The sequence below is a fragment of the Helicoverpa armigera genome, chromosome 4, assembly GCF_030705265.1.
Source record: "Helicoverpa armigera isolate CAAS_96S chromosome 4, ASM3070526v1, whole genome shotgun sequence".
NCBI lineage: Eukaryota > Metazoa > Arthropoda > Insecta > Lepidoptera > Noctuidae > Helicoverpa > Helicoverpa armigera.
The window spans coordinates 7878879-8023057 of NC_087123.1; the positions used below are offsets into that span (position 1 = coordinate 7878879).

The window sequence follows — 144179 nt, forward strand, 5'->3', positions numbered from 1 at the left end:
ATCAGGGGCTGATATTGTGAAGCGTTGAGAAACGCCTTCTAATCCCCGTCTGGACCCTTCAACACTCAACCAGTTTTAACCTTGCCACAAAGACTTTGCATAGAAACATGCTATATTATTCTTTCAAAACTTTACGCTTTGTGTTCTGTTATGTTTAGCGTAAAGTATAGCAGAACACAAATATGAAATTAATTAATATGAATATTTTATGAACTGCCTATCTGAACAAACATTACAATAATCTGGCAACTACACGTCAAATAACAACAGCATTATGCCTGGAACATTGTTAAACTACAATAATGAAGGTTACAGATACAAAATTACTTTGTAACAGCGAACGAATTGAAAAAAAAAATAGGGTGGCAAAGTTTCTATTTAGGACAATTACATGGTGGATTTCACAAATCGGCCGTTTTATTTTTATAAAGTACAAAGGTTGCAATTTCACGGGTTAGTTGTTAAGATTTGTGCCAGTGTGAAATGTTCTTGGTTGGTCGCGGTCGGTCTAATGAGCCGCGGGAGGAGCAAGCGGAACGAGTGTCAATGTACACCGCTGCGGTGGCTGCAGACCGCATAACGAGCCCACCTCACGCGTACCTCAGCTGAACGTATGTGACGTCAAACTCGCCTGTTTAGCACCACTGTGCATTAGATATAGGGTGTTGTTTACTGATAAACATACTGCATTTGCAGCGTAACGCTTGTTGCTAATCGAAATCAGTAGCTTGGTACATTTAAGCAGATTTTAAGGCACGAGACAGCGTCTGACTATTTTTTTGAACAATTGTTTCAGAAAATGCCTTTTGCTTTCTGGTTCCCTAAATAAGGGTCGATGAAAAAATAAAATTATATTTATTTTCTCTTTATAAAATACAATTTCAATATTCTGAACAAGCCGCCCCAAAAAGAAAACAAAACGTAGATGCAATTATTTTTTTTTGGAAGTTGTTATAAATATTTTAAACTTTTAATTAGCAATTCGTCAAGACAATTACAATTATTTTGGCCATTCCGGCTTCTTTGGCGGTTTTTATTCAATTTGTGTCCAAGAAGAACATTTAATTCGTAATACAGAAAAGATAATTGTAAATAAATGAATCAATACGCAAATAATTACTTTGGCTCTTTGGACTTTGTTACCATTCGATATTACTTAAACATAATTTAAGTTTTAAATGTCAAGCGGTAATCGATTAATCTTTCGATGCGGTTGATTCTGAATTTAAATAATACGATGTAACGAATTTAAAAATTCATATCCCATTTTCGAAACAAAATAGTTGATAAGTGACGCGTCCATTAAGCCAAGGCTCATTTACTTACATTGAGTTCAACCATTCACCTGGAGAGCGTGTCTCTGAAAACCAGATGAGCGTTAAAATCATAATATTCGAATATTCGAAAATAAAGTTTTTAATGAGCATCGAATTCAATAAAAGCAGTAACAATGGCGTGTGTGTGCTCACATTGTGACTCTTTTGTTTTACGCCAACGACGTCATTATAAATTTTTCACCGCAGCTGTCTAATGAGTAACGCTATATAAATATGTGGAGTATCTCGTGAGTTCGCTAACAGCGGCGGCGGTCCTTAAACACCTTTTATTCATTTGTTTCCGAATGCACCAGTATTTTAGAATTGCAATTGTTATTTTATTATATTGTATGTTTAAGAAGTATTCATAAAAGACCTATTATGTAAAGAAATAGAATATGATTAATGCCCCTTTTTTAAATCGAAAACGTATGAAAACGAAACTGTAAAACACTCTTTTTGACCAATTGGCCAATAAAGCCGTTGAAAGAAAAATAAGAGCAATATTCAATTTTAAATACATATTTTTGCCCAACAAAATTGATAAAGCTATTTCCGTCGAATCCAACAAGTTATACAACATCCAATACTAAGAATGTACCAGACCGTACAAACTTACGTAGACCCCGGAGGCTAGAGAGTGGTACTAGATTGTTTTTGAGAGTGGTACCGCGAAGGGGTCTAGTTACGATGGTTATTTTGGCGGTGAATTTGGGCAGGTCAGCGAAGCAGCGCCGAGGGCCGGTGGAGGAGGCATCGCATGGCACCGGAAATAATGACTGCCGCTCTGTAATTGGAACGGGCTGGCGCATTTTAGCTAGTGACTCGTCACTGCCTTTGCCGAGCCTTTTATTTTTTAATTTTTCCCTACCAAAGTACCCACTTTTATTGTTTGAACTGTTTTAGAGCGAAACGAAGTTATATTTTATGATAATGATTTTTGTTAGGCTAGGTTCAAAGGAATACCTCTTTTCGGAGCACTCTTTCTTTAAGTAGCAAAAAGTTCGTGAAATGTTAGACAATTTTGAACAACTGAAAAGAATAAATAAGTAGGTACCCAATTTGCAATGCTTTTACGGCTTCGCATTTTAAAATTGTCTTGAAAAACTTTATTACTTCTCGCCAATCTTCGGTTAGAATTACTTTCAAGGGAACACGTTAACGTTTAAAGAATAAGTGTTATATTCCTGTGAGAAAAATAATGGGACGTTAACTTTATAAAAAAAATAACTATTCCAATAAAAAATATCTCTTATTTTCAAAATTGTTTAAACCTCTAGAGAGAAATATTGAACACTCAACTGCAAAAATATGTAAAAAGATCCAGTAACCGTTAGATCAATGTGAGAAGGCTCGCAGGGGAGAAAATAGCTGCATGTTTGTCGGTGGTAGTCGACGCGGGTCCAGCTTGTGCAGGAAATAATGACGTCCGGCCGACCGCCTCCGCAATTGAAACACGCGGCCCGCCGACCGGCCTACATTACTGCACGGAAAACGATTAACGAAGACGGAAATTCACTTACATACTTATTTAACAAATAATTCTCAACGGCGGGTTTCGATGAGCCTTCAGCAACACATCTAAATAATATTTATTGTCAACTCCCAATCTTTGTCAGGTTATTCTCAAAGGAAAATTGTACTTTGTTACTTCAATGCAATTTGTCAGTTGGAAAATAAACTGATTTTGTTGCAAACTGAAATTGAGAAAATACTCGTATACAGCGCCACTGAAGTTTCTAGGAGCAGTGTAAGAGAAATAAAATAGTTTTTTGAACGTGAAGTTGTATAACTATTTTAAAATGTAGCAGTTTTGTATGGAGGTACATGTTTCTAGTTATCACGAACAAATAGACAAATAGTAAACCTTTCAATATAAATTGTAGATAGGAAGGAAGACATTTTTTGTAGACGGCCAATAAAATTTATTCAAGAGAAATAAAACTTGAGTCTCGCTTCAAATTGATAGCAATCAAACTATCATGGAATTCTTTTTAGCATTCATGAGCCCTTTAGATACTATCATGGTAATTTACTTGTTTACCTTTTATTTTCTCAATGCAACATTGACACTTACATTTTGTTCTTCATTGTACCTATGTATTTTGATAAACTTTATTATTTTATTACATACATTAATATTGTATTACATATAATCACAGATTACTATAATAGTTACATATAATTGTTTCATGTTCCTATAAAAAATTACCATTTATAAGTGTTTAAAATACAATTGAAGAGAGTCGATCTCAAAATAATTATTCAGAATTAACGAAAATATCCCATAATTTAAGTATGCGGATAGTTTTGTATGCGAGGCAATAACGAGACTGGTAATCGTGACAGAGGCCGCTTCGGGAGGATCAAGGCTGGGCCTTAAGAAGCACCTGATCCCCTCGAAGCCCGGCGGCGCTTCGTAAAGTTCTACAAACGAATTAGACAGAGCGCCTAGGAAACGGGATTATCCACTAACTGCTTTACCCTACGAAAATAGGTTCGCGCCGTAATCGAGTGTTTGTGCTGCTTAAGGTATGGTTACACTATTAAGGAGGCGGTAATAATGCCAGCCTATTTCGAGAACAGAATGTGGGAGTAACATCGATTTTACTTTTATTTTGTTACAATAAGGCATCTGTATTACAAACAAGTTTCACGTTAACTGTACAAGGAAATGTTTTAAAGATTAAGACGCGCAGTATTAAGGTAATTAAACTGACCCTTCGTAATATATTTAATTTACACTTCGTGACTTTATAATTTGTGAGTTTATTAAAGTCCAAATTCGTTCACAACGTTATGTCGCAAACAAATTACTTACTGTTTATGTTTCATATAAATATATTTGAGCAAAACAACCAAATACAGTTTCTAAATTGGATTGCAAACAATGTGAGTACCTCACTATTGCATTTTCTGTATTTACTATTCCAATATAGCATTTGCAAATATTCAATTATTATAGTTTCGTGATGGAAAAGCGACGTCAGTTGAGGTTCCTAGGCCTATTTACTAGTAATATTTGAATAGAACAAAATAATCATTTTCTGCCAGTGAACATGCACAGAAGTATATCATTAATACACCGTTAACGAACATTTGTATTTTCAATGTGGTTCAGACATAAAGCTGATTTATTGAAGCTGATAAAATGCAGGATTAGTAATTACAAGTTTGTTTTCGTTGTACAAAAATTGGCATCAAATAAAAACTCCAGATTGGTATTATACGTAACATTATATTAAGTTTTTTTTATGAAATTAAATCTCTAGAACTCACTTTTTTATTATTATTCCAAAGTGGAATTATCATCAAGAAAATGATTTGAAACATTTTTCACTGCAGTAGAAGGTAAAGTAATAACTTTCAAAAGTCTCGCATCTATGAGAATTTCACCTGAACTCAACTAAAGTCGTGTTTGATGAATGTGTTTCAGCCTTAACATCGTGTAATTAGATTTCATTAATTCAATCTAAGTATTTAAGTTTAAAACTTAATTGAATCTTCAACGGAGCCGTTAGGTACAACGTTTATTACATTAATTAAACGGTGCCTTCAAACATCACTGAAATCTCATTTTGTATCTACAAACAAAAAGAGGCATTCTCAGCCTTTTTAAAAGGATAATTGAAATGTACACTGATAAATTAAATGAAGTCTAATTATTACGGTTTACTGTGAAAATTTTAAACATTTCAATTTTTTCGTAATTTCATTTAGCCAATGTTATATTTTACGGCTTTATTATATTAGAAGATTCGTAGAAGTCTAGCTGGCTTTATTTGCATAGCCGAAGACAGTAGAGTCATTTTTATAACAATCTACTGAATATTAGTCCTAGAAATATAGGCCCATCTACATACCAGAAAATATGATGCGTAACAACATAACTCTTCTTAGCCTAATTTGCAATCGCACCTGATTTACGAACAAAGTATCAATACGAATAATACCTAATCTAGTAAAATAACACTTTAACCTTTTGGTTTTCATTTTATTTTGGAGGTTAAAACAAAACATGTACACTTCGTGTTAACAGAAAGAAAAGTAACTTAAAGTTAGTTGTTTCTCGTCGAGACCCGATTTAACTTGACATTTGAACTTTCGATCATACAAATATTTATTCTTTGTTGAATTAAGGCAGCTTTACATTTATTGTACAATGAGTAAAAGGACGAAGTATGAATGGTAATAAAATTTAAGTTATCGTTCAATAAAATCTACCAATTCCAATAGCAATTAAATCTAAATAAAGTGGGGTTTAATTCAGCAAATGAACTACACGAGCTGAGTAACAACAACTGAAGAATAATATATATTGCTTGTAGCATTCAGCGGACAGCGTTTTCTTACTTATAATCAGATTTTCTAAGGGTTGCGGAGGTCAGACGGTAACACAATAGTGAGGGTTCATTATCTCTGCGGTACGAAAACCGACAATGTAGTGCACCGAGTTAAAGCAACTTAAATTTAACTAAAAGTTAAAATGTATCAAAAATAAAAAATGTTTTTATTGTTGGTTTTGAAAAATAACCAACATACATTATGAAATATATTGTGTGTGTAACATGAAAAAGAATTTTTTTTTTTTTGGCAACCTATAAATGTTTTTTTTTTTATTCTAATGTGCAATGAATTTGTCGACACGCTGCAAAATATATTTTCTATTAGTTAATGATATTGACCTTTGAATAAGATATTTTTCTGATAAAGAGCAGGCCTCCACTACATTATAGGAGCGTGGGCTGTGAGACGTCACATATTTCCTTAACGATAATAAGTAGTCAGGAGGATAATAAGAGACAATGATGATTAAGCTAATTGCATAACCATAGATCACATTATTGTGCTTGAGTTCTTTATTGAACATTAGGCAGTCGTTACGGGTAGTCATCATCCTCCGAGCCTTTTCCCAATCATGTTGGGGTCGGCTTCCAGTCTAACCGGATTCAGCTGAGTACCAGTGCTTTACAAGAAGCGACTGCCTATCTGACCTCCTCAACCCAGTTACCCGGGCAACCCGATACCCCTTGGTTAGACTGGTGTCAGACTTACTGGCTTCTGACTACCCGTAACGACTGCCAAGGATGTTCAATGACAGCCGGGACCTACAGTTTAACGTGCCATCCGAAACACAGTCAATGGTGTCTAAGATTTACTTAGAAAGTACATACAAACTTAGAAAAGTTGCATTGGTACTTGCCTGACCTGGGATCGAACCCGCGCCCTCATACTTGAGAGGTTGGTCCTTTGTCCACTAGGCCACCACGACTTTTTTAGTCGTTACGGGTAGTCAGAAGCCAAAAAGCTGACAACCAGTCTTACCAAAGGGTATTGGGTTGCCCGGGTAGATAGGCAGCCGCTCCTTGTAAAACACTGGTACTCAGCTGCATTCAGTTAGACTGGTTTAAGTTCTTAATCATAGGCAAGTGTGTGTCCTTTACAACAGTAAATGTGAAAAACGCTTTTTTATCTTCATCTCATTAGTAATCGTTGAGCAGTTTTACATATTGCATTTTCCAGTCATTCAGAACATTGCCAGGCCGTTCCCCGGCGACTGTGGCTCTCTGCTCAATAATCGCAATAATTAATTTAATTTCAATTCATATCGATGACAGTCATTCGATTAAATATTATTCAATGCAAATTGCAGAAGTTTTATTCAATATTTTAAGTGTTATCGTAATTTAACATTTACGATGTTAATCTTGAAGGAAAATACTGTGCTCAAGCTTTTGAATAAAATCGAATAAATTTGTATCCATTCTATAAATAAAATGCAAAATATATAACTTTTATGGTAGTGTAGTTTCCGTATCAGAAAAGATACGAACTTTTGAACTTGACTGTACTTAAGGTCAAAAAGTTATAACGACTCTCGAGATCTCGTCTACTCGTCCCTGACAAAACACGACTTCAAAACCCACAATTGAAAATACTTTTTGAGCGAAACCCGGTCAATAAATCACACAATTTATAATTAGTGGGACACTGCTGGCAATGTACTGATAAACATAATTATGACAATTATATTAAGTTTATTGCATTAGATGCGGCATCACGGTACAAGCAATCAACAATTATTCACGAATATAAACGTCATGTCACACTGGAATTAACTCTGTTAGCTCGTAAACATGTCCTGACATTGATTTATTGCATTAATTCCAGACTCCACGCCATAATCATTTAGAAACAAGTGTTTACATAAATCACCTAAGTAAATAAAATTGTTTACCACTGTGGATTGTATAAACAAAGCATAAACTACAACTTGTGTTTGTAAAATGTGAAAAACATCTCATTTGAGCGAGGCTACCACTAAATTTCATATTAACTCAGAAAATTTGTGATCAAATTACTTCATTTTTAACCCCCGACGCAAAAACGACGGGGTGTTATAAGTTTGACGTGTCTGTGTGTGTGTGTGTGTGTGTGTGTGTGTATGTGGCATCGTAGCTCCCAAACGGATGATCCGATTGTAATGCGGTTTTTTTTGTTTAAAAGGTATGTCAGTCGGGAGTGTTCTTAGCTATGTTTGGTGGAAATCGGTTCAGGTCTTCAAGGTCATCAGCTCGTTTGCTAGATGTGATAGGAATGTTACACGCTCAGTTTACTTGCAAGTATATGTGGGATCTGAAATTTGAAACACTAATGTCTTTTGGAACCACTGAACTGGTCTGCTGTTAGGGCACGAAGGTAGGAGACGTAACCCTGAACTGCCTTTTAGTAAACCCATCGAGTTTGGGCTCGTTGAATTTGTCTTGCCGAGTTCTCTTCATGTTTCTGATTGACGAGAACCTGATGCTGGAAATTGGATGTGGCGGATGAAACCCTGGAATGCCGGAATGAAACGGATAAACCGATTCATATTTTTGCTGAAAATCTAGAATGTCCGAAGGTTAATCTTTATTGTTTCTCAATCTGTGCAATTCTCCCAGAGCCAGTTTGTCATGAGGATTGTTAAACAGCTTCCTTTCGCCGAGATCGCATATAGCGACCCCATCTTAAGATAAAATAAATTAAATGAAAGAAGGAAAAATTAAGGAGCTCCTTTAAAAAGCATGAAATAAAATAAAATTATAAATTTTAAAAAACCCCCGACCCAAAAAAAGTACGCAATAATTATGACAAAAGGTTAAAAAGCTAAACCCTATGAAAAGCAAAAAATAACTTTTAACACTACGTAAACTAAATTTTGACGTGTCGGGGGACCGCTTTTTACCTTCATAAATACTTACATAAATCAAATGATACAGACCTACCTAATTACAACATTCGTTTAAAAAAAGCGGTCCCCCGACACGACAAAATTTAGTTTACGTAGTGTTAAAAGTTATTTTTTGCTTTTCATAGGGTTTTATTTTTTAAGCTCATATTATTATCATTTTATTACACTTTGAGAAATTTTCAGCTCGTAAATTCGGACTTAATAGACTTATTTGCTTCATTATAATATACTGGTTGCCTTTGAACGCAGTTTTTCTCTCGTAAATTAATCTAAGTGCCAGACTAAGCAAAATTAAAAAAAAGTAATAAGTAAGTCGACAGCATTAAGTTTGTGTAAAGAAGTAGGCGATACATCAACGTCAGGTCGCGCCGAAGCTAAGAAGTGATTTCCAAACGAACCTCGACGTTCAGGAATGTTAAGCGATTCCGGGAGCTACTTGCTGCGAGCAAACATCGAGAGGTTCCAGCTAATTACTAAGAACATAATACTGCAAAATGGTTTTTTAATTATTTATAAAAGATGCTCCAGTAAGTACTCTTAATGGTTATTATGCAATTTATTACAGGTGCTTTATATCTCTTTTTTTTCAGAATGACACTTGGAAGGTTGCGCAATATTTTCCTCGCTGTGTTGTAGTGTATCATCAGTTTCGTCAAAATTAAAAATCCCTTGTAGAATGCGGCTCGACGTAAAAATATTAAGATATTTTTTCTGGATAATCCTTGAACAATGTAAGTAAAGAATTAAAATTTATTTGTTCTCTTACACAAAACAAGCAAATTTTGCCCAAGTGCCATGTTTCATGCGTAGATATTGAACATGGCCGACGCCAAGTAAGATTATAATAAACTTCAGAAAAAAGGACTCCCATAAAGACACACGAAAGAAACAAAGTCAAACTTAAGTGTGTGTTTATACCGATTGACAGGGTATTTCTTTTTAAGACTGCCTGTCAAACTTTTGGGCTTCTCAATAGCCGTAACGAGTGCCGAAGGTCTACCAATGACAGTTGGAACCGACATAATATTTTTATGTTTTGCAAGTTATCATTGCGTCTCTTTTTGTAACAACAAACTGACTAGGCGACTGGGATATGCTGCGCGTAACTTTGATCGCTCGATCTTAACGACAGTTACGGAGCCAAGATCCCCCCTATTAATAAGTTTAATATACAATGTCTAATCCTAATTGTAAAGAACAAAACAATCAGTAAAACAGAAAAGATAAAAGCATTGTCGCCTTGAAACGTTCACGTTTTTGCCAAGGGTCCGTCGTAAAACTTTATTAGGCGCATTAAGGTCGCGGTTGAATCCTGTTTATGTAATCGCCGCCGGGGACCTTTAGCAGGAAAAATATTAAGTGAAAAAAGAACACACAATGTCACCCTAAGTAAGATTATATTTATGACGACCTATATCTAAGGAGAGGGTGGTCAGGGGCACTCGAAATGTCAAGCTAAGCGAAATGAGACGAGAGCTCACATGAAACATAGGAACGGAACGACCGCGGCGGTCGCCTCTCCTAGCGCAAAGATAAGCATAAGATTGTAAGCGGATAATATCTATTACATTGTGGGCGGTTCTTATACGCGTCCCTATATTTATGTTGCTTATAATTCAAACAATATAGCATCCCCATATTTGTATATTTATTCTTACATCCAACCTAGGCAGTCCGAAAATAGAATTTGGATAAATGACGTGAACTATCTCTGAATTAAATTAAACACGTCTCTTTAATAGAATTCCGACAATGAGCACTTAAAGTGTTCGTTAAATCGATCGTACAGTAGGCACCTTACTTTATTCTGTGCCGCCTCTACTGAGTGCTCCGTGGCACGAATAATTTCCTTAATATTGCTCTGCGAAATCTTATTCAAATAATCAGAAGTTCGCGACTCCAATCCGCCTTGATGCAAATTGCATGCAGACTGCTTAATTAACAGCCTAGATACTGCATAAGTCGAACTGATAGCAGGCGCCATCGCATTTCGGTTATTGTTTATCTTAACAATGCGAGAATATTGGCGCCTGATGTTAATTTCAGTTTTGCTAAATAATGGATAGAATGGGTACTTATGTATTCGTTGGATCAGCAAATAATAGTTTATGAACAAGGAAAAAACATATGAAACGGTCTCCAATAGTAATAACAATGAATAATGCAAAAAAGAATCAAAGCGACTGCATAAAAGATGGGATTGTTATTGCAGCGAGAGTACAGGGGACACTGACAAGTGATCTGTCAGTGGCGGCCGCCGCGTCTTACGAGCGACGTCGGGCTTACACGGATTTGAGGGGGGGTAACCATCCCCGGCTCACTTGACTGATGCGCAATCCACGACCACATTTCTTCTGCCGTTTAATTAACTCGGTGACTCGATTAACGTGATGCTATTTCTTTCACGATGTTGGACTTTTAAACTCTGGCGATAACGATGTGCTATCTTTGAGCAACGGAACTCGTCCAAGAGATGTTTCTTAAATTAAGAAAGCTTCGGTCTTTATTGCTAATGCACGTTTCTAAGTTTCTCATAAATCATATACTGATTTATCTTTGCATTACAATGAAATGTTTAATCTTGCTAGGTGACATTAATGATAAAATAGGATTAAAATTTTACGGTTGGCGCATTCAGACCTATTTGTCTAGACTATATCTAACATAAAAAATAAATTAGATTAGGATTAAAGTAATCATCACAAACAGAGAGAACATTATTTCTTTGACATCAAATGTGAGTGTATTTCATTCTGAAGCACTGCGGTCATCTCAAGAGTACAATAATTGAGTAGATCCTTTCAAACATTCATAACAATTTCTTACCTCAAAGGGTAATATTCAAATATTTCAAATAAAGTTTTAACGAGCTCACGTATCAGCAAATAAAACATGATTTGAAAACAACGCAGCCGTAAAATCCGAGCATTTTATGCGACTCCATTATCTTCAGTGAATTCTCATGCATGACGAAGTGTTTATTTTCACTGGCATACACGCATGAGTCTAGTCTACCGAATTCGCGAATGTATAAAACATAAAGGAGTTCATAAAACTGAACTTCGTCGCATAGTTGTTGTAGTCACCGGCGTTTTATCACTAAGCTTTAAACTACCTCGTAAATCAATGAATCATTCATGCCGTGTCTGACCATATAAAATAATATAAAAACTATTCTACAGTAAATAGATCGTATATGAAATAGTTTTTGGAAATTCTCTATGGGTAGAACATGTGACGTGCGGAACACGTTCCAACTTCATAGTTGTGAAAAGTTTGTTCAATACAGTACACGTTTTTTATCGTACACATTTTTACTCTATTCTATGAAAGGCATGTTCAACTGTATTCGAATTTTCTCTCCAATAAAAAGGGAATTATAAATATCACGTCTTACACGTAGAAATATTAGGTACTTAAACTTGAGCTACTTAATCCTGCTTAAATAATTTGCTGGAATAATGATTGAGATAATTCTCAGATACTTTACTAAGATATGATAGCACTTAATTACGTGTTTAATGTAAACAATATTTTTCTTAAAATTAGGCTCAACTATAATGAATCATAAGAAGACACGAGGACAAGATAAAATTTTCCTTATAAGAGAAAGAAAATATCAAATTGCACCCGACACACCTTTTAGTTACAACGTGAGCATCTCCATAAAAAGCATATAAAAATGCATTGCTCTGCTAAATAACACCTTATATACTTGTACATTACGATAAGATATAATACGATATATACGATATATATATGTAACATCAGTTCGCTCCCTAGCAGTGGAGTCTACAGCCGAGTGTGATGCATACGTCAGGCAAGTTATGTTAGCGCCGGAACATCTCACAAGGTAACTGTAGTCACATTTACGCTCCTTCAGAGTCTCACGGACAACTTGTCCTCGTGAAGATGTGACTGTAAAAGTTTGATCAGTAACAAAGTTTTAATTGCTACTGAACGGCATTTCCAGTGTGCCCCGGCGGAGTTCATTTTGCAAGTATTTTATTCGTACAGAGGAAATAATTTGCTCGAACACATTTTATGTAAACACCGTGTTCTCAGCACCGGCTACTAATTAAGATCGACTGTCTCATAATGACGTCAACACAACTTTAAACGTTTAAGGTAAGAAATAATTTGTTTTGATGCAAATATTTATTATTTACTAACAGTACAAAGTAAGTTTACTAACATAGAAAAATTCAGACATCATTCATCGCAAATACACCTAAAAATAAAACCTTCAGCGTCTAAATGCCCAATTGCCGTCATTTTACGATTCAATCAACCCAAAAAAATACTCACAAAGGCGTCGTGAAAACAACGGTGTTTAGTTTATGGTACATACCTACACGACCTGTTCTATACCAATGACATAAACAAATAAGCCTTGACGAAATACTGAGTCCTTGCTAATAAGCAGCCCTTTGAACATGCTTTGAGCACACATTTTATTATCTCAATAATATGGCAAGTCTCGTATATCGAATACCAATAAACATTGTTGTATATCTAAAAGAATGTATCAGACGACGTCTCCGAATGAGATGCTATGTGTTCGTATGTACGTATACTACATGTCACCTACATTCGATTTGTATTCAGAGTTCGTTAACTCAGCTCGCAATGATTACCCTGAGGCAAACGCGTTTCTGAAGCGAACATAGCATACATGTTCGCTTCTACCATATACTGTCTGTAATATGTAGTACATTATTACTCAATTATGCCAAATAGTACAAACTAATATTCAAGATTAGTTTGACGAAACTCGCGATTGTTTTCCTTTGTTATAAAGTTTAATTGATAGATTAACAGAACATAATCCGTGTTGCCTAATTGTAAATGTATGTATTCGGCGAAATGGACAATTGAGGAGGAAATAATGTTATTAATTTTGTAATAAATATTGGACTTCCCCGAATATATTTAATCCAATGCTTGCTGAAACCGTTCCGTAGGTAAGTATTATATTAAAGTCGGTTTTCAACGCTCGGCTGTGCAACAAATTATTTTTATTGCATTTTCAATTTGTAATTCATACGCGAATACTTACTCTTCAGATTTAAATTTTCATTTTAAAACTAAATTCGAGTTACAAACTACGTCAGACACTCATAAGTGACATCGACAAGAGCTGTAATGGCTCATACGGTGTGATCGTAAAATTTTATAGGCAACTCGGAGTACAGGATGTATCCCCGGAGGCACGCCACTGCGACCTCGCATTATGCCTCCTTCAGACACACTTATCTAAGCGTGATTAATTATTATTTTATCTTCTAAACGCTCCAAATGATTTATTTCACTCGAACGCTCATGAATGACGCAGGGAAGCCAGTCAAGCTAATGCCCCCAGCACTTATCAATGAACTTTCACAACCAAACACGGGAAATTCAAAACATTTGTGCATTTTAAACTCACTCGCATGAATGGACTTATGAGCCATTAATGTGATATTTTCGACATTAATATTTCAGTATTTACTTGTGCATTTATAATTAACACAATTACCGATACGCCACGCACATTAAATTATTGAATAGTTATTATGCCGATACAGGAGAAATATTTAAAATACACTTACATGTATATCAAAATGCAATTAAACTAATATTTAAAGGTAGACTGGGAGAAAACGCCTACGGCGTTAAGTCCGCCATTGTACTATTTGTGCAAAAAGTATTATAAATAAATAAACTAAATGTTAGATAATATTTATGCTACCGATATTTGATTCAGTAAACAAAAGAAACCTAGTAAATGTACCATGTTATTAATTGTTTTGCAAATAAAAATAAAACACTTTTTATCTAAACTGTATCGTGTACTGTCATTGCTTTATATTACTCGACGCTAGTTCGATTTCCGCACGAAACAAATATTTGTATGGCCTACAAACAGTTGATCAGGGTCCCGATGTTTGAGCATGTGAGATTTATGTTTGTAAACGGACCCCTTAACCTATATAAAATTCTAACACAACAAAAAATAAAATCATATCATCTGTAGATAATGTATCAAAACTTACATAGTTTAGCTATTAGCGAAGTCGTGACATATTGAGTATGTAACACATTTCTATACATTAATGAGCACAGTCGAACAGAGTTTCCCATCAGAATTTCAGTGTGTGAGTATACAATTTTGATCTGACTGTAGTTGAGATTCAGTGCAAGATTAATAAGACGAGAAATAGCTATCCAATCCAAAGGATGAGGCCGTACGTGTGTCACAGTTAGACAACTAGTTTGTCATATCGATCTAGGTACAGACGCAATCAAAGAACAACGTAACTCAAGAAATGGTATTAGTGTAAACATGAGTATGCCCGCATTTCATGTCGATTTTAATAATAGATAGCTTTAAAATATGACATACTTACCTAACATTAGTTTTATGGTAAAAAAAATATACAGAAATGTAATTATATATGTTCTGCACATTTTAGAATATGAACCATGTACAAAAGCTGAGGATTCAGATTCTCAGCCATCGATGGTCGATCTGCTAGCAATTTCTGAAGCTACCTATGTAAATTAACCAAAAAACTTAAAAGATACAAGATTAACTCGGATATTTGAGTAATTCTAGGTAGTCAAAGTCTTTCGAAGCAATGTAAATATCATGAGTAAAATTTGAATGTTTTGTAATTGTTAATGTATGGAATACAGACATGTATATGAAGGCAGGGTTCGGCGTCAGAATTACCACTTGATATCCAGCTCAGGCTTGAAGATTGTTAGTTTACACGTCTTTAGCTACTAATAAAGTTAATGTGTGAGTAGTTATTTGCTCAAATCGATCTTAGTTAGACCTATTTTGTGCCGCAAATCTACTGAAAAACTCATCACTCATGTCTATATAGAATCATAAACAGGAATATTAAATAGACTCCTGCATGTCGATTCTATAAAATATCACAACTCACTTCGACATCACTCTCACTTCGACTTCGATCTAAAGGTAGAATTCCGTGGACGCGACAATAGTCAACCTATGAAAATGTATGGCACCGTTGTCGAGGCCCGTGACAGTCGCGCGCGGCCGACGAATTTCGTAAGCTGCTCGCGGCATTGTCAAAAATTTAATTCTGGTTTTACTAAAATTCCATAGATGTTATTAAGCGCTAGACCATGTTGAGAAGCGTACGGCCGCGAGCGGCTCACGAAATTCGTCGTCCGCGCGCGACTGTCGCAGCCCTCGGCAGCGGTGCCATACATTTTCATAGGTTGACTTTTGTCGCGCGCGGCTGCGACAATCGCGACCCACGGAATTCTACCTTAAAGTTTCGTGATTGACATTGTCAAACTACACTAGCGCTACACTATCGAGCGTGTTGACCAGTTGAACTAAATCAAAGTCGAGATTTTGACAGATCTGTCAAAATCTGTCTATCTATAGGGGAGGTAGGGGAGAGATGGGCAGTTGGGAGACATGATCAAATCAGAATAAAAGGGGGGTCCTTTTATTCTGATTTCTGGTCATAGTTTTGTTTTTTTTTATTGGGTAGTTTACGTTACCGACTGGTAACGGTGTTCATCCATAGACTATCTGTCATTTCTGTGAGTTGTCAAGAACAAACACTCGTAAAAGTACTTAAATATTTTGTTGCGGTTTCGGATCGTTATACCTAAAGAGAAAACTAATGAAAGGTATGTGTATTTTCTATTATTAATTATTGATTGTCAAAATCTCCAGTTACAATTATAGTAAGTCGATGCAATCCACACCTATTATACCTTTAGAAGAGAGTACTACAGCAATAGTTAATGGGCCCCACGTTTTTATTTTAGTCTAATATGACCGGGACCACCTACGTAGGTTGACAGGTAAGTAACTATTTTTTATTTTCTAGTTTTCAGTGCACATAAGATAAAACCGTTTAACTTAAAAGTTTTTTTACCGATTTTTTTTTTCATAAACTAAGTCAAAAGTGTCCAATGCTCCCTATGGTAGGGAGGCTTGGACATACCATGTTATGTATAATTTGTAAATTTTTGCTCTTCTTCGTCAGTGAAAATTTGTGAGGTTATAAATCTGCGCGAAAAATCCTTTATAGAATCTTGTTTCAGGTACCGTTGCCAACTTGATCTAGAGACTATTATATTTAAAATAGTGTTTAAATAAAGTTCTAAGTGTTTTAAAGTGATTAAGTGCCTACCTTTAACGATGGCTAGAATGTTTTTGCTTAAATCTTTATTAGAAGAAGCTCATGCTTTAGATAATTTAGAAAAGCGTCAACAATCTGCTAGAATTCGTAGTTTATCTTTATTAACTCGCGATGATGACTATGTGAGCATATATAGATTGTCAAAGGAGCTAATTGACCAACTGGAGTCTGATTTACTGCCCCTGATAAAGCCCACAAAACGTCGAGGCAAAGGACTTACAACTCGTGTAAAAGTAAGTATTGACACAGTTTATAGTTGAAAAATTGTAATCAAGCACACAATAATAAGAAAAACACTTAGTTCTTAATAAGGAGTATTCCCTTTATGTGGTTTCCCCGCCAGCTGATATGTTTTCAAAAGACTCTGTACTTCAGTTATAATATTGGTATTCTCTTAAGCATGAAAATAACCAAATTGGTCTCAATTTTGTTTTCACTAAATCCAGATAAAGTAGGTATTACATTTTTTATTGATTTATTGTTTCACAGATACTATGTACTTTATCATTCTTGGCTAGTGGCAGTTACCAGAAGGTTATTAAAGAGGGCATCAGAACTTATTTATCGCAACCGTCTGCATCTCGTTGCATAAATGAAGTAGTGGAAGCTCTGAACAATCCGGCCGTAGTAAAAAAATATATAAGGTTTCCTCAAAATCAGCAAGAAAGGCAAATTGGCGCTGTCAGTATTTTTTTTCGTAGGGTAAGCATAGATTATATTCACAGCACGAATTTAGAGATTTCTGTTTATTTTATACTTAAAAGTTGCCTCAAATTCCTTACAATAACAAATTATAACTAAAACATCATATTTAGCTAAAATTCTGTGTCAAAACTGATAAAATTAAAACTGATTAATCTCGGTTGACATTTTGTCGAGTGGGAAGTCACTAGCACAGCATTGGTCGATGTCGAGCTCACTTCACTTCGCAAGTGATTAGGTGATGTTTACAGAATGCAAAATCAAGGTCGTTCTGAATCGAATGCGAAGTGAGAGTGAATAGCGAAGTGAAATGCGAGTTGTTGTTCGAATTTTATAGAATCGACGTGCAGGCAGGCCTTGGCCCTGTTGGGCCCCGCTGGGGTTGCTGACAGTATTCTACTTGTGTAGCCCTTTCATTTGATACCCATATTGAGGGGGCTGTGCCATTTTGTGCCGGCGGCCATATTGGATTTAATTAAAGGTGTATACAAAATTTCAGACCAATCGGTTGACCGGAAGAGGGTGAAATTTGAATTACTAAATTTGATCCAAGAATAAATAATAAAACAAACGGGGTGAGCTAAATAAAACCGTTTAAATATCTCGTAATGTTGAAACTGAGTGTAATTTTTAGGAAAGCTCTTTCATTATATCTAGCCGAATATAAGAAATGGCAATAAAAGTTGATAATGATCTGTAAAATCTGATTTTTTATGCAATAAATTGTGAAAAAGTGCCCATCCCTCCCCTACCTCCCCTAAAGTATGAAATGACATTACGAATCGAAGTGAAATGCGAGTTGTTGATCGAGTTTTATAGAATCGCAGTATATAGGTACTGTACCTACACAAAACACACCTTTTTAGAACTAAAAGTTGGTAGTGCATGCAGAAAAAGATATAAAATGAAAATATTCAAACGAGAGCGTAAAAGTTTAGACGTAATATTGTCCCTCGACAATAGTGCAGAGTTCACACGGAAAATCTTTCATTAAGCCCGACCTAATGATAAAAATACTTTCAAAACTAATATTATAGACGTTATCGGCGTATAGAAAATATTACGTACGTTCTACTTGTAGAAATAGCGAATATAAACGATATATTATTCATGTTGTTCAAGAGTTATAAACATAGTAGTTGTTTGTCCAAGTTGTAAGTATCGACGGGAAAATGGGTTAATGTAGTGGGCATAGGCCATCGCTCTCTTAAGGACAGTCGGTTATAGATCTCCTTTCAACTTGTCACTCTTTGTTCGCGCTTACGTTATGTTTCTGAGTTCAGGTTTGACTCAATTCGCCTAACCCGTGTAAGAATAGCAGTCGAAGAGTGTTGTGAGTTACCTTTAATTTATGACAATCTTGTAGACTTTCAAATACAAACGATTGATAGATTTAAACAAAAATATGTAATTTATTTTTCGTTTATTTTTAATCGTAAATGGATATTTACATCCATATTTGGATGTCATGTATTATACAAAGAGTTTATACCAGAGGCGGTTGTAACAATTACGATTATAAGAATGATTTTTTTATTCAGTTTACATCCATTGCATAAAAGACATTAGGTGCAGTGGTGAAGAAATAAATGTAACCAATTAACTTAAATCCACTAGAACATAAATATTTATTTCGACCATTTTAGTATTCTGAATATTGCAAGAAAACTCGGAACTTCAAAAGTACAAGAAAAGTTTTTTTTTTCACCGATAAACTAGTAAAACAAATCTCATCCGGTGTCGGACTTCAGTAAACTGGTTTAGCTTGATCCTTAAGTTGAGTCTACATCTGCTAATTGCTTCCGAACTTGTTTTTGAGCATAATTTTGGCTAATTGCAGTCGTGCACTTGGCGCTGTGCCAGCCACTAGTCACAGGAAAAGGCACCTTAATTCAAACACTTTAAAAAATTGAACGCGCGTTCAGCTTTGATTTGTTTACCCTACTTACACTTATTGGAAGCTTGCGCTGCATATTCATTCATAGATTCTGTTTAATGAATAGACGATCTGGCAAGGATCTAGTGCAACGTTTTTATTGCAGATAGTTGATTAAGTTTTTCCAAATAACGTTTGTAATCAGACAAATGGAAGTTTTGCATCTTAAATAATTGTAACAAAAATTGCCTTAAATCTTCTTTCAAATATTCAGCCTTCCATAAACATAGATAGAAATGTTCAGTCTAACTTTAGAATGGACAATAAATTGCAAAGGATTAATGACCTCAAAGTGGTTGATGTAAAGAAAATGACAAAGCGTTGTCTGTGAGTGCAACAGCAAGCGGGTGGCGTGGCGTCGAGCGGCGCGCGGCGGGCGGTCTCGCCTCCTCTGAGGAAATTACTCCGGAATATTGTTTTGTATTGCACTTGTTACAGTCTCCCCGACACTGCTCGCTCTGCCGCTCTGCTGCCCTGCCGTGCTGCCACGCCGCCGCACTGCCACGCTGCCACGCTGCTAAACTTCGCACGGATTTATAGAGTACATACACGACCGACTCTTATTGCTACGTGGCACCGCGACAAATGCTGTACTCGATTGTGCTTTACGTTTCAATAACGTACGGTTGGAGTACCGCAAAGCGTAATTGAATATAACTACACTATCTTACCACGAAAACTACTCACAGTTCTGTTATTCTTTGCGAACTTATTGTAACTATATCTCCTTGTTACACACAACGGTATCGGCAGAACTTGTTCAATTATTTTCATATCAGGAAGATCAATGTCGTTTTGATATTGCGTGGCGTTATTGCTATCTAACCGACTCGATACCCATGGGGACCATATTTTGGCACAACATTGTTATTTATGTATGATCTAATGCTTCAATGCATCTACCTGATTTAATCTCTAGGGGTTCTCTTACGACACTCATGAGATATCACTTATAGATATTTCTTTAACAAATACCCATACGATACCGACTATAAATATAACTCCATCCAAAAGTCATTTGTTTCAAATGTGGCTATAACAAACCAAACGAAGGTAATAATAAATACGTATAAATGAAACGATTTATTTGGGAAGAGCGAACTTTTCCATTGTGTTAACTTTTTGCTGCGGGCCGGAATTCGCGTAGCAAAACATTGTGATCGCTTCACGGGTCATGTTTTGATAACGCCGTGACATTGTTATCTCGTTTGATGAATGGACTTTTTGTTACAAATGGACGTTGTTATTTTGCTAGTGAACTCTCTCGCTGTGAATGTTTTCCGAAACGGGCGTGAATCGTCGAGACTTTTACTTGATACCAATATTAATTACTATGTTTTTCTTATTTTCTGAGGTCAATTGCTGCTATAAACGATTCGGAATCAGAAAATAATACAGATATCTAAAAATAGCAAACTTATTATAAACGAGTAAAACTTATAACAAGAATTAGATTACTTAAATGGTACGAAATACATTAACCAAAGTAAATTTAAATTAGGATTAAGTGGAATCTAACAAAAGGTTATCCTTAGCAAAATACGGTGAAATTGTATGATGTGAACTCATTTGAAACAGTCTTAGAAACAGATTTCGAGTTAAAATTGGCATGCTGAGAACTTTACTTGAGCAGAGGACTTCAACGGAGGAAATGAAAATTGTTGAGGAAGTCGAAGCATCAAAGGGCTCGTTTAAGACAAAGTGTCACACAGCTATCTTTGATATTGCTTACTCCTTTTATTGGAGAAAATAATATCCTTCCTTCAACAATTGCTTACTTAAACTTCTCTATGCTTTTCACAGTAAATTTTATACATTTTAAGACCGTTAGAAATTAATCTCGTATAAGCTTCTCGAGTACAATTTTCCTATACACCTTTAGGATTCAATTCCACATGACAGCTGACAAATCGTACGGTTTTGGCCGCTCCAATTTCCGATGACAAGACCTACATTAACCTTAAGGGCCCTCTGTCACCAGCTCCCAACACATGGAAGAATAAATCCAATTCAAGAATAAATTAAGGTCTTTGTGTCATAGAATTGTCCGGAGTTTTCAATAAAACCACCTGGAACCGGTATTGCCAGGTACCGCCTTTCACGTACAAATAAACATATGATTAACGGATATATTTTTCGTTTGGAACGACAACTTTCGGCTGCGTTCGGTGTTACTACCGGGTTTTATGATGATACACATTTATTGATGTGTGTCTACTATACTCACAGGAGCTTCAATGACATTCGTATATGAGGAAAGTCAATAGTTGAAATATTACAGTATACGAAAGCGTTTATTTCATAAGCACTTCTTGAAGCCCACATTCCTTTAAAAAAACATTATATCAAATCTAGTAGGTATTGGTCTCGCTACGCTACAACAGAAATATTGAATTGAAATAAAATTTTCATTTCATTGCTGCGTAAAATTCCATTTCTTTTTTGTTCTGTCCGACTGAGCGGCGATAAAATATAAACATCGTCCAATGCCATTACAGTTAAATTCATTCGAATAATAAATTTGAACTTCAACGAAGACAGATGTTCGTTAAAATCGCCGCATTCATCCAATCATTTCCCCTACACGGTTTATGAACGTAATAGTATCACGATATAAAATTTTCGGCGCCGTGATTTTATGCCAATTTTTATGGTATTGTCTTCGTAAACGTTGTCCGAGTTTTATTAGATAATAAAAAGGAAAGCTGCTGGTATCATGATTATATTGCCGATACACGTCCCTCGTCGTCGATACTGACTTGTGTTTGTGCTGTGGGCAGGTGATGGCGATATGCAAAACGAATTAACGTTTTGGAGTCAATTTTATATGTAAACGCTTCATTAAAACAAACGCCTGATTAAATCATGCAAATGTGTCCGCCATTTGATATTTTAAAGTTATTATAATATAATAATATTGCCGGCGCGTTGCTGTTGGGAGCAAGCGAATTAATTAAGTTAAAAAGCAAACAAAACAAAGCCGGGGAAACTTTTGTTTCGCTCAGCATCCAATCACCCAGCACAGCGCTGCATTACAAACAAATCTTTATTGTCTGCACTTTTTGTTAATGCCCATTAAGCTTTACATGAGATTTAAACTTCCGCATGTTATCCACTACTCAAACAAACGCTTGTTCAAACATTCAAAATAATAACACATTTTATTAAAATTATTAATGCATTTAATTTTACTTTAGTGAAAACTTATTATTCATATTCTGTTGTTAACAACTAACTTTAATAATACATTTTTGCATTCAGTTCGGAGGCTAAACGTATCTTTAAGATCTCCACCTAAATAAAATCTTAAAAACGCAAATAAAGATTATCGACTATTAGAAGTGCAATCAAGCCCATGGCACGCAGTAAGCAATCGCTTATCGGCTGCGTATTAACGCGCCATAAAATAACAAATCAAACAGTATGTGAGATTATTGGCAAAGCGCCACCGCTGGTGTTACAAACGCTTGCATACATTCACTCGTGGGTGAAGTGTTAAACCAAAATATAAGGTTTCATATTTAATGCACTCCACACGTTTTAGAAGGTTGTCCCAAGAATAAGTGCAATCTGCAGCGGAGACGGGCCCATCAAGTGAAGTCCTGTACTTTCACAACCGCTCTGAAACACGACGCGACGTACATTCGATTCCAGAATTTCACGCTTCCCTACCTACCAATAGGTACGGTTATTCGTGAACGCGAGCTCTGCGTGACAACACAACAGTCCTGTCTTTGTCAACGGACTCGACTTGGCTTAATCCCAAACGACTGAGGAAAGGTAACATATCTCTTTATTTACGTTATATTTACTATGACAGTAACAAATGTGCCATACATACATACCGATTCATACCCCTTTCTCGTATTACAATGAAAATCAGAAGAATAACAGAAATATTGGGCGTGTTTTAGTAATGATACTCGCAACCACATTGTGGTTGTAACAAACGTACAATAATAATTATGTCAGAATAGTAATTGCGCTACATTTTATATATTGCGCTGATTTCTGTTTGTATTTCAGCAATATTTTTGGTAGATGTACTTTTTCGCATTGAGGTTTATTTTCTGAAAGATAAATTATTCCTACTCCTCGTGATGGCAGTTTTCCCCTTAATTGGTGTCTAGATGACAGATTAAGGGTGGGAAAGCAGTGACGTAATTGACAGCTCAATCTGAGCGGCGGTTTGGTGATGGATCTCGGTATGCTGTTCATGAAACGATAGAGGAACGCCGCCGAACAGACAGCGAACATGTACATTCCCATTATAAATACCTTCTCGGGAAATAGTGGTCTTGGATCATTTCTCAAATCCACCGCGCGCCATTTTGATTACGTTTAAGGCCAAATATATCCTACTTGAGGATAAAAGGTTTCACTCAGTTGACATTGGAGTAAAGTGAATACTTTTATGGATTCCGAAGCCATTAGGTGGAATTAAAATCTTGCGATATAAACCTTATAATTGTGTTTGTAACATAAAATGCTTTGAAACAAACTAAAATACTTACTTCAAAAAGTTAAGTTTTACAAAATAGAACTGTGCACAAGAGAAACGCTAATAGTCTGAGTAAAATAGGATTTGTAAAGGCATAGCACAAAAGTATAATGTGAAAAGAATACTTATTTCAAAGGGAGAAATCATAAAACATGTTACAACAAAGGAGAGATGAAGGAGTGGCTCGACTTCCGCGTTCAAGCGTCTGATATAACGCGGTCTATGAGGACACGCCTCAATGGACAGTGCGCCCAACTTAAACAATAATCGCAAAGTTTAACTTTTTACGTCTTTAGGGACGGCGGGGCAAAGGACTGCCGTCATCGCCCAGCCCTCGTTAAATGTTCCGTTATGAAAGTTCATAAAAAGCCCCGTCAAAACTTTTTTGGTATCGTCCACAGGTCGATTCCCTCGATCTCGTCTTTTACTTTTCGCGTGAAAACTACTCGGAGAGAGTTATTGCTGTAGGTATGGCGGAGTAAAGTGCGCAGTAAGTCTCTATTATCTACGCCGTTAGAGTCGCGTGAATGAAGGCGAACGAACGTGGTGAGAATCTACAAGCTAACTCAATTCTCACCGTTCCGTTAATACATCTAGAATGGCGCGAGGGTTTTTCTGTGTTCTACTTGCATTTCATTATTGCCTTGCATTGTTTGGTCCGCCTAACTTCAGTTTAAATATCCAGAAATGTTTATGGAAAACGCGGTATACACATCACTAAATTCACATAAAATATTTTTATTACATATGCAAAGAAATAAACTCAAAAATCTAAACAAAGATCTGACAGACGCCTAAAAAATGTTTGAATGTAAAATATTAGCGTGGCAACTACATTATTGTATACCAAGGAGTACGAACATAGTAGAACTGAAAATCAATGCAAAAAAGACAGTATAATTTCAACAAGAAAAGAGTAATCTATTGACTGATTTTATTTACTAGAAATGGACATGAAAATATAGTGATCACGCAGAAAACATTCCATGACATGGCGGATACCGCGGTCGGTTATTAGGTACTAGATACGATCGTATCTCACATCTGTACGTAAGCAGGCGAGCGACTGAATAGGGTTTAATTTGTTCCCCAGAAGGATCCCCGCTGGCCGCCATTCAGCTGATACTACACTTTCACGAGAACGCTCCACACAACTTCTAAGATTATGTTAGTCTACCCCTGACTTCAACCAAAACTTACCGCAATTATCTTGGTTTGCTCTGTTAAAACTCTTAATTGAGTTCGGATTGATTCGATTACACTATTCGCAATTCTACATACGCCAGCACTAAAATCTTTACTGTTACGACAAAATACTCAGTATCGATATTATTATTCATATACAACATGTAACTTAATTAACGCACATCCTGAAACTAGTTTGTTCAGAATCGTTTACTGAATCGATTTATATCATTTTTAATATAGGTAATTTTTTTCCCCAAAAATAATTAAAACTACGGAAATTATTGTCATACTAACCCTGTACAGTCAAAACAAATTCAAATAGACCGTAACTCAAAGTAATAAGACTTCGTGTATTGTCGGCTTTTTCCGTAGTTTCGTTATGTTGTGTCGAGTCGAGCGGCGCGCGGCGCGATATTTGCGTGCGTAGTAATATGACCAAAAAGTTCTCCAAGAATTGGTATAACTAATTTAGTAAATAACAATGCATATACATGTTAAATTAAAAATTCAGTGTATGTATTATGATTATAACATAATATTCTAATTGGGGTGTCTGAGGGTGTGCGTTAATTACGTTACATGTTGTATATACACAATGCGAGTACATAGCTCGAATTACAGATATTATGGTTTGTTACATACGTACCATTCAGCTTATTCCAGCTCTATAATGCTTCTCGTAAAATTTTATGGGGAATCTTCCATAAGCTTTGATTGCACGATCAGTGAGGTAGATATCAACGTATTATGTAGATTGATATTAGTTATTGTAATAACTTTTCTATGTTTATAACTGTATCTGTATAAGACTGCGATGTACCGCTTGTTGAAATAAGAAAATGTTTAATTAATGGTTTATATAGCTTTGTGACTACTAATTTTGTGAACTATATTTAACTTTATTTTTTGTCATTTAGAAGCAGAAGTGACGAGGATAAAATTAAAAACTCAATGTAAAGGTAAAGGTCAACAAGCATCAAATGAAAAAAGTCAACATTTAAATTAATTAAACCTGTGAAGCCAATGCCCATCCCAAAGCGATACTGTCACAAAATCCCATGTAACACGAGGTGAATTTAAAAATGAAATATAGAAAGGAAACCTAACATCGCATCGCTTATTTCCTTTCTTGCGTAAACAGTCTCAATAAATTCTTCACGTTGATCCGTGGATGAACCCTTGTTCGTATGAAAATAGGGGGTTAGAGTACGTGTCGTGTGTTTGGGCGGGCTCCGTGATTCGTTCTCGCCGGGCGGTGGCGCGGGCCGGTGGTGAGCGTCGCCGCTGTCTCCGCAGATGGCCACCGCATCGCTCACTGCCATCACATAAATCACCAGACATGAACTTCATTTTATAGCAACCTTAAAAAATAACTGGCATCAATCTTTGAACAAACGACTTGAGAAGTATTTTTGGTATTTCCTTTATTTACCAATAAATTGAATATAAACTTTAAAGTTATAATATGAGAAGTTCTGAAGTTTTTAAAGTTAAGTTCCTTGCAAGATATTTACAGAGGAGAATTAAATACAACAATCACACATTGGAGTGGAGTGCCTTTGGCTGACCAATTTTGATTCCTTGTAAGCTTTTCAATTAATATACATGACAACTTTTAAATTTGAAGTATATAGTTTGAAAAAAGTGTTTAGTTTTTTTGCGGTTTTCATTAACATTCAAGGAGTTCTAGAACTCTTTTAAGTTTTATTACAAAGTACGATTCTTTATGACAGTGGGTGTAAAGATCTCCGATAGTCTGGACAACTGTAAAAGGTATGAGCTAAGTAAAAATCGGTGTAGGGATCAACTTACACGTCGTTCGTACCTGGTTAGGTGTTTAAAATATAACTTTTTGTTCGCGTAACTTTTCCAGACTAAGTTCTTACAAGACTCAGATGGAGAGTCCGTGGATTTTATTATTTAACTTGGACAAAAAGGGGAAACAAAGACAGTTTTCGAGAAATTCATCAAAACTTTTGATTGTATTACGTACACTCCGCTCCGAATGCTTGTTAATCTTTCGGCGCCGCTTTTGCTGTATCCTTTTTTTAGAAACTCTTGACGTGACAGCCGCTTAACCAACTTGATGGAACTTTTAAGAAATATTTAAAAATCCAAAATCTCCTCATGAAATATGAATGAAGTTGTCACATTTTATCTGGGTTTACACGCAAACACGGTTCGAGGAAACAATTTGTTTCCTGGTTAGAAGCATTATTTGTTGAGGAGTGCGTTAACAAGACAATGTAATTGTACGAGTAGATAAGGTGAACGGTAAGAATGTGGTGGCGGGGCTCGGTTTACACATGTGTTACAATATGCGTGAGTGGCTTGGCTGGGATCGTGGTCGGCTCCAGTTTAATTAATCTGGATTTGATGAGGGATTAAGTTTGCGCGACGCGTGACGGATCGAGAGCTCTGCGCGTCCTGGCCCGTCTACTGCGGTTTAAAACGGATTTGCCTCTCATTTCGCCTCCGCACAATTTGTACACACGTTCAAGAAGTGTAATTTGCCTCCCTAGCTTATTAAAGTGAATTGTGATGAAAGCTTCCTACATTGTTGTTACGGCGTGTTGGACTTGATTACACCTATTTTAGGAACATAAATTAGCTTTGAGCGGAGTATTATTAAAAAAAACAGTATACTTATCCTTAATAAGACAATGAAACGCTAAGAAAACTTTTCTTTAAAAGCAATTTTAAATTTGCCTTAAGAGGTCACTCTCGGATGGCACAGCTATGTAAAATATGCAAGTGAAGGCATGCATAAGCCTTTGAGTATATGAAAGGCCATACATGGATATTAGGTATTAGCCAGTATATTCACAAGGCACCTCTTAGCAACACTCTGTTAAAGATTTTCAGGTGGTGTGTTACACAAAGCAAGACGCATTCTGACGTCCACCTGCACACAACGTAGGTAACTTCACAATGGAATTACTGCTCAAGCACCCGAGCTATTATGTTGAGATGTTTCAGGAAACACGTGAATTTAAAGTTTTACGCTGAAGCTTTGTGTTTATACACACCTCGACCTCGACTTTTCTAGAAAATTCCATTTTATCAAAATAAATGTTATTATTTCTGCAGCGTGTTTACCTGGAATATGCCTGAATATAATTCGAATATATAATTATTTGTTCAAAGATTTCAATCAGTGACTCTAAAGAACCCGACCATACAAATGATTATGTTATTTCTAGAAACGAAATTGCCACATTACCGGCGTGCTACGAATGTGCTACGGCGTAGCGCTGCTACGTCAAGTGCGACGTAGTAGCCGGTAATATTAAGCGCTTTATTGCCTTCTACACTGTTTGCGGCCACACTGAGGTATTCTATAGCTATGCGACGGACGGCTACTTGAACCGACTTAATCATTACAATGTATTTGAATTACCTCTATAAAATCGAGGAAACCGGAGAGACTCAAACCATCCATGATGACTCATTCTGAAAAATATTTATTACCAGCTTATTACCTGATGTTCCATAGGCAATTTAAAATATTTACATCCAATAAATTAACTTCACGAAAGCATAAAGGTCAGTTGATTACTCATTCTATATGCACGATCACTTCGCGGCCCATCAAAAACAAACCGTCTAACCCCGAGAAAGAACAACAAAAATTTAATGGATAAATTAAGCAGATCGTAAAATATGCGATAACTTCCGCAACATGAAACAAAATCCATTACATTAATGTTAAAGAAGAGCAACAATACGTCACTGTCAGAGAGGAGAGTGGGGCCGGGAAGTGATTTCAAAGGCGGAATGCCCGCAACGTGCCGCGACTCCAGATTACACCCACGTGAACTACATTAATATTTCGAAGAATTAGCCGACGTGACCGCTTCATCAACTTTAACTGGATTATCGAGTTTAAACACGAATTCAACTCGTACTTCGATTCAATTACATTCGCTGTACTCTCGGCTATGATCGAATTTCAAGATGAGGATCTATTCATTGAATTGTATCAATTTCTGCGATTATACGCCAATTGCTCCTGTCAAATACTAGATTGTCTATTGGTTAGGTAAATGAACAGGCTCTCGGTTACTAACTTAATTATTATTAGTCAGCTCCTGACTATCAGAAATAACTTTCGACTGACATCTCAAAAGATATTTTATGGCCCAAACAGACGCGTATTATAAAATCACATTTTAAAATACATTCGATTATCGCAGCCATTAAGCTGAAATCGATTATGGAATCGAATACAAGTCGCACTTTCATTCAATTACATTCTCTCGTCGCTTCGATAACAACGATGTGGAACATAACTGGGACGATACACAACGCAATTTACTTCTGATGGACTGTTTCATGTGTGACGAGTTTGTAAATACTGCAACTCACTCGCTGCAACATTGATACGATCGGGAAAATAAATCCGGGTTAGTTGTACATATTATTCAAGATATGAATTACTAAAACATTGAAAGCGGATTTTTTTTAAACATTCAGGTTAACTAATCAATTAATTTACAGTCCTATTAAAGGATAATTTCTCCGTGAAATAATGATGGACTCGATGACGTCAGATAGGTCCAGCCGAGGCACACAGCGGCATAATTATATACAAACTACAGTCACCTACAAATGTTTGTTCAATAACTAACAACTAAAGAGTTCGCCCACAACTTCACCTAACTAATATACCAACTGACAAAAACAAACAAATTAGAAAACCGGGAATTTCCAATGTATTGTTGTTTATTATTAATTTATATTCGAACGTTACACAATTGTTTGTATCATCACAAATAGATACGCTATTATTGTATAAAATGAAATCAATTTTAGTTGGAACTAAATACATGGATTATGTTTTATTTTCTTGTTTACCGTGACCTAAATTAGCCTACCTACTATTTCTGAGTATTATTTATTAAAATGTAGTTCTATTTTTTACCATTTAATCAGCTTAACAAGTTGTTGAATATTTATTTCTCAATAATTGGAATGGATAAATTGCTTTAGTTTTGATTCCTACCTATTGATCTGTAAGGTACCTACATATTTTCTGTTATATACCTGTATCAAAATTGGATTACTTTATATACAAATTTGTATATAATTAAATAAACCAAGTCTATATTTACATACTAAAAATAAATCCACCATATTCACATAATAAAAAATATAGATTTTCCTGTATTATTTGTACCAATGATAAAAAAATATTGTAAGCAAAGCCATACGACGTAGCACGTTCATTACTAAGTGCGGATATGTGCCAGGATATAGACGCGATATTACAGCCATTATTAAACATTACGATCCCATAGGATCAAGTACTAAAAAGATGATAATGGCTAAGGATTTGTATAACCCACAAGTACTTGCGTTCGCGCTCACGCCTCCCAGCGGAATAAGCAGAGTACTAGATTGTGGCGACAATTGTTACTGAAATAAACTATTCTTAAAAACCAGAAGCAGGTTTGTTTAACGAGGAAATTACAAGAAATAGTTTAAACATGAAAATCAACTAAGATTAGTCAAGAACGCGGCAAAATCTTATTCTGTCAAACTATATCATGTCTTGTCACAATGACGTTCGAAAAAAGAATCCTCCAAGCATAGATGAACGGCTGAATGGCGAGGTGTCTATGGTCGCTCGTCTCTGCTGCCCTCTTTGTAACTACTGGCAGCTAACACGGCCTCTCCTGACACCCTGACGTCCTCGGCAGGATCTGAGTGAGCCTGGTTGAGTCTCGGAACACCTGCACATGCAATAAGCGAGTTGGACCTGGCTCAATTTCGTCATATTTAAATCTCGATTGGTTATCGTGCTCGTCATCGTTTTTCTGAACAATGACACTTTCAGAATAAAAATTATTCGAGGACTTACAAACCTCAAACAAAGTACTAATCCATTTAAAGAAAGAAAAGTAAATAACATCAACTTTAAATCAAATAACAAGTACAAAATTAATAACAGAACACTGGTATACCACCCAGTGACTCACAAATAAATAACGTCAACTTTAAATCAAATAACAGGTACAAAATTAATAACAGAACACTGGTATACCACCCAGTGACTCACAAATAAATAACGTCAACTTTAAATCAAATAACAGATACAAAATTAATAACAGAACACTGGTATACCACCCAGTGTAAGTGTGTCGAGTGAGATGTGTAAGGCTGAAACATATTAGTTGTACACATATAAACACACAACATACAAAGGAATCATGTAAATTATTAACCTGGTTTCGAGTGTAAGCCTGAAACGTAAATCATGTAAGAAGAAACACAATTACTTTTACTTATTAGTTAAACCGTGGGTGCAAGCGTGCACTCAAGCGCAAGAAATATGTTATCAAGAACAAATACTCGAACTATACGGAAGTCATAGTCAAATCAAGTCATAGTCAAGCCAGGGGCTCAAAATATACGGAAGTCATGGTCAAGGCAAGTCATAGTCAAGCCAGTTGTTCAGACTATACGGAAGCCATAAGCCAGGGGCTCAGACTATACGGAAGCCATAAGCCAGGGGCTCAGACTATACGGAAGCCATAAGCCAGAGGCTCAGACTATACGGAAGCCATAAGCCAGGGGCTCAGACTATACGGAAGCCATAAGCCAGAGGCTCAGACTATACGGAAGCCATAAGCCAGAGGCTCAGACTATACGGAAGCCATAAGCCAGAGGCTCAGACTATACGGAAGCCATAAGCCAGAGGCTCAGACTATTCGGAAGGCATAAGCCAACGGAACCAGCAGGAGCACCAGCACAGCAGCGCTCGTGCCGCGACCAGGAGCACCGGCAGAGCAGCGCTCGTGCCGCAATCAGCAGCACCAGCACAGAAGCGCTTGGGCCACGACACGGCCGTTACACATTCTCGTGTATCAGTCTGCGAACAAGCACTTACGACATACATTTCGTTCGGCCACTTCTGACCATCAAAATCTGGAAAGCTTTTCGCTCTCAAAGAAATAAATTCAAGGCATGACTTTGAAACTATGTCTCAGAAATATCATTATTACTAATCATGTGTGTCAGCAACGCTGAAAACACAACTACCATTGCGGTTTCATAAGTTACGTGTAGTTAACTTCACTGCAGCTTTTGCTACACAGAATACTCAATACCAATGGTTGGTACATTATTACACATTTTTCCATTTAATACAGCTAAGAGCATAATTACTTCCGATGTGTAATCAAAACAATAGAACAGATCACCTGACCTCAAAGCATGATATGCCAGGTCTACTATCCACTGGCTTTCATTACCGGAGTATGCCAAACGAGATACTGGCCGTCAACACTCCGTACAGCATGCAAAGCTTGTGCAGCAGCACAGCACCCGGGGAGCATGAAGTGTCACAGCACTCTTACTATGTCAAACGACACAGCACCTGGAGCGCTTACACCATCACCTCACACAGCTTAGACTTATCCTCAATACCTGTAGTCAAAAGACAAGCAAGCAAGCATCTGGCTAAGGTAACCAAATTACATAATCAGTAAAAGAAAATAAAAACTTAGGTCTGTAAACAGACTTTCAATTTGTAAAATGTGATTTACGCCATAGCCTTCCATTCAACAGGGTTTACTTGTTGTTTGTATCCCTTTCTTGAGGCCTTCGAGGGCCACAACCACAGCGGCATGGCAGCAAAAATCTAGAGCCTGATGCACAATTTGTACTATTCTACGTCAATTAAAAACAAATTGAGTAAGTCAAAATCAAAACAGTGTGCATTTATATCACAAGAGCAGTAAACTTATATTTCTGTGTAGGTACTTGTTGAAACTCTCATGAGCAGAAAAATTAGAAATAAATATTATTGGGCTCATTTACCTAGTAAGCCTGTTAGTTATCTAACTCAAGTTCTCATACACTTTCAGCATGTCTTTAAATAATAACCCGACAAGATGGATTACATAAAGGCTAAATAAAATCGGATTGATCTCACCATTTACATACAGGTAGGTACATTACAGAATTCTTCCCGTAACATCTGGAGCATAGTAGGAGCAAGGCATGTTGTTCACGGATACCACAGCAATACATAGGCAGAAACTCATTCCACCCAAAACACACAAGAGCAGCATCAGCGTACTAAGCTCGAGCAATTCTCGAGCTGCCTGCATAGCATTTTGAATCTACCGTTGCGTAGATTACAACGCACTGCAATCCATTACAAAATAAAATAGAACGGCAAAAACTTCGGTAATGGCGGATATCCTTACACCGCGTCGTACTTAGTAAAAGTGCCAATGAATCTAAACTGAAATCAAAAACTTTATAGTGGGAGTGAGACTATCCCACTTCTGATCTTAAAAACCAGAAGCAGGTTTGTTTAACGAGGAAATTACAAGAAATAGTTTAAACATGAAAATCAACTAAGATTAGTCAAGAACGCGGCAAAATCTTATTCTGTCAAACTATATCATGTCTTGTCACAATGACGTTCGAAAAAAGAATCCTCCAAGCATAGATGAACGGCTGAATGGCGAGGTGTCTATGGTCGCTCGTCTCTGCTGCCCTCTTTGTAACTACTGGCAGCTAACACTATGTACATTTGCATATACCTAATTTAACAGTTCGAAACTTTATTAGGTCAGAATCTAGAAACGTCTAAGTCGTCTGTGAAGCTACGAACAAATGAACAATTAATAGTCATCGTCAGTAGCATCCACCTATTTTGTCGAGTACTATTTGTAGCAGCCAATATACTCACAAAATAAAACTACCTTAAAAAAAATATATAACTTAAAAGGGCAACTAAAATAAATAGGCAATATAAAGTTAAATAGTAAGATTCAATTGAAATGTTTACGCGAACACGTTCGGCTCCAACCCGCAGAAGTTCTTTTACGCTTACAAAATGATGAAACTACTAGATATTCTTCCTGCAAACTGCTCTTCCGAATATAAAGCTCGAAATAAATTCACAACGTTTCCCACTATGGTATATCTATATAACTTCGAAGATACATATATTGAATTCCTCTTCCTACAATAATTTTACGGCTGAAGTTTGGCATGTTAATTTCATAAACTGAAGTTTCACTATATAAAATTAACGTTACAAAGTTCGGTAGTAACAAGTGTGGTAGCGCCTTAACGTCAATGTCGCAGCAATTCGGGTCGTATATATAACAAACACAACTTTTAAGCCTCGCCTTACCCACAAGGGTTCAGAAATGATCGGACGTAATTAGAAGATGTGGCACATTTAAACTTTCCTCGTATAGTAAAACAAACGACGCATTCAAACAGAGTATGGCTTTGTGGAGACGCCCACCATACATGACTGGTATATAGATGTCTACATTTATCGATGCTATTTTGTTTTGAGCCCTTTCTTATGTTTGTGCTTATTCTGTTTGAGACGTAAGCATATTATTATCTGGCTCTTTTGTATTTTTTCGCTTTTATATCCAGTACTCTTATTAAAGTATTTTGGCAATTTAATTAAGCGTATCTGTATTGTGTCACTCAAAGCAATTTATTGGTGTCCTAGAGACACAAGCATGATATTCTATACGGTTGACGTCAGTATCAGTTCCAACTATCGCCTCATAGACCGGTGCAAAGCGTTTTTCAGAGAATAAAGGATGGATTGGACATGGGATCAGGTCTTTGGTGACGTATTGTGGCCCCTTTTCGTGTCATGAAGTGTAGGTTCTTTAATTTTTTATGGAATCTCCTTTGTATGTTTTATCCTTTTATCCGTGTTAGGCAGTGGCCCGTGAGCGTAGGGTGAGAGTGGGGTTGACGCTTGGCGACTGACGGCAAAGGTAATTGACGTGTGCCAAAGCTGGATGTTTCGCACTTCTCTCTGGGAAGCCGCAAGAGTTTTTCAACATCCTACTTTCCTTGTATAAGTCGTACCTATTCGTACTCAATTATGTATTTTAGATTTTTCCCTACTTACAATACTGTAGTCCTCATACTTCCTTATTTCGTATCAAAAGGAAAACCCGACTCCAATTTCTTGCATGACACAAACTTCCACGTTAAGCTCGTCTGAAAAACGACTTCAATTAAAGCAATGTTTGCGTGTCGCAGAAATTAAAGAAGAGCGAGGGAGTGAATCCAGTGTGTCAACTGGCTTATAACTGCAACGAGAACAATGTGTAAGTACGTGTCTACGCATACTAGTGCTGCTACTGAAATATCGAGCACGCCGCTTTAGCGCGCCGTGACTCGGCCGCTCAAACACAAATAACAGATATTACAATACGGTTCATTTCTTTTAATTTTCCCAAAATGGAGAAGGTTCTTAATTCAGATTTTTTATCTAATACTGAATTGTTTAGTAATGCGATTAAATTCTACTGCTATATAAGACTATCGAAAACAATTGACTTTTATAATACGTATTGTTACAAAAAATCAAAGGCAGAATAATATCAATAACTTGATTACACCGTGACAGTTCTTATTATATAATACCTAGGCCAGTCGGAAAAACAAGTCAGTGAAACTGTTGTCGACATTCGATTGTTTCTGTCATAAGTTTCGGAATGGCAGCGAGTTGTAGGTTGTGTTGGTTTCGCTGGAGCGCCTGACTTCACACAGAGAAGCGGGCCGCGGCGCAACTGCGACCAGTCCCGGGGTACGTGACGTTGAATAACTCACAGCTGTAATACCGGCAACTTCGCTCGCTCACTGCTCTCGCCGGAGAATTTTATGCGCATTATTATAACGGTTTACGTACCTACGACCCGCTCACAGCCGCAGTAGAACTCAATCCTAAATGTCTTTATGGCCCCCGCTAAGACGATGCCATTTCCTCTAAAACAACTAATTTATTACAGGGGTAGTTCAGTGTTAGCGGTTCAACTGTGCAATTTCGTGGTAAATACAAAGTGATGTTTATGTTAACCAACGTTCTTATGTAGGATACGCTACCAACCACGAAATAACAAAATGTAAGTGCTAATTCAGCGACACTGAAGTTAAAGAAAATCAAATTTGAATAACTCAATACACTTAAGAGATAGAATTTAAACTAGGAAAGTTGGACCAGGAATGCGGATAAACGGATTTAAGAAATCTTTATTATGCAGTGTTTGTGGTAGCACAATAATAATACACGAAGCGTGATTAATATCATTAATATTCAAAACATGGAGTGGCCGCCAGCTGTTTGATTATCTTCGATGGAGCGCAAAGGAAAAATTTAAATTCCTTAGACGTTGCAGCGAAGCGACGGCTGAAACTAAATTGTAGAGCAACCTTTTATTATCGACTAGCTTCCCAACCCTACAAACGACGTTGGTTGGTAGGTACAAATTTAAAAACTAATTTACTGAATACACGTCAAACTTTTAATTTGGTCGCTTTTTGTATCAAAGGCTTCATTATAAAATTATAGGCGAGGCTAAATATTAAACATTTCGAGATGATGTAACTAAAGGTGCATAATTTTTTTGTGGACAAAGAGGGCTGATTAGTCGAGGATCAAGTGTAATTAACAAGCATTAGCGACAGATATGTTGACAATAGTGAGCAGTGTTGCTGGTCCGTGCTGTGCGGACTGCGACAACTTTTTGACACTATTTTATTATGTTTGCACTCAGTTAATTAAGTCGCTTGTCACCGGCGACGCAGCCTCGTTGCTTAATACTTTAAGCTCTTAAAACGCAAACTACAACACTACACTGTATATATCCTCTTAACGAGCTCTTTTAGACGGCTTACTTCAAATTTAATTAATGGCGATTCAGTAAAAACCCGGGGCCAGTTATTAACAGTAATTAAGTTGAGAGACAATATTTTATGAATGAAGAAGTACCTAAGGAAAATTAATGGCAAGACCTGTAGCGTTTTTGTATGTTATCTTTTATGTGATTAAATGTGTCTATCTAAGGAGTTTTGATACTTTGTGTACCATTCAAAAGGAGGTGTCTGAACTCTAGATTTCAGTAATAAATTACATGAGACATTCATTGTTTCCACAAACGAAGTAGACAATGGGCATGTCGAGTAGCCGACGACAAGTAGGCACGTGAACATCTCTAATTGCTATTATACTGAGACGGGCTTGTTAACCCCTTTAAACTAATTAGGTGTAAACATAATAGGGTTAAGAACAACAGAATTGACTTGTATCGTACTCCATTTCGCTACAATATATTTCAACTGGTTTATACCAGCATATATAAGGGAGTTGTGTAAACCGAAAGCTTCTTGCGGAAGCGGCACTCAGATTCGTCTTTATCCTCCGCAAACCACCCGTAGCCCACCACATCTACTGGCTACAATCCATCATCCTGCCTAGATCAATTAAACCCGGGCTTGGTCCGCCACGTAATGTTCCCTACACGAGGATAAGACGTCTAATGCAATCTTCATCGCATTGTACGACGCTTCGGACAGTAATTAACTATTATAGGCATATAAATCACGAGTAGATACGCTTTTTAAAATTACTTGTTTTTGCCCTGAAAGAACCGCAGCGGTTGTATCTCACAGAGGACGTCTTCTTTTGTTTATTTTAAATGCAAACATAATCCGCATATTTAACAAGAACGACATTAATTCCATAAAGCTAACTAAGAAGATATTTCACTAGAACTGGTAGAAACATAAATTTAATTTAATATATGCGGAAACAAAAATAATACATGTACAATGCAAATATGGGAGTGCAGTAAACGAGATCTTGGCGGTAAATATGAGCGTGGGCCTGGAGGTGGCATCACCCAACATAAATATTCGGCGTAACTTATGTGCGCAGTGTCGCGCTGTTCACAGACAAAAACACCTCTGAAACGGAGCTTTGATTTTAAATTCTAATTTTATGAATCGTCTAGTTTGCATATCGCAGCATATTTCGGTTAAAACGACTCGAATGTGTAGCCCCTCCCTTATTAATGGTTGCTAATTTATAATAAACAAAGCTCGCATGTGTGCTCGGGGCCCAGGGAGCGCTCGTTACAATTATATGGCACATATAAAGTATTGTAATGTCGGTATAATTTTGATGATTCGTGTCTTACAAAACCTAATTCAGTAGGATTACTTTCAGCAAGTTGCGTAACTAATGAAGTTACTTGTGACACGGGTCGGGCCCTGGGATCGACGTAATCAAATTAATGAGAAAACTTCACTTCAATTTAGGGTTTCCTACCTCAATCTTTAGGATATATTCGGCAGCGGTCAAGTCGAGCACTTGACCGCTACCAAATATCCTAATGGGCATGTTGATTGCACTCTAAATAACTTGTTAGGACTTTTTTACGTTTAGAAAAGCGGCATATTTTCCATTATTATTTTCCACGCAACTCTTAAAATTTTATGCAAAATTGTCGAACAACAAAGCGAGCACCATTTATCGGAATTTAAATCAAACTAAGTTTTCATTGTACTTAAACTTAGTTTTTATACTCTAAATAGGTCAATTGGCCAGTCACTCGCTCCACTAATTTCGAGTTTGAAACCCTCTGTTAATCCCCGGATCAAACAATATGTGATTAAGCTTTGCCGTTCCATCTTAATTCTGAACCCAGAATCTTGAGTGCACAGTGGTCGACCAATCGCAAGCCCACGGACTAACAACAAGCGTTTCTCCTTCTATTTAAACTTTAATTTAAGTATATCAATAATAATCTACAAATCAACAGGTAATCTAATCCGCTCAAGTACTTTCAATATTGAATCCATAGTTATCCTGTCTTTGAGTCCAGTATCAAAGGAAACAACCAATTAATTTCAACAATAAAAATGCTAAAGGCTGGAGGAAGTCGTCAGATAAAGACTCGACAGGAACAAAGTTTGAGAACAATGTCTGTATAAAAAAAGAGATTCCATAATCGTCGGTACCTAATTGAATTCTGAAGTTGGAACTGTTGGAAGCCTGCTGCACTACTCCAACTTCTAATCATAAATTCCGCTGTTATAACATTTAACAAAGTTTCCTGTCATCTACAGAAATTGGCTTTACTCCAATTATCCGCTTTTTTCTCGACGCCTTTAATAGCGGGTGCTAACTGTAACAACAATGTAGGCATTTAGCTTTTGTTAAAACTCCACTTTGCTCGTTATGTTTATGAGCTCTCGGTAATAATACGCCGTCTTTAACACAAAATACTAAGTTTTTTGGTGTCGTGCCAAAGTGCAGAAAGATTTGTTATATGCTGGCGTTACACTAGCCATGGTTAGAGAAACAAAATGTATATCACATGTTATATTACATTGTTTTATCGCAACATTTATGCCAGCATTTCTAATATTTCTCATCTAAACCAAATTTTATAAAAACATATGTTTTAAATGACTATATAAAAGCACTGAACGCATTGTTTTTGCAAGAATTATCAGATTTACATAAAATTCCGTCTGAGTACTTACATTTGGCTACTTATTCGAAGGTAAACAGTAAAGGTATTATTATGTGAGCTTCACTTGCTCACAAACGTTTGATCGTCCCAACATTTGTTTCGTATATCTTCACATTCGAACGCATTTACCTGAATAAAAGGGTTGTTTCGATGTTTTGTTAAAAATACATATTCGCTGAACATTTTTTATTGTGGATGATCACTCGAAAACACGTAAACACAATCGCGCCGTCCCCACGTTAAAGCGGGTATTGAAGTGTGAAATTCAAAAATCAACTAACATTTTCTAGCCCAGTGAATCACTCATCCCTCCGTAGTCTTTTGCTCGAGACGTGTTTGCTTTTCGCTGAAGAGATTTCCCTTTAGATAAATTCATCGTGTTGATTCGACATTGTTTACACTGGAATCCTTTTAGATGCGTTTGAACTTTGTTTTGTTTTTTTTTTCTGAAACAACAAAAAATACTTAAAATATTGATCTTGGAAACATGAATATGTTTTATGCACATTACACAAACAATGTGTAAATTAACAAAAAACTTTTACATCGATTAAGATTTACAAAATGATGAATTAACAAAAAATGATGATGAGATTAACAAAATGCAGTTTTCCAGTTTTTCACGTTACGTGAGTTTTTTTAAAGTCCGCTTTATTTTTACATTTTTATTTGAATCAACATATATTTTATACTGAAACATATTTTTCGACTATGGATCAATTTTATTGCAAAAACATTTTTAATATTTCGTTATCCATTAGCAAATCCTACTTCGAAATATTTTTGACTTGGAACGTTGTTCGCGTAAGTTATGAATTTTCGGCCATTTCGGCATCGAACATTTTATTTACAATCATATCAAAAATACACAGGTAAATACTTTGACTTAAAAATTAAGTTTACTTACTTAAATATATTAGGTAGGTAGGTTAAAATGTCCCAAGGGTAAGGTTCTTTAAAGGAATAGATCGTCCACGTCCGTTGTGTGCTATGATTGAGTAGCACTATGTTACAAGTTTATTACATCCTAAATCAGACCTTTTCTAACATTTCCCAGAATCGCCATGTTTATCTCTACTCCATGAACATTACATTTTACGCACAAAGACACATAGTCATAATGGATTTCGTAAAAACACGTACAAGAAACAAATAGTTTGTTTATGCAGAAATATTACCCTTTTAAGGTTATGGCCTGGCGATAGTTCGCGTATGACCATAATGTTCTTCGCCGAGCTGTTATTTCCATTAAACGCTTATCTTGAAGATTCATGGCAAGACCCGGCAAAAATGATAGTCGTTAAAGAAATTGAATACCCTTTACTCATGCTTAAACTTTCGCGTATCCATTTGTTCTTAAGTTTTAGCCTCGTGACAGAGGCCGCATTGCGTCGAAGCAATATTGGATGGCTGTAACATGTTCTCCACATATTTATTTTTGTTCCACATGGAGCTAGTCAATCTGTACTTGTATGTACTTTCTAAGTATCTCTTAGAAACCAAGGACTGTGTTTCGGATGGCACGTTAAACTGTAGGTCCCGGCTGTCATTTAACATCCTCGGCAGTCGTTACGAGTAGTCAGAAGCCAGTCTAACCAAAGGGTATTGGGTTGCCTGGGTAACTGGGTTGAGGAGGTCAGATAGGCAGTCGATTCTTGTAAAGCACTGGTACTTAGCTAAATCCTGTTAGACTGGAAGCCGACCCCAACATAGTTGAGAAAAGGCTCGGAGGATGATGGAGCTAGTCAATCTAGCTGTTTCTCTGCTACTTAACCTGACTTTGGTTTAAACTTTATGATCTCCTTCTGGAACACATATGATAAACCAGGTGGCTACATATAAGGGCCTTAGGGTGTAGCTAGGAAGACAGACATGGAAGCTTTTCACACAATAAAATATCAAAAAAAGTTTATTTGTAAGTCTTTCCCGAAAAACGTGCGAAGTGAAATTAAAAAAAAAACATGTCCAATATTATTTTGGCAAGAGATACTAAGAGAGAGATAAACAACGAAAGCAGTTAAGCAATTTCAAAAGCAACGGATTTCCTAGTAGTCTTTAACAACTTACATAATGTACTTAAGTTTATCTCACGCTCATATTTAACAATTTCATATAGGTACGTACTTAACGCCAATGAAACTCACACAGCGGTGCACCGCAGAAACTTTCGAAAATTGTATGAATATGCAGAGCCTTCAAATTGTAAGCGCAAACTTTGACTGACGAATAAAGGCAGACACCTACCTGTTCTTTACTCTCTTGGAAAATGTAAGTTAAGCCACGTAAGCGTCTTTAAAAATACACTAAAGATTGTTTCTGTTAAGCTAGGTACACACTAAGCGATCACAGTACGCATACAGAGCGCATGATAGTTACGTATTTACAGCCCGCGTGAATTTGAACACCTCAAGGCGCATTCGAAATGTGTGTACCTCTAGATGCGTGCAGGTACGTTGGAACTCCTTTACGTAGTACGTAGCTTTCTTATATTACACTAAGGTTCGATAATGTAAACTAATATATAACTCCTCGTCTGTACTTATATAGCTTTATTTACACTACATTAAGATTCCATAATCTAAACTAAAATATAAAGATTAGCTTGTTTTTTTTAATCGAATAGGCTCCGATTTGTAGTTCGAACCAATTTAAGTAATATTTTCATTATTAGGAAGCTACATTATCTGCGCTGCATGTTCAGCTATGTATGCTTCGCCGTAGCATAGGTTTTATCTGGGTACAAGAAGTTTCCGCGGAAAGCGGGTGAAACCGCGTGGAACAGCATAAATTATTTTTAGAAAATTTGTTAGATCTGATTTTGAATACTCCTAGGGAATAATTGTACCTTCAAACATATTCGTAAATTAACAAAACATTCAAAAAAGTTGTTTAATTAATCTTACGGGAATTAATCGTGGGTTGAATGAAAAATGTTATCTCGTCCGCAACACAAAGGAAATATAAGGATGTTTATAATACCGCGTTAGATAAACTTAGTAAACTCGTAGATGTACTACATTCGTTTATGCTCATCGGAGCAGGCTTTCCTCTCGCGTCAATCAATGCTCCGAGCCGCCCATTGTTGCGTCATTATATTGCTACCGGCGATCATCGCTATAATGCATAATAATCACTATAATGCTGTGTGCTGAGGTACTACATATATTAACTTTATGCATCTGTGTGTTTTAGCATTTCGTTGAGGCTGATGCTGGCTTCATTTCGTGAAGTAAATGTCTACGATACATTTTCGACCATTCTACACAAACTATAAAAAATATAGTAGACTGCTAATTAACACGACAGGCTCTTTGCCTAAACACACAACTACAGTAAAATATTAATTTAAAACTTAAGCGATCCTTAGAAAAATACCTGATTGAGAAAATTCTAAATGCATAGCTATCGTTCAAGTTACTTGTAAACTCGTGCCTACCGTGGCTTCACAATAGATTATCTAGAAAACTCACAATACAACAATGAGTGTTGTATTGTGAGTTTTGAGGATGGACTACAATAATTGTCTCAATGAACATCAGGACAAATAAAATTGGCTAGCAATAGGTTGGCTCTAAGCTTAGCTGCACTTATATGTGACCAGTTAAAGTTGTCACAAATTATTTGCCTATATCTGGGGATTTCCGCCGTAAGTCAATAATGAAACGAATCCAAGACAAATGTTAGTTCGAGAATTCCAGTCGAAATTGCAACAACATTTTTCCAGAACTTCCTTCGCCATCTAGATAAATCTATAAGATAGCGACCCTCGAGAACATTATGTGAAAATATCGTCGGGTGATGGCGAAAATGAACTCGTGTGTTTGAGCCGGGAAACGTTATTTATCGCTAGTAAGATATCAATTGTCATTCCCAAGAAAATTGGGCCCCGTACAACGCAGCTCGACATTTATAAAACATTCATGTTCTTAATTAATACCTTGCCATTGTTCACGTCTACATAATTACAGAATTAACGTTTATGACGCTTTGTGTAAAATTAGGCATTTGGGTTACAAAAGATATTAAGTTAGAACATTTTGAATAAGTACCCAACATTTAAGATGTACGTAATTGTTTTAATGGCCAGTGTCAAAAACAGGAGCAACTTTTTTAATTTCTCATTTGTTTCTGAAAGTCAAAGAAAATGTACAATTCACATTCTGTGATACCTACCTACATTTTAATCATCCGTTCCTTTAATTTAAATCTATTTCTTTTTATTTTCTATATAAAGCTTTGCACAAATATTTTTAGACCTGATTTATAACGGTTAGTTATTAGTGTTTCATCTTAACAGTCCCTGTAAAAGTGGTAGAAGTTTCGAGTACAAATTACACTCGTCTTGGTTTTATGTAACTTCTGAACTTTGAAGACGACGAGCGATTATTATTTTCTCCGCGCTTCGCTTCTATTTCGAATTTTATGATTACTATTGTAGTACAGTTTTTATTGTCACCACGAGTTTTTATTCGTGTCGATTAAAACCAAAGTTTTGATAACATAAAATGAAGTTTTCTAGTCAATTGACACAATCCTGATTACAAATTTTCAGTCAGATGCGAATCTATAAAACAGCGAAATGAAATATTTTCAATTTCCTGATTATGTAAGTAATGCACGTATAAAATATCAAAAAACTCATTTAAAACAAAGCTAAGTATCTTTTTGCACTTTATAAAATTATTACCCCTCTGAGCGAAGCTATGAACAGTGTCCGTACCTTATTGTATAACAAGTGACTACATATTTAAACATGTAGATACATTGTACACCTGATGCCAATACAACGGCACAAAGTTTATAGCAAACTGATTTGAACTCTCGAGTTTTACTAAAATAGCCTATGAACAAGCCTGGTTATCGATAAAATACGCAACAAGTGTCTTTACGGAAATTTACAGTAACAGTGGTCAAAGTGTCGATATAAAAGAATTTTATTAAGCCAATATAAAAATATTAAATTAGAAACAACTCTATAATTACAGGTACTTTTGTAGTCAGCAGAACCCCATTCACATGAATGCAGAGAGAGCAAAACAAGCGAAGATACACATTTACCGAGAAACGATATAAAGTTGAGTAGCGTTTTAGCACGAAACTAAGCACATCGCAAGTTGGGAGGCGTGCTTGCGCACATGTGGTCGAATTTTCGTCGCGCTTGCCTAAGTGCAATGCATAGAAACTCGGCACCTAGCAGTATCGTCTTACCTCCACTTTCTAGCAATCTAACACATATGCGCTACCACGGCAAAGTTCGTGTTTAGTTGACTAGTTGCAACGCCCCGGGTGTTCGCTATTCAACCATTGTTCTAACGTTGTCAATTGTATCTAGGTATGTGTTATGTTGATTTCGATTAAAGTTGGGTAGCCTTTCGAAAATTGTTTGTGTAACGAAACAGTTAACGCCTTATTAAGTCTTACAGCCAGACTATTTTTATCGCCATGTTTAAAGTACCTACTTATATTGGATTGTAGGCATTTGTGTCGCTTCAGGCTATTTAAAAAAGTAACATGCACCTCATTATAAATTATAACCAAAGTTTGATGTGAGATGACGTCAGATAGAAGAGTAGGGAAGGAGAAAAGTCCAAATAAAATTGGGATAGGGGCAAGAGGATGGTGATGATGAAAGTTTAATGTTTGAAAGCTTTGGCAAACTTACCTAATTATTTGAACACATACCATGTTTTGTAGCACACCGATTTATCAGTGTCCATGTAGATAGCAGGGTCATGATAAGCTGCAAGTTTTAATATGGAAAAGGAGGTCTCATTTTCCATGCTAGTTCGAAACTCTTATAATAAAGTCTCCTTTACACTTATGTTGTGATCCAAGGAAAATGAATACACCTTCTCTCTTCTAAAAATACAAAGCCATTTTCCATTTTCCAATCGAGTAGCTCAGGTCGGCGTGGTGCCTCATTTACATACATCGTTGAAACTTTTGTTCGATTGAAGTCCATCCTACCAAAATGCGGTCGGCGCGAATTTTTAGAAGAACTCTGTTGTAATTGCGATTCCAGTTCGAGTGGTTAAAAGCTTTTCTTGGGAAAAATCTCGACACGTCCGGAAAAATGTAACTTCGACTTTCCATTGAAGGTTACCAACCTAAAAATGTTGAGGCCTATTTTACATGAAAATAGGAAATTAATTTTTCGGTAAATGCATTTTTCTGTTAATAATAACAACCTTTAGTTAATTAATTAAAAGCTCACGAATGAACATTTGCAGTTTTCGTAATGTAATTTTCAAACGTTGTTGGAAACAGAGTATGGAATTATGCAGTTTACAACGAAACAGTGAATTTCTCCTGGGATCACTACCCCACCTCTAGAAAAATGGGTTCTGGGAGATAAACATGATCTGAAGAAATTAATTTAAAAATTGTTCTATTTGACTCCCTATCCTCGGAGCTGTGCGGTGTCAGGGGACTACTACAATTTGTCCTTATAGTAGGTTTATACTTACTTAAAACATTCTAATAAAATTATACCTTGTAGGTTTTTAGTCGATGTTAAGATAGAGTCTGGTAGTTAAAACAGGTACAGAGGTCTATTTTCGGTTTGCGGTTGTAGACACCTATGGCTAGCCAAGCCACCTACGTCAAACTTTACTTATTTTAATAGGTAAAAGTTTGAAGCCTCTACAAATACCGGCCCGTTGAGTATTCAGGGGTCTCTTTGTTGATGGGCACTAACACTTACAATTCAATCGCACTGTGAGAGCTATCGAATCGTGTCGGGATTGTTGTCGACACGCCCCTCACTAGCGAAACGTTTTCCTTTACAGGACGGGAACCGAACTTAAACAAAACGGATTGATCGGACGGCTATTTATAAAATATATGGATCCGTTAAGCCGGTGCTCTTTATGGCAAGCGTACCTACTTGATAAGATTTCTATAATTCCGATAGCTCACAAATAGTAGGCGCTGATTTCCTCTGTCACACGTCTTTTCAGATAGGTAGGTAGACACAAACAAACAGCAAGCACTAAACCACATTCTACAATGGTTGTTAGCAGGCAGGCTCATGTTCTTAATTGCTATCCTCTAAATTCAATAGGTACCTACCTACCTATAATTGCCCAGTTACCAGTAGTACCTAGGTAATAGGAGAGCTCTATTAGTAGACAGAGGTCAGGTTAAATACCTCTTAGGTGGCGATGGCGCGTGATATCAGCCACAGCCACAGATGTGTGTGGTATTCGGTGTTAGTGTTAACCTACTGAATTAGGAAGCTTTGAAACGCCGTGTTATTCTGCCGTGCTGGTCAAAAAGTTAAAAGGCCCCCTGAATAAAACCTCTACAAACCAACCTACCATAAGTAGGTACGTATGTAATACTACCTGAATTTCATTAATAAGGCAGAAATACCTGGATAACTATATTATTGTCTACTCTAAACCATAGGTACAGGAATCTTAAGCTTAAGTGTAAGCTACAGCTTAGATCCAAACCTATTAGGTAGGTACACACTAGACCTACACTAGATTCCAACGTACCTAAGTATAAAGTATGGACCAAACCACACACAAAGTAAACTAACACTATATGTATAGGTACCTATAAGTACCTTTTTTAGCAAGAGTCTGAAGGTAAACTTACGTAAGTATTCTTAATTCAATTAACATTGGCACGTACCTACTAACGTGAATTCCAGCTTAAACTTTGAACTGTTGGGATTACATAGTTCTTTAGTTGCGTACACAACGTAACTTTAGAAGAACGATATCCAATTTATTACATGCGAATAGGTAGGTAATCTCAATTAAACTAGTTTTGTTTGGAACTAAGATCGTTTAAATCGTGTATGTGTGAAGTAGGTGTATACTACGTAGCAAGTTAGGGACCACCATCACATAAACTGAACTGTAACTGTAAACAAGTCTTAACAAAGTTTCGTGGTTAAGTTGTACGGTCTCTTAGTGTTTCGTACAATTCTATTGTTTAGTATGAATAACTAAGCGGGAAGATAATGTGGCCGCCGTTATTTATTGGCTATTAACGTTCCAACTTCATTTGGTATCCACTTGCTTGATAGAATTTAACACCGCGGCAACGTTTCAATAAACATAGTTTCATTTCATTTTGCATTTCTGTTTACATTTAGGTAGGCATGTCCACCTAGATAGGTAACAATATGTATAGGTACTCGTACGTATGTAGGTATGGATACTTGATAAACTTGATTTTCGCCATCAGCTACAATTAAATCTTGACATAACTAGGTATCTACCACTAGAAAAGTGTGACCTAACCCTGATAGATTCAGGAGTCGAACCAAGCTTCTCGACAGAGTTAGTTCTAAAACTATTAGTAATCTCAAGTACCTGATCTATGGATGTGTATGTGGTTCTGTTTTGAATACTTTTGAGGCAAGGATGAATTTCGTAGTGATCTCTTTTTGCAATTCGTAGTCATAGTCCTGAAATCCTGTAAAAAACGTTGCAAAAAAATGCTGTATGTTTGTCTTAACTCATTCTAAGCGGCCTACCTCGATTACGATACCCCGATTTGCCGGATTTGGACTTCTGTAGGTAGCGCTTAAATAAACGATGCTAGTTTCTAACCACCATTGTGTTTGGCGAGACTATTCAATGTAGTCTTATTGTAGAAATATCTATTAATAAAGACTCCAATAAGTAGCTTTAGCTACTTAAAAATCTCCACTGCTAAATGAGGTCTAAACAAAAAACCCAACCTCTTCTTAATATGGAACTCTAAAGTACTTAATGAAAACAACAATGGTCAATATATTCCATTTTTTATTAACTTACTCTGTAAGTAACTAACAGTATAAAACATACATACATAATAAGGCATATTTACACATTTGATAACAACTAGCTCTTAATTCACAATGGCTGCTTCATTTTTGCTTTTTATTTTTAAACTAAGGGATAATACTACTGTTTTCTTGAATAAGTCTACTAGATCATTCCGGATATGAGTCTTGATTTGCTGTAGCCTCCCCCCTCCAGCACCAGCTATTAACCTGACTAATCTCTCATTGGGGCACTCCACGGCTACTGAACACAGAATCTTCTCTTGTTCCTCAATCTCTTCATAATATTCTAGCTGTACATTCAGTTTATATGGGATCTCTTGTGCCAAAAAGTCTAGGAACTTCGCCCTAACAGCTTCTTCTATGAGAGACTCTGGTCTCTGGTCAGTCCATTGACTAGGAGAATATTGAAAGTTGGCAGTTTTTGCATTGCTTACTAGGTAATTCTGAAAATGAAAAATAATAATAATCTTTAATGAATTTCTAGGTGATTCCTAGTAAATCAGGGAGTTGAAGTCACTCATCATCTCATCATCCTCCGAGCCTTTTTCCCAACTATGTTGGGGTCGGCTTCCAGTCTAACCAGATTCAGCTGAATACCAGTGCTTTACAAGACGCGACTGCCTGTCTGACCTCCTCAACCCAGTTACCCGGGCAACCCAATACCCCTTGGTTAGACTGGTATCAGACTTACTGGCTTCTGACTACCCGTAACGACTAGTTGAAGTCACTAAAGACCTATATTTACCTTAATGTCTTGAACTCCATCACCATTCAGAGCTGATATGAGAAAAACATCAGAGAATTTACTGTATCCCTTCTCAGGTTTCTTGTCTCCTTTATCTTTAGATTTACTTTTGCCACTTCCAGGTATGGGGTTTCCAGCTATGAATCCATTAGTCAGACTACTTATTGTAGTTAGCAACTGTGCTTTGGATTTAAATTTATCAATCTGTTGACAAAGAAAAGCTATATAATAAAGAGGAATATATAAATATTTTTCTGTTTGTTTGTAACCTAGGGGCTCCAAAACTACTTGACCAATTTGAAAATTACTTTTTCTCTTGGGAAGCTAACCCTGAGAACATAGGTTAGTAGTAGTTCCCACAGGACATAGGGGACTCCACGGGAAAACAGCTAGTCAGTTATAAAAGCAACCTTACTTTGTTAATTATTAAAAAACTTGGTGTTTCAGCAATAAAATTCAACATATTGATGACATCTGAGTGAAGATAATCCTTTGTGTATTTGTTAGAGACATCATGTACCACGCCAACAACATCTGCACATCTCAAACTCTTGTGACAAGCTTTGATCATGGATTCAGGCAAGTTGTATCTGGAATCATAATTAAAGTTTACATTACTTGACATGTTTCGGGTAAGCCCTAAGAATTAAATATAAAACAAGTCATTTACATAAAAGATCAATCATTTAGGCATATGCTTTAGTAACTCAAATACCACATCAGCCTAATCTGCCCATGATTTGGAAAGTAGACTTCGTAGTGAAATCACCAATATTTGGATTGCTTCAAGGATTTGCACAACTTACTTCTTTTGTTCCCTTTCAGTAACAACTCCAGGAGTGTCTAAGAATACAATCTGTGTGTCATTGTAGAAGCACATAGCTCTTACTAACTTCGTTGTTGTGTGTACTTTGTTTGAAGCTGCACAAATCTGAAATATTAAATTAATTTATTGGCTACGGTAAAGGTATACATTTATTTAGGTTATGATCAGAGAAAACCATACCTTTCTTTCTGTTACTTTATTAATCAATGTACTCTTCCCAGAATTCGGGGCACCAATTATAGCTACATTTACAATTTTGCCCAGATTTCTTTCATTTGCACGTTCAGGTTGTGTTGAATAAAATACGGCTTTGAAAGTATGTTTTCTGTATGTTAGGCGCAAGGCAGACATAACAAACGTCGTCATTTTAAAGAAAATTATGTTGAAATCTAACTTCACAAACTTTGTTTATAAAAAATAATGTTTATTCGAACATTTCCAACCCATGGAAATTATAGTACCGAGTTTTCCATTCCATCCACTTGCAAAATAAATCCAAAATCCTAACGTGATATTGACAGTGACAAGCTGCACTGTCAATATCAAGCAAGTCCTGACAACTGACAACTTGACAAGGAACTCTTTGCGGAAGAAGGAATCACCAAATCATCCTCAGATTTATGACTAGAATTTTTCAACCCATAAGCTCGAACATCTGATTCGTCAATATCTTGTGTGTTCTGTTAGTCATGTTTTAGGATACAGTCTGGAGATAGATGAACGGACAGACAAGCCGAGTTTAAGGCGGTACCCTTTAACTATAACTGCCTCCTTGGTCTAGCTGTCGCCAGCGCAGCTACTGAGCACGAGGTCCCGAGTTCAATTCCCGAGTATGGCCGAAATCGCTTTTTCGGTTTTAGAAACTTTCACAAAGCAGCCCGGAGCCTGAAAGTTGGTGATTGATACACCCGTGCATCGGAGAGCACGTAAATGTCGGTCCTGCGCCTGATCCCTTTCCAGTCCTGTCGGCTTACCGTCCCATCGGGCTATGAGCGTGGAGGAATATGTAGAGAGTACACTTGTGTCTGCGTAAATGCTTGTGCACTATAATAATTATGTCCTACGCTAATCTCCTTACATGACAATAACCACCATCATCATATAATAGAGAATAGGACATCATCATCATCGTTGATATAAAATTAATAGGTACGTGCAAAAATAGTCGCTAAAAAAATATTTTCATCAAGAAAGGTTTTCTAAAGCAGTCCCTAAACGATCATTTAAATTGCACAAAATTAAAAAATTAAAATTGTCATAACGAAATCTTTTATACTTTTATATTAACACTACAATAACTTTGCAGAATTCTTAATATTGCCTAATTTAACTTTACTGATCTTTTCCTCTTCAGTAACCTAATATTGGTTTTTGGTTCACCAATTTCCATTTACTGGTATCCCCAAAAAAATAATGAATTTTAGTTCCATTTTTAGCCTTTTGCCTATGGCATATTCGCTTGTTGAATTTCGGGTGTTTGTAAAAGAGAGAGAACCAAGTCAACTTCAACTTTAGGCATAAACTTAATTTTCTGTGTAATTAAAATTATATTCATTATTAAGTAAATAGCTCCTAATCACGATTCCATCAACGATATTCAAATTTTGTATAATTTATTTAACAGTCAGTGGTGTTGGTGTATAACGCTGTAAATAAAAAAAAATATGGATACTGTACTTAATCATTCAATCAACTTGTAACGAAAATCTAATAAAATATAGCCAATGATGAGTTGCTGAACTAAGTATAAATGTTGATTTAAGAATAAATTGCATGCTTGCTTCGAAAATCGCCGGCATGATTTTGATCAGGTAAACTTTTCAAATAAATATGTCTCTAGAAACTATTTTTATACCCCTTTAATGCACGGTTTGAATATAATTAATTTGTTTAATTTTTTTTTTTTTTTTGCCCTCTAATTATATTTTTCTTTTACTTTATTTCTTACATGTCTCGCATCTCACTTTTCCTTACTACTTATTTTATTTTTATTTTCCAGAAATGTCAGAGATAAAGTATAAAACTCAAATATTGGCTGCTATAGATCACTTGCGTTCACGTAAATCGCGCCCCGATATAAATAGGATTTGCAACTTTATGCTAAAGTGTTTCAAAGTCGTACCCAAAGACACTAAAGCAGATCTTAAACGTTGCTTGAAGGAGAAAAGTATTTTTAAAGTTGATTATAAAGATAATGTAAGCTATAGAAACGCTGCTAAGTGGCGAAAAAAATCAAACCAAAACCACAGTGAGTTGAACCTGCATGAGTATTCAGCTTGTAAATTATTGTTCTCATACTTTCCTATGAGGAAATCCCATGAAGTGTCTATTCACTTCAAGCCATTGCCAAAAGCATATCTTTGAACTTTAAATCTAAATATTCACATATTATTTCTATTGTTTTTAGAAATGTCTTCATCAATTGCATCGAGTGAGCGAAGGGTCATAACTTCTGCTATAGCCACACTAATTTATCAGGATCAAAGCTATTTAGAAAATGGTATTGCTTTTGATGATCTTGTGTCAGCAGCTGCTTCACAAGGGTCTAAATACTCAAAGAAGCAACTTGAAACGATTGTAAACAAGGAGCTGTCTTCAGGGAGTTTGGTAAAATTACAAAATGGTAACCTGGCATTGGGTCCTGCTGATCACGATGGTGATAGCTCTGATAGTTTCAAATTTGATTATAATGCTGATTACAACAATACAAAGGTGAGATTATGTTTGCTATATTTATGTATAGTATCTTCTTAGCACAAAAAAAAATATTAAAATTAATCTGTTGCACCTTTAATATTTGGGTTTATAAACAACCTTCTTTTTGCTTGTAACTTTTTGTCCAAAAAGAATTTATAATTAAGAAATCTTTTTTAAAATGTGACATTTATATGACAGTAATTTTTGCTATTGAAAGTTCACAGTTCATGATTCAAACTTGATATTTTTGTTGATTTCCAGATGACTTCTTCAGCTAATTCTTCATGCAGGTCTTCACCTCAAAGAATGCGAGGAAGGCCTAAAAAGCGAGGTGGTGGCTCATCCAGCAATGGTCTTAGCAGTAGCACTTCTCGAAATGCAGTTGTACGTGTTGGCGAAAGACGTAAGATGGCTAAAAAGGTGTTTGATCCATCTGACAACAATGTACCAAGCAAACGCAAGAGAGGTCGTCCTGTGGGTTCACTCAATAAAAGTACAATAAAAAAGAGACTTATTTCTGCTGGGCTTCAAAAATCAGACATGGAAGGACCACAATTGTCAGAAAGCCAAGTGTCTCTAGACGGGAGTGGTGATGAAATGGAACAAGAAGAGTCATTACCACATGAGACATCTGGAGTCTGTTCTGTTTGTCTTGTACAGAAACCACGGGGTTCTAATGACAGACTTGTTGAATGTCGAGACTGTAATAATAAAGCTCATTTGAGCTGTCTTCAATCAGGGTCTGGCATTTTAAAACCTAGACCTGATAATACCTGGCAGTGCCCTCATTGTAAAACTTGTGTAGTCTGCTGTGAGACCAATGATGCTGTAAGTTTTCAATTAACATTTTAAAATGTATTTCAAATAATGGTTAACACATTAATAAGTTGTTTTTGTTGCAGGGCATTTTAACAGTTTGCAGTATTTGTTCTGATGCTTATCATGCTCTCTGTCATAATCCACGCATTCCAGAGAGACTGAAAGCTTGGGATCAATGGGAATGCAACAATTGCTTAGAATCTCGTCCAACTGTAGTTGGGTCACCTGCAATTCGCAGAAGTATGGAGTACAATGCACAAAATTCTCCTCCTGTTGACCCATTCCTGAAACCACATGAACTTGACAGAGCACCTTCAAAATTGGTTGAAGACTTGCCTATTGATCCAAGTATCCCAGACATAACGAATTGGACAACTGATGATGCATTTGAATATTTTACAAAATACTTGCCTGAAGCTGCTCCAATTCTTAAGGAACAGGTAAAAAAAAACACTTATTTTGTGGGTGGTACCTTTGTGGCGCTCTTTAGACGCAATGCCTTGACTGATTTGAATAAATGACGTTGATGAAGATGGTGATGCAAATATCATAGCAGACATAAACATAATAGCAATTTTGGCAAATGGCAGAATTGGTATTGATAAAGTAATGCTAACAAGACTTAGTTAATGGATCCTGGAATGTACTAGTAGTAATTATTTTTCCACTTTCAGGAATTTGACGGACAAGCATTGAGCATGGCGCGGCGAGCGGATATTGTCAAAGGTTTGGGGCTGCCATTAGGGCCAGCCTTGGCACTATATCGTATCATAGTCAAATTACAAACGAGAAAGGATGATTGGACTATGTGTTGGGGTTAATAACTCATCACTACAAGTAATATATGAATAACTGATTTTATTTTATGTATAGTCTAGCTTGTACGTTATAGATTAATAAAAAAGGTAAATAAAAACAGATGTTTTATATTTCCGATTTCTATCAGCTCCTAACTCTGTGGCGTATATTTGCAGTAGTGGGCACTGCAGCATGATCACAACCCTAATTTAGGTATTTATGACATCACACACTTATTAGGTATTCCCTTAGGGTTGCTCTACACATAAGCGGGCTGGCATTATTTGGCACATCTGGGCCATAAAATCTAATTTCAATATGTAGATTAATGAATTTATGAAATGTCTACTTCAATTCACAGAGAACATTATCACACACATACAGTGATTCAGCCTGGGCTTGAAAATAACCCTTGATTTAGCTTTGATGAGTATCATAGTATGCATGATAAAAAACAAAATAATAACTACTCATGTTTAACAGATAAGGAGTTATCTAGTCATATAGTAATTTGAATATTGAAATAAGATAAAACCAAAATTCCCTGTGCTTGTTTTACTAAGATTTTTTTAACAGCTGAAGATAAGAGCAATAAATATATCTCTGTTAGGTGTTCCCAGAATGAAATGGGGCGTTCCCTGTACAATTAATTAAATTACGCAATACTACCTGCAAATAACATCATCTATTTTGGTAAAAAAAACTGCTGTATTTTGATTAACGATGGAGATGGCAGAGATGAAGAGATGGTATGGTATGGTGGTACCAATTACCTTGACTTATTTTGGTTGTATTGACCAAAGAGATTTATAAAATCTCTTTGCTATTGTCAAACACTTAACACTTTGGCTGACTGGCTTTGGATTTGACTGCCATTGCGATTCTTATAATGGAGAAGGAAGTACAGTTCAGAGAATTCCTTAAAGTAATGGATAAAATTCTTAAATCACAGTCATAAATAAAAATACAAGACTTAAATTGTTCTACGATATATTATAATAATATAATACTCTTTATTAAATATTATTCCATAACTAAACTATTTACATAATATTTTCACAGTCACATTTGAGGTCATTGTTGATCATAATGCTTCATGAATGACAGAAACACGTTAAACACCATGGTTGCTACATTTATATAAAAAACTCTATATTGTGTAGGCAGGAAATAAAAATTTATGAACTGCACAGGTGGCCAATAGAGACAATCTCCCTGAAAAAAAATAATCTTTTAGTTTTACAAAGAAAATTGATCAAAAATCTGCATAAATAAATCAAATTACTTACCAAATATGAAAATAAGAATTTCGTTTTAATTTCTGCCGTACATTCCTTCCATGATTTTGTTTCTAAAAGCCCCATACCATAGTAAAATGTTACTAATGTTACTGGTGATGCAAGTGCTTGATCCCAGAAGATTTTTATGAATACTGTTTTTAAATCTACTTTTGGTAGTATTTTGTCTAAGTAAACATAGTAGTAGTGATGTAAAGGCCCCATCGCTGTCCCCACAATAAACATTCTGGCTGAAAAAGAAAACAATCTGTATTATTATCTATATGCGGAAGCTAATATTATAAAGCTAGTTTGTTTGAATGCTTGAGATTTGAACAATCCTTTCAGTGTTAGATAGTCAATTTTATTTATTGAGGAAGTTTTACAAATGATGTCTGCCACATCATTTGTAAAAACTTCCTGGAGAAAAACTTTATGGAGTATTTTCTACAGAATATAAGACTGGCAAAAAATATGAATAATTGGAAACAACAAGCCCAAAAGTAATTAGGTAGGCAAGAATAGAATAATTTCTATATATAACAGAAGTTAAATATACTTGAATTTGTGGATTATGTGATACTAGTACTTAGAACACTGATAATTTAATTTCAAATTGATAATCTGGCGTAAGTACATTATACAGTATACAAAATATATGCAATTCAAATATAAATACCTGCTCTTCCCCAGTCATATCTGTTTGGTAAAACTTTTGATTGGTATTCAAATTCCTGCTGTACCAAATCACCAAAAACCATGCATACTCCAGAAGTTATGCTATTCGTAAAAAGTAAATTTTTCTTAAAAAAAAATGTTACACCGCGCCGAAATATTGATTCCTTTCTTGTTTGAAATTTTAGTGGGGTAACTTGTTTTATTCCAATGAACGTACGACGTGCTGAAAACATGATTACAACCTGAAAATGAAATGAAAGTAATTTACTTGGTTCTATTTATTTTTACACATAAAAAAATAACTTGTTTACCTTGTAATCATAATCATAAAAAGACACGAGGGATGTATGAATTTGAATTGAATACTGCGCGCATAATGCACATCTCTTTCATTGCATCAGCTCTCCATCCGCTGAAAACGTGAAAATGACCTAATACTGAAAGAAAAGCGGAAAATGAGTGAACGTGAATGAACTTATTCCCTGAATGGAAATTCCATCCATCCATTGACGTTGTTGACATTTTTGACAGTTGTTGTCTGACTCAAACCCAGAAGAATAGATTCTTACTGGAGCCGAGCCGAGCCAGCAGAAAGGAACATCAAACCGTTTTCAAAAACAAACAATTATTGCTAGGTGTAGCGTACGCGCGTAATTTAGAGCGAACTTAAAGGCGGAATAAGATAAATAAAGTTATGTTCCTCCTCTAGCACTGAGAAATTGTGTCGCCTATACTAGGCATCAATTAAATTGCACGCAACATTACTTTTTACTAAAATGTAGAAGTTTGTGCAATAAAAATTGCTACTCATAGTTTGAAATCCAGTAAGAACCACTACTGCTAACAGAATTCTTGGTTTGTCAGAAGCATAGATGTAATATACTAAACAAGATTGGGCACTCTCAAAATAAACTTTTTTGCAAAAAAAAGCGAATTTTGGCTTTAAGTACTTCACAAGTATTTGAAAGGGTTTTAATGACTGTAGTATGCTATACGCATGCTTGGCTAGCCCTTTCGATGCGGGTTATTCCCGCTCGGTAACACTCTTCCGTCGACACTGTGGACGACCGGGAAAAAGTTTTGTTTGTTCACAGTGTTGACGAACGCTACTTATTATTTCGGGTAATTTCCGTTCGGTAACACCTTTCGTTCCTGTCGTCAACACTGTTGACGATCGGGAAAAAAAAGTTTCATTCGTTCAGTGTCCATGAATGCTGGTTTTTATTTTTAAAATATATAAATAAAAATAAAATATGTCATGGATTTTTAAAGTGTAAAATGGTTATTATGAACATGATAAGACTATTTTTTTTATTTTCTAGTTAATTGTGTTTTAAAAGATATAACATAATCCATTAAAACATTTTAAAAATCCAAACAAATATTATTATTTTTTGTATTAAATAAATTTAAACTATTATAATGGTGAAAAAGTGTTGCGTTTATACTTGTAAAAGTGAATCCTATTGTGGTTGCAATATATCGTTCCACAGGTTAGCTAATACTAACATTTTCGTAAATCAAATAACTAGGGTGCCCATGAATTCTAGTAATGAGTCAAAATATGGGTGATGGATTTTAAAACTGTTGTACTATTGTTATAGCGTCCCAAAAAATAAAGAAAGGCGACATAAATGGCTCAGCAGTCTATATGTGAAACAAAAATATAAAAAAATCTGTCTTCACTTCGAATCTTCCTGCTTTTATACTGCTAATTCCCGCTAATCATTAAAAGCCTATATTAGTATCTTAAGGTCACAAACTGCGTAAGTTAAAACTTCAATACCAATCTGTGTTTCATAATCTTAGCAACTTCAGATTTGTCTCACATAGCTTAATCTCATAGTCACCCTATTAGAATGGGACAGACAGCCTCCGTACTTACTGTTTCACTCGGCTCGTTTTTTGCGTATAAGTGCGCAGTCCTGTTTACTATATTATGTCTATGGTCAGAAGTCAGAAATGACATTGACAGTATTGACACTTGACAGTGGTCTATTTCTTTTTGTATTTGTAATTTTTCTGTCTGATATTGACTGCTCAAAAGCTAATATTTTCAAGCACGAGAGCTTAATAAAAATCCAATATCTGTAATCCATTTGATAGTTCTAATTTGATTGGCATAAAATGCCGAAGCGACGTGAAAACTTAGATTTTTCTGGTTTATTTAAATTAGACGTATTATTACACCTTGATATTACTACGTACAGTTTTTACGAAGTCGGGCATAAGAAGTTCTTTGCCTTTACTAGCGATAAAGAGTTAATTTTTATATACATTGATCCCCAGTCTGAAAGATTTGAATATAATTATGACTGGGATTTCCTGGACAATCCAATATATTGTATGTGCTTTGAGCCAAGTGGTACATGGGTGATTATTGTTAGTGAGCAGAAGGTTCTCTTGGTGCCATTTTTACCGCTGTTCAGTCCTCAGAATGCTTTTGATCAAAAGTGGTCACTTTCGAGGGTAACAGTCTTACCTCTGGGAGTGATAACAAAGCCAACATCTTTAGTTTGTTGGTTGACAAAGGAGTCGGAGAGTGTTTTAATTATTGGCTCAAAGGTAAATATTTCTGAGTGTCATATAATGCATGCTATGGGTACCAGACTTGTACATGTGTTTCTACATAGTTTAATTGGTATCTAACTGTGGAAGCTACGTTGTAAATAATAAATAGTAATTGCCAAATGAGCACTTACACATAAGTTTGATTAGTAGTAATTCCAGTTCATTTATTTTTCAGACAGGATCAATTGCATTTTATTCTCTGGATACACAAAGCATTGTGGGAGAGTGCAAGGTGCCTGGAGAAATTACTGACTTACAAATCTGTTTTGATGACTCATTGGATCTGCTCACACTTCTGGTGAGTGTATAGAAGTCATTCAAGTAATACTTTTTATCTAGGAGCTACAAAGTTTTTTAAACAAATCTTCTCGATCTTAAGAGTACAGAATATTTTTGTGAATAACATGCACAAGGAACACACAAACTAGCTAAATGTCAAACAGTAAATTGGTATACAAAACCGTTAGACCTATCATTTTCTTAATATTTTTTTTTTTCGTATTTTTGTGCTATTGTATGTAAGATTTGTCTCTCAGCTTTTACTTTATTATGCATAAATACTATAAATAGTTGACAGTTGTATTGAACTGCTGCATATTGTTTACAGATATCAATCAGCCAATCACAACAATGCAAGTTAGTGTTGGAACACAGGTCATATGGCTACAACTGGCTGCAACAGACAAGAGCACAAAATGACAGAGACAAAAAGGACAGTTTCATGTCTTATATCAAACAGCTGTCCAAGGATAAGATTACGTTCTTTATACAGGGTGGCTCTAAAGGTATAATATAATATTGTTGAATTATTAATTTATTTATTATACAAATATACATATTGTACTTATTTTTCTCATTTGCTATTTGCGTTGTAACTTTAAATTTGCAGATGAAGGAAAATCCCAAACCGTGGAGTATGTTTTAAAGCCAACAGAGTATTTGCCTTTGTTTAGAAAAGGTTCCAATAATTGGGCATTGACAGCACAGTATGTAAATGGCAGACATTTCCTAACTGCTTTTGAATTAAATGAAGGAACTTTGATTGTAAGTATAGTCAACTAGCTTCAGCCAGCGGTTTCACCCGCATCCCGTGGGAACTACTTCCCGTACCGGGATAAAAAGTAGCCTATAGCCTTCCTCGATAAATGGGCTATCTAACACTGAAAGAAATTTTCAAATAGGACCAGAAGTTCCTGAGATTAGCGCATTCAAACAAACAAACTCGTCAGCTTTATAATATTAGTTATAAGTAGTCAATATGTACCAAAAAAAGAATAAATATTCAAATAGGAAAGCTTTACCAATATGCAAAATTATCCTTGAATTATTTGCTTTCTGATATTTTTATCTATAAAGTAACAGCTCTGTTTCTTTTACTCTAAAGGAGTAAATTTATTTAGTTTAAAAAGATATACATTTATAATAGACATGCCATTTGATGAATGTTTCAGTTGGAAAGTCCTGAAGAAGATACTCCAACTAGAACACTTAGGCCTCATATAAGGAAAGATGGTTTATATGTCCAAGGCCTGTGGTCTCAAAGGTTGATATATCTATTGAGGAAGAAGGAAGTAGAAGTGCACTCATCAAGTTTTTCTGTTATTGAAGTAAGTCTGGTCAAACTGGGTATTTAGTAGAAGTCATTTTTATGCTGATTATCAAATTGTAATTATTAATGTGTTTGTATTGGTACCTACACAATTCAGTCCGTCATTGCCATTCTCATAAGATTCCAATAGCATGTGTGATGAATAAAACTACATGATTAAAAAAAAATTAACACATTTTATCCTCGAATGGGATTCTATATAATTGTACCATTCCTTATACAACGATAAACCAAACAATTTTTCAAATGTCAACTGATTTTAGGGTCGTTTCGAGACATTAGTCGGCAGTAAAAGCAAGTCTTCCGAACTTTGGCGTGCGGAGCTAATAGGTGATGTTCGTCGAGGTCACTTAATGTCGTCACGCGAGCCGCCAGCGATGCCCGGCGGGTGGCGCGAACCCACCTTTATGTGCGACCTGCAACTGCCCCGGTTTAGCTTGGAGTCCTGCCTTATTGTCACCAATAAGGGAGCTTATATTCTTAACACAGTGTGAGTGTAGAGTTATAATATAGTTTTTATTACGTTAGTAGCGTTTGGTTTAGACTTGACAATAAAATTAAGCATATACCTAGTAGATAATAGTCATAGACTTAATTTTATTGTGATCAGTTCAATTCAATAAACTATCGGCAATGCAGGGGATGAAAGCGATGAAACGTCATACCTATTTGTTGCTTTTCGTTCTTCTTAGCATTGGGTATGTATCGGGTTAAAATATAGTCCTTGTTACTTGGAAAGAGCTCTGAATAATTTTTTAAATCGATTCAGTAGTTTCGAAGAGTTTGAGGTAAAATAAACAACAAAATGTTTCTTCTTTATTATAATAGTATGGACTAGTGTGTTATATGAGTGAAAAAAAGATCGTGGTCAATGTTGAGATATTGACTGAGTCATGTCAAGAGCTCGTGGGCACACAGGTCACGGGCCACAACCACAAAACGCCGCCACTGGCATATTTCTTGTCATTTTCATACATTTTATATGGGCTCGGCGCACACGGTTGACGCCGGTAGCGGCCATACGCTACAAATTGTTGCTTGCTTCTTGTGACCCGCCTATAGATCCGCACCCGGCTGTAAACACTAGTTAAGTGGCTGTCGCGCGCTTCAGCTACTTTTGTGGCCGTTTCTTCACTCGTGTGTGGCTCATATGTGGCGACACTAAGTCAAAGCTGTGTGTCCGGTTAGACTGAAGACGACCCAAACATACTTGGGAAAAGGTTAGGTAGATGATCGTGTTATATCTCGTGTGTTCAGGTCTGACGCGTGTGAGTGGGTGGTGGGCGGCGTGATGCGCGGCTCGTGCGGCGCCGACACGTGCGCGGCGCTGGGCGCGGCGCTGCCCGCGCTGCTGCGCGCCGCCGCCGACATGCTGCTGGCGCGGGGGAAGCTGCCTCTAGCCGACTATCTGTACTCTATGTCGCAGCGCTTCGCTAACAGCGATGAGGTAAGTTCTGACACGTGCGCGGCGCTGGGCGCGGCGCTGCCCGCGCTGCTGCGCGCCGCCGCCGACATGCTGCTGGCGCGGGGGAAGCTGCCTCTAGCCGACTATCTGTACTCTATGTCGCAGCGCTTCGCTAACAGCGATGAGGTAAGTTCTGACACGTGCGCGGCGCTGGGCGCGGCGCTGCCCGCTTGCGCGCCGCCGCCGACATGCTGCTGGCGCGGGGGAAGCTGCCTCTAGCCGACTATCTGTACTCTATGTCGCAGCGCTTCGCTAACAGCGATGAGGTAAGTTCTGACACGTGCGCGGCGCTGGGCGCGGCGCTGCCCGCTGCGCGCCGCCGCCGACATGCTGCTGGCGCGGGGGAAGCTGCCTCTAGCCGACTATCTGTACTCTATGTCGCAGCGCTTCGCTAACAGCGATGAGGTAAGTTCTGACACGTGCGCGGCGCGGCGCTGGGCGCTGCGCGCTGCGCTGCGCGCCGCCGCCGACATGCTGCTGGCGCGGGGGAAGCTGCCTCTAGCCGACTATCTGTACTCTATGTCGCAGCGCTTCGCTAACAGCGATGAGGTAAGTTCTGACACGTGCGCGGCGCTGGCGCGGCGCTGCCCGTTGCTGCGCCGCCGCCGACATGCTGCTGGCGCGGGGGAAGCTGCCTCTAGCCGACTATCTGTACTCTATGTCGCAGCGCTTCGCTAACAGCGATGAGGTAAGTTCTGACACGTGCGCGGCGCTGGGCGCGGCGCTGCCCGCGCTGCGCGCGCCGCCGCCGACATGCTGCTGGCGCGGGGGAAGCTGCCTCTAGCCGACTATCTGTACTCTATGTCGCAGCGCTTCGCTAACAGCGATGAGGTAAGTTCTGACACGTGCGCGGCGCTGGGCGCGGCGCTGCCCGCGCTGCCGCGCCGCCGACATGCTGCTGGCGCGGGGGAAGCTGCCTCTAGCCGACTATCTGTACTCTATGTCGCAGCGCTTCGCTAACAGCGATGAGGTAAGTTCTGACACGTGCGCGGCGCTGGGCGCGGCGCTGCCCGCGCTGCTGCGCGCCGCCGCCGACATGCTGCTGGCGCGGGGGAAGCTGCCTCTAGCCGACTATCTGTACTCTATGTCGCAGCGCTTCGCTAACAGCGATGAGGTAAGTTCTGACACGTGCGCGGCGCTGGGCGCGGCGCTGCCTGCTGCGCGCCGCCGCCGACATGCTGCTGGCGCGGGGGAAGCTGCCTCTAGCCGACTATCTGTACTCTATGTCGCAGCGCTTCGCTAACAGCGATGAGGTAAGTTCTGACACGTGCGCGGCGCTGGGCGCGGCGCTGCGCGCGCCGCCGACATGCTGCTGGCGCGGGGGAAGCTGCCTCTAGCCGACTATCTGTACTCTATGTCGCAGCGCTTCGCTAACAGCGATGAGGTAAGTTCTGACACGTGCGCGGCGCTGGGCGCGGCGCTGCCCGCGCTGCCGCGCCGCCGCCGACATGCTGCTGGCGCGGGGAAGCCTCTAGCCGACTATCTGTACTCTATGTCGCAGCGCTTCGCTAACAGCGATGAGGTAAGTTCTGACACGTGCGCGGCGCTGGGCGCGGCGCTGCCCGCGCTGCTGCGCGCCGCCGCCGACATGCTGCTGGCGCGGGGGAAGCTGCCTCTAGCCGACTATCTGTACTCTATGTCGCAGCGCTTCGCTAACAGCGATGAGGTAAGTTCTGACACGTGCGCGGCGCTGGGCGCGGCGCTGCCCGCGCTGCGCACATAATTGCGTTACATAATTGTAAAAGAAGAACGATGCCTTTTTTTGAATTTGTGGTGGCATCGTGGCAGGTTGGTACTAGCCATTAGCCAAACCTGAAATCAAACGTACAACCCATACTTGAGGGTTGTACGTTCACGCCACGAGGCCACCATGCAGCGTTTCCAAGTTTGTATGTATTTTATAAGTATATTTTGGACACCAATGACTGATTTAAGGTGACGGAAAATATCTCGGGGAAACCTGAACTATAGTCTGAAATCACCTCATTGCCCAAGTGTGGTGATAAACTGTCAATCCTTTTACGTGTGAGAGGAAACCTGTGCCATGACAACTTTGACAATTACTTTCATTTGATTTATAATTTCTCTTTATATTTTCCAGTTTCAATTAGACGGCTGGGTGACGCGTCTTGGCGTCTTCGGTCGACTAAACGAGATGTCTTCGTATAAAAAATCTGGCAATATCGGCGACGTTTCTACAACGTTGCAAATGTTAGCTACCTTGGTCAACATAAGCAATGGTACCTTGGATAAGTTTAATATGTAAGTATGAATTTAACCCTGCTTTGTAAATGACCTCGTATTTCGATCAATTGAATTTAGTTCTTATGTACCAGGAATAGGGTGTATATTTCATTGCTTGATGATCAACTACCAAACCTAGCAATCTAATTATTGACAGAAGTGTAGAACACTCATATCTTTTACCTTCTTCGTATCCGTACCTTATTTCTTTCGTTTAAGTAAATGTACTCTACCATTGTAGAATAATATATAATATTTTTTTGGTTATTTTAGGGAGAGCGACCTAATAACACTAAAGCCAGTTGAATTGTTGGAGCTATGTTCATTTTCTGCGGCTGTGGGTCTCTGGGAACTGGCACCCGTATTCAGCATTCATTCTGGGCACCCCAGTTTGTTGCTATCAGCATTGAAATCCAGAAAGGATTTATGTCGCGGCGCCATCCATTGTCTTTTAGAACAAAGCTGCATAGTGCCGCTTTTGTTAAAAGAAAATGGACAGTGGTTGTTTGATTACATCATCGAAAACTGTAATAAATTCGATACTGACATTTTGAAGGTAATTTGTCTAAATTACGTCACTTAATTATTTATTTTTATTTATTTATCAGAAATAGCTACATAATTTCCCAATTCGGTAGTGTGGTTTAATGTTAACAGAATTAAATTAATTATAACCTTTTTCAGTGCTTGTGTCTATGGTTGAACCCCATGCAAGACTTATTACGCCCAGTAATGCGTGATTTGAAGCAAGGCATTACATCGATTTATGTGAGTATTAAAAAATAATCTAAAAATAATTAATGTTGTTGTGTAACTATTCTATACCAATCCATTGTTTTGTGACTTGAAAAAATCCATAGATAGGTTAGAGAAATCCACCGTTTATTTATCGTTTCAGACAACAAGATTGCAGCTTTTAATATCAACATTCACGCAGATTGCTTGTGTCATTGACTCTAGAGAGCCATGTCCTGAGATACATTTGCAGCTCAAACTATGTCCTGACACTTGGAAGAATCAGTTTACGCCTAAGAGAGCACTTAGTTGTGGCTTGTCTCATTGGGCAGTGGTCGACGAAGGCAATGCTAAAGTTATGATGACTAATACACCGATTAATCCTAAAGTGATTGGTAGAGTGGTCGATGTGGCGTGTGGAAGACATCATACTTTGGTGTTGACTGAGAACGGGGTAAGTTGAATGGTTTACTTTATATTCATTGTACTTGTTGAATGTCTGTCTTAAAGATTGAATCTGAAAAACCGCCATTACATATGTTTTATTGCTTCTGTGATAAAAAGTATTACAGTCCTACCTTCTACCCGCGGTTTCACCCGCTGCCCAAAGGAACTACTTTCTACAACGCGGAAAAAAGTTGCCTATGTGTTATTCCAACATTGCTATTTATTATTGCCAAGTTTCATCAAATCCGTTCAGCCGTCTGTTCGTGAAGAGGTAACAAACATACATACTCACGAACATTTTTTTCATGATAAATATGTACTACGTAACTTATGTGTCTATTCCTAAAAAATACATACAAAATGTGGCGCAGATATACGCGGCAGGCGACAACTCGTTCGGTCAGCTGGGTGTTGGTACTTCATGGCGCGGCGGCGTCGGCGACGATGCACGGCCCGCCGGGGCCCTGCTGCCAGTCTGTCTCCCGCACCAAGCCAGCGCACCCATCGCCATCATAGCTGCCGGACACTACCATTCTGCGGCCGTCGATGTTGGCGGACGACTCTATACTTGGGGGTAAGGCTTAAGGAAATCGTAAAGAGCATAATAAGCTCTTAAGGCGGAATAGTTAGTCATACTCATGCACATAAATTATCAAAAAAGTTGCGCAATATTATAAAAGATGTTATGCAATAAAAATTGTAGACGCTATTATATGCGTATACAATATTGCGCAATTTACTTGGGGCTGATTATCCATCGCCACATAACTTTTATTTGATGAATAAGTATGGTGGTTTGAAATATATTTTCTTTATAAAAGCTGTCAAAACGTGAAACATATTCTAATATTGTAAAAATATTGTTATTTATTTACCTTGCGTTCTACTTCTAGATGGGGTGTCCACGGTCAGCTATGTCACGGTAGCATAGATGATGAATTTTCACCCAAACTGGTCACCAAGTTCCAAGGCAGAAAGGTAAATATTTTAAGATTATCTATACCTCACGAATATTCAAATGGGCTATATACACTATACTATCTATATACACCCACCAATGGCCAAGAGCGTCCAAGTGCCAGTAACACTGGTTGTCAGAGTCTTTCTGGTTTCTCGACTGCCAATGATGTTCAAATGACAACCGAGACCCACCGCTTTATCGTGCTTCCCGAAACACGTAAGAACTTGTTATGAGAACATGGTTACCCATCTACGGATCATCCGTAATTCCCAAGTCCCATCTACGGATCAACCGTGCCAAGCGTTATTTAACCTTATGATCCAATTTCACTCATTACCAAAATATTAAAAATTAAAATATTATTGCTTCATCCACAGGTGCTAAGCATAGGCTGCGGCGCTTGTCACTCGGTAGTGCTAACCCAGAACGGCGAGGTGTGGGCGAGCGGCGCGGGAGTGTTTGGCCAGCTCGGCAGTGCCTCACGACAGAAGGCGTCTGTACCGCGTCGAGTTGTACTGCCCGAGCCTGTGCGGGCCATCGCTGTGGGATACTTCCATAATGTAATGTGGCGTTTTGATTTTTAATACTGTAGGTGATAAGGTTCAATAACTATCGTGCGCGTGCGGTCTATCGCTATCGGTACTTTATTCATAATGTGTAATTTCGATCTTTAATGCTATAAGAATAAGGTTAAAAATTGACGAAGAGTGTGTGCTCCACACGCATTTTCCTTACAAATGCGTGTGGAGCACAAGCGATTCATAGGCGCGTATAGCGTCGACATTGTTTAACGTATATTTTTTCTTTAATGTTGTAAAAGTTGCAACTCGACCAAGTCAGTAAATTCACCCGGCGAAGGTTCACCTTTAAAATAGGTTTCTAATAAAAGTTTTTGTACTTATTCAAGTGAATTTTCTATATGTCTGTTACAGCTAGCTTTAACGAACTCGGGGGCGGTGTACGTATGGGGTGCTAGTCCGCAGCAGGTGCGGGCTGAGAACGCGCGGCGTTCGGCCGAATCGGCGGGTGAGTCGGCCGCAAGACGCCCGGCCGAGTTGCCCGCCCGCAGCCCGGACGAGCCGCCCGCCCGAGGCTCAGTTGTGCCACAAGCCCGCGGCCCGGCCGAGCCGGTCTCCTCGCCGCCCGCGCCCGACCCGCACCTCGTGCCGCAGCGACTCAATACTTGCAACGTTACCGGGGACATCGTACAGGTAAGCTTGGTTATTATGACAATCAAAATGCTTTCTAACACAAACTAGGTATATTATTGAAGTCAGGTTTATTTTATTGGAAAAAGTTTTATTATTCAATAACAAATACATAGGAGATTATCATTTTTTTTTAGTTAGCAGCCGGTTGGCATCACTCGTGCCTACTGAACAACGCAGGCACACTTTACTCTTGGGGCCTCAACTTTGACGGACAGCTAGGTCGGTATACTTACATTTGAATGTTTATCATAATAGATCATTTCGTATTTAAGCAAAATTCATTTTAAATTAACGTTGCATCTTTGTATTCAACCACAGGAAGTGGGGATCGAAAGCAAATTACGATTCCGACTGAAGTCAAGATGGCAACAGATGCTCAACCGGACATTGTTAAAAATAATAACGCTAAAACACCAGAAGCTGATAAGAAGGACTTTAAAACCAGGGCTCTCGTGGCATGTGGAGGTGACTTCACGGTTTATATAGACAACGATGGGAGAATATACGCCACTGGCAATATTCATCAACAGGTAATTAATTTCAAATATGATTTTCTTATTTATGAAGTTTTGAGGTAATGTAACTGATGGATGAAATGATCTGTTTTAGCTCAACAATGAAAAGGACAAAGGTGGCAACCGCGTCATAATGATGAAGACAACAAAACGTGTCATAAAAATACCAGCAAGTAGAAACAATAAATTCTTATTCCAACCTGTCGACAGAATTGATATTATGTTTCCTTTCGACTTAGAAGCACAAAGAAAACCAATCGAAGGCAGGTTAAATCCATTAACTTCCATTCAAGATTTCTCAAACAAATCATGGGCGGATGACATTATTCTCATACTAAAACCGTGGCTAAACGAGGAAAACTTTAAAGGAAACTGCAACATGGCTGCTAAGTTCGCATATCACAACAAAATGTACTCCGAATGTCTAAGATTGTTGTTGAACAATTTGAAATACGAAATACAAGGCGATCAAACATATGTAACACACACTTCCAAAGATGATGGAAATCCAAGTTCTGAGGAAGGAGATTCTTCGAAGCAAGAAGAACTAAACTTGATAATTAAAAATATCATGTCTAAACGCATCAAAGACGTGTCTATGGCCAGTCTGAATTCGGAACCATATCCGCCAGTGGATCCAGCTACGTACAAAGCTCTGCCTTGCTGCTGTGATGAATTAAAGTATTGTAAAACAGGAGAATCTATAAAATCGACTAGCGATGAAATGGAATGCGAAATCTCCCTCAAAGCGGCTCAAATAATAGATCAATGTATGAGCATATTCCCTGTAGATACAAAATTATGGGAATTGTGCTTCCGACTTTCAAAGAATTTCTTCTTAGAAAATAATTTGTCTATACCAAAACTGGAAATAGTGTTGCGGAAATATATGGAAACTGATTCTGCGACGATGGCGGCAGCTATTATGTACTCGAATGATTGCGCTCAGTATAGCAAGATACTTTCTCCAAAATTTTACTTAAATATGTGTAGTAATGTGTTAGATACTTGGGGATAATTTCAGAAAAATATAAACTCGGGATTGTATCGATTAATCGATATGCGACTTGATTCGATTTGGCAGCTGCGTGTAATTGAAAAATAGCAACTCGATAGCATATCAATGAAATATGAAATAAACATTAATCAATGTACTCATCTATATCTTCATAGTGTCTATGTATATCCAATATTTATCAATACGTATTCAAATATGTAGTTACCTAGCCTATTTAAATGGAAGTACTCCTAGTACAGATAATAGTTCCCAATGTATTTACATTATACCTATTGTTGTATAGTTTTTTTTATTCCTCATGGTTGATTTTTACACAAAATAATTGAATCTGTTATATTTGAATTTTAAAGTTTATTTTGGATTTTTGTGTATTATTGTATTCTGTTTTTGATGGTTTGTACAATGTATGTATTAGTTGTTATAAAAACCACAGTGACTGAATTTGTGAACGAAATGAAATTATTGTCGAAATTATTTACTTTCTGTGGAACTCGAATTTATTTTTTACTTTTAAGTATATATTTTTTTAATGGTTGTCTCTCAATTGTATCCGGCCTGTCTAAAATGTTGTGTTACTCTAGTCATTAATGATATGTTAATTACTGCTATTGCTAATTAGTTGACATAGGAATGATTTTTTATAGTAAAATTAAATAGTTTCAAGTAGAAAAAATACACTGTATCGTGTGTTACCGTTAGTATATGATGGTACTAGCCTATTCTCGAATATTGTGATTGCAAACAATAAAACCTTTATATCTCTTATATGAAAAATTTTATTATTGAAGAAGTATTAATTTTTATGATAACGTAATTTTATGCACTGTTGTATGACCCTGATTTAATTTGCATGTTTGTCACGGCAATTCTCCCAAACAGCTTGCTCCCTCTTTGTCTGGGGATTGGTGTGGAACTGTGCCACGTCGCTATTGCGAAGTAATTCTAATCTATACTAATATTATAAAGAGGAAAACTTTGTTTGGTTGCAATGGATAAACTCAAAAACTACTTGACCGATTTTAAATATTCTTTCACCATTAGAAAGCTATTATATTATATATATTATCTGCGAGTAACATAGGCTATATTTTATTCCGGTGCGGGCAGTAGGTAGCTCCCACGGGACGCGGGTGAAACCGCGGGAAATCGGCTAGTATATAATATACGCGCGTACTACGCGGCCAGCGGCCAACACTGCGACACACGCGGCCAGCGTGCGGGCTGAAGCTTATGCTGTCGGCAACTTGGGCCTAAGCCTCATCTCTCCTCCGAAATGAAAATCCTATTGAGTATAGAATGTTTATTTTTGTAAAACTATATTTACAAAATAAATACAAGGTAAATCATTGACTTTAAAATGCAAGAAGCAAGTCAACGGTCTTCAAAAAGTAAATATAAATAAATCGGAATGAAAATAACGCTAATATAAAATAAGTATTCAGAAATAAATAGTAAACACATAAAAAACAAATTATATAAATATGCCGTGACTCGTTCTTTAGACATTGCACTGAGATTAGCGAATTATGGGACATGTACGGGGATTGAATCAATGACATACAGATATACCCAAAGTACATTCAAATCTGATTCACACACGATTACTTACGAGCGAATCTATATTAGCTAACTTATTAACAAAGCCCTGGTGTTTGAGTGGGTCAAATTAATGATCAGACACTATTTCTAAAACTAGAAATTGATTGCTTTTCCAAAGTATGCAGCCATGTTCGCTTCACGTAGAGCTTCCGCGCATGTCTGAAATCAACATTTAAAATATATTAGACATACATAAAAATAGCCATTGGCAGTTTTCTTGGGTAAATCAAATGATAAAGGCAACATTAAAGAATTTTGTGGTGGACCAGTGATTAAAGCGCCTTAAGTACGCCTTCTTGTAGGTCAAGTAAAGGACAATAGGCGATTGGTGATTAGGTTTTAAAGACAATGAAATCTTGTATCTCGATATAATGACGTCTTCGCTAGTCATTTTGTTTTTCATGAGTGGGACAGTAGAAGAATGATAGTAAGTATAAGGATACTGACGGGATGTGCGTGGCATACTCGGGCGACGTCCTCAGCGGCCGCTCCGTACTCCTGCGCCAACACTGCCTCGTTGATCAGCTCACCGCCGCCCTGATACAATATTGCTTTCATTATATTTTCTCAAAACTAATGTTGAGCAAATACTTTTGTATGGTATGTAATGTGTGAAACATCATGCGCATCTTATATAACCGGATTTATCATTGTCCGTATTTGCTGTATAGAACACACATAAGGGTGATTTATAATTCTTATAAGGATGACAACTATCAACATAAAAACTGTTGCGAATGCCTTTTCGATTATGCCTTAAAAACAAATCACCCCGTATACTATTATAATCATAAACTGAATAAGTTCATAACATTTTCAGTGTGATTCTGATTGATTTTACTGGTATATTACTGGCGCCAAAACTTACGGGTCCAATGATGTGGGTGCCGAGGATTACATCTGTCGTCTTGTCAGACAAGACTTTGACGAAGCCTTCTGGCTCGCCGTTAGTCTTCGCTCTTGAGTTAGCCAGGAACGGGAACTTGCCCACCTTGTATGCCCTGCCCTGTAAAACACAAATTGTATCGATTAAATAACTGTACATTTATTCTTTGATTTATTTTTTTATATATACTTAAATTGAAATCTCTAAACCTACCTCTTTCTTGAGATCCTCCTCCGATTTGCCGACCCAGCCGACTTCGGGTGTCGTGTAAATTACAGATGGTATCGCGTCATAGTTGAAGTGTACTGACATACCCTGAAAAATAAAAGAATTTACGATTGTTTACATTACATTTGAGTTTAGAAAGAAATAATATACAGACGTAAGATAAGATTTCTACTGATAAGTGATAAAATAAGACATTCAAGACAATCATCTACATCACGAAATCGCCTACATAGATTAATTAGTATACCTTAATTCCCTCCACGCATACAATTCCTTCGTCTTCAGCCTTATGGGCCAACATGGGTCCATGAATGCAATCACCAATGGCGTAAATTCTGAAATGTACAATTCTATATTTAGTATTGTTATTCGATTGCGCGCCACACTTTATTTTTGTACTGCAATGCACTGCTCATTTCATGGTCACTTTGCATACCGCATTTACCAGGACTTCTTTCGTTGTGCGGTTTCTATATACCAGCATAGATATCTAGATGATTATGTTACAATATTTACCCAGGCACAGTGGTTTGGAATTTGTTGTTGACAGGCACACGGCCGCGGTCATCCAGGGCAATACCAACGTTCTTGAGACCCAGGTCCGTGGTGTATGGCCGACGGCCAATGGAGATCAGAACAACATCACAGTCCAACTAAAAACATTAATTTCCATTAGCCATTATAGGTTTCTTTAAAAAATTTGTTTTATTTTAAAAGTAAATAGCTTACAGTTTCCTTAGATCCACCTTTGGCTGCTTCAATATCTACTATAACCTTGCCACCGCTTTTCTTAACTCCAGTTACTTTCGTGTTGAGCTTGAACTTCATTCCCTCCTTTGCAAGAATCTTTTGCAAAGTTTTAGCAACTTCAAAATCAATTCCGACACCTACAAGATACATAAAAAGTGTTTGAATGCAAAATTATTATTAAAAATCTGAAATACAAAATAAATGTTTTATTTTATACCTCCAATTGTACCGAGGAACTCGATGGCTGTTACTTCAGCACCTAGTCTTTGGTACACAGATCCAAGCTCCAAACCAATGACGCCGGCGCCAATGACTAACATTTTTTTAGGAACAGATTTAAGAGAAAGCGCTCCCGAAGAGTCAATTATTTGGTCTTCATCGAACTGTTGGTACAATATACAAAATTCGATTAATATACTGTGTGAACAGCTTTTTTATTGATTGAAGTTGTGCAGTGAACTCCTTTACTAACCGTTACACCAGGGAATGGCGTCACCTCAGAGCCAGTCGCGATTAAAATGTGTTTTGTGTTAATTGTTTCTACTCCCTTTTCTCCCTTCACTTGCACCTTCTTAGGGTCAATAATGGTTCCTACTCCTCGGACAAGTTTGACCTGAAAAAGATATATTAAAATGTAAATGAATGTGTTATTATGTATTATTCGCCAAATTTAATTTCCCTTACGCAGATACAATTACAACTAATACAATGTGCTGCCAATAACACAAAAGAAGCAGGACAAGTTATACAGTTACATGTAAACCATTATAAGCACTGCCTTTTTATGTGTCTGTAATGGTTCACTGAGTCAGGTATTCTTAAATAAATTAATTTAAGTCCAAACAATTTTAATAGTGCTACATATTATAGTTTTGTTGAGGGACAACATATATGTACATCAGACCCAGGAGAGCTGAATACATAAGGGTGGACAGTTGAATAGATATAGATGTGAGAATCATCTCAAGAACTGATTATTAGGACAGTAGTTAAAAGCTTAAAAATGATTACCTTGTTCTTGTTGAATAGCATGGCAATACCTCCTGTCAGAGCCTTCACAGCATTTCTTTTGTATTCCATCATTTTGTCAAAGTTGTAGGAGACTGGGCCAGTCTCAATGCCTCGTTGTTTGAAGTCATGTTTGGCCATATGGTATAAGTGAGAATTATGGAGCAAAGCCTTTGATGGAATGCAACCAACATTAAGGCAGGTACCACCGAGAGTAGGGTCCTTTTCAACTGACACTGTCTAAAATGGTAAATTGAAACAAATCATCGTATATTTGTGATCCAATTTAATAAATCTATACTAATATTAGAAAGAGGAAAGCTTTGTTTGTTTGTTTGGTTGTAATGGAAAAACTCAAAAACTGCTGCACCGATTTTAAATATTCTTTCACCATTAGAAAGCTATATTATCTGCGAGTAACATAGGCTATATTTTATCCCAGTGCGGACAGTAGCTCCCGCGGGACGCGGATGAAACCGCGGGAACACGGCTAGTACCTATGTAAATAGGTACAGTATTGAGTTGTTTGTTACCTTAAATCCCAGTTGCGCTGCTTTAATAGCGGCAACATAGCCGCCAGGGCCCGAACCAATCACCACTAAGTCAGCATCATGGGTAGTTGCGTATGCTCGACTTGCATTCTTTACAGGGCCTCCTTTCTGCAATTGACATATTTAATTATGTCTATAACTATGAGCTCAGGTATAGTCAATAGGCATTTAATAGAAAAAGGTTACAGATTTATACATATTTTGGATTTTTTATATGTTTCAGCAAGAGTTTGTTTAGGTAGTTTCACTACCCTAATTTCAAATCTCATGAAAAGTATGCAGTCATTAAAAGAAAAATATTGTTTTAAGAAGGAAATCTTCTGATGTTGCATCTTCATTTTAGTTTACAGCACTTTAAAATCCATATCTATTTACAGTTTGCTGACTTTAGGATGCTATAAAACTATAAAGATATGTAGTAAAATGCAAAGAAATTTGGAGACATTACAGCAATCATGGGAGCCCCAAGTTAAATAGGTTCAAGGTCTATTCAATTTACAATACCCATTTGTTAGTTAAGATTCTAATTTATCAAAATAAATGTTATATTGTGACAAAAAATTCAAGGCATTGCATTTCATTACAAAAGACAGAATGCCATGGACTGAGATCGGTTACAAAATTTGGGACTAGACAAACATGATTCAGCAATTTTATTTTACTATGATGTCATTAATACCTAAGATTTCTTTGACTTATGAACCACATAAGGAAGAGTTGTGTTTGGGCACTTAAGCCAGATGGAAGCTCAGATGGCAGTCTTTGCCAGGGTTTACTGGTAGTATAATAATTTGCCTAAAATTGTATGCATTTCATGTGAAAGGGTCAAAAACCGAATGCTTTCTAGAAAAACAAAAATATGGCAATTAAACAGTTTGTCATGTGGGCAAAGCCGCGTGTACTTAATACTGCGACTGGATTAGCCAGATTATAAGGAGCTAGTTAAAGTGGTAGGCTACTTATTGTATTTTATGATACTGCAGTTAGATAACACTACAAATCAAAGTCAAACAAATCAAGATTTCTTGTTTTTCTGTTTGATAAGAAAATATTTATGTGACAGTCGGTCACATGCTTGAAGGTCAATGCATTCTAGAGGACCTAAAAAAACTAATACAGCGTAAATAAAACATACAATTTTAAGAGAAATGGGTACAACTAGTATTACAACCGGCGTTTTATAATTATGATGAAGTTTACTGTGGGAGAATTATGGGATTTGTATTCGAATCATTGCATAACATTTGACAGCGTTTTGAATTTTTTTCTAGGAATCAAAGTTAAGATTTAGATAATTTTCTATACTTACCCTGTACGCCGATGAGGCAATTCTAAGAAATATGTAGACCATTACTGGTGATTTCCTAATTTATTAATAGGATTTCTAGATATAAAGAAAAATCGGAACCCTGGCGACCGATGGAACAGAACGAGCAAACGTCAAATAATAAATGAAGTGCCAGAATTCCTGCTACGGCTATAATCGAATATTAAGCAGAAAGATACACATCTCTCTTACTCGCACTAAATGTACAGATTCTACCTCTTTGGTAGAAAGAACGAGAGAAGAAGAATGCTAAAAATCACAATCGTTGAAATTGAAACGACATTTCATTTTGAGTGTTGCTATAGTTGCCACTTGAATGTAACTTCCAAAGTTCCAAATACGAAATCTCAAAAAATGAACGAAACTCTGTTACGAACAGGCAGTAGCAGAGTTGCGAGAAATAGTTTTCATTTTAGAGATATAAACAAATGACACATTAAAAAATTATATCGTAAATGTATCAATAACAAAATCAAAAACTTTTTCAATGTAGTAATACTGAAATGCGCGCGCTGCTAGAATGCGAAGTTTGTTTATCAATCAAATCAAGCGAAGGACGGTGTCTGGTGGTGTCTGTTCTGTAAAGGGGAGCGTGTCTTACGTAAATCGATTTTAGAAAACGTTTGCTATATTTTTACACTATTTGTAATCAAGTTTCACGTGAACATTAAAAAAATATAAATACACAATTTAGTGGAGTGCAGTTTTTTTAACTAAGGTAAGATTTTTTCTTATCAATTTTAATGTTTTGCTACGGATGGTTACTGTATCTACTTGCGCATTGTTTTTTGTTTTTTACCGTAAAATATTTATTTGAATACATACCTATTGTCTTTTGATAATATTGTATCGTAGCTAACTTTATTACTTTACGCAAATCATGCTATAAATTAAAAAAATACTGTTTTTTTTTCTAAACATGTTAAGTATGTTTTGGAGACACGAAGATTAAGGACAACGGCTTAGAAATTAAGTACCAATGTTAAAGTTTGAAGGCTTTTTTCTATTATTTTTTAAGGGCAAGTACTAACTTTAATTCTGGCATAACATAATATTAATTTTGGTACCTACGCATGTTGTCGAGTTTGCTTTTCCACAGTTTCTCCAATTCATTGCCAAGACGGCCGTTACTTCTTTCTTCTTGCCATCTTAGTTCCTTCTCATATTTGCATAATAATCGAATATACCTAGATCTTCTAAAAAAAATATTATGAATATCAAAAATAAAATTGAGTGATCCGTTTCTGGCAGTTGCTGGACTGGCCTTTGCTCGAACCGGTTAAAATAACGTCTTTAGTAGCCAGGACCTAATTAGATAGCACGAGACTTTTGTTTAATGCCCTATGAGGGCACCATACCTAAATAGATACCTATCTTTCAATCTAAACAGTCTAATAGACGGAACTCAACATCTTTCAGTCACTCAGTCAAGGGAGATCCTCTTGCACTTGCCTCAAAGTTGCCGTTAGTTCAGGTACCTACATAGTTCGTTAAGGTACATCTACCTATGGTAGGTATGTAGTTCATGAAACAAGCACAATTCTCACATATCTGTACTCACGTTATTCATCGAGCAAAAAGGTTCAGGTTACCTAACTACCTAATGCAAAACCTGTATCTTAAGTAGATCTACCTAGGTATCTAGCACAAGAAGAAATATTTCTTCACTTCAAGGTTTACTTAACGCGCGCAAAATATTAATTACCTGCCTATCCTATTACCACAAGTCGAAGTTTAAATACTGAAAGTGATTAGGATTACTTAATGACTTCTAAATTACATTCCACAAAATTCGACTGTTTGAGTACTAGGTGCTCACTCGTTACCTAATCCTCTTAGTGAATGAATTTAAAAACCGGCCAAGTGCGAGTCGGTTCGCGCACGTAGGTTCCATGCAATTTCTACTTTCTATCTCTTTTCTGCCATGTATCCCACATAGAGGTGGGGTCAGTTTTCTTCTCCACTTCTCTCTATCTACGACATCGCTCTCGGACATCTGGCACTCCTTCATATCTTTCGCCAGAACATCCCTCCATCTATTTCTGTTTCTTCGACCGAGGATAGAAAACTACAATGCCAATCCCACGTAGTCTGGTGGTCTCTATGGGATCCCCCTCAAATATTGTTTTGATATACCAACGTAATACTTTTGAAGTAGGTATGAAAGTATACATCTCTGAATACATCAAGCCTTTTTGCCTGTTGCTGTTGTCAATATCGACTAAAATAAAAAAAAATCTTAAGCAGAAGTACAACGTCTGTGAAAACTGTCTTATAAACATTTGCTATAAAAATAGCTTCATTGATGATATGTATTTCTAACAAAATGGGTATTCCAAACAGAAAACAAATATTTACTGCGAAAATTAGCAGAGCTGCAGCTACGTGTGGAGGAGCAATAAAATCCTATGTTTTACTGCTGTTACATTCAACTTAATCTTGTTTAAATGTAAACGGTAGTCGGCTCTGTTCAAAATCAAACCAATAGTCATAAGCCGGTTAAGTTATAAGATATTGTGGTTAGTACGAGTAGTTCAGTTCATTTTACCTGCGTAGTAGTAGGGCAGGTAAGTTAATCCTGTTAGGTGGCCGTGACACGTTGCCCGGCTTCTGTATTGAGGCATTTAGTCGTCGCTGCTCGGCCCGCATCCGTCGTCGCAATGTGCGACGCCAGACCACGTAAAACTGCACCTGCCATACAAGAGAAACTCGCCATCTATGAAAACGGTATACATATCATATCCATATCTCATTGTAGGCTCCCGATTAGGCTTGGCTTACAATTTACGATCGAAAGTATCATAACCCTGTCCTGTTTCTACTACGTCGTTGCATTTACATTTGGACAAGGTAGTGTTTCAACACGGCTAGTTGTTATTTGGCACACGTACTAATATGCGCGGGCTAAACAAAAGCACATGTCCAGCGCTTTCACGCCGTCTGATTATGATATCTGACCACAGTGACATACTGCACCAGTGCTCGGTCACCTAATACTCTTTGTTCTATTCATCCTTTCATAATGTTGTTTACAACATCCAGTTGATTCATTAACTAGGCTCTTAAGCAGTTCTTATTTCTTACTTCGCTATAAGCTCTTAATTTTAAATTCGCTCTCGTTTCGTTACGTTTTTGTCTTTTGTATTAAACTGCGATAAAAGTTTTAACTCGTGCATTTGTTTCGTGTTTTACTGATTAACTCAGGAAATAAAATAGTGCTCCTTTGTGGTTCTTATCGCTTCCGAACCGCTACGGCCACGGCCATAGTCGACATTGCGTGAACTGCGTCATAATTCATGATCCTTAATTTCATATGCCGTCAGTCATGCAGAGGACAATAACACTTTGTTGACACGTCCTCATATGAATATGAACCAGAGATTAGCCTCGCTATGATACAGTAACTTCAGAGGTGACCGACTGCTTTATCTTGAAACCATTTATCATTCAAAGAACGCACGTGTTCGAGATACTTTACTATTATGATGTACCAAACATTTCCATAAGTAGACTTCCATAAAACAAGCAGGTTTGTTTTGTGTGAAATGATTTCATGAAGCAAAGATTTAACGTGTAACGATAACGACCACATTAAAAATGCCATATAGACTGTAGAACCAAATAAAGCGAGCCAAATAAGTACATGCCCTGGTGGTAAAGATTTGTTTAAATAATGAGAAATTAGCACTTGTAATTCGTAAGCAAAACACCAGCTTTGACCAAAATTGCAAATATTTGACGGAATATAATGGTCATCTATATAATTGGGACGTGATGTGGCTGGCTGTTCGTGATATGGAATGCGGACAGAATGGACACAGTTAGATTTTTGTGCATCGCATGTTCAAGTAGGTTAGTATTGTGTGGGTGGTTGCATTAACATTATGTATGCAGCAAGCGTGGGACATTTGGCACGGGAGCAGGATAAGGGGGAGTGGGAATTCTGGATAAGGAACAACGCAATGGGTGGCGCTTCTGTATTATCTTCCATATTAAAGTGTTGAAAATATCACCAGCGTTATTGTGCTTAATTTTAAAGAAATAAGTAATAAAATGAAGTCACGTTCAGATTAATTTTTCATACCACATTATGTTCAAGCGTCAGTAAAAATTTAATACGAAGTAATGTTTGTTTAAAAAAGTGAGACTGGAATGGTGAAATGAAATATTAGACATAGAAGAAAACTAAACAAACAAACAATAATCCCTATGCAATGTGCGCATGCCATCTGAATCGAAATAAACAAACACTCTCAAACAATGAAGGAGCTGACAGTCGAAATAAATAAACTATTGCGTGGTAACAATGTGTTACTTATATATCGGATTTGATTAAATGAATACCAGTAGGAATTGCATGATGCTGTTGAAGTGTATGATCATCATTTGTTTTCGAATACTCAGATGTTTTTCGCGCGTATATTTATATAAATGTATATTTATTTTCGAAACGACCGAATAGATTATAACAGTCCGGGTAACATTGGATTAGCCTCTTTTAATTGATCGTTAATTTGATTTACAGCATCGTTAAATAGCTAGTTGTTATTTGAAAGCTAACTACATTAAGTATATTATTTGTCATAGAAGACAGTATCCGCAAATAGTGTCTTCATAAGAAAGTGGCGGAATTGTCGACTTACGACACGGCCATTACGCATTAGTCGTAATTTCTTACGAGAGCGAAGCGAACCCACTGTTTGAGGTAAACGCTTTTTTCACTTTTTAGTTTTATGTTGTTTATGACGGTGACTTATGCAATTGCTTAATTATGTGTAATGTAAATAGTTGTTCCACTTTGACTTTCGTTACATTACATAGATTACATTCTTAAACATGCGAATGTGACAAAGAACCTAGAATCTGCTGATGATAATAATATATTTGTATAATATTGTCAGCAACATGTTAACTTGTTATTTAGCAACAATGACACATCGCTTTTATTGAAGCCGTTAACATGCTCTTCAAATTATTTACCCAGAATGTTCCGTTGGCAGCCGATGGTAGTAGCTCTGTATGACAGACTGCTTGAATGTCATAAAATTACCAAGTAGTGTAGAAACGCTGACATCAAACAGTTGCTACAAGCTGCCTGGTCGATGCATTGAAAGCGAAAGTGCAATCAAGTGCGGCGCTTGGCGTGCCGGTGACTCCAACTAGTGCATCTACTGGCAACGCTTTAAAGGACAAAGGAAGTCCGACGCTGCCTCTGTTTTACACTAACAATGGAATCGCAGCCTTACAACAATGCCTCTAGAACTGTGATGCAAGGCCGTTTCCGATAGGATTTTGATTCAAAGAGGAGTTAATTACGTGCCTTAATGAAGAAAATGGACAAAACGAAAATAATTAAGTAATTCAAAAATTGTTTTATCATCAGAATGAGGATGGTTAAGAGTCTCTAAATACCTTCCTCATTGTTATATTTTTTGTCGTCACTCCAAATATTCTCATAAGCATTTTCTGAATTTATAAGTGGGTGTAACAACCTAGCAACACTCAAATTCGAGTGTGTATTCATTTGGGAAGTACTTGAGCACGATTTTTGTCAGTTGCTTACCTCAACAGATAGAAGCCAACATTGTATTCAGAATATTTAATATAATTACGGCGTAATATTGAAGGTTTTTCTTGAAAAAAGCTGGCACGTATATGTAAAATTGTGTTGGGCGGGCGGCAAGTAGGGCGAGACGCGAAAAGCTCCGTCTGCTTCTAGAGGTCATCGCCCCCAGAGCCCTGCCCATGAACGCAATAGCAAGGGATGCCCTCTACTATTGTTATCGATACTGTTTGCTGAAAATAAATATTTACTCTCATAATTATTTGACATTTAGTGAGCACGTCATTACCGTTATTAAAATGCGATTTGGCTTTTGAGGATAAATGCTCAAATTACCTAATACGTTATCGAATTGATTGCCTTGCACTATCTTGTTAATCAAAATGTTCAATTATAAAGAAGACTACATAACTCATTATTTTATTACTCATAGTTTAGTTAAATAAAGAAAAAACTCTTACTACGCAGAATAAGACTCCTAGTCCCTCGTGACATTACGGTGTGCAAAGTAGCAATATAAGGAATGAATGCACACAGTCACAGTTAGTTTCACAATAACTGAAGCTGGTAGGTTATGCAGTCGGAAACTTGAAGACAAAATATTGTCCGTATGACGTAGCATCTTTTCGCTTTGTGCCATCACTTGCTATTTCAGTTTAATTTGCAAAGTGCTTCCATAGACGGCAGTTATAGTTATCACGTACATTAACGGACGTTCCCAATATTTTACCTATCTGATGATTTGCTACTAGAGATATAAACCCTACTAATATTATAAATGCGAAAGTAACTCTGTATGTCTGGCTGTCTGTTATGCTTTCACGTTTAAACCACTGAACTGATTTTAATGAAATTTTGATAGAGTTGACCTGAATTTAGGATAGTTTTTATCCCAGATTTTGAAGAATTCTCTTAGAAACGCGATATAGGTATCCGAACTCTACGCGGGCGGAAGCTAGTTTTGACATAAGCCTCAAATAACTAATGTCATATTCCTATCTTCAGTTAGCAAAACAACAGTTAGATAAAATATTGGAAACGGCAGTAAGTAAACTAATAATTCAGTAGTTCCTATAAAATCTCAAGTGTTTTCGTGTTGGAACGAAGGTCTTGATAAATAATGGTATGGGAGCGGTCAAGGTAACTGCTGAGCGTGATAAATTTTCGAAATAAATGGTTGGCATGTTGGTATTGATAACGTGGTTATCGCGGCATGGCTGACATAGATTTACACTGTTATAACAAGCACTTCACTACTTAGAGTAGCTCATTTATGGTTTTTGTTCTATTACCTTATTGTTTTTTTATAATGCCTCGGTATTTCTTGGTGATTCGTGGTTTTGATTTACGTAATATCCAAAAATATTAGGCACTTCCTGGTTTTTACTTAGAGGTAATTAATTCATATTGCTACACATATTGTCAAACATCTATTTTGCAAAAACACTAGGAGACATGATCTTTTAAGTTATTTGTAAATAGATAATGATGAAATGTTTCAAAACTCTGCCATATACATTTTAGAATTAAGCGGTGTTATGTGTGGTATATCATTATTATTCAGTAATGACCAAATAGTGTCCTTGCGATCAAACATGGGGTCGTCCCCTAAATCTAAGTGAACCCTTTCCTATTCACACCCTTTATTTAAAACGAACGTTAATCTGTACTGACAAGCTATAATTTGTACTGACAAAATGGTCAGTTGTGCAATTTGCATGCCATAAAGGATTGACGCACCATCAAATATTCAGTCGTAAACAAAGTAGTAGATCACTTTCTATTCGTTCTAAAGTCTCCTAAAATAGTTTACAATGGTCACCTATTAAAACAATGAAGTTCTATTTAGTTTCATTGGTCCTATTAAGAATATGCGCACATGTGTGCTGCATCTTCTTTGGTCGAATCAGTTAACCTCTCCCATTGAGGCACACGGGAAAACTTTGTGTAGTAGTTATAACTGTCATCAACTGTAATAACCGATTCGTGTGCGCCCGCATGAGGAAGTGGCTTATTGATCGTGTCACGGAGGGATCATTCGTCCGTTGTTGATTGGTGCACGTCATCACGACAGTTAAGAGATTTTAAATACTCAACGTATGCTGACCGCGACCGCGTTGGTCTTCATATTTGTGTTAGATCAATGTATATCGACGCGGTGAATTGTTTATTTTTACTCACCTTTATTACACTCCCTTGCGATGTAGCAGCAGCTGCTTATGGATATTTGTTTAGATGGCTGGTGTTTCCGACGTATCAAACATAAGCTATCTTTTTTATTTGATGTGTTTTACCTTGATCGGCGTGCCTGGTATTCAATAGAAATAGTCTAAATTAAACATCTTGCGTGCTACCCAAAGTGTGCTAGCACTTTATAATTTATGGGTTGTAAACGCGCCGCCCCACAGTGCACGTGTCTTCGGAATCGTATATCTGAAGCAGTAATATCTTCCGTACCATTACCGCTGGCAAAAATAACCCCCTGCTTTATTGTATAATGGTCACGCCTGTTTCATAATGATTACCCAAATCATAAACTAGATACAAGAATTCCCATTAAAAATGGCGCAATAAAACGTGCAGTATGCGATTGAAGTTTGACCCCTTTTTGGATTCGTTTGAATTTTTGCCAGATCCGATGTAGTAACTCTGATAGAAAAATGATTCACACACACACGTACCTATATTCTTTACAATATTTCATAGGTTCGTTGCTTAAACAAACTTACGACGTTATTTATTTCTGGTATTAAATTAATAAAGTTTTTGTTTTACAAATTCTACAAGCAGTGCTGTTCTTATTATCTATCGAACAAAGCTAGTTTATGTTGTTCAAGTGACTGTGTACCTGCGCCTAACTGCGCTGTAGTTGTAAACCCAGTCTATTGACACAGTTAGCATGTGTGCCTATATGGATAGCATTCATTAGACGCATTCGACGGTCCCACTGTTATGCGTCATACTCATTATTTGAAATCTATTAACACCCATTATCCTAATATCTATATGAATAGCTTACTTCACAATAATATTTTTAAATTCATTATTTTAAAACATATTTTGAAAATACTTCATAAAATTGAAACTAGGTTAAAAATTTTGCAACGTCAGTTTTGCCATTTAGTTGGTTACAGTAATTGCTACAAGTTTACAGTCATTTAACTTCACTCGGCTCGGAAGCGAGCTGGTGGCACTGCAATTTGATTAATTAGCTCCGTAGCTACGTGTAACTATAATAATCTATGTAAAACACATTATACGTTATAAACTTCGGTTCGTAGCACGTGCAAATATGGTTTGCTAACAGTGTAACCTGACCTACAAGGAGGATCCTAATGTAGGTAGGTACGTCTATTAGACATCGCAACTTACAAATGAATCATTAACATCGCTCTAATAGGTACTGCACCAGTTATGCTCGATACTCAATCTCATACCATTTGTACGTCGTAGTTAGATAGGTACCTACTGTAAATAGGTAGGACACATTTGATTTTATCTCGAGATCAATCAAGTTTCTCAAATCGATTTATTAGCCATTATTCCTTTGTAAATGTGTGAAATGTTTTGTAAAGCAGACGTGTAAATAATAGTTCAGCATAATCATATGGTACGCGTAATACTCATTGTTCATTGTTGTTATCTCACGTATCTATTCCATTATTCTAAAAAAAATATCACTGCTGTAATGCAAGTCTTATGAAATGCATACAAATCGAGTTACAACAAATGATCCAATTTTAATCCTCTTCCCGTAATGCAACAACATACATTCTTACACGTTGTAGGTAATATTGTTAAACCTATTCCTGTAAGGCAATAACATACATACATACTCAGGTATATGTTGAATTATTGCGCATGTAGGAAATAGCTTGTTACTCTTATGCGCAATACATAAACCTGAAACTTTGCAAATGATCATACTTTGAAAATCATAATTATGTCAGATAATGAGAATATTTTCCTATGAGACGCAATTATGTAAAATGTCGACGTAGAAACTGACAAACTGAAGGCAAGGACTAAACTCTAAAGGGGAAAACGTAGTCAAAGACATTTGAAGAACGTCGAGCGTTCTAATGGAAATATTTTCAACTGCATGTTGCATATATGTACGAGTAACCTTCAGTGAGTCTATCTACACATTTTTAGTAATTAATTAGTCTCAAAGCAAATGTAGTTTCCGCGAATGTCTTATTATCTGTTTAACGAAGTAAAATGAACAGTGGCAACCTTCAGACGTAGTGACGTCAATTGTTTCAGCAAATAAGTGCTGAAACAACCTTGTACAGCATGGCTAGGAAGGCTAAAAATAACCATCGGTCAGGGGTCAGTTAATGGTGTGCGAGTGACCTTTGCATAGTGAACGATATCGCTAACGAAATATTGATTTACACGGACACATTTCCCCGATTATCAAAACCCACCTTGACATTGCAAAACGTTATGCTAAATACATGTGTCGAGATTATATCGAAGCTTTTACTATTCATGAGTACAACATCATGTTTTAAACATGTTTTAATTTGTACATAACGATTTCTTTACTGAAGAGCCTCTCTTATCTACGTTTTAGATGGGTTAATACCATTTTAATATAGTTAATCTACTTATTTATCTTTTGAATATAAACAAGATAACCGGTTCGTGGATTTAAAAAGAAGAGCATTTTACTTAAGATTTTTCAGTTTCATGAATAACCTTGAAACATTCGTAGCGTTAACTTTGGCTATGTTTGGCCTTCACAGACGGTTGGTTCGATACACCGACTCCGACTTGTAGGCAGCAGATATCCTTTTCAAGGGCACTCCCTGCGGGCGGGTATATTGGTAGTATAGCTACAGATATTATTTTACAGCCCAACCTTAATCTTACTAAACTAGCCACTCTTACTTTTAGTGGTAATTATTGCTCCCGCTACAAATAGCCAACAACGAGTGCAAAGCTAGTTTGTTTACATTTAGTCCGTGCCGCACCGCAGTTTGTGGTAGCTCAGATGTTATAAAGTGAAAATACTTTTATTGCTGTAAATATTTAGCTTGATTGCTCTATGAAGTATTAAGTATAATTATTTAGTTATTTGGTGTATCCGCTGACGTCCGGGTCCGCGTCAGTATGACATTTCCCGGATTATTGCGTTGTGCTGCGTGCTAACGACTTCTACTTTATAATGCAACACACTAGTTAATGAGGTGTTAAATTATAACATAGTGAAAGCACGCTGCTGCGTGCATTACTTTTTTGAAGACATCAAACCCCCATTACAAAAAAAAAAAACTGTGGGTTCTAGAAATTGCCAGAGCTCTATTTCTTTAGATGAGCCTATTTAATCTGCGTAATACTCATTATTAATTTTTATTTTGTTTGAAAAAGTGAGTACAGATAATTCCTCTACAATAAACTTTGTACATAGGTAATTACAACATAGTGCCAGTCATGGTGACACCTGCTACGAGAAAAACATAAACCTTTGAGGCGTCGCATCATATACGTAACAGTCCGGATAGAGTAAATTGTAAAAGATTTGAAACAGTCACGACCTTTCAACTGCTGTTTAGGAATTACGAATGGTTTATTCTGTTTATGTTTATGTATTAGTCATTGTTTATAAATACAGGAAGCTGAATAGTCTTGCTGATGCTCTACATTTACAATGCAGCAATGATCATCTTAAGACTGAGGTCAGACAGTCAGATCAAAATACATAATATCAATAGGACTCCAGTCATATTCAAGTATCATTTTTTGATACAAATTAAACCTAGACACTTTTGTATAATAAATACTTATCATAATTCATGGTGTCCGCGATCTAAACTTATGTCACAGCTTTCTTTTACGTGTGGAAGTAGAAGTGCGCAAGTAAGTCTGGTCAGGTTTTTAGACATACTATGTGTAGTTAAGTAGCAATATGTAGTTTGCATAGACACTGTATTTGTTCCGCGACAATAAGGAAGGAGATACGTAAAGTAATATACGCAAAATTACCGCACGTGGCCATTCTGATAGCAAATTATATTGGTACCTATTGTCATTAAGATACTACGATTTACTTTTTTACAAAGACGGTGATTAAATAAATACATTTTAATATACTCTTCTTTTTTATATAATTTACTGCATTATAATTTTTTCGCAGGTTGCAATTTCTAGATAACAAAAAGTAATAAAACAGTTTTCGACAGGTGGAATGGTAATATTATCTCTTTCTGAAATTCTAGTGAATCTTTTATTAAACGTGCACCTCGATAACGGTTATCTATAAGTGGTTAACGTTCTCTGTTATTGCTTCAGTTTCCTACCATTATTTCGACAGAAAATAATACAAAAAATAATTACTACAGTTATCGTAATTGTTTACCACATTTGACGTAGTTGTTCTACTAGTGCTAATTGGTAGCATTAACGCGTATCTAAGGGCATGGTAATTATTGCCTGGATGCATATTAGAGGAGGTAGGTATATATGAAGGTATATATGAAAGAAGAAGAAGCGCATTATTCATTCTAAGTTTGAAATATTCATGTCGCTACACAGTTCTCAGCTAAGCAATACATTGCATTTCTCACAATGCAAATCATGCTATCGGGCAATAGACCTGAGAAATATGATAAAAACCTTGCGCAGTAGTTTTTCACAATCGTACCAATCATAATTTATAAATATTAAAACAGACAGATTATTTGATGAGATTTCAATACAAACTTGTTTTTCATTTTCAAATCACCTTGTAATGTCACCTGCTTAATTGGCTGTATTTGGCATTGTCGACATTATAGGTGGGTCGTTTTCAAAAAAATTGTAAAAAACAGATATGAAACAGATAGGAAAGCTATATTGTTATAACGGAAAAGTAACAGAGACGAATTATTAGGGTCAGTATATAACGACGCACTTTTAAAAGAAAATAAGTAGATAGTAGTATTCGAATTGTTCTCTATAATTTCGCTGGCGTCCACCTGGTGTTAGTGGCATATTGCCTGTGAAGAAAAGAAAACCTTAATACATAAATATTAAATATTCTAAAACAAACCCCACAGCAATTCTTATACCCGAACTAAAGCCATTCGTAGGTAGGTAACTATCCCAAACTTATCCCATTATAATACATGATGTTACCTGCAAATATCGATTGTAAAAATGTATATCGATAGAAAACATTTTCGAGTTTTATATTTTATAAGTGGATTGATTTTTATTTACTCTGTTCATGTCGACTTTTCGTAAAGATACCTTTATAAAATTATAAAATAAAAAGAAAAGTGGTAGGTTTGATTAAATACGTTTTTATCTCGGTACGTACACTGTGAACAAACCTTAACCGTTCATATCTGTTACGTCACAGAAAAAAGTAATCGATATGATAACCGATATGAATAAATTGCTTGTGTCTAATCTAAAAAAATCTCTTTTTCAATGCTAATTCTTACTTTATACGAAACTTGTATAGTACAGTGATAGTGTCAATATACATTTATTCTAAGCTGAGTTATAAAACAGTAAAAGTACTTACCGATACTTTAAAAGTCTCACAGTAATAAGTAACTTTTAACTGTCGAATAATCACTGCACCACAATATTTCGTGCTTGTTGCGCTTAACAAAATTACCGAACATTTTTGATTCGTCGATTCTTTTGACAGTTCAGTTGCTAATGTTTTAGGTAAAATAATTTTGATCTACTACAAAAATATTAAAATTACTAATGTAACAGACAGGAATAACAGAAATGAAGTGAAATCAAGACTTGCTTTAATTAATTATTCCTGAATTCTGCGTGTTATATTTCATGATAATTTTAGCAAATTCCTTCAGGTTCCACAATGCTCTGCTAAGAAATCAATTATTTGTCAGTTAAAATACTAATATTGAATAATAAAATGTTTTCTAAATGTCGCGCCAAGAATGTGGACACGCATTGCTTATATGAAAACAAATGTTCTACGTTGTAGTTTTCTTTTAAAATTAATCATTCATTGAGCATTATGGGGCGTTATTTTTGTTTTTCATAATGCTGAAATAAATGTTTATTCTGTTTTAAGAGTAATTAGCTAGTAGCTATTCTTTAAAAAAGAATAACTCTGTTGGACGTTTTAATATACAATTTTTTTGAATATGACCCAGGTACCTGATAAACAGTAATCAGTCAACTGAATATCATAATCGACAGTTTATTATTGCTTACTGTTGAGTGTTAAATATTTTTATGTGTATAGACAGCAATTCTAGAACACATGTTTAGTAATTTATTGCTCATTCGACGTCTGTTATGAAAATATTGAATTTGTATAAATAACTAATTGTAATGTTTTGCGAGAACGAGCTGCTATTGTCTTGTTTTATATTGGAATCCATATACATTCGTTAGTCTTTTGTTTTTTACCGAAGAGTTGCTGGCTCATCAATATTTTGATGTTTTGGCATCCATGCTATGTAGGACGATTGCCAATTCATAGACTAGTGAATCAATACGAGAATAAATGTTTCATTTATGAATACCGTTGAGGCAGCAAATGCTCTACATTCGAAGTTATCAACATAGTGTCTTATAAACATGTTTTTATTAATTCATTCAATGAAACGGTAGTTATTCATTGTTTTTTTTTATTAGTGTTTATAGTATAGACTGAGACCTTGGGATGTTATGAACAGGTTTAATTAATTAGTATACCGTCGCTCAAAAATGATGCAAAGAATTTAAAACATAAGTAGACAAGTAATTAGAAATGTACTTAAATTACAAATGTTTTTAAAGTGCAGAATTTATACGCACAACAGTAAATTACAATAAATTCCTAAACTATTCCGCCTAGAAATGAACCGCTGGTAGTGAGTTTTCCATTATGCTTTCTTGTTATTTATGTGAATACCAGCGCCGATAAATACATCCAGGTCTTTGGAACACAAACATACGCCCAATAACTCTTACAAGTGTTCTATTTTAAACCAAGTCGTAAGAGAATGGAAGGAGCTACAGTATTAGCTGTAACAGAAAATGTATTCCGTTAATAGCGCTGGTAATAAGGCGTGGCTATTCAGCTTTTATCCATATTGAATTAAAAACTCCGCAAAATTAAAAAAGCAGGATAACGCATAAAGTCATAAAGATAACTATACAGTTTCCGTTTGTCTAAAGTGCCTGAAATGAGGCCGTGGCGTGAGATAACGAGCAGGAATGAGAGTTGGAACGTTTTTAAAAGTCGAGCCGGGATTGCGCTCCCGCAGAAAAATTCATCATGTAATGCTCTGTTATTTCCTCGAGAAGGAAGTAACGGCTTGGCACTCTGAGCTCTTATTAACCTGAGTTCAGGGATCGCAATCATGCCTCAGACGGATTCACGTAAACCAGGTCACAACCATATACCGATACTGTTCCAGATCCCCAATATATGTACATACCATATCTTCTAGCCTTTTTCCAATTTGGTCGGCTCTATTATGATGAAATAATAAAATGAATAAGAAACATATTTTGACTAACAGCTAGATAAAAAATCTAACAGCCGGTCTCTAAAATGAGGATCAACGATCCGTAAAATATTCTCAAGCATTTTGTTTTTATACATTACGAGATATTTTTGCAGAATTCTTAATAAGTTGCCTGATTAGCATTAATTCAAAAGATTTATCACACGTTTGTATATGTGCAATGACTACTGCTGTCACGAAATAATATTTTGTCAGAAGCTAATTTATGCGTGGTTAGACAAATATGACCCCGGTTGTAGAATATGCATAATATTTAATGTTTGTTAACATTTAAGAATTTTGCAAACGTGACTGCTTCCTACTTAAGACAAAGAAATGAAAAGTATGACACTTATGAGGCAATCGGCGTGAAAAAAATGTAAAACAACCTTTGATCTCGATCATAAAAGAAACATTTTATAAACGAACATGTGCTAATTCATATTTGTAATAATTATTAGGCAATGTAACTATCTAATAGTTCAATGTGTTGCCCACTGATGGATGCTAATATTTTTTTTACAAATTACGCTTATGGTAACGTTTTTGTATTAGTATGCTTAATGTATAATTATGAGAATATAATGACATCATCAGTGATTCATAAGATTTGTATAGTGTACCCAAGTATGTGTTCTTGACTCTTGGCTTGGGTAATTATCTCCTATAAAAACATGTGTGGGTACCTGACGTGTTTACAGCCTCTCGAAATTGATTTTATAAATCATAGTATAAACATAGATTTATTATGTACACAGACTGGTCATCCAGATAAGACGTAGTATTTCTAGGACAAAGTACTCGTGATTCACGTCAATGGAAATGCTATTCATATTTTAATTAGTCAGTCTCGAGGGTCGACGTAACATCCGATGAGTATAATAGGATAGTAAGGTTGATGGGTTTGTTGTTTGATTGCAGTGTTATCAGTGAGCGCGTTGAGCGCGGGCGGCGGCGTGGGCCCAGTCCCCACGCTGGTGTCTCCGTGTACTCTTGGAACGGAGGTGGAAATGGTGCAGGAAGGCGTCGGTGCGGCCGAGGGCCTCATCGCGCCGCGCCGCGTGCCCAACCCCTGTCTGGAGAGCCCCCAACGCATGGACTTGCATCGGGAGCTCCTCTTTAACCAAAAGATGTAAGTGTTCACCGCCTTCAGTCATAACCTGCAATGTTCAATCGTTCGAACTCATAGGTATCGAGGTAAAAGAGTATCTAAGGGAGTTTCTTACCGTTCTCATCCATAAAAGCCCCCCTTTGGAACCGCGCACCTAAGTATATGCGCGTCTATAAAATGAAAACCTTTGACTTTGGACAACTGGAGAATGTCTGCACATTCATTTCATCTGGGCAATAAAATTGTCCTACAGTTACAACGGTTTCGTATCCAGGGTTCCGGTTGGTTTCCTATACAAGATATCGAATACATTCCAGTTCAAGTATCTACGTCACAGCTGCTCGATTTACCCATGTGTATTTGCGTAACGAATCGGATTTATTGGTCACTTCTTAAAAATGTTTATAGCGGATCTGACTCAGATGTATTTGGTAATTTTATTCAAAGAAAAAGAGACGCTTGAGGTATGTTGAGATATTGTTTTGTAGGTACGGAAAATTACTGTAAGGTGTTCTTTTCTCGAGCTTGCGGTCACATCGCCTTTCTTCAACCTTTGTTCGTTATTATAATAGAGGATGCTCTTAAAAGCACTTTGTGGGAGCGACAAGAGACTCTTCCGATAAGTTTTGTGCCAGGGACAAATGCTGGCCGGATCTTTTTGTGTTTTTTAATGAAATACCAACGTAGTAGGTACATACTAAAAATACTCATAATAAAACGAAATCAAAATTAAGTTTCTGTTTTCTACCAATTTTTTTGGCAGAGGTGTACACTAACAGGTGCCTTGTTTTATCGATATGTCCTGTAAGAATTTTGTCAGATTCAGTTTCAATTCATTTTAAACCCCTCTTCGGCAATCATCATGCTATATGGACAAAGAAAAACAAACCAGCTGATAACCGATTCCCGAAACTACGTACTCCTTCCTATACATCATTTTAATCAGCTAAATAACAAAATAATCCATTATTACGTAGCATTTTCTAAAGAATTTTAATCTTGCCTCGGCCATTTGAAGCATGTTAATTCGTAATAGAACATTAGACATGGTTATGCTATTAAGACTCCGAGATAAGATATCAAGGTGTAATAGAAAAGACATTTCGACTGGTCTGTACGTGATAGAATATTTTGTGTACTGTTCTTGTATTTCAAAATTGTTTTGAAGATTCAACATCATGATTGATTACAATGCGTACGAACAGTATTTAGCGTCGAATGCGTGGAGTGGAACGCAAACTGTTTAGTGCAACATGTTTAGTTTTTGCTAAGTCTAAGTTTGGTTCGTCTTCAGCGCACAGGTGCGGCGCATCCTGCCGAGTGTTATGCACCCGCTATAATTATTGAACATCTGTCGCCCGAACCTCGCCTCTCGCATTGTATAGCTGAATGAGGCTCATACCATCTTTGTAAAGTGAACAAAGCGCATGCTCAATAATACACTGACCTAACTTTGTTAAAACACCTTTTGGGGAATTCCCTAATGTCAATGATTTTGTCAGTGTACTTTTCAAATAAGGGTAAAAGAGAAAGATATTGTTCAGCTATGTGGTACCTACATTAAAAAGCCGGAGACAAGATGAATGTGTTTTCGAAAAACATTGCGAACCTAAACGAAATCAGTCGGTACCGTCGGCACATTATTGAGCGTGCAAAATGTTGAAGGCATTATGTTGAAGAGAGAATCAGGGTCGGACTGGGCCGGAGGGGCCCGGGTGGCTGATCACAATCCCGGGGCCCGAGACTAGACCATGGTGATGGGATACTAATGAAAAATACTGAGATACACAAATTGAGATAAACATACTATAAAAAATTTATTACTATACTAAAATACAATACAATAGTAAGTAGGTATTTACTTAGAACAAATTATATAAAGCTAGCATGGGCGTAGCCAGCTTTGGGCTCAGGGTGGGGCAGCAGCCAACCTATCTATACCTAGGATTTTTTGTATCTTGAGCCGTTAATCTCAAACTTGTTAATCTATTAATTTGAGAGGTTTATATTTTCAGGTACAGAAATAAACAATCACATACAGGACAAAAGTCAAAAGTAAGGGCACATAGTTTCTGAATACGCGAGCGAAGCGAGCGCGAAATTTTTATCGGACTTAAAGCAAATATAACGTATTTAGCCCAAACGTACTTAAGTTTTTGTTTGTTGACAAATGCAAAAATAAGGGCATATAGTTTCTGAATACGCGAGCGAAGCGAGCGCGAAATTTTTATCGGACTTAAAGCAAATATTACGTAAAATTTAGCCCAAACGTACCTAACTTTTTGTTTGTTGACAAATGCAAAAATAAGGGCATATAGTTTCTGAATACGCGAGCGAAGCGAGCGTGAAATTTTTCTCGGATTTAAACCAAATATTACGTAAAATTTAGCCCAAACGTACTTAACTTTTTGTTTCTTGACAAATACAAACATAATATAGCTTCTGAATACGCGAGCGAAGCGAGCGCGAAATTTTAATTATTTTTTAAGACTCAAAACCCAAAAACTACGTAAAATGTCTCCCAAATATACATTTTCATGAATGGGGCCAAATATACATTTTTATGCTGCCTAGGAGAAACGTGCTCATCCCAAAGAGTTTTAGACAGTTCACTAAACTTATTTGCAAAAGATTCCAGTTCTTTTGACAGCAACTCTCGATCGACATTTGCAATTGATGCGATAGACTTTAGCGCGTCATTAGGAATTCCATTTTCTTTGATTTTATTGAAGTTTTTCGGGTCCAAACAAGCGGCATCTTTCATTAAATCTTCGTTGCACATTAATTTTTCGTTTATTTTAACTAAAGCTGTATTAATAATGACTTTGTAGACAGAAATAGAATAAAATCTCTTTGGGTCTGTAGCCAATAATGCTACTTCATCTTCACATAACTGCTCATGTTTCTTCGGTTTTTTAGAAATTCTTCGTAACGGTAACGTGGTTTGTACGTCGAGATCAATGTTTTCAGCGTGCATCAAGTCTTGAACATCGGATGCAAACAAACTTGCAGCTTTGAAAACATCATCAAAAGTATCTAAATGTCTTCGTAAATAAACACTATTATTATTGATAATAATAATAACCACTAGAGGTATAATCCTACTAATATTATAAACGCGAAAGTTTGTATGTATGGATGTATGGATGTATGGATGTTTGTTACTCTTTCACGCAAAAACTACTGAATGGATTTTAATGAAACTTTACAATAATATAGCTTATACATCAGAATAACACATAGGCTACAATTTGTAAACATATTGTTCGAAATACTAAACCTGCGCAGACGAAGTCGCGGGCACCAGCTAGTACTTACATAAAAGAAAGCGAAATAAAACTCCCATAATTTTCCGGCAATTTTAGCCCATTGAAATGTTACCTACAATTTAAGGACAGAGTATTGCATTTATTACAGGATGCAATTTTATTGTTGGGACATGTGTGGGGGGTCAATAGAAGCTTAATCTCAAGTTTGTGGGGTCGCCACCCAGGTCCCCCGGCCGCCATCTTGAAAAAAGGGGTGAAAACTCTTTTTTCGCGATATCTCGTAAACTATGCATCTTACAAAAAATTCGTCAAGTCATAATTTGTAGCAAATTGTTTTGTCTTTCAAATTTTTTGTAAGACGCATAGTTTACGAGACATGCACGCGGGCAACCGTAGCACAGGGGGCACGCTGCGCCCCCCCCCCTGTGCTGAGGTTGCCGCATGCCTCTCAACCCAGGCCTGTGGGGGGGCCCGTGCAGGCTGGGGCCCGGCTGGCAAATGCCACCTCGACTGTATGGCCAGTCCGACGCTGGAGAGAATAGCTTTACAAATGTTGAGACCTGTTGATTCAGTCCATTTCCCCGTCAATATGATTGTCGGAGCAGTCTCGTCCTGTTATTTCCGTGCATGGCTGCGAGTGCCGCTTGACGGAAGGAAGCAATTCCCAGCTCGCTCCTAACGGGAATTCTATGTCTGTAAACTACAATGTTATAGAATCTAGAGCTATATACAAACATTGAAATAACTCTACCACAAATCAAATAATATTTACCAAATGGATTTTCAAATCGATTACCATACCAATGTCGATCGTAATCAGAAATAATTTGTCTCACATAATTTCAATTCCTTCGTGGAATGTTATCGTTCAGAAAAACCCAATCAATGCCGTTTGACAGCTGATTCTTATCAAATTAATTTTTAAAATACATGTGTACCTATGTGTAGGAAACTGCATTTTTTACAGTGTTAAAATTTTATTTCATAAAATTCTTGGTCTTACAATTTTTATTCAAGATTCAAAACAAGCAGGGATTATGCCTCAAATAGCTTTAGTCTGCAGGTCTTTAAAGAGGGGTCTCCACGTCAATTTTGAGTCAATATCCTATGCAGGCGCCAGTAATTAGTCGGGATTAAATCAAGCTGACGAGCTCCTGATAACGCCTCGGCAGCTTTAAACTAATTCTAAATATTAATGCTCCAAATAGCTCGATGATTGCATCTGTGTTTACATTTTGCACATAGACTGAAGTAAAGTCTGATGAAATGTATTTCCAAATGTTATCCGCATTATCGTAGATTGTAAACTGAGATAGCTTTTATGAACAAAAATGATTTACAAAATTGAATTGATAAAGTGCGATCTAGATAGAAGTGAGCAGACGAACTAAGAGCAGTCTAATACAATAAAGTTGGTGTATTTGAACACAGATGTGCAGTAAAACAAACAAAGCAATGCAGTAACTTGTGACGTCATACGTACAAAATAGTCCACACATGCAGGTATTGTGCGTGGGAAAGCCGCAAGGGAACTGTCTCAATAAAGAACAGAAGCTATTCAGCCTAAGATACTTTGTATTGTCTATTATTTTACTATGTATCGTAGTTGTTGAATTTATGTTGAAATTGTATTCAAGGATATTTCAACATTCTTAATGTGCAGCATAAATTGCACGAGTTTTCGAAATTTTCGCCAAAATTTCGGTTTTAAAATCATTGATACATTTGTATTACTTTTGGTGCGGATATTTCTTCTATTCAATTGCCAAATCAAGAATTATTTTAGAAACTTGTAGAGTGTAACAGGGTTTTCCTTAATTTCAAACATTTTGTATTTCTAAGTAAAACCATTTATTTGATAATTCTTATCAACTGTTCACCTATATTATGTGTATTGTGTAGTAATACATTTCGATACGGTATAATCCTCCGACTATTGTTTACAGGCGATTGCTTATCACTAATTCCTACGTAACACTGCATATCGGCTCGAATTTCGCGTTCAGTGTTCATGTGACCATATATGGTAATGAAATGAGCTTCGGTTTTGTCATTCACGATAAGATTATATGCTATCTTCGGTATACTTACGTTACGATATCGTATCACACTACGCTACGTTGAATTTTTTGTTAGTTAGCAACAAGAATTAATCCTCATAAAAATCGATATTGTTTAATTGTTTCAAACTTTTTCTTTTGTCTGTTTCAGTGGAAAAAATGTCTTGAACCAAAAAAGTGAACTAGAAAAGGCCCTGTCGAAACACAAAGAGAAGCAAATCATGAATCAAGTAAAGGAACACAGGGAGACGCCAGGTAAAAACGACTACTCTAAACTTATTATGGTTTACATGACCAAAATATGTTGCATTTAGATAAGTCAGATGTTAAGGCAGTACATGCTATGAGTTCAAACATGTCATGTGATAGATAGGTAGATAAAGTGTCTTCTGATAATGATAAACTAATATATTTTTCAACAAAGTTAATCCTCGAGGCTTACACGTATTACAACAAAAGGCAATACATGCTGAGTTTTTCAGCCATTGCTTATTATGAATGTGGTTAGTTAGCCCAGTTTATAACAATAGTTCAAAGCTACTAGACCTTTGTGATAACTGTTATTATCGCCAACATCCGGCCAATGTTTGCTAATTAATAGCCGATACCAATACAGTCAGAGTTCAACGGGCGGATTAGTCAACGCACTAATAGTAATTAAGATCTAAGGAGGTTTACGTCGTAAAAGTTTGATGTATTATGTAGGCAACGGTGTCAGTCGGACGGGTCAGGCACAAAAGCGCAAGTAACTCATTACATCAGAGCATTATCAAGTGTTTGATATAACATTGGGTAACTGAACTATCATTAAACTGATTGTCAAGCACGTGCTGTATCCGGTGCCGTATGGTTACGTATCTCGATCGTTTTAATAAAATCTTACTACCTGTACAAACCAATGCGATTGATCGACGTTGCTTAACAGACCATTATGTGGTATAGCACATAGATGGTAGTTAAATAAAATATGTACGTACAATATTCAGAGCGATGCGTTGTTAACTTTTACTCTCAAATATTCGTCGACGATTGAAATTCCACAAAACTCGTATGGCGTTTAGTGTTTTTTGCTCGCATATTTGGACGCGGGCTCTTTATCCGGTGCAGTTCGATATGAGCACCGCAGGTGCACTCAGCGGCCGTTCACCCCGACAGCCAATAATTGTGGACAAATTCCTTGTAAACACACAATGTAAATGAATCCTGATTCCATGAAAACGCGTACTTATGTAGATTTATAACAATTTTCTGTAATTGGCTTTGTCGGATGTCGATGACCAAGGTTGGATGAAAGTGAAACTGCATCTGGTTAGTTCCCGTCTGTCCGATTGGTCGAGCGTGGGAGAAATTACTGCAATAGATAAAAGTTCGCAACTTTGCTGCGGTTTCCTTATGTATCCATTAAGTTCCGATTATGCCGCATTTAATTAAAGTGACATTAATGTGTTTATAGATGCGGTAGTTCATCAAGAGCTGATCTGAGAATTTGCCAATACTGATAATTTATGTTCCTTGCTTTATTTAATAAGACAGTTAAAAGCAAGGAACATAAATTATCATATACATGCTACGTGTTAGCATTTTATCAAAATATGTACACTTGCTTTTGCTTGAATGTTTCCAATGATTAGAAGAACAAACACAATAAAATGACTGGATATTTCTGACTTTACTAGGAATGTTATCAAGCAGTCGTCACTATGATAATAGAATTACTATTCGTATCTACCATCGAGTATCTACATAACATAACAGTCGTAATAATCGATGTGAACGTTAGATCGTTTTTATCAATGAGTAATTAAATTGCTAGTGATGATATTAATCTTATATTGTTTAAAATGCCGAAGGCATCAGTCATTTGATTTTAATTGACCATTTCGATTAGACTGTTCAAACCAAGTTAGTTGCATACTTGTATAACGGCAGTAACGTGTATGTAAGGAACTAAGCCTTCGTAACAAAACTATAAAGACTAGACCTTTCTGAGCCTAGAGTCTTACACAGTCCACCAAAAATTACAATACTGACATTGTATTCGTTGACCAATAATTTTATTAACTTATTATTGGCTAATTAGGTACTGTCTTTTTCAAATACAAATTGAATGTTTATTCTTGGACTGTTTTAATAATAATTTGATGTAAGGTTTAATTAACTGTATACAATTTTGCGTGCCTCACGGTAGAATGTATTGGATTCCACTTTTACTTATTATAAAACCACATTTTTGTAGCTACATTAATAGCAGATATATTTTCATTTCATATAATTTCGAAATATTAAGTAATCATGAGGTTCGTTCGGAGCAAAAGAAAAAAAAATTGAAGCCAGGCTTTTGAAGTTGAGGTTTTAATTCAGCAAATAAAAAAAACGCTTCTCATTTCAGAATTAGAACGCGCGATAGCAGAGCGAGCTCGTAGGCTAGAGCAAGCAGAACAGAGTTCTGAGGAACCAGAGACGGGAGCCAACCCCACGCTGCAGCAGATACGCGCGCGGCTGCGGCACGCCGCGCCCGCGTCCGCCGCCTCCGCGCACTGAATATACCCCATAACCTTTCAACGTCCGTAAGATATAATGCCTTTATCCTTAACACATCAAGTTTTCCCCTCTAATGTCAGCAGTGTTAAGGGGGAAATTTATTTGCCGTGAGCTGAATATCCTCAAGAAGTATGGTTGCAAAAATCACTGACACACATTTAAATCTTTAAAGATCTTTTGAAAAATTTATCTTAAAATTATTTAGAGCTATCTAGAGTCAGCGACTGTCAGTAGCTAAATAGTGATTTTTGCATGTAACGGCATTGTAACTTATGGACGGCAGCTCTATTCATGTACGAGCAAAATAAGAAAAGGATCGACATCCTAGCCATATTGTGACGTCATGAGTCTAAAGTTACTTCAGTTGCGTCACGTCTAAATGCGAAGTCGAATCGACTTCGTTCAAGGCCGATCTTTTTCTTATTTTGATCGAGTAGTGTACCCTCTTCACCTCACAGGTATACCAAATTCAATATTTGTCCGAAGTTCTCATAATTGTACTCCGTTCCTCCAAACCTCATAGTTCTGCTTGTAGGATGTTATTAAACTACTCAACCTATAAGATTGGGCAGTTTAAAACGCGTAATATTTTGGTATATTAATGTCTCTTCGTACCCTGAAACAACATTATGAGAATATTCAAAATCTTTGTTAGCTGAAGTAGCCGATCATGAATGTTGTCTATTAGCGCCATCTTTGTGTATTAGTAGGTAACTCTTACTAACATGATATCAGTAGTCAGGGCAGTGGATACAGCGTAGAGGAACTCGGTGTGGGGCCTAGGTGGAACTATATTGAAGTGAAACATTTCAAGGGTTAATTAATAATTAATAATTATGATGAAGGGATTGAGGAAATGGAAGTGCACTGTAATTATAAGCATTGAGCGTGTGTGCGTCGCTGGTGGTGTGCTGGTGTGAGTGATACGCTTTGATTGCCAAAGCTTGATTGATATTAATTAATCGGTTATTTTATTGAATAAGTCGGACAGCCATGCTTTAAACTTTTTTTCAACGAAAAAGGTCACTAAAAGTGTCACAAAATAACGATTTGTTTGTTATTGTACTATGATTAACATTATGACGAGTGTTAGAACGCACTGTAACTGAACACTTGATTGATTCGAACATTTAATTTTATTTATGCACACGATTATTTAATTTCGCTAATACGTAATATATCGAACAACTATATGACTGAGGAATCGACTGCGTGTGTTGTAATAATAATAATAGGGGTAATGTCGACTTCAAACAAGAGATTATAAATATTTTTCTAAACTTTTTGACGTCACAAATCTTAACAATTCGTAGCGTTCATTCGTAAGCATTTACTGTTCTCGTTGTACTCTTAACTTATCTGTCGCTGTATGGTTTAGGGATAACTGTCAAAGTAATAATTGTAATAACTATTTTATGACATTAATTATTATAGAGAGTAGATAGATGTTTGCAATTTACAGATGTATGGTTTAGAAATATTAAAATATAATACATATTTTATTGTCAGAGTAGAAGTCTTATGAAAAGTAGAGTGGATCCTAAATAGATATTACCCGTACTTACATAAATATTAAAGTTGGAAATTATATTCACATACATTACATGAATAGTTAACCAATAATAATTGTGAATTTAACAAATAGCTTTATGGGCACTTTACGATATACTTAAATGTCTAATTTTCTACAGATCCTTGCACCTTATCGGCCTTTCTTAATGACTCCAATTAATAGTTGACCAGTGTATTAGAATTTGAAGTGTTCAACAAAGTGATAGAAAAGTATTTTTATATATTTGAGATGCCTGCGGCTCGACCGCGGGTTTTCAAAGTTTAATCGATATTCGTAGTAAACCCCGAAGATACATTAAATTATTCACTACTCCTAGTAGATGTTAAACAGTAAACAATAATACGTGTAACATTTACTTCGTTGCTAAGATAGAGTTATTTTAATAATGCCTAGAACTTAGTAGTGCGTCACCATCTGCGGAATGATTTGAAGCTTGCTATTTATACATTTTGATGAATCTCTTGAGTATTGTTTGCCCAGCTCGTTATTTTTATTGCAATTTATCATCAATCCGCCGGCAATTCTTGGGATTTGGCTGCGTAAACTTTATATAGATTGTATTATGTTCGGTGTGCCTAATTATATGTACTTGTTATTTCCTTTCAGAGTATTAATTATTTATCGTTATAAGTTTAGAATATGATAGGATGACGATTCTCACAAAGATACCAAAATTGCAAAAAAAAATGTAGTTAGCTATCATTCCACTTGTTATTCTTTCACGTGCGATAATTTCTTTGTCAAAATGTTTTCTTTTCTGTTAAGGTTATTGTTAAGTTATTGTAACTTAGTACAAAATGGCTCCTTCATAACATGAGGGCTAGTTATAGGCTTCCGAAGCTGCATCGTGGCCATCTTAAGTGCGACATTATTGAAAAAGTAGTGTATAAGTTACTTACTCTTTGTATTAATAGTATGACATGGAACCTGTATGAAGATGATTTGCATAGTCAAATAAAAATGTTTTAGAATATTATTTGTGTTTACTTTGCATAATCCTGTAGCATTTTCCTATCTATATGAAAACTCAAAATATATCATTCTGGATCAAATTGTACCTGCATCGTTATTGTACCGAACTTTCACTTCTGAATGGATCTGTGTGTATTTGTAGGTACTGGATTCAGAAATTACCACTGACTTCAATAATCATATAGGTATCCAACAACATACATACCTACATTATTTTCAATCCTAAGCATTAACGAACACACGGAAATTAATGTCGTTTAATTGCCAAAACATGAATCTAAGTACCTAAATCGAATTAACGTATATTCGATGAACAATTAACAATCGAACTAAATCGATTAGATCGTAATCAGGTAACACTTCCCCCTAATTAAACGGAGGCGCCAATTGCGTGCACAATAATTTTCGACATAATAGTGCTAGCGTACAAAGCTTTGCATTTTGTTTTACATTATTATCTAACAACTGCTGTTAGGCTGTGGCCACACAGTACAATGAAACAACAACGGAATAAAAAGCACTTTATATAAAAAAAAAAAACTTACGGTTGATCTCAATATTTTATCTATCTGTTGATTTGTGTCTATCTGTTGATATTAGCCCTATACAAGTAATGTGAAATTCCTATCTCTGATAAGCAAAACAAAAGATAGAAAGGTCTGTAGATATGCACAATGCACGTGCCAGACACATCACATATCATTGTTTGTCTTCTAAACTTAATTTGGGTAGCATCATCGCTAGGTGCAACTAAGTTTGAAAGTTGAAAGTTAATTTTAATAACAGTTGTAAGCCTTTTGTTTAACAATCGAATATTTGGTACTTAGCTGTTTCGTAAACTTGTGGAGAAAATGCAACTAGTTCATAGAAATCTAAGGCGCGTGGTGCTTACAGAATGTCAATACAATATTGATGGTGTCTATTTAACGATGGAGTGGTCCTTGTATACCATATTAACTATTTGATGCACGATATACTTACTTACATTGGTAAGTTTATAGGTTTAAATAACCTGATTTGTAAGAGACTGTCAACTGGAACTGTCTCATATCTGTAGACTGTGGTGTTGTTTTTGTGATACAAAATCCGTTTGTTTCCCTGACCAATAAAACGTATGGTTTTATTGAAATTATTCGTAGCGGAACCATGGACGATTATGACATTAATGTGCATACGGCTCTGAAAAATTATGTTACCGACTATGACGGAAGACGACTTTTCAAATGACACGAGCAGCCAATTACCTGCGTTACATTAATATCTTCAGCTATTATTGAATGCATCGAACGTATTATTAGCGAATAATTAGTTGGGGAAATTTGTAGAGTTGTTGAAGCGTGAAACGCTTTCGTTTTCTTAGGACACGGGAGACACGTCCACAGGCGCGGCGGCGACGGCGGCGGTCAGCGAGTGGCGACTGCACCCTGCTGCCTCGCGCCTTCATCAGCGTGCCGTGATGCGCCCTTGTTCAGTCGACAATCGAACTCCTTGCGTGGCTCACGTTCTCGTACAATGTAAATAGTGCGTAGCACGTTGTTACCAGTAATAGTGATTAACTCAATATGTTTAACAAGAAACTTTACTTCGCGTTAATAGCATTATTAGTTATAAGTAATGTTGTCTGCGGGAAAAAATCTAAGAAAAATAAACGGCCTAAGGATCAAGAGGAGCAAACAACCATTCAACCTAATGTAGTCGCCTATTCAACTTTCGGATTTAATGATGTTGGTGCATATGATGGGTTTATACCGACGTCCCCGGATTATGCCAACTTCCTGAGTGGTGTCAATCAAGAATCTACAACAAGATTATACGCTCCTGCATTCCCCAGCTCCATAGACTCTACAGGATATAGTGGAAATTATGGTCCTCAAGCATTCGACGGTCACTCCTACAGCGTGAACGAGGACAACGCAGGGCAAGCCGGTATGTTTCACTATGCACCTAATTCAATGAACATTTTCAATAGCCCTAATTATGGTACAACCGCCGAACAAAATAAAAATACTGAGTCTGAAGACACTAATGGGCAAAATACAGATGATTCAGATGCACCAGTTTATGGCACAAAAATAAATTCTCGACATAAGTACAGAGCCATCAATCAGTTCAATAATTCTGAAGTCAATGCCTTTAACAGTGGTTATTCAAATTTATCAGACGATAAGTATTTACACTTTCCTGATGTAGACTCCACACATGAAAAAAAGCCTGCATTCACTGAGTCTAGTGGAAGTTTTCAAAATACTAACAGTTTTGTTCAAAATTATGAACCTACAGAAAATGAGGACTTTCGGAAACCATTCTCTTCCAATGTCCATAATGTAATTAAGTTTCCAAAAGTAGTTGATTTTACGAAATTACACCCGTACTATCCTAATGAATTAGATACTTCTAAGATTTTGACAGCGGATTCTTATCAGCCCCTGAGTTCACAAAATTCCATGGGAAGCACTCAAATGGATAATACTTTTTCAAATTCCTTTAATTACAACAATAATAACAACAACAATAAATTTATCGATTCCTCACCAAAATTGGTAGACAATTACAATATGAAAAATAACGAAGACTCTGCTGATAAGTCTGTTGTTAAACAAAATGCATTTTTTGAATATGGCGGAACTGATAATCATGTTAACACACGTCATAAGAATAGTGCACATACCACAAAATCATCTGAACAAAAGAAGAAAATCAAGCAAAAACCATGGTCTTCTGGAAATTACAGTAATGATTTTAAAGATTGGAAGGATTCCTCGTCCATAAAAGGCTATGGATATTCTACAAATTTCAGTAATATGAACTTCAGATACGATGTAAGTGAACCCAAAAAACCTTTTAATCATGACGAAATAGAACCAGCAGGCAGCAATTTAGTTGATTTAACAAGTTACCAATTTCCGGAATCGGATTATTCAAATTTCAAAAAAATGCCTGAGTTTAATGAAGACGATGATTACAACAGCGTATCATTGAAAGATAAATTGAAAACAAATGAATACCTGAATCAATTTAAACACTCGTTCAGTACCGTTCCAACTACAACATCTTACTGGGGAAATGCATTTAAATCATCAGATTACTCATCCTTTAGGGATCACCCGAAAAAAACTCACTATGGAGATATTAATACCGATTCTGTGGTTAACATACCGAAAAGACCACATAAGTTAAGCTATCCAAAACCGACGGAGGGTAAAGTAGGAGACTGGCCACACCAACATAGCAGACCTCATAAACATAACAAACAACCAAACGACTGGACACTTAACTTGGACACCAGATTCAAGTCCGAAGAAGATTTATTGGGTCTCCGAACGCACGATACCTCGCATCCGACATATTTGCCGACATTCAAGCCGAGTAGCAGTATTTATGACAATGATAATGAATTTAAAAACCTGGTTGAAAAGTGGCGACAGTCATATTTGAAGACGAAATATAAAGATGTACCTGTGCGTGATTATGAAAGTTACGGGTCTGAAGTTAAGCCTACACATGTGCCAATACCGAAACCATACCCGGTAAGTGACATGTTTTGTTTCGTAGATTTGATGTAAGTTATCTTGTAGCTAACAATGCCTATGTGGTTATTTGTGCTTATAATTGAGCAAAAACCTATCATTAGATGGAATGCGGATCGGAAAAGCAGACAACTAACGTCGCGCACTAATTTCCTCGGCCAGTAAAATGATGCGCGCTCGTGCGCCTGGGAGAAATCATGTAATACAATACTGCATCGGGATTATAAACTAACATAAAATAGAAGGATGGTCTTGTGTGTGTTCGTTAAAACATATGAAATACGCAGGGAAAGTGACAGTTATGTAAAAGAAAAAGAAAATTATTATGGAAATTGTGCAAGTGCAGTTAGATCGAGGGTCTAACGAGTAGTTAGGCGTCAGTAATAAGCTCGACGACCTCCCTGGAGTCACGCTACATTAGTTGCTATTGTAAGCAGTGAAAGCGGTACTTTTCCTTGTAAAGTTCTGTCCTAACTCAAAGTCATGATGATTGAATTTTCTTTTAAAATGAATATGATTATGGTAAATACTCGTATCAAAGTAAGGCGGAGTGCCATCATGAAAGTGCTCATATCAGATCTCACATGAAAGTCAAAACATTGGTTTATCTGCGTGCACGCTGCGTTGAACTTGTTAATGAAAAGGCAAGCAACCGCGCATCACATTGCTGCTGAGGGTTTTGTAGAGCAGCTTTATGATAAAGATTAACCATAACAAACATTGTACGCGTGCTAGACAGTTTGGCTAATATCATGGTTGCAAAACAAATACAGAGTTCGGTATGTATTGATTGAACTTCAAGTCTTAGTTCCCGGCTTATGTAAGCGTATACTGTTTACACCGTAGCATGTGGTCATTCACTAAACATCGTACTTTACCTTGTAGCTGTTGCATGGCATGCGTTATGCGTAGTACTCACAGTTTCACTTTTTACCATTCCTTCGATTTCGGTGCAAGTGGAGCAGTAACAGATAGTTGGTATGCATTGTTAGAAGGACAGAAGAAAGTGTTATATCCGTAATACATTAAATATGATGTTACTTTTACTAAGCAACGCATGTTCAATAAATCTAAATAAACACTTCTTTGATTTTAACATTGATAAAATAGTTACGTTGACAGGGACTAGGAAAACATTTTTAATTGAAAATGATTTAAGTGTTCGCGCGGAGTGTTACTTTCTACTTGATCATCAGTGTTTGGTAGGTTTCTATTTATAGTCTTGTATACAAAATTAGTCCCGAACTTATATCTCATTAATTTCCCCTCACTCAGTTGAGTTTCTTGTAAGCTCCTCGCGATCGACTAATGGCAATCGAAGTAATGGCATTTGATGATCACCTACAAGTTGCTAGATTAAGTTATAATAAATAAAGTAATCTAGAATAATTAGATACTTAGTGGGATCTGTAGAGTGAACATAAACTTGCAGATCGAAGTCCCCCACCCGGTTATAGTCCCGGTGCCGCGTCCGTTCCCGGTGCGGGTGCCGGTGTCTAGGCCGGTCGCGGTGCCCGTGCTGCGAGAGATCACCGTCCCTATCGTGAAGCCGGTGCCTTACCCCGTCTACAAAAAGGTTCCCTACCCGGTAGAGAAGCTAGTCCCTGTGCCTGTTGAAAAAGAGGTTAGTGTCCTCGTAAGCCGCGATGTTGCAAGGGCAATACACGTATCAGCCAGTACGTGCCAATGGGATGTACATAGCGAGTTTACGCAAAAGTGCGTTACCATTTCGCGGCCAACGTTTTCCACTTTTTGACATGCAGAACTGACTACGTGGATTTGGACCGTGGAGTAAATTTCAAACTTATTTATTAGGCAGGGCGCCTACAAGTCACTTACGTTGTGTTAACTTGCATGTAAAACTTATTAATCTTACTGATCTTTGCTGGAAATCTATGAAAATTGTTTCTTTACACGGTTACTGAATATTAATTTTCCCACATTCAGCTTGTTGCATGAATACTGTTTAATTATTTCCTACGTAATAGTAGCGCAGAGCATGCAAATTAGGTACATGGCATTAGTCAAGCAAATTGAAATGTTTTACACCTTGAACTAGAGTGTAATTTGATGGCGAGTTATTTTCGTGGTTAAATAGAATGATATTGTACTTGAAATGTGTGATTTAGGTGACAGTGCCGGTGGAAAAGCCTTACCCAGTTCATATTCCCTACGTGCGACCAGTATTCCATCACACGAAGCCAGTTCATGAGGACCCTGAGAATTTAGAAGAGGATGACTACATGCGCCGACCTGAAGTGAAAAAGCCTTCCCAGTATAAGAAGAGACCTTATGGGTAAAAAGAATATGTATATTTTCAGTTCATAAAATTGCTATACCTACCTACTAGTCATCATTTAAAATAAAAAGGCTTACCAAAGAGATGCGACACTGCAGTTATATATTTGACTACAATAATACTGTTGTGTGATAAAATTTGGGATTTCGTTCAAATTCAAACCCAAAAAAATTACCACGCATAACGATAACATTTTACATAATTATTCAAACTTGTATGCAGTAACGCGTGTCGGTAATGCACGAAAGGGGCGATTCAAGTTCATAGACTTATTGAATGCTATAAACATCGCATTCATCACATTTATAGAGTGTAACTGCTTGCACAATGTTTTTTTTTTATGACATTATTACACGAAGGTATTTTAATTCACACAATATTCGTAATTTATTGAGTGTCTGGCTCAAATTATTTGTCGGTATACATAAGTGTTTAAATATATAATTACAACAAGAAACATTACTTCAGCTAACATTGTTGTTTTACAAGGCATAGAACTCTTTTGCTTTGTCATTATTTCATCGGTTAATCAAAGCGTATTATTAATTTGATTCATTGTTAAAAGTTCCTGACAAAGTTCTTCCCTATTAGTTATTGCCTATTCCCTATATTTGCAAGTATTCACACCCACACATGGATATAGTTGCCAAAACCATTTCATGCAACTTTACAGGTAACAGGAAGCCTGTATTTTGGAAGGAAATATGAATTAAAATAAGTTTTCCTGTTGCAGTTCCCGTAACAGATCGCGAAGACCTTCTCGCTCCAGCTACCAGGAACGCAACAGGAGGAGGTGGCCCGAGCGCCGCCGGCCTTCTTCCAACAGTGAGCATAGACACCACTCCAGGCCCTCGGAGTACTACTCCCCGCCGTACAAGCATCATAACTACGAACCTGAGGATGAGGACGAACACAGTGACTATGCCCTCTATTGCAGGAGAACAGGCAACTGTTGATCAAACTCAACTAGTGATGAAAGACTGCTAACGTATTCATAACTCCATCATTACAGTTAAGCCCTAACCAATGCATTTGTAGATCGTTTCTCATATTTTGCATTTCATGTCCCGTAGTTCGGAGCAACGTGTCAAAGTACTTAATTTGTGTATACTTGTTGAATAGTTGTCTTTGTTTTAGGTTTTGTAGCGTAAGTATTTCTATTGGTGTTTAAGCCACTGTGCCAAAAACTTCGAATTGTTCTTATATGTTAATTTTATATCTTTTTATTTTATTATGTTTATACTTTTAGATTAAGAATATTGTTATCTCGTCTTATTTTGTATAGTAGATTTAATTATTTATCGATTAGTTAGTAAATGGATTTGGAAACGATGCTTGTTTTTTTGACCGCGTTGATGTTAAAGCAAATACAATCTTCTCCTAGAAACCGATGGTTACGGATACTATAATGATAGTTTCAACAAGCGGCAATTAGAAGTAATTGTTTCAATGTATTTATGTGGAATACGTGTTTAGTTGAGGAGATCAGTCAGTTTCGCATGGGCGCCCGCTTTTACCAACGCTTCGATAAGCAGAATGCGCCTTACGCGCTCACAAAGAGAAATAATGCGACGGCAAACGTTCCCAGCTCATAGTTTATTGTCCGCGCATATCAGATATTTACCACCACTCGTCGTTAACGTACTGTATAGTTTACTCAAGTTTAATGAAGACTTTCTAGAGGTGTTCATCAATCATTGCCATCCCAAAGACTGTCAAAGTACCTAGTTAGGATGCTGTTTGAACGGAGATATCACCACGAATTCTTGAGGCGAAAAATACTGCACTTGCCTCGATGTAGAAATTATTTTTTGAAGCAGGGTTTTTCCTGTAATCTTTTAATTAGATCTATCGTAACGTTGAAAATTGCTTTGTTATGATATATTGCTCTATTATCTTACCTGAAATTCAGTTACTCAAACTAGGCTGTAAATTAGCACTTTTTGGAACTCACAATTAATTTACCTATATAAGATACGCTCTCGACTCGATACGCATCACTTGTTTTTGCTAAGAAGAAGAGATCAGATAAGCACTCGCTCCATGTGAATCACAGGTCCTAAGCAACACCCGGCTATATTAAATATCGCGACATATCTAAGAAACATGTTTAAAATTTTTGACTATCTGTCTGTTTGTTCCGGGTCATCTCTGAACAGGCAGGATGAATTTAACTAGTAGAACTGATAATAAAAGGAGTAACTTAGGCCACTTTTTATCCGGTAACCACTTGTATATAATTTGATCCCCATTTTCAGGCCTATACCTAATTGTCTTCAGCATTCTTCATCTCAATCACTCCGTAAAACTAACACACTCAAAAGTAATAATGAGGATTAGAGTTGTAAAACCTGCTTATTTTAGAAATATGAAAATATGCTCATGGGGTTATCCCAGTAGTACGTTACTTGTTGTTCTGGTAGGAACTGGGATTCCCATTACGCCTATAAAATTAAACGTTATCGAAGTACATATGATTTAGCATACCGGGGAGATGAGTTTTTACTACGCAAACAATGAGTCAGAACAGTTTGGTACCACCAATTACATGGTCGTACCACTTACTAAAAAAATCAACCAAATTATAGATCTAGGTATGCGTATTTAAGATCTCATGGATAACTGTTTATTTCCTAAAATATTATTTCTTAAATCTGTTTAGGAGTGTAGGTAATATAAGAATTTTAAATATCTGCTTTCAATCAAGAATTTAATGTTTTGGTAGTAGGAGCACAGCAGAAACCAAACACTAAACTCTTGAGAATTTAATGTTATTGGAATAAAATATAATCTTGGAGTTCTACGTGAAAATTCAAAGATTAATCTTCCCATGGTTCTAATATTTCCACGGATCATTTCTCAACAAATAAACGTGCTTATTGCGAACTGGAGTGTGCAATGAGTCTGTGTTTACATTTGATCTTGTCTGCTCTTTGACGGTGAGATCTTTGGATCTATTTACATAAATGCAGCTATATCCTGTTGTAAGTATCTAAAAAAAATTATCAACAATCGACCTTGCCCAGTACAAGGTAAATATAAAGAAAAAGTCTTGACGAATATATGAAATGAAACCAGAGAAAAAAAATCTTCGCCAAACTATTGTATACAGTTGGAAAATACAGAACAAATTTTTGCATTCATGAATTATGTAGGTGCAAAAAAACAGAGCCAGTAAGTACCTAAAGATTGAAGGTTCAACTAAATTTCAGAATACATATTCCTGGTATTTTCTGAGAAAGATACCTAAAAGACAGAGTATTAGATCTATACGTAGCCAAAAATTAACAAAGCTGCGCCTTAATTGTAGCTGTTTGCGTGTGGGAAAATTTGTTCAAGCTGCCTTTTCTGGCAATAAAATGGCACTCAGGTGTAATTGCTCTCATAATTACTGTAGGAGGTAACGTAAAGTTAGCTTGATTTGGACAAAGTAAGTATTCTTAATAACATTCAACACCGCACTTTTCAGGGACAGCGGTTGGTCGTCACGACTAGAATTGTTTTAAAAAATAGCTCAGATGTATTGTTATGCTTTTGTTATCAAGTCGGACCTTTCATTGAAGCTTTTATGTACTTAGAACAATGGTAGTTATGAAGTTGTTGAATGTTACCTAATTATCTTTGAACTATGACATCTATTCGCAATCAAGACAATAGTTGATTAATGATAATTAATTGTTCTATATTTTTATTTAATTTCATCACAATTTCTGCTGTATTGAAGCTTGAAGAGCGGATAGGATTTTAGGTAGGTAAGTACCTAGTGGCATTCAGTCATATACCAACGACTATTGCTGTATTACGGAAGGTAAGTATGACATAAACATAACTTGGGAAAGTTTTGTGGGTGCCGAAAGGTGCGTTTTGCGATAATCCGAGCTGATCATCTCATATGTACTGTTTTGTGGTAACTATAGACAAACATAAAACTTATTATTATGTAAGTGTTTATGTTTGAAGTAAGTAACGAATTTTGTGAAGCTCAACATGTTATTTTTGGTATCGTCCCAACTAACTTTGGTTAATTTTTTGTCAGTCTATGGATATTATAAACGTAAAGTTCTAAAATATATTATGGTACACTGACTAATATAACGTAATGTTACAAATTAATATCAATGCTAGTTTAAAAATTTTGCTCTTATTTGGTATACATATACTTAGTAGGTTAACAGGCTTTAGAATCAATCACTATGGTTAAGTATTACCTATCGGTATTGAGACTAAAGTTTGAAATTATAAGGCAAATGATTTTGATTAATTATTGTCTTGTAATTTTCCATGTTTTCCTATATAATATGATGACTGCCACAAGCCCATTAAAAAAATAGGTACCTAAATTGAAGGCTGTACTTACTACAGATTGCCTTTTTTTGAAAGTCATTTTCCCTCCGTAAAGTCGTTCTTGGTATTCTACCATAGGTATGTTTGGTAGGTGACTGTAGGTACCACTAGAGTCATTTGGAAGAGTCTAACTAGGGTTTCTAGACTTTCTTAAAATAACTCAATCGAGTGCTGTTATTAAGGCTAAGAGGAAAATAGTAAATTGCTTTAATTCAAAACGAATTATAGTATAGTTTAGATTCGAAGGCGCAAATGAATGCAACTGTTACTGTTACAATTAATTGAACATAATTTGTCTTGACAATTGAAAACAGTGTAAAAAGTTCCTATAAAAAGTCTTTAAATGAAATAAATGATCTGACTTTGTGTAGTTATTTTTTTAGACGTCAATATCAGATGAGGATGACGCAGTGGGCTATAGTTAATTTCTTATTGTAATGTCATACTGGAAGCAATTTTTGATGATTGCCGATAAGTAATGGTTAGATGATGCCGCTGGCCCTTACTGACGTCATCACTGCTCATCAAGCCAAGCCTTTCTAGAAAATAACGACTAACCTACTTTTAAAAACTTAGCTAGACCCGTCTCTTAATCTAGCATTAGTCCTTGTAGATAAACTGATCTTATACTTCGGCCAAATCGATGATTCGAAAAAGGAATTGGTATGTTCTTTACTTTTAATAATTTGGCTTATTTATTAAATTGCTAATACTTTATTAATGGACAGTCTGATCGATGGAAAACAATGTTTTTTGTTTGGTTTTTCCAACCTTGCTCTCGGGATGGTACGGCTTGGTGTCTAGTTGTTTACCGTAACTTCTTTTATTAATGGATTATAAAAAGTCTGTCTGTAATCGTTAATTATTATTGCAACTGCCAGTAGCTTTGAAAAAACAGCAAGAGCTATTATTTTGGTCTGCAAGCCATTTCGCAGAAGGTCCCTAATTCGGATAGTTTTTCATTACTGACCTGGAAGGTTGCTCTCAGAAAAGACTACCAAGTCCAAAATATTAATCTTTTTGCTATAAAAATCACAGATTTGAAAGATCTTAAGGCTAGGTTTATTAAATTCGCTATAGTTTTTGTCTTTTATATTTATGTCAGGCTGATTTGGATAGTACTTAATACATAATAGGTCCCTAGGTACCCTAAATAAATGTCGTAATTTGGCTGTCGGCACTTGTCACATTTGATTCGCTACATAATACGCTTTTGATAATATTAAATTGTCCAGTAAGGCTCATGTGACTTTTTGCAAAAAAGGTACATGCGTATCAATCACAGGCAAAAATGTAGGTAATTGGTCTGTATGAATAGTCAGCGGATGTGTTGGTCACGGGGATGGGCCTTGAATTTACCTATCCGAGTCGAATTCACAACATTGCGCTCTCGCAATCGTCGAGTGTTTAAACATGACATAGTAATAGGTGCTGTACACCGATCCGTTAAGCGTAAACATGTGCGCTTCAAACTTTTTACTTTGACACTCAAGCTGCTATTTAATTAAGCCCGATAACCAAACAAAAAGAGCTTAAAGCTACGACCATCTCACTTGCATCTAATTTCCCTGCAGTATGAAAATTAAAATGGTAAAAGAATGAAAAGAATCCATTGTATTGAGAAGTTGTTATGAATATATAAAGGCTTGCGAGACCTCGAACTGTTTAGTCTGTCTACGCGGTCCCGTTGAACCGGTCGCGGCCTGATTGACCCCCACTACCTTTGGCCGCTTTACTCCACCACTTCTCACCTTTATCACACGTAAGTTTATCAACATATTATAATCTATTTAGTGCATGCTCTAGATTCAAAAGCAGTTTTTGTTATTTTAATTGCTTGTTTTTGATAGACTGCAGTTTCTCACGCCTTTTTGAGAATGCATTCTTTATTTTTCCATTGTAGACAGATCTGTGAAATTACAAAAATTTGTAATTAAAAAGCTTTATTACTAATAAAAAAATGATGAATAAGAGGTTTTATTGAGCAAGCAGTTAGTGTTCCTAAAATAAACTTTCGTGGCCAGTATTTTGCTGCCCAAACAGGGTAACTTGAATTTAATGCAAATCATTTAATCCCATGCATTATTATAATTCGTCACTTAAGGAAAAGAGTTCTTCAACATTTCTGTATCCATATTAAGATTTCAAAAAATGTTTCGTTTTTGCTTTAGGTAAATTTTGTTTCATCCATGAATTGTAACTAATAGCTTAGATACTTATTTTGTTTTGGTATCTAAGAGATGATCAGTTTTTTGTATTTATATGGGAAAATCGACCAGCGTATCTTTAACCCGCGTAATTGATCGATAGGGAAAGAGGTAAACATACCTAACTAGGCACAGTTATAAATAAACCTGTCTCAGATGACAACGCTTTTTGTGTTTTAGAAAATAAACTGTTTGTTGTTTTTTGCCCTTTATTCTTGTTAAGTGATTGTGCCGCTAAGTTTGTGGTTTCGTATTATCTTGGGTTTTTCTGGGAACCTCTACCCACGTAAATCAAGACTTGAAAATTATCTTTAATTGCGACATTTATTTTCATGCCAACTTCGTTGCATGTGGTCCTTTTTTCAGTATTTATCATTCCTTTAAAAACAGTAATTTTCAACCAGTAATCAGAATATTCAATCCATTGATATCTGAGTAGGTATCTCATAGTTTGAGATATCTTTATGGTGTTGCAAAAATAATGATTCTTCGTAGATATAAATTATCTCAACGGATATTTTTTTTAATAAAATGCAAATAGATACGTAACTTGCATACAGGAAGTATCTCACAACAATGGACGACAAAGTAAAACAGTTATAGCGTTTACATAAATTTATTACCTACTACCTAGGTACAGGCAATTACATAGAAACCATTAAAACAAACATGATCACAGATTTGTTTACATTTGATGATTCTACATAAATGGTTTTCTTATGACTGCAAATCGGTATATTAATTGACCACGGCTGCCGGTAAACCTTGAACGAGCTCGCAAAAACTTGTGACTCGCCACGTTCTCTCACCTTACGAGTTGTTCCTGTTTCTCGCGTATCATTGTATCGGAAGTGAACATGCATGTTGCTCCTTCATGGTAATAATTGTATCAGCGCGTGGTTCCCAACAAAACCACCACCACCGGTACAATTTAGTACCGCTTTAACAAACGCGATGTTCCTTTTATTTGGTCTTACGTCACTTCGTCACAGTTCCCACCCATGCTATCCGAATGCATAACAAGCTCGATGTAGTCGATAAGGAAGAATACAGCTAACTTGTCGTTTCTCAATAATAAGATCAAGTCATCTGCAAAAACGTGAGCCAACTGTTATGATGGAGTTTGAGATGCTCCGCTTCACAATGCTATCATTACCAAGTTACAACATCTAGCTGAGATGAATACAGTTGTCACCATTCAAAAATACCAGGCGCGAATTTTAATTACAAAAGTTACCTACAGTGAAATATTTTTTCATTATGAAATTTTTGCTAAGTAGATAACTTAGGTATGTACCTACGTATAATTAATTTTAATAGTGTATGAAAGTACGCAGGAAGTTTTTCACTTCATATTGCAACTTTCGAAACAAGTTCGATCGAGCCTAGGTATAACCTGGCTTAATAACCCTTAACAGCCCCGATCAAACTGTCATACGTATTGCAAGTGTTTATAATAAATCACATTTATTTTAATTGTCAGTTATGAATTTTAATGAGCAAATGTGCAATCGCCACTTTTAGTATGTACCTTGGTATTTAAGTATCTACATGAAGCTCATATTAATAATGGCAGATATTTACAATTTGTAGTTTTAATTTCAGATACAGCATGAGGGCAGCCGTCGTTGTCGCAGCCCTTGCGGTTGTGACTTTGTGTCAAGCCGCGACACCACAATTGCGGTTTGCATGGAAACAGATGGATTTTACTTGGGAGTCGCCAGAAATCCGAGCAAATGCCATCGCCGAAAAAAGTTTTATACCTGAGAATAACCTGCCCCTAGGGTTAGCACGTTGGAAGAACAAAGTTTTTGTTACCGTGCCAAGATGGAAGGCGGGTGTTGCTTCTACTCTGAACTATGTTGATATCGACGGGCCACAAGATCAACTGCTGAAACCTTATCCATCTTTCAAAGATAACTTTGTACCTGATGATGCAAAGGAGTTGCCTTCAAACAGCTCGTTGATATCAGTATTCCGTGTGTTTGTGGACGAGTGTGACAGGCTCTGGGTCATCGATTCGGGAATGGCCGATATTTTTGGTGAGTTTTACACTAAACACTAAGTTCGGCATAACCACATGTATTACTTACCCGTTTTAAATTCAGTCAGGTATTAAATAAAAGGTAAAAAAACAGACGCGTGGGTGGGGACCATGCATGTTTATTAACGAGACACATAAACACGGATCTAAAGGTTGACTAAAAGTAGCCTTATTTGAAATATAAATATGTATTTAGATTTTTTTCTAGTTATCTGAACTTGCTGCAAAAATTAGATACATTTTAGAATTTTAATTAAACAAAAATTAATGCTGTGCAATTTTGTTGCCTTATGTGACTAAGTATATAAAAAACTATGGATATCTACAGGATCTATAGTGTAGGATGTTGTGACACGGTAAGATTTATAAACAACGACAAAGTCAGTTCCTGCGTGTATGCACTGGTGAGGTGAGGGTTACGCCGACATACTTTTATACTGCCTATGCACCTAAAGACATACACAATGAAAGGATTATAATGTATAAATATCGTTTGTCGAAATTACAATATAAACAAATAATAATTCATAAATTAATTACCCATACAATGATCTAGATCAAATCGTGATCAATTACCATGGTTACAAAACAACATTCAATTATCTACATATTAATAAAGGTAAACAATTAATGAATTCACAATTGTAAATTATAAGTACTCTATTTATAGCCACTTGGCTAGTGCTTGGCTATTGTTCACTATGGGTACTTATGTATGTAGCAGGTAGGTAGATACATCATTGAAATATCTTGTGAAATACACGTATAGGGATCTAGGTAAAAAAAACTACAGGACCGTACAGAATTAAAAGAAGTTCAGAGTTTGATACAAATACAGTCCAGATTTCGCTGCCATTAATCACGATAAAGTGCAGTCATGAGGATAATTTGCAGACGGAAACTCGAGATGATCAATAATCGACGTTTTTCCTTTTTTATTGAGAAATAACATTGGGTCATGTTTTGATACTTGAGGGTTTATATTTCTGTCTTATTAATTCGGCTTTTTGTAACTACAGGAGCTGGAAATCAAATCAATGGCCCATCGATTGTGATATTCGATTTGAAGACTGATCAACTGATACATCGCTATCAATGCAAGGCTGGCGATATGAAGGAAGACTCCTTTTTCGCTAACATCGTAAGTAATTTAAAATTGTAAATGATTTAAATTTTGGTTTCTGACTTAATAGACGGTATATATTTATGAAATAGCAAACCATTTTGCTTTTTTCTAAATATCATTAATTTTAATACTAGTTGGACAAGTTTGCATTCAAAAAATATTTGAGTCTGCGCATACGATGTTACACATCCTTTTTGATATTCCTTTCAGATAGTGGACGTTAACAAAGACACGTGCGATGACGCATACGCGTATATACCTGACTTGGGAGGCTACGGAGTAGTGGTGTACAGTCTCAAACAAGACGACTCTTGGCGCATTTCCCATCACTACTTCCATTTCGAACCTCTGGCTGGCTCCTACAATGTAAGCGGTATCGAGTTCCAGTGGACTGACGGCGTGTTCGGATTAGCTTTATCCGAACCTAGAGATGACGGGTTAGTATCAAAACATACCACAAATAATTATGCGGTTACGAAAAAAATAAAAATCATTTGGCGTAGTCATTATTTGCTACGCTGCGTAGCGGCGTAGGCCTAGACGTAAAATAATTAAAAAGTTGGCAAATATCACTGAATTGCATCTTTTCTGTTGTGGATACAATGGCCTATTATAAGTAATTTTCTCATGTTTCTACATGTTATCCTTGTATGTTAATATATTCAAAAGACTGGCTTTTTATGCACCGATCTAATTGAACTTTGGAAAGATCGGGACAAAATTAACTGGTTGCGTAACTTTTTTTTTACAATCTTGTTGCAAAACATCTACAATTATCCCAAGTACTTAATATCGTTAAAAGCTATGCTTATAATTTTAGCAATATATCTAACTACACATTCATGCATACGACGTTTGACAATGACCCAAAAAGTAAATAAAAGCACTCAAAACCGAGGTCAGGTGACTGTACTGTTAATAGATCTAGTGTCTAATTATGATCCTTAATGCGTTCTCTGTCGAATTTTATTGTACAATAGTGGATTGTTTTTGATTTTCGCAGGTATAGGACAATGTTCTTCCACGCATTCTCCAGCACCAAGGAGTTCTGTGTCTCCACGGAGTTGCTACGCAATTACAAGAGCATCGACAAGATCGAGGCATTCCACGACTTCAAGGTTTGAATGCAAACTTATTACCGTCCCACGCTTACGTTGAATTATTTATTAGTGAGATAGCGAAACAATTCAATCACGTTGGATCAACTGTTTGATTACGTGTTGGTTAGTTCACATGAACATTTCTCTGGCTGGAAAATATTATTTTTAAACTAATGTATGTTTAGAAAAATTCAATAGCAAAACTTGAAGCAAGTTGATAGCTAATTAAATCGCTAGTAGTATAATGCATCACCTATGTTACATCTATAAATATACATGTATTCATATTTTTCTTTTCTAATATTTACAGTTATTGGGTGATAGAGGCGAGCGTACCCAATCGGCTGCCAGTTACTACGACCCGAAGACACACGTACTATTCTACACACAGGTAATATCGATGGAACACTTACATAACCCGAATAAGACATAAAATGGAGAATGTATATGCATCAATATACCTTTATGAAGATTACAAGCTCATTGCTGAATGCATTCGATACTAACCTTCGTTATACAATAACATCGAACGGTAAACCTTCACCACGGTTGACATTCTTTCAATGTTTAAGTTATCTTGGGATACAATAAGGACTGGTGGCCGCAACCTTCACCCAACGTTCACATTAACAATGGAATTTGTTTGTAAAAAATCTATAGAATACCGCAGCCTATACCTACCTGTGGTCATAGATTTATTGATTTATTGCACTACACTATACATATGTATTCAACTTATGTGCAATTTTGATCATGCTCATTGTATCTTGTAAATGTTCACAGTGGGGCTTCTCTTTTTTTCAAAAGGTCCGTCTTTGCATTTTGGGTTTTCCCAACAATTTGACTATGCGAATGACAAATTTTTTTTTTACTCGTGTAAAAGTATCGTGTGTTAAGTAATTTAAGTTTGGAAACTATAGGGATACTGTAACAGCATGTGGGTAGTACATGATTAACTAACTTTAATTATAAATTAGCACCTAAATAACGCGCCTCATTATTTCTTCGCCAGGTGAACCGCGATGGAGTGGCGTGCTGGAATTCCAACAAGCCTTACACTCCCGATAACAATCCACTCATCATCAATGATCCGAAGTTATTCGAGTTCCCTAATGACTTGAAGGTAAACAAACATTTTCCTTTCAAACAACGTTTATAAACGTCAACATACTAGCTTTTTTTTTAAGTATTCATTTAAAAAAGTGCTTCTTTGCAGCCAAGTTTGAATGAATAATTTTGAGTTTGAGTTTTAATTCTAGCAACCACGAGCTTCCAGTCATTAACATGATTATCAAAAGAAGCACCTATGCATTTCAAAAAAAAATCTGTTAAATTAAAAAAATACACAATATACAAAATAAAAAACTACAAAAACTTAAACATCTGTGGAACACTTCAACGTCATAATCTGTCATTTTTTAGATAAGTGTACAACAGACGTTAAAATAATTATTTTCTTTCTTGAAATTCAGGTGGATGATGAAGGTATCCTGTGGGTTCTCTCAGACAAACTGGCGCGCTTCCTCTACAGAACCATGGACCCCAACGAGATAAACTACAGAATATTCAGCATCAACACCACTGAGGCTGTCGAAGGAACTGCTTGTCAGTAACTTTATAATATATAGGCTTTAAGTTCTGTGACTCTTTGTGTTTGTAGTTCTTGTAGCCTAAGTATAAGGCTTATTTATTTCTTACATACTTATACATTTTTTGTGAACAACCCCCAGTGATTTTTGGTATAGAAGCCTTAATTACGCATTTTTTCTTTTATTTGAAATTAATTTGGTGAATTTTAAAAGGATAACTTACGTACAGTTCAGGCTTGAAGACTACTCTAGAGTGTTAAACTGCGAACGATTACAAAGATGTTGTGTTCTTTGAGACGCTTTTATATGTTCTCGCAAATATGAAGTTTTTTCGCCTGATCCTGTTATTGTAACAATCAACAGTTATTTATCTTTATTCGCAGTAAGTATACACTCCGTATGTGTTGATAGATTGTTGTTTTATGTGTATCTCCTTCAACTTATGTACTTTCGAGTATATTTTGAGAATGACTGTTATCGTATTATGATAGTACCTACTTATTGTTTACTGCAATGTACTCATATTTTACTAACTGCAACGTTTGTTACTGATATTGTTTTGAGCACCTACCTATGTATGTAACTTTTATTAGAAGGATGAATTGCATTCACTACACATACTACTAACATTGTATTAGTTCTATCCAAATGTTCTATTGGTTACTTGTTTATATTGAAGTTGATCTCAGCAGTAATAAACAAAAGAATAACGCTGTTGCAGCCAATTAATAAAGTGATATAAACTTTTATAACAAAAATATCTAGCAACTTGACATTATGACGTCAGACGTTATACATGGTGTTTTATTTGGAAACATGCAATCTGATTAGTTGGACCACTTTTAAGCTATGTAAATGGTCGCTGGTTTTTCTCAAATTTTGCTGTCTATGTGTTCTCGAAGCTTTTACAAAAGTCTACACAACTTACTAATTTCAAGACACTGAAAAAAAAATATTCCGTCCGTTGTCATCATTATTGTATTTCGACTGAATGGACTTAGTAACAGACACGCTGTATATAATATGTTTATCTTTTTTTGTATTGTTTATATTAGTTCTAAGTAAGATAAGAGTACAAATTATGTAACTCATAAGGTCATTAGTAATAAACAAATTAAATATATGAAGGAGTGTTTCAATAATGAATTTACAGTTCTATAATTTTGGTTCAAAATATAAACACAGGTCAAACGTTTGTCACGTATTCTGATTAATCACTATAGTATCTGCTATATGAAGATAGACAAATTAAATTATGGGTAATGGACACTGATTCATATGGGATAATTAACTACGGTATATTTATTACCAATTGAATCAATTGGAAGCGTTCATTCAATTATGGACCTACACATAAATTTAGGTACATGTTTGATATTAGATACATTACATAGACATCATTAAGCACGGGATGCATTTAATGTGCTACGAAATTCCAATCTATAATATGTGTGTGTAAACATTGGGTTATTACCTAGGTATATCGATTTACTCCTAATGCCATATAACCTTATCTAACATAACATAATATGGCAAGACATGCTATTAGCAAAGAGCAAACCAGGTATACACCTACTTAAAATGCCGGGTGTCGCGAGACGACTCCCGGCCACCGTAGACGTGGGTCTGTGGGCGGTGAGTTCGGGTAGCTGATCGCTCCTTCGCAGACTGCCTGGCCAATATTCTATGTATTCCTATCTCTAATAAGCAAAACCTCTCTAATAAAAAAAAGATAGATAGAATATAGGAAGCGTCCGTCAGGCACTTGAACGATAAAGACACAGATGTGTATCATCGATCTAATGGGTTCACTGACCATTAGAGATATTCAATTTAATTTAAAATGAACATAATGTAGACATACTGTACTCAAGTGATGTGATGATGAAATTATTACTTAGGTAGGTACTACCTATTTGAAATGACATCCTAAGATGTTTTGCGAGTTGTAAGTAATTTTCCCTGTACGAGAACTGAAGAAGTGGCAGTCTGGCAACCTTTATAGCCCTAAAATTGATCCAGGGTGACCTACGTTTAGTGCATGCGTAGTTCAAAGGTGAAAGTAGGGGAAGTCCCGTAACGCCGGACGGCACCTAGCGCCGGACAGTCGTATTTAAGCGGACTATTTAAGCGAGTATAAATCTATTCGATTCAAAATACAAGTGAAAGGGGCGCGGGGGGCACACAGGTACAGGATCACACGCCGCACCTCACCTGCGACGCACACGGCCACGGTGGGAGCAACCGTTTGCTTTTTTAGGTGCGAAATCACTGCGTCACGTAAATATGAATGTAAGTAATTCTAGTATATTGATGGATTTACATTTGAGTGGTATTCAAAGAAAAAAGTAGTGCTTGATTGTTATCCGTAAAATGGTAGAATATTATTAGATCTTTTAAATAATTTTGGTAGGTACCACCTAATGAACGAAAATGTCTGTCCCTTAGCGCCGGACACTAAGTCGTCCCTTAGCGCCGGACGAATATTTCTTATGAGAATTTACGTCATTCATTCTAATTACTTAATTTTGTTTTGGATTATAGAGAAAGAAGATAATTAAAATGGAAGACAAGAAAAAGAACGGATCCTGGGAGCCACAGAGCTTACAAACTGCTATTGATGAGGTTATGTCAAAAGAAGTGAGACAATTTTCGTAGTTGGCTTAGAAGACTGGATCTAGTGCTCATCCTGTCGTGGGGGGATAAGTGAAGCATGTGAAGACATTCTAGAGTGTGAAAATGGTTAAATATGTGATCGATGCTGGTTATTTTGAAATTTCCGGTGTGGTACAAATAACCGTCCGGTATTAGGTGCCACTTTTTAAAATTACGTTTTTTGTTACCAAAGTTTGATTGATAGTATTAATTATTTTGGAGCAGAGGTTGCATTTTTGATAATTTAATTTGATTTCTAACTTTGTCATCTTATATAAATCATAATTTAATAAACATTTCTTAAACAATTTTTTGTTTTATTTATAAATAACCTTAGGTGTCCGCCACTGGGGGACTTCCCCCTACTTACACCTATTTATTTAAAGTACGTTCTAATTTATGTCTCAATAATTCTCTTCAATGCATCAATAAGCAAAACATATCGAACACCAACATTTGAAATGTAAATTAAAAATAAGGAAATAAAACTTTTTTTTTTTGTTTTCTTTTTTTAATTTATTTTACTATTCACGTTGTGTACATTCTTTTCATGTCGCGAAATTGAGAGTCAACCTTGTATCAGCTGGCGATAGCTAGTTTGTTTAGCTGGGGGGGTATTAATCGGCGCGCGCCGCTTGTCCCTGTCATTTGCTAGTCGAGACTCGGTCGTGTTGCAACGAACTCGCCATGGCCTCCGTCAAAACTGAAAAGTCGGCATTGTTGGCAGGTAAGAATCGATCACTTAATATTATGTTCGTTCGGTCATTTCTGAATGATTATTTTCTTTAATGAGTGACCTTGTTAATAAAGTAGCTACTTAGTATTTATTACAGGCAGGATGTTATTAAGAATAGCAGTTTTCGAGACTAATTTACAAGTTTCCTTTTTCTAAAATCTAAATTACCTACTTACTTAGTTAATTTATGGGAGGTCTTTGTTAAATTGTAAATAGTGTTTCAAGTTATGTAATACTTATAAGTATGTAGTCTTTTTCATTTTGGTATCTACAAACTTACATAGTTTATGTATGTTGCCGGTACATTTACACTTTAGTTTTCGGTTTATTTATCAAGTCACACTTTAGGCGAAGCCGGTTAACGTTTTTAATCTGTAATTTAAGTAGGTACCTAATGCAGTATTTTCCTTCGATATTTTCCAAAACAAAACACATAACATTTTTAAAACATTTACACGTTTTAGGAAGAAGGACACAGAAAAAGGTTTAAGATTGTTAGGTTGACTATGAAAAAATCGGGCTATTAATTTAAATAATAATAACTTAATTACCATAATAACAATAGAATAATAATCAAACAATAAAAAATTACAAAAAGAACACTAAATTAAACCAAACACTTAGGTAGGTATTTAAGTACTTAAATAATTTCAATGCTACAGAATTGATCTATTCTGAAAGGCCAGCCTCAGTTGTAAATTGTTATTATTTATTATTTTACTTACATACATAACACTAATAATATCGATGATTTGACGATCAAACTTCAAGCTCTGATTCTCAATTACGATAGGTTTATGAATGATAAGGAACGTTATCGTAAAGTTCATAAGGGGTTAATTTGTTGTTCCAGATAATGATATTGAATAAAGCCAATAATGAAAAATCTGGTTATTGTAGCTATTATTTTATTCTCACCCAAAAAGGGGAACTGAAAACTGTAACTGAAAAATTAGAAAATTATTTCAAGCCTAATGGGCTCCGGAACTAGAGGTCCGTTTTGAAAAATTCTATCCGTGTTAAATACTTAGCTCTTTTACAAGGGAAGGCCTAAATCTAGGTACTTTTTATCTAAACTCGTGGAGTAGTTCCCACAGGAAGCAGATGAAACCCAGTGGCGGATTTGCAAATTTGCCGCTAGTAGGCCATTCAATTTCTGCCGCCCCTACTGACTTTTGAATTCAATACGTAAGTTTAATCCCGTTATTAGTATGGTGTGCCGCCCCCAAGTATGCAGCCCTTAAAAGGTTGTGGGAATCTGGTTTTCAGGTTAACAATTGTCATTACTACTACCACTACAACCGATGAACTGAACAGATTTTGATTATTTTAGTGCGCTCGCTGGCGCGATGAGAGAAGAAAGAAGCAATTGTAAATAAGCGCGAGCGAAGCGAGCGAAATTTTATAGATTATGGTCTGAAAAAGTAATTGGAGCCAAAGGCGTCTTTAGCTAATGTTCGTAAATGAGCTTATGTAGCGCCCTTGTGCATTCATTACCCAACTGGCCCCTACGTATTGAAAGATTGTGATTAATATGTTTATCAAAGTGCTTAGAACAGTTTATGGGTAACCCAAACTAACGAACTTAAATATCTATTAACAATGTTAATTACTTACTGGGGTTGTCTCATTTATAAAATTGTTCTGACTGTTTTGAGACAAATAAACATTTTTATTTATTTATGATTAAATTTAGTAAAAGATGTTGAAAGTCAATGCATAAGACACAGTTCATATGTAAGGAGCGCGAGCGAAGCGAGCGCGAAAATATTTTAGTCTAAGGACACAAAATAAATAAAAACCACTGTAAAATAACAAAGCAAAGTCAAAAAGTAAGATATGTGCAGAAATTAAGTGCAAAAAATTAAAAATTTTGAAAAACCCCCGACGGTAAAAATCTTATTGAAAAATAATAAAATAACTCAAAACCCCCGACTTAACCCAATTATATAGGAATATCCGTCGGGGGCTGCCATTAAACCAGCTAAAGGATTCCTAGTGTCGTGAATACAATTATTGAAGAATTGTAGATGTTTAACGATGACATAAAATACACTCAATTAATTATTGAATTTTCATATAGAAAAGGCAGCCCCCGACGGTTATTCCTATATAATTGGGTTAAGTCGGGGTTTTGAGTTATTTTATTATTTTCAATAAGATTTTACCGTCGGGGGTTTTCAAAATTTTTAATTTTGCTTAATTTTATTTCAGACTTTTTAGAGAGCATATACGAATTATAGTCTATATAATATGTTACTGCAATATTATTTTGCACAGATATTGTAGCGCCCGCTAGTGAGTTACTGGCGTAATTTTTATTATTTGGGAACATGCATTAAGCACGTACACATTGCTGATGAAAACAGAATTGTAATCAGACGTTTTCATTATATTGCAACATTGTTTGGCACTAATATTGTGGCGCCCTAGTGAGTTATAGCCATGACACCTATCTAAGAACATGAACTCATCGAACACAAAACCGTTATTGAAAACCGCATCAAAATCGGATCATTAGTTTAGAAGGTAGGTGGGAACATTACTGTTTTGCACTAAAATTGTGGCGCCCCTAGTGAGCTACAGCCATGACACCTGTTTAAGAACATGAACTCATGGAACACAAATCCGTTATTGAAAACTGTCTCAAAATCAGATCATTAGTTTAGAAGGTAGGTGGGAACATTACTTTGCTGTTTTGCTCTAATATTGTGGCGCCCTCTAGTGAGTTACAGTCATGACACCTGTCTAAGAACATGAACTCATCCAACACAAATACGTTATTGAAAACCGCATCAAAATCAGATCATTAGTTTAGAAGACAGGAGGGAACATTACTTTGCTGTTTTGCCCTAATATTGTGGCGCCCCTAGCGAGTTACAGTCATGACACCGGTCTAAGAACATGAACTCATTGAACACAAATACGTTATTGAAAACCGCATCAAAATCAGATCATTAGTTTAGAAGATAGGAGGGAACATTACTTTGCACAAACGCACACACAAACACACAAACGCACATCTCTCACCTAAACGCATATACCTGCTCCGTTCCGTCGTGGGTAAAAGCCATAACGGACGTGCGCGGAAAATGTTTTTTCTGGAATTGAATGCCACATCAAAGGTAAAATGTGAAACCTGACATGGAGCCGCGAGCGCAGCGAGCGCGTATTTTTTTTTTGAGGTTTCAAAGGGTGAACCCGAAAATTAACAGGACATGACCAAAGCGAGGCTTTTTCTGAAATTTTATTGCTAATCTACGTATCTATTTTTAGTAAAAACATTTTATTAGGTAATTATGGTTTAATTTTGCCGCCCCTCTAAATCTGCCGCTCTAGGCACTGGCCTACTTGGCCTATTGGTAAATCCGCCACTGATGAAACCGCTGATATTTACCAATTCCATGTTATTTATTACTGGGTTTCGGCTATGAAAATTGAAATACGTATCTTCATACCGCATTATTTCCCACCGTCATGAATCGAATCGCATTAAAATCAGTTCACACAATTATATGACTCCAATAACTAGCTACCTAAAATTCCGTTTGCGCATGGCTGCAGTGGCTATACACGTTCCTGCAGTATTTGGGTGCAATGGCCTACTAACATTGACCTTTTCTTATGCAAGAAGTTTACGTTTATGTCTTACTAAGAGGTACTTACCAGATTGACCAGTTATCTATCTTAAGGAAATTACATAACCGGATGATCTATGTAAAAGACTGGATCCCAGGTGCTTCTGCTTAAGTGGACTGAAAAACGACTCTAAAATAGTGAAAAACTTAATAATATGATGATGTTGGTTACCATAATAATTAAGTACTTACATATAAAACTTTTGCTTAACATCTCCCATTCACAATTTCCAGTGGCCTCATCGGTCGCTCCTGGGCGATGCTGTTCGCATCCGTGGGCTACCAAGTGACGATCTTCGACATCATCCCGCAGCAGGTCACCGATGCCCTGGCTGACATTAAGGTCCAGTTGAAGACCTTGGAGAGAGACGGTCTGCTCCGCGGTAAACTGGATGCTGATGCACAGTTCAAGTGTATTAAAGGTGAGATATATTATCTATTAATCATTTAAGACACCGTCTAGCTTGAGAAAGCATGAAAAATTAATGGGCTGTAAGAGGTATTTGTACGGAAAATTCTATATCTGGGGCTAACAATCCCTAGAATAGTTCTGACTAAGAAAAACCTTTAAATATTGATATTGATTACGAAGAGAATTCAGGCTCATGGCTAGCGCCTTTAGGGACATATATAATTTATTAACTAGCTATAGATACTAGCTGTCATTTGTTTATGAATTGATTAATTTACTGAGTGTAAACAGCTTTAGACCAGTACTTTCGAGTAACAGCGGTTTGATAAAATTTTATGTTGTAAGATAATAAAATTACCAGTGGCGTGATTTATTATGTAAATTATGTTTTGTTTAAGAAACGTTTATCAGTGATACCTATATTTGATGGTATTATATAGATGGTATAGTAGATTTAATTACTTAACAACACTGTTAAATTAATTAAATTGAAAAATTCTTCCACATCTTCATCGCCTGAAAATAAATACTTACCTACCTAATGCTTGCGCTATTTCATATTTTAACATAAACAACAGTGTGATAGGTATCTAGTTTACACACGAATCAAATAGACAAATACCAGCCTTGTTAGTTTAGCCGACAAACAATGCAGATACGCAGACAAATTATGTAACAGAAAACTGATAACATTTCTTTGGAAGCTTTGTTAAAACATCTATATGGGACTCTGTTCTATTTGTCCTTAAGTATACGGAAATGATAATGAATATTTTCCCTAATTAAGACAATCGATAATAATGAGTGTTGTACGTTTATCTGTTTACTGAAGCATGGTTCATGAAGTATCTGATAGCGCAGTAAGTGCATGGTTATCGATCCATAAATAAGTATGTATTGTCCCTATCGTTTTGATATAATTGCATATGTTTTATATTTCATATTATAAGATGCATCATTGGCACCTACTTAAACCTAGGCAGGTATTTTAACATTATAGCAAGGGAAATTATTTTTCAGTGGTTTTTACTTAGTAAGCAAGTACCAAGGTAGAATACACTGGATAATGATAAAAAAATTACCTAAGACGCCTCACTCACTCATTCACTGCCGTGAATGTTTGTTTTAAAGTTAGACTTAAGTATGCAAAAATCTTAAGCGTGTTTTAAAACAGAAATAGTTTTTAACTTTTTTTCTCTCCACAATTCCAGGAACTTCGGATTTGGCATCTCTAGCCAAAGGGGCTATCTTCATCCAGGAATGTGTTCCCGAGAGTCTCGAACTGAAAAAGAAGGTGTTCGCAGACCTGGACAAAGTGGTCGATGACAAGACTATCCTGTCTAGTTCTACCAGCACTACTTTACCATCCAAGTTCTCTGAGAACTTGAAACATAAGGCACAGGTAAATGCACCTTCAGTTGCTCCATGTAGGTAAAACACTAGTTCTCAGCTGTATCCGGTTAGTCTGGATTTGACTGGAATCCGACCCCAATACGATGATCTACCTAAGTACCCTATAAATAAGCAATTAGGAAATTAGGCATTTATTAAAAAAAATCCAAGAGACATTGCCAAAGAATTCATCCTCTACAATTTTTAAACAATTTACTAGTATAAATTGCGGTTATTATAATTTTCCCATAAGAAGGAAAGTAGACTGGATTATTCATAAACAAGTTCTCCCACATGGTACCTACATACTTATAGATACTTGCACTGCATTCCTTGCAAAATGTTGAGGTAAATCAGTTCTTGAACTTCCTTATGTTCGAAATATATATACTGAGGTATTGTAAATATTATGTACTTACCTATATCGTACTCTTAGGTACCGTAGATAGATACCGTAGACTTAGATACTCCATAAAATGCTCGATCATTTTATGAATGTCGCAAACTAAAAAAATATCTTCCTCTTCAAATAATAATAAATGGCGTACAACTATTTCCAGGTCATCGTGTCTCACCCAGTGAACCCACCGTACTACGTTCCCCTAGTGGAGATCGTTCCTGCTCCGTGGACCAAGAAAGAAGTCTGCGAGAAGACAAAGGCTATCATGCTCGAGATTGGTCAAGAGCCAGTTGTTCTAACCCGCGAGATTGATGGATTCGTGCTCAACCGTATTCAGTAAGTATTCGATATTACTTCCAGAGGAGGCGACAGAGGAGAAATCGCCCTATTATGATGAGCAAAACATGCCTAGAGCCCCAAATATCGAAAAACATTTCAATGCGTAACTATCGAGGTTAAGGGGCAGGAAGGCTTTTGCTGACAATGCTAAGAGCGTTCAGGTAAAGTCTTGTTTTTGAATTGTTATCTATCAAAATCACAAAACATGAATGCGAACTTGCTTTCAAAACATTAGTCTGTACTGAAAGCAAGGTCCAACAAGGACAGTTACGCGAAGACATGAGCCTAAGTAGGTTAAGGTGATATCAGATTGAAACGGCTTTGTTTAAGTATCTAGTATCTACCTATTTAGTTTGTTGAAAAAATATTTAAATAAAAAGCTTTAACCTAAATGTTTTTTTTGCTAGGTATGCTATTCTGGATGAGGTTTGGAGATTGGTCGACGCGAAGGTCGTCAACGTAGAAGACATCGATAAAGTAATCTCAGAAGGACTTGGAATGAGATACGCTTTCCTCGGATCTCTGGAGACTGCACATTTGAACGCGGAGGGCATGAAGTCTTACATTGAAAGGTTCGTTAAACTTTAAAGTAGATGACATCAGATAGGTGATAACAAATTGATCATTTATACCAAACTGAATTTTCTAGCGAATCAGGATTCAGTATATTCAGTATGTGAAGCAGCGGCCGGTGGGAGAGTTGATGTTAGTCCTGTCCCGGGATCAATTTCCAAACGGGACAGTAATTGTACCTACTTACTTGCGACCTACTAGGTCTAGTTATTTGTTCTAATGTTAATGTTAAGGCTAGCACCATGTTTTCCAAAAGACCTATGTTACGATTTTAGGTACGAAGGTAATCCAAGTATGCACAAACATGATTTCCTTTACCGACACATGATATGAAATTTTAAAATAAAATTAACTTATCTTTGTGTTTCAGATACGGAGACACAATCCACAGCGTCAGCCAGACAATGGGAGAGATTCCACGAATGACCACCAGCCCAAGTGCCGCCACGATTTGTGAACAGCTGAACCGCATGGTACCTTTGGACAAACTGCAGAGGCGCGCATGGCGTGATGCCTGCCTCACACGCCTCGCTGTTCTCAAGAACGAGATGAACACACTCAAACATAAATACAACTGAGTTGACCACCGTAATAATTAAAAAAATACTATCCTAATATTTAAACAAAATGTTTATGCGGTCAATTCAAATTTCGACTACAAGAATGAGTGATCGTTTAATAAATAGGGACCTACTAAAATACATAATATTTTGTTGATGTTATACACTTTGTAACTTGTATTGTAAAAGAGTTTATATTTTACATATGAATATATTACATGTTATCTAAACTTGTAATGCTTTCTTTTCAACCCTTATAATAACAAAATACATTCATGACCAAGAGCCTGGACATATTTTTTACTTAAAATATAGTAATGGCTGAGTAAAATGGATTCCGTCGTCTGAGCTAACCGCTGCAGGCCTTAAAACTGAGGTACCTATGTAAATTGATGGGTTTTATTGAAACAGGTAAAGGCTAGAATATAAGGAGAAATTGAGACAGAGGGTCATCAACATTCTTAAGAAAGTGAAATACATACCGCCTGGTACTTTTACAAGTTCCTGATTAAAAACTCTCAGCAAAGAACTTTATATTTAACTTACTATTTACAAAATGAAATAGAGATAAAACTTGAATAAAAGATTCCGATGATTGAATTTTAGCTAATGCTATTAAACCATTGATTAAAATACATCTTATTAACTTTTTTTTTTACAAACTTTTGAAAGAATCGACTAAATGCGGTTATTTAGACGATTTTACAGTGGCAACATTGACAGACGAACTTCAAAATCCAAAAACAATTTTAGACAAATATTTTTGTTATCTGTGGTTCTTGTCTAATGGAGCATTTGCGCGATCGTTCATAATTTTATTTACCATCATATTTTATTACACACAACTAAAAAGAGTATAATTTTTATATGGTTATTCGTCCACATCAATGGTGTAAATTTTGAGATATGTGTAATTTAACTAAATAAATTTATTTTGATATAGCCTTCATGATCTCATGACAAAAGGCCTTGCAGTACGCATAGATTTACAAATGTGTTGTTTTGGTAGATAATGGATCCAAGAATGTGTAGAAAAATCAGTAGTAGTGAAAGTCTTCCAGATGCGGACAATGTGGAATATGAGGTATCAAACATCATTGCACCGCAAGAGAGCGACGACAATTTCATGCTGGATGGAAGTCCGAGCCCCACTCTGTGACATGGCTAGACAACGATCAAATAGATGAATTAGATCTTAATTTAGACCAAACTAATTTATGTTTTCATAGAGTTGATAGCGCAGATATAATTTATAGAAGCAAGAAGAAAAAATGCAAAATGGTAGGAAAGTATGTAATGGGAGATGTGTTGGGGGAGGGTTCGTATGGCAAAGTTAAAGAGATGCTGGACTCTGAGACGCTGTGTAGACGAGCTGTTAAAATATTGAAAAAGAGGAAACTGAGAAGAATACCAAATGGTGAACAGAATGTACAGAGAGAAATACAATTGCTGAGAATACTTAGACACAAAAATGTGATAGAACTAGTCGATGTTATGTATAATGATGAGAAGCAGAAAATGTACCTTGTGATGGAGTTCTGTGTTGGTGTACTCCAGGTATGTATATAATTTATTTTATAGTACAATAAATTGTAGTTATCCTAGCACCTATGAAGTAAATTATAAATATTTACTTTCAATTTTACTTATGAAGACAATACTTTTCCATTTCTACCAAGTCAGGATACTCAGAATTACACAGAAATATACTTGCACTATCTCATTTTATTGGACCGTAAACTTTACTCAACTAGATAATTTAGCAAGATTACTGAGTGTGACCCCTCAAGGTCTAGACCGCTCAGGTTATTCATATTGTTGCTTATTTTGTTGTTGCAACCATTTGTAACAATGAACATTGTATTTAACAATCAATTCAGCATATTATTGCTTTTTCAGCTATATCTTTTACTTGTAAATTACCTTCAAATTAATTTAATTTTCAATCAAACAATTTATCATTTTCATGTTTACCAATAATTTTAATCCTCTTGTCTAGGATATGTTGGAAGGAAGTCCAGGCAAGAAGTTTCCTCAGCGGCAAGCCCATGACTACTTCACGCAGCTTCTGGACGGCTTAGAGTACTTGCATGGTCAGGGGGTTGTTCACAAGGATATCAAGCCAGGAAACTTGTTGCTGACTCTAGACCATACACTGAAAATCACTGATTTTGGAGTTGCTGAGGTAAATTAGTCTACTCTTTTACTTAATTTTTCAAAGGAAGTATATATTTGTAAACAGCTGCAAAATTCTCATGAAATTTCACAGTATCTCTCATTGAAAGCATGATATGATTAAGACCAAATTAGCTGTAAAGGTATCTGAAAATTGTAAAGCAATATAAAATTTCATGTCAGTAAATATCAAGAGTAGGTACCTACCTACAGTGTCAAGAGAGGCATATAAAGTGCAGAGCATGTAGTATGTACTCTGTCATCTAATTAACGGCCTACTGTTAATCTGGCTAGATAATTCAATTGATAGCAGCATACAAGTGCTTATACACTTTACAAGAGAATTGAATGTGGCTTTGTTACTGTTGTTAATAAAGCAAGCAATCATTTACTACTGTAATGTTAAGCCCCTCAATATTGTAAATTGATGCTCTTGCAGATACCTACCATATGGCATTGGATTTGCCAACTTGATTAAATTAATTTTGCTAATCTAGCTGTTGGCAGACTATATAATTTTCAATGTTTCAGAGTACCTACTGATACTGTTACGTTATTTTAATTTAAATAGGAAATCAAGCAGTAAAATCAAATAAGCATAGATTTAATCTTTCTGAGGCTTTTCCAAACAAACTATAATTCAAATAAAAAATAACCAAGAACACAATTCTGGCCTTGCCACATCCTGCTTTGTACAAAATTATCAATTTAATTTGTAATTTCAAGATACATAATACTCTACATACATATTACTCTTTTACACAAAAACATTTTGTTCCCTATACAATGTCTTGAAACATAAAAAGCTAACGTTTGATATTCCAGGCTTTAGACATGTTTTCGCCCGAGGACACATGTTACACGGGGCAGGGGTCGCCAGCATTTCAGCCGCCAGAGATCGCAAACGGCGCCGAACAATTCTCCGGCGTCAAAGTCGATATCTGGAGCAGTGGAGTTACATTGTAAGTCAACGAAAATAGAACATTACCCAGTAACACTGACCTTTTGCTTTAGCATTGTTTCCTTTCACAAAGGGCGCATTATCTGCGTGACTCAGGATTGTGTGGGTCTCATTATGATTTCAGATGACAGTTTATGTTAAGTTTAAATACAATATATATTTTTTTTAATTTTGGGTCTCTAATTCATTTACACTTTTTTCCTAAAATATGAAATTAGAAAAATATTAAAACTTTTCATTATTGCCAAGGGTTGCAATAGCGAAAATTTGGGTGTAATACTTCAAAGTTCAATTACACACCTATTGCACATTATTTTGTTAGTAAACATTGTGACTCATGATTAATTAAAAACTATTAATCATGCTAACTGCTATATGTGTTCACTTGTTTGTCACTCTGTATACATAAATAAATTATTTTCATTAAGTCATTGATTTATTAAGTGCCTAAGTATAGCTTCTGGGCAAATACACTGCATTGTTTGGTGAGAACAAATAATCTCAGATTTACCTGTTTTGACTAGCGAAATAATGCGTTTTATCAATTTATTGCTTAATATGCTCACAGTAATAAATTGCAATATGTATAGTGTCGGTCACGGGCAATATGTATAGTGCCCGGTCAATTTGATTATTTGAATAATTATTATCAAATTGCACTCTCATATTGGGCATTTTTCATAATGACCGGGCATTATGTATACTGCCCAATTTATCACTTGGTCCATAACATGTACATACCATAACTAATGACATCTAGAGATGACACAATAAGTACGAAAATGGTTGGTAGACTCAACAGTATACTTCTCTCCAAACATTTTGTCGTTATGGAACATTGCGCTAGTACCTACTACTAATTTAGTTACCTATTCACCGCCTTCGAGTTTTGCGAAAACTGTACTTAGACATGTTTTATTCCAAAATTTGTGCATCATAACATACTTACACCTATATTTTTCCCAGGTACAACATGACGACGGGCCGGTACCCGTTCGAGGGTGACAACGTATACCGATTGCTGGAGTCGATCGGTCGCGGCGAGCCGGCGCCGCCACCACCCTCGCTGGGCCCCACGCTCGGCTTGCTTCTAACTAACATGCTCAAGAGGGACCCAGACCTTAGGCCCACTGTGCACGAGATTAGGAGGCACTCGTATGTATTTTTGACCCTTATATTTATTATCTACTAGCTGTTTTCCCGCGGTTTCTCCCGTGTCCCGTGAGAACTACTTCCCTTTTCTGGGTAAAATGCGGCGTATGTTACTTGGGCATAGTCTAGCTTCCCAATAAGTACCTACTGAAAGATTTTCCAAAGCGTTTCATTGATTCATGCCTGAGATTCTATTTATAACACGAGGTGAGGTTCTGATTATAATTTAAGTATATCAACTTTATTTGGTTTCCCATTTGTAGATGCTTCGTACATCCGAATAAAGTGTAGTGTGTACCTTTAATCATCGCCAGGTACCTGTCCTGTGTCCTTTAGCTTCGGACGTAAATAAGCTCAGCCGTTTTTGAGTTTTTCTTACCTAACAATGTATTGTTTAGTTTGAGTATATTTATTTGTAAAGTTATTTTAGACGATTTCAACCGTGTAATCGCAAACCTTAAGTTTTTTGCTTTTTTGACATAAAATTATGACGATTCGATGATGCAAATTAGGATTCAAACAAGTTTCTCAACAGTCGTACGTATTTGTTATACTTCTATAAGCAAGTTGTATTTGATTGAGACATTTACATTGACCTTGATATTGACAAAAAGAAAACTGCATTGATAGGATATTTTTAATGCCATTTGTTCTACAAATACTGCTAGCTCACATTACTATGTACAGGAAATATCTATGACACTTGAGTCGAGTAGCATTTTGTTGCTTCAAGCATAATATATTTGAACTTCACTTGATGCGTTTCAGCAAATAATAAAATAGGATTTTATGTACCTAGGTTATTTACAAAATAACATGTAAAACGTCTGTTAAGGAGGTTATGTTAAAGGTGAACGTTTTAATAGTTTCCACTTAGCGATTGTCGAGATTATGTTGTTTACGCATAAATAACCATTCATTCGACTTTGCGCTTAGGTAAAGAAAATGTTCGCATCAAGGATAACGTGCGAAACTGTAAATAATGATAACATGACCTGAGTGCACTTGTGGTACTTGTCGCTTTAAATAATGGGTCATTGAATTAAATTGTTTTCACTAAATTTCAAGTAGGTAGGACATAATAGATTGTTTTGCATCTTCAAAATCCTTATCGTGCTATTGTCAGGATATGCATACAGTCATTTATGAATATAGGTACTAGCTTATAGGTCCAGTGTACGAAAACATTCCTGCATACCTAAATATCCTAACCCCCTGGCCGGAAAACAGTCAAGATATTATTGTATCATAAATATTCATAATTTCTGACCGGCTGATTGCAATAGGTGTACAATGTACATGCATCCTTTTTAGTTCAACCTCATTGGAACATTCCAAGGAGGTAAAACATGTATCCCAGTGATTCATTGACATAAATATAATTAGGTATAAGTAGTCACTTACAGCGGGAAAATGGCCTTGTATTATTGTTACTAACAAAGTAAGTACTTTGTTTGTTCAATAATATAATAAGTTGCTGATAGCCCTCTTATCTGAACGTTTATTTATAACTCATCACGACTGTGCCCTGAAGGGCCAGGTAGAGAATTGGCCTTATTTAGTTATATTTAAATGGCCTAGATCTCTGTGCTAAAAAGGGGAACCTATATTCCTGTCATTCTTTGATTGTAGCTGTATGTATTGGTTTTGTGTAGATTCAGTATCTTTGGTTGTTTCTAAATGTATTTGGCTACTAATTATACAGCCAGCTTCCTTACAGAAAAGTAAACAATGAAACAATTAATTATCGATATATCCGACGTCGGGCCTAACATGTTACTTATTACGATAACCTCGTCTGGTTTCTTTTCCTCCGTAACATTGTATTAATGTTTTTTTTTTATTATAATTTTTATTTAAGTTTTATATCCTTTATGAGTGATTAATAAATTATGCAGTATGGGAATTCCATCTTACGAAGTAACTGGCATTTAGCCAGCAACTTCGTCTGATTGTGTATTGGATTTTCCCACATGATCCGGGTTTAGAATAAACATTTTTATTAAACACCCAAACAAAATCAAAAGATGGGTAAAAAATAATTGTCATCTGTACTGCTGGGACTTCTTCCTATATTTCTGTCTCTATACTTCTATTCTAATTTATACTCCATACTAATAATAATAAAGAGGAAATATTTTTGTTTGTTTGTACCCTAAAGTCTGATAAAGTTCTTTCAATGTTGGGAAGCTTCCCTATCCTCGAGTAACATAGGCCTATTTTATCCGGGAAGATTTTCCCCCGTGACGCGGGTGAAACTGCGCGGGTGAAAAAATTATGTATGTACTGTTTCCTATCTATCAATTTTATTCATTTACTTTTTTAATGTTCCAGTTGGGTGCAAGCTCGTCCGCCGCTAGAAGCCGGGGAGCGGCTGGTGACGCCGCGGTCGCGTCGCTCGGACGAGCTGCACACCTCAACTGTTATCCCGTACCTGGTGGAACGTCACTACCCCTCCGCACAGGAGTATTTCACTGAACGGGATTATAGGCACGGTAAGTTAGTCTTTTTATAATTTTCTTGCTGTAGATTTGGAGACTTGTAGTGTGGATTAGTTGTAATCTGTTTACGGCCCAAGTACACCGACATCATACCTACACAACCTTTAAAAAAACAACTGTTTACCTCGAAAATTTAACGTGGTAAACATTTAAGAAAAAGATACTTGTGGTGTCGGTGAACATGGGCCTTTCTGATCTTGTTGAAGCTGTGAATTGTATGTAGATAATATCACGTTGAAATTAAGGCTAAGCATTTATTACGCACTCTTGTAAATAATCCCTGTGTCGCTGAAAAAGGTTTTCTTTTACAGGGTAGTAGATATAGAATTTATAATAATACGTAATATTCTCGCTGTTATTTTTATTATTCGTCGATGTTCTGTTTAACTGTTCTCTCTAATGTCTTAAATCTTGAAAGGCTCTGCTTCCCAACCCCATGCCTTCAACGTGCTATATTATTTTTTCGAAATGCAGCATAACTTACATTTTAGCTAGAGTCTAGCTAGAAAGAGATGATATATCGGAAAAAACTGTAATGTTGAAATGGAATGATGAATGTTGATAACTCAATAATCGATAAGCTGCACTTTATACGTGCGTCTGGCTAACTTTGTAACTGTTACCGATTCGTATTCGAATAAATGACTGCATTACGTGCACTTTTAAACAATCGCCATTATCTTTATGTGTCTCTACGTAATATTATATAGGCCATAGTTATATTGTCTGAGTTATCACTCACGAGTACATTGTTCACTCTATCATAATATTTTGTTACAACACTTTTTAATAATGTTGCAACGTTTAACAGTATCGAATGTTTTCATTATTCACGGCATGCACTGTCAGACATTGTCGTTTCACGTCTATTGTAGTACTTAATCTCTGTAAATACCATGGAGAACAAAATGACTAGCGGAGATGTCATAACGCAAAATCTCCTAAGAAACTACGTGACACCATCCGGGTGTTCGAGGGGAACGAGGAATTTTACCGGCTACACTCTCTCATACGCCTTCTTTGGATTTCGCTCATTTTTTATAAAACCAAAAATCTTCGTCAGATGTGTCAAATAACCCGAATGCCTCTTAAGTTCCCTCGTAACAGATTGTGGCTACTTGACTTAGAAGAAGGCGTCCGACCTAACTGTATTATGGGATCTCCGCTCATATTTTCTTCCTCAGTGGTAAAAACACATGGGTAAATGTAGTGTACAATTTTCAGAGCCTGATGATGTGCGCATAGCCGGTCACGTACGAGCTCGCATTTGTTCCTTGAGTTAGGTTCGTGGCATGAGAGTGTCGGAAACCCCATCTAACGAGCTTTCTGCCTTACCCAGTCCTTATCTATCTATCATCATCTCCCAAGCATTCCATGTTGGGGTCGGCTACCAGTCTAACCGGATGCGGCTGAGTGTCAGTGTTTCATAAGGAGTGACTGCCTATCTGACCTCGTAAAGCCATTTATAGTAAGTTCAACTCAGTCGTGCGCGCGGCCTTATGTGTGGGTAACCCTTGTACATATACAGTGACTTTGTGTGCGTGACAAGAGGTACAGTCGGGTACAATGCAGTTATTTAGGGGTTATATGGGAGTGTGTGGTGTTTAAAGAAAAACAGTTATTACGTAATTTAATGTTTATTTATTTATAATGATTATGAATCGCTACTTGAAAAATCAAATGATGAATTTTCGGATTCGCTACTCTCCAAGATGAATTATAAATTCTGACTCCATGTCAAAATGTCTATAGTATTCTTCTTTTTTCTTTTGTACATGTCGACAAGTATTACCCCACATTCCTTCATCAATTTGACTTAAACGTTCATTTATGAGTTTCATTATTTCCGTCTTATTTTGGTCGACATTATGCGAAGCAATTTAATTTATTTTAATTCCCACACATTTTGTTTACATTATTATACTAGATTATACCTCTTTTACATTCTTAGTCCACACTTTTATTTATTGTCCGCGTACCCCCAGCCTGAAAATATGTAAGGAGTATTTAATTCATCTTAGATATTTCACCTTATTTATTTCTTAGATACTGTCAATGTCAATTTGAAAAGACGTATGAGAAAATAAAAACCATATTTAATAATAAAAAGCTTTGAGTCGTGAATAACTAGTATTTTCGTAAACGACTGTACCCATAACAAAAAGCGATAAGAACACGTCATCCTCGGACGACGTGAAATGAAATGAAATGAAATGAAATTGAAATGAAATGAAATGAAATTGTTTATTTTGCAAGTTGGACATTACATCACTTTTACACGTCATTTTAAGAACGCTGAGGCCGGCATTTCCTAACTGACTGATCCCTGAGAAGAAACGCCGAAACAAACTCAAGGGTCATAGTCTCCTTTAAAGTCCAAACATGTTATAAATGAAATAATTATGTGTGAGTGTCACCATGTACGCGGTCTGGAATGGCCTTTTGAGGAAAGAGCCACATCAGGCTGGAGCTGACCAGTCCCAACAGACGGCACGCATGCATCAGTCGTCGTGTAGCTCAACCATATCTTAGGGAGCTCAACGACCTGTCACACGACGATACCAGATCTGCAGAACATTTGCGTAGGCCATTCAAAAATACTCAAACCCGCCAGACAGTATTTATGTTATAAGAATATATAATGTTGCTCGCATACACGATACTCACATTCACAATAATAATAATAAATAAAAAAAAAAATACAATTATAACATATAAATGTCAATAAAAAGAATGTCATTAATAAAAAGTTATCTGATGATAATAATATTTAAATGTCAAAAGTAACAATACACAGGCATTTAAAAAGATATCACTCACTAAGCGAGCAGCTCATTCCCAAGCTTCTTTATCATTTAAATAATCAGATATTTTGTAATATCCTTTTTTCAAGAGTTTGGATTTAATATGATTTTTAAATTTCTTGATAGGCAAATCACGAACCGCTTTGGGAAGTTTATTGTAAAAGCGTATACATTGACCCATGAACGAGTTGCTTACTCTGTGGAGGCGAGTAGCATGTACAGCAAGATTATGTTTATTCCTAGTATTTATGCAATGAACATCAGACATTTGAACAAAGTTAGAAATGTTTTTACGAACGTACATTAAATTTTCAAAAATATATTGAGAGGCAACAGTCAGAATGTTTATTTCTTTGAATTTCTCTCTGAGAGAAACTTTTGGACCCAGATTATAAATGGCTCGAACAGCTCTTTTCTGTAAAATAAATATAGTTTCAACATCCGCACAGTTTCCCCAAAGGAGAATCCCATACGTCATTGAACTATGAAAGTAACTAAAATAAACTATTCTGGCTGTGTCCACATCGGTGATAAGTCGGATCTTTTTAATAGCATAGGCGGCTGAACTAAGCCTTCCTGACAATTTAACTATATGTGGGCCCCATTGGAGTTTGGAATCAACGGTCAAACCAAGAAATACCGTTGACTCAACAGGCTTCAACTCTACTCCATTTAGTTGTACATTGGTGTGTAACTGCCTTACGTTAGGCGTTGAGAATTTAATTAACTTCGTTTTAGATTCATTTAAAAGAAGATTATTGACATTAAACCAATGAACAACCTTTGAGAGTGCATTGTTAACTTCGTCAAAATTGTCGAGTTGGCGCTTGATTTTAAAACGAGTGAAGTATCATCGGCAAACAACACAATCTTGTGATTATCCCTTACGTGATAAGGGAGGTCATTAATATAAATAAGAAACAAAAAAGGGCCTAGAATTGAACCCTGTGGAACCCCCATGGTGACCGTAGATCCAGACGACCTCATACCATTGACATCCACCCTCTGAATTCTATTATGCACATAAGAAGTCAGAAGGTCAAGAGCCTTGTTTTTGATACCATAGTGGTGAAGTTTCCTGATGAGTATATCATGGTGCACGCAATCAAAAGCCTTGGACAAGTCGCAGAAAATACCGAGCGCATCCTGCGAATCCTCCCAGGCCTCGAATATATTTTAAGCAATTCCACGCCCGCATCCGTAGTAGAACGACCCTTGGTAAATCCGAATTGTTTTGTGTGCAACAAGTTGTTTCTATTAAAATGGCTCAACAATTGACGTAATATTAACTTCTCAAAATTTTACTCAAAGTGGGTAAAATTGAAATTGGCCGAAAATTTGATGGATCGGTTGTACTACCAGATTTAAACAATGGAATTACTTTACTAAGTTTCATCAAGTCAGGAAAAACACCTGATGCAACACAAGAGTTGAACACAGTTGCTAAATAAGGTGAAATTATTTCAATTATCGATGAGATTATCTGAACTGACAATCCCCAAAGGTCAGCAGTCTTTTTTACATCGAGATCTTTAAACGCTTGAATAATATCCTTAGAGCTGACAACCGTGAATTCAAAACCTTTGTCACATTCCGCAACACAATTTTTTAATATTGTAAGAGCCGAACTGGAAGATGCCATCAGAGTTCTGGTTGTTAAAATAGGGATAATAATTATCTTTTGTCATAAAATAATTATTACTAATGAGTACATTAGAGTCAATAAAATTGAATTTTTCATTATACAATGTCATAGTTTGTATTTTAAGATTGCATTTATGTCTATATTTGTTTTCTGTCTGCGACAAGCCCTTGCCATAGGGAAAAGCATACAAAACTATTTTCTCTACGTTTAATTGAGATAAACACTCAAAGTATTTAATAACTGTTTTAATAGTGGCATTTCCTCTTCTCCCAATTATTACAACCAGAGTAGTAGTTGGACAGTAACTACTGCTTAGTATTTTATCTAATATTTGTTCATAAGTAGCCTCAGGCATACAATAGTTTATTACCTGGTCACCTAAATGTTGATGTAATCTGTGACACATGTTTTGTCCAATTTCATCGCTATATATTACTATTTTTTTGCAATTATTTTTTTCCTTTTGTATTAATTTTATTGGTTTTTGTGTGTCGAAGGAAGTACTTTTTTTACAGCTATTTAATTTAATACAATGAGAAGATTGATGAGAACCATCTAACCCTGAACAGCCTGGCAGATCTTGTTCACAACCTGGTGTTCGATTGTTTGTTAATGAATTAAACATTTTCTCATTCTCACTACACAGATCAACCAAGCTGTTCATTGCCAGTATGTACTCACCCATTTCTCTTTGTGAGGCTTGATATTTGCATGTAACTGCCATCAATGATTCTTGTAAATGGAGAATCCTTGACTGCAGACGCTGCATATCAACCTCATATTCTTTTTTACTATTATTGAAATTTAATTGCAATTTTTTACAACTGTTTAATGATTTGTAGGTTTTGGTGAAATTATTTTTGTTATTTTTTATTAACTTTTGAGTCCTTTTAATAAATTTATTTATTTTGGCATATTTCTTTACTTTGTTTTTGCTGCCAATAATTTGCTTGACCTGGGATATTGATGCAAAGCTGTTGTCAGTAGTCAGGTCAATAGTCACTATTTGAGAACTATTTTTCAAGAGTGAGTCAGCAGACTGCACCGGAGTGGTACCAACCAGTTCCTCAAACAGTGCATTGGTTTGCTCTGTTTGAAGTCTCTGGCTGGTACTCTCCATCCTAATAATAGTGTCCTGGGCCTCACTCAACCTACACTTCAGTTCAGCGTTGTGTTTGAGAGTTGTGTCAAACTCATCGCTGCACCGGTCAAACTGGTCAACAATGTGTTGGAGCTTATCCCGTTCTTCTGTGATGTTAACTAATTGACAGTGCAGTTCTGCCATCTCACTCTTTAATTTAATATTATTGTTTAAAATATTTAGTACTTCCTTCTCATTGTCATCCTGTTCCCTCTGTAGATCCCCACACAAATCCTTATATTTCTTAAGTTCCACTAGTGTTTGTTGGAGTTTAGCTTCCTCCAAACGTGCAGTGGCTTTCCTGGTCATTATTCTTTCCATTTTGCACAGAAAAAACAATAACTCAGGTAGGTGTTTATAAAAGTGTTTTAGTTTGTGTGAGAAACTATTTTCTAGGCACTATTATGATGATAATTATTCTCTCCGGTAATCACTAATGAAGAATAAGAATTCTCAGTAATAAATTAAGTTGAAAAAAGATAGTACTTACAGGATTTCACGATGACAATGCACTTTAATTCAAAACTTTCAAAGATCGTTATACCAAGTTTCGAACTTTGACAGGCCGAGACTTGGTTATATTTACACAGTAAAACACAAAGTATATCACAAAATTTACCGTCCCAGCAATAGGAGTTTATTATTATTGCGAATTAATGTTATAACTTATAAAATAACACTTAAATTATATTTAAATTAAATTAATTAATTGGGAGAAGTTTTGTTGACGTCTTGTCAACAGGGTTGCCACAGACCAATATCGTTGACGACACTCGACGTCACTGTCACACAAATGAAAGTAGTATATTTACAAGCCGACGCACACATAGGGCCGCGCGCAAATCTGAGTTGAACTATCTATACCTGACTAGCCCAATACCCTTTGGCTAGACTGGTTTTCAGACTTAATGGCTTCTGACTACCCGTAACGACTGCCAAAAATGTTCAATTACAGCCTTATCTATTTATAGCAATCAATATATCCGCTATAACAATATCAGGCTTATAACATACAAACACTCATTTATTATATACCTACCAAAATAGATTTAATTTATGATGCGTTTAATAAGTACAGTATAAAATATATGTTTCTATATACATACTGTATGTTTGCGTTCTTTCACTAATTTGATGAATAATACTTTACATGGGAGTGACAATTTGTAGATACC

At 36.4% G+C, this 144179-nt stretch overlaps 10 protein-coding genes and 1 long non-coding RNA gene across 14 annotated transcripts in view; 8 read left to right on the forward strand and 3 right to left on the reverse strand.

Annotated features, from left to right (window-relative positions):
• Positions 1–48119: 48119 nt before the first annotated feature.
• LOC110375299 (GTPase Era, mitochondrial) lies at positions 48120–50232 on the reverse strand. The gene is made up of 5 exons (XM_021333363.3): positions 49912–50232; positions 49712–49836; positions 49321–49495; positions 48906–49109; positions 48120–48603 (listed from the first exon to the last, which is right to left on the reverse strand). Exons 1-5 carry the CDS (start codon positions 50095–50097, stop codon positions 48223–48225), a joined length of 1071 nt encoding a protein of 356 aa, XP_021189038.3. The 5' UTR covers positions 50098–50232; the 3' UTR covers positions 48120–48222.
• A 900-nt stretch (positions 50233–51132) lies between these two features.
• On the forward strand, positions 51133–54163 carry LOC110375293 (histone-lysine N-methyltransferase 2C). Of its 3 annotated transcripts, XM_021333355.3 has the most exons (7): positions 51133–51266; positions 51356–51542; positions 51731–51979; positions 52139–52443; positions 52690–53256; positions 53331–53687; positions 53922–54163. In XM_021333355.3, the coding sequence occupies exons 3-7, from the start codon at positions 51733–51735 to the stop codon at positions 54066–54068; spliced, it is 1623 nt and encodes a 540-aa protein (XP_021189030.3). In that variant the 5' UTR covers positions 51133–51266; positions 51356–51542; positions 51731–51732; the 3' UTR covers positions 54069–54163. The 3 variants fall into 3 exon arrangements, with proteins under 3 accessions (XP_021189030.3, XP_021189029.3, XP_021189031.3); XM_021333354.3 differs by having other exon boundaries at positions 51158–51542; XM_021333356.3 differs by lacking the exon at positions 51731–51979 and having other exon boundaries at positions 51158–51542.
• An 855-nt stretch (positions 54164–55018) lies between these two features.
• Positions 55019–56501, reverse strand: LOC110375262 (mpv17-like protein 2). The gene is made up of 4 exons (XM_021333316.3): positions 56312–56501; positions 56002–56242; positions 55335–55573; positions 55019–55260 (listed from the first exon to the last, which is right to left on the reverse strand). Exons 2-4 carry the CDS (start codon positions 56231–56233, stop codon positions 55120–55122), a joined length of 612 nt encoding a protein of 203 aa, XP_021188991.2. The 5' UTR covers positions 56234–56242; positions 56312–56501; the 3' UTR covers positions 55019–55119.
• Positions 56502–57988: 1487 nt separating this feature from the next.
• Ca (claret) lies at positions 57989–69301 on the forward strand. The gene is made up of 19 exons (XM_064034147.1): positions 57989–58565; positions 58747–58869; positions 59179–59356; positions 59461–59615; positions 60023–60178; positions 60444–60670; positions 61438–61599; positions 63617–63639; positions 63757–63907; positions 64163–64445; positions 64574–64657; positions 64788–65078; positions 65443–65645; positions 65965–66049; positions 66410–66592; positions 66965–67243; positions 67378–67462; positions 67562–67773; positions 67853–69301. Exons 1-19 carry the CDS (start codon positions 58128–58130, stop codon positions 68774–68776), a joined length of 4242 nt encoding a protein of 1413 aa, XP_063890217.1. The 5' UTR covers positions 57989–58127; the 3' UTR covers positions 68777–69301.
• Positions 69302–70061: 760 nt separating this feature from the next.
• On the reverse strand, positions 70062–75268 carry LOC110375297 (dihydrolipoyl dehydrogenase). Its single transcript, XM_021333360.3, has 12 exons — positions 75108–75268; positions 73781–73906; positions 73251–73487; positions 72712–72852; positions 72457–72622; positions 72219–72376; positions 72006–72142; positions 71737–71824; positions 71475–71576; positions 71244–71381; positions 70823–70912; positions 70062–70534 (listed from the first exon to the last, which is right to left on the reverse strand). The coding sequence occupies exons 1-12, from the start codon at positions 75147–75149 to the stop codon at positions 70469–70471; spliced, it is 1491 nt and encodes a 496-aa protein (XP_021189035.1). The 5' UTR covers positions 75150–75268; the 3' UTR covers positions 70062–70468.
• Positions 75269–77698: 2430 nt separating this feature from the next.
• Positions 77699–101685, forward strand: LOC110375298 (protein FAM107B). Its single transcript, XM_021333362.3, has 4 exons — positions 77699–77852; positions 91080–91290; positions 96750–96853; positions 98988–101685. The coding sequence occupies exons 1-4, from the start codon at positions 77786–77788 to the stop codon at positions 99137–99139; spliced, it is 534 nt and encodes a 177-aa protein (XP_021189037.1). The 5' UTR covers positions 77699–77785; the 3' UTR covers positions 99140–101685.
• A 1116-nt stretch (positions 101686–102801) lies between these two features.
• Positions 102802–108834, forward strand: LOC110375306 (probable serine/threonine-protein kinase clkA). Of its 2 annotated transcripts, XM_021333372.3 has the most exons (4): positions 102802–105211; positions 106644–106835; positions 107341–107507; positions 108244–108834. In XM_021333372.3, the coding sequence occupies exons 1-4, from the start codon at positions 103247–103249 to the stop codon at positions 108464–108466; spliced, it is 2547 nt and encodes an 848-aa protein (XP_021189047.3). In that variant the 5' UTR covers positions 102802–103246; the 3' UTR covers positions 108467–108834. The 2 variants fall into 2 exon arrangements, with proteins under 2 accessions (XP_021189047.3, XP_021189048.3); XM_021333373.3 differs by lacking the exon at positions 106644–106835 and having other exon boundaries at positions 103004–105211.
• A 4625-nt stretch (positions 108835–113459) lies between these two features.
• On the forward strand, positions 113460–121047 carry LOC110375291 (protein yellow). Its single transcript, XM_021333352.3, has 8 exons — positions 113460–113616; positions 115667–116103; positions 117125–117246; positions 117442–117668; positions 118235–118349; positions 118642–118722; positions 119344–119454; positions 119804–121047. The coding sequence occupies exons 2-8, from the start codon at positions 115674–115676 to the stop codon at positions 119942–119944; spliced, it is 1227 nt and encodes a 408-aa protein (XP_021189027.3). The 5' UTR covers positions 113460–113616; positions 115667–115673; the 3' UTR covers positions 119945–121047.
• A 944-nt stretch (positions 121048–121991) lies between these two features.
• On the forward strand, positions 121992–122883 carry LOC135116880 (uncharacterized). Its single transcript, XR_010276444.1, has 2 exons — positions 121992–122212; positions 122465–122883. It is a non-coding gene; the product is annotated as an uncharacterized LOC135116880 (long non-coding RNA).
• A 4325-nt stretch (positions 122884–127208) lies between these two features.
• On the forward strand, positions 127209–130855 carry LOC110375292 (lambda-crystallin homolog). Its single transcript, XM_021333353.3, has 5 exons — positions 127209–127371; positions 128573–128763; positions 129314–129489; positions 129900–130064; positions 130436–130855. The coding sequence occupies exons 1-5, from the start codon at positions 127209–127211 to the stop codon at positions 130641–130643; spliced, it is 903 nt and encodes a 300-aa protein (XP_021189028.3). The 3' UTR covers positions 130644–130855.
• A 523-nt stretch (positions 130856–131378) lies between these two features.
• Positions 131379–144179, forward strand: part of LOC135116709 (serine/threonine-protein kinase STK11-like) — a 14187-nt gene continuing 1386 nt past the window's right edge. Inside the window, 6 exon segments of the mRNA XM_064034149.1 lie at positions 131379–131767; positions 131770–132182; positions 132625–132810; positions 133626–133762; positions 134728–134916; positions 137248–137408. Coding sequence (XP_063890219.1) covers positions 131638–131767; positions 131770–132182; positions 132625–132810; positions 133626–133762; positions 134728–134916; positions 137248–137408 — 1216 coding nt within the window. The 5' untranslated portion in view covers positions 131379–131637.

Coding starts and splice junctions, on each gene's coding strand:
- LOC110375299 (XM_021333363.3), bottom strand. CDS start 50,097: ATGACGACGTTTGTTATGTCTGCCTTGCGCCTAACATACAGAAAACAT. Junction 49,110..49,320: donor GTTTTTTAATAATTAACAAA/GTAAGGTTGCTT, acceptor CTTTGTCAACAG/ATTGATAAATTTAAATCCAA. Junction 48,604..48,905: donor ATGGAGTTCAAGACATTAAG/GTAAATATAGGT, acceptor TTTCATTTTCAG/AATTACCTAGTAAGCAATGC.
- LOC110375293 (XM_021333355.3), top strand. CDS start 51,733: ATGTCAGAGATAAAGTATAAAACTCAAATATTGGCTGCTATAGATCAC. Junction 53,257..53,330: donor GCTGTGAGACCAATGATGCT/GTAAGTTTTCAA, acceptor TTTTTGTTGCAG/GGCATTTTAACAGTTTGCAG. Junction 53,688..53,921: donor CTCCAATTCTTAAGGAACAG/GTAAAAAAAAAC, acceptor TTCCACTTTCAG/GAATTTGACGGACAAGCATT.
- LOC110375262 (XM_021333316.3), bottom strand. CDS start 56,233: ATGTTTTCAGCACGTCGTACGTTCATTGGAATAAAACAAGTTACCCCA. Junction 55,574..56,001: donor ATATGACTGGGGAAGAGCAG/GTATTTATATTT, acceptor TTTCTTTTTCAG/CCAGAATGTTTATTGTGGGG. Junction 55,261..55,334: donor AATTCTTATTTTCATATTTG/GTAAGTAATTTG, acceptor ATTTTTTTTCAG/GGAGATTGTCTCTATTGGCC.
- Ca (XM_064034147.1), top strand. CDS start 58,128: ATGCCGAAGCGACGTGAAAACTTAGATTTTTCTGGTTTATTTAAATTA. Junction 61,600..63,616: donor GCCGACTATCTGTACTCTAT/GTCGCAGCGCTT, acceptor CCTGAACTATAG/TCTGAAATCACCTCATTGCC. Junction 67,463..67,561: donor CAACTTTGACGGACAGCTAG/GTCGGTATACTT, acceptor ATTCAACCACAG/GAAGTGGGGATCGAAAGCAA.
- LOC110375297 (XM_021333360.3), bottom strand. CDS start 75,149: ATGGTCTACATATTTCTTAGAATTGCCTCATCGGCGTACAGG. Junction 72,623..72,711: donor CGCCATTCCCTGGTGTAACG/GTTAGTAAAGGA, acceptor TTGTACCAACAG/TTCGATGAAGACCAAATAAT. Junction 72,143..72,218: donor AAGGTGGATCTAAGGAAACT/GTAAGCTATTTA, acceptor TAATGTTTTTAG/TTGGACTGTGATGTTGTTCT.
- LOC110375298 (XM_021333362.3), top strand. CDS start 77,786: ATGTGCGACGCCAGACCACGTAAAACTGCACCTGCCATACAAGAGAAA. Junction 77,853..91,079: donor ACTCGCCATCTATGAAAACG/GTATACATATCA, acceptor GTTTGATTGCAG/TGTTATCAGTGAGCGCGTTG. Junction 91,291..96,749: donor CTCCTCTTTAACCAAAAGAT/GTAAGTGTTCAC, acceptor TGTCTGTTTCAG/TGGAAAAAATGTCTTGAACC.
- LOC110375306 (XM_021333372.3), top strand. CDS start 103,247: ATGTTTAACAAGAAACTTTACTTCGCGTTAATAGCATTATTAGTTATA. Junction 106,836..107,340: donor CTGTGCCTGTTGAAAAAGAG/GTTAGTGTCCTC, acceptor TGTGTGATTTAG/GTGACAGTGCCGGTGGAAAA. Junction 107,508..108,243: donor TATAAGAAGAGACCTTATGG/GTAAAAAGAATA, acceptor TTCCTGTTGCAG/TTCCCGTAACAGATCGCGAA.
- LOC110375291 (XM_021333352.3), top strand. CDS start 115,674: ATGAGGGCAGCCGTCGTTGTCGCAGCCCTTGCGGTTGTGACTTTGTGT. Junction 117,669..118,234: donor TCCGAACCTAGAGATGACGG/GTTAGTATCAAA, acceptor TGATTTTCGCAG/GTATAGGACAATGTTCTTCC. Junction 118,350..118,641: donor AGGCATTCCACGACTTCAAG/GTTTGAATGCAA, acceptor TAATATTTACAG/TTATTGGGTGATAGAGGCGA.
- LOC110375292 (XM_021333353.3), top strand. CDS start 127,209: ATGCTGTTCGCATCCGTGGGCTACCAAGTGACGATCTTCGACATCATC. Junction 129,490..129,899: donor TTCGTGCTCAACCGTATTCA/GTAAGTATTCGA, acceptor TTTTTTTGCTAG/GTATGCTATTCTGGATGAGG. Junction 130,065..130,435: donor ATGAAGTCTTACATTGAAAG/GTTCGTTAAACT, acceptor TTTGTGTTTCAG/ATACGGAGACACAATCCACA.